The sequence below is a fragment of the Sturnira hondurensis genome, unplaced genomic scaffold (assembly GCF_014824575.4).
Source record: "Sturnira hondurensis isolate 20B ecotype Veracruz unplaced genomic scaffold, ASM1482457v3 Scaffold0001872, whole genome shotgun sequence".
NCBI lineage: Eukaryota > Metazoa > Chordata > Mammalia > Chiroptera > Phyllostomidae > Sturnira > Sturnira hondurensis.
Window position 1 is genome coordinate 13555050 of NW_028074503.1, and position 124651 is coordinate 13679700.

Here is a 124651-nt window from a genome sequence, read left to right on the forward strand (position 1 = left end):
AGTGTAGGGTATGAGTACTTCTCCTTTAGCTTAAGGTTCTCGTTATTAAACAACTAGGGATAGCGTGAACAAACTGTGGATAAAGAATTTAAAATTGAGTAAGGCCACGCAATACAATATAAATGAACTGATAAGTATACTATAGCCTGGATTATACTGAAGAAAAATCTGATATATTCACAGGAATGGAAAGTAGAACGGTAGCCACCAGGGACTATGGGAGGAAGAAGCAAGTTGTTTAACGGGGAGAGTTTCAGTTCTGGAAAGTGAAAAGAGTCTTGAGATTCACTGTACAGCAGTGTGAATATACTTAAAATTACTGAACTGTACACTTAAAAATGGGTAACATGGTTAAAAAAAAGACATCTAATATCAAGTTGACATGGGATTTTATTTTGTAGAAAAACAACATCTAGAGAATGCCACAGACAGCCCTAGTATATCTAAAGTACTGTGTATAAACAGGAAAATTGCTCATGATGACAACACTGAAGCACTGAAAGATACCAAAGGGCTTCCTGAATCCAGAAGTCAAATCATATTCAATACATTTTTAATATCCTTTTTTCAAAGTTATAATATACTGACATTTAATGAGCCAGATAACTACCCAAATAAATATAACTCTGAACAATACATAACTTGATGGTATCTAAGTCTTCTGGGAATACAGAAAGTTACTCATAGTCATCTGGTATATCTCCACACAAATATTTTAAAATTCAAATTTCTTGGTCAAGTGATACAGTATTTGAATTTAAATATATTTAGATGTTTCCATTATACAAAGTTAAATGTACAACTAAATTAATAAAAGTGCTCATTATGGTTTTATGGGAACATTATACTGCGACAAAAATGTTTACGAATGTACTCTGTACTTTACTCATATTTACTGCCTTTTAAATTTAAATCTAAATTTTCCTTCTATTTTATAACCACTTTTGTGATTTTTTTGGTAAGAAATTTATGCCTTCTTAATTTGTACATATTTTTTTCCTCCTTGTTTCTTAGCTTAAATTCAGTACAAGCTTTACTGATTGGTATCTTAAGCTTCATGTGTATTCTTATTCCTAAACACCAGCAGTTCTTCAGAGGCCTAAAATCCAGCACAAGAGTTACTGTATTAAATTAGTTCTAGAAAAACACTGATGATATTTTTCTTGAAATATACAGAACATATTACGCCAAATCTCGTTTATATAATGAACTGGTAAAACTGGTAAATTGCACATATAGTTTATATTCCAAAAGTAGAATAACTTAAATATTAAAACGTACCTTTATGTTTCCACCATAAGTGACCTTATAAGCATAACAAATGGCAATATTCAAAAATCACAAAAACACTAACCTTAAATACTGCCTAACACAGCATACACTCTCATCTTCCTATGACCTATTCAAACTACAGACACCAGTTTTTTAAGCTACTCTACCATTTATACCCTAATTAGAAATTTATACGAAACACAATTTTGTGTTCAAATATGGAAATAAGCAACATAATTCCAAATCCTAAAAGCATCCCAGCATTCTGTAAAAGGAAATATCCCCAGCGGCTACATCCATGGTCACTAGCATCATTGTGTAGCATCTCAGGTACCTTAGAAAAAGAAAAAAAGAGCAACCTTTAAGGTTTCAAAACTACAGATTAGTTTTTACAAGCCTTAGCAAGACAGCATATTCATATTATATGTAGCTGGATATATTGATCAATTCCTTAAAACATGACCATATGCATATTGATTTTAGCTAGTAACATCACGTAGCATTTCCTAGCAGTTTAATTAACAATGATTATTTACTATCTGCTTAGCAATTCAAAGTTCTTTGATGGCAGAGATGTGACTGCTTTGTTTACTAATAAGGAACTTTTAAGCATTTGACGTACACATAGCATGCCAACAATATGTGGCTTGTGCTGGGCTTCCTACAAATCTATACACAATTCAAAGCATAATTGCGGAGATTCTACTCTCACAAAGGGGTACATACAGAGGGGTAGATACTTCTCTGTATCCTCTTAAACATTAGACAGGATAAAGATGTGCATGTGATCAACAATCCAAAATGATAAACCCTAAAGGTACTATACTTTATATGGTACTTTGCTGAGTATAGAATGACTTCTTATCACTACTGCACTTAATCTAAAGCCTTTTTAAAAATAAGGTTTCATTAAATATTATCTCTATTTTATTGTTAGTCAATGTTGTAATTTGATGTCTTAAAAACTTACCATATCAACCAGTGCAACATACATGAATAAGCCAGCAGTAAGTGCAAATATCCACATAGAAACATTTTCAGCATAATGACCAATGAAAATTCCTGTTGCCATTCCAAGATATGCCAGCATGGCTGACAAAGCATTATAAAGAACAGCCTGCTTAACAGTCATGCCTGCCTTTAGTAACACAGCAAAGTCACCTTTAAAAGAAAACAAAACAAAGGATAAAGCAACTGAAAAACCATTTTTAAAATACATACCCAAGAGATGTCACAGATGTAAGGAATTCTCTATTTTTTTAAGAGGAAGAGAAAAGCAAAAGTATAAGCCTAACAGCTCTATAAACTAAGTTTTTTTTAATTCAAAGTTTTTCTTAAGGCTCATACTTTGTTAATGAGTGATAAATACCACAAACCTACTATAATTATGCTCTTGCATTGTCTTCAAGCTCATAATTGGCCACAAAGAGGAGGAGAGTGGCGAACACTCATGAAATGATCAGCAAATTATAAAAGCAATTTATAATTCAGAGCTAGATTCTAATGTTCTCCTTATAAGAGAAATAACATAACTTAAGATGGGACTAGTTAAGGCTTCGTGGAGTCTGAAGGATCCAGAATGGAGAACATAAACTGATGTTAAATATAAGCATGAAGGAGGCAGAAGGGAAGCCTTCTGAATGGCAGGCACATGCCAAGGCACAAAAGTGAAAAAACACAACAAAAAACCAAGGAACAAACAAACCCCAAGGATGTGAACTAGGATCCAGAGCAACTCTGGGAAGGTTTTTTATCAGCTCCAGTGAGATTCTCTGTTAATGGAAGATGATTCATTTGATTCCTGTGGTCTAATTCATATTGTGTATATGAAGATAATGATCACTGAGGTCAGCAGAATGTTGGCATAAGAAAATATTTAGTAGGGGAAGAGAGTGACAAAGGTACCTCTTTGGCAACCCTACATATGCAATTGTATAAATGTACTTATATGGTCAGAACTGTGGTTGGAAACAAATTTACATTCACTAAAGAAAGCTAACTAGGTTAACAGACTTATAAGAAGGCACAACAGTTATGAGGAAGCTTGCTGGAACTATCACTAGCAAAAGCTAGCGGCACTTAGACATGTCAGCCACCTGGAAAACACCATTTATATGATTCTCTTACCCAATTCATGAGGCAACTCGTGACAGAACACAGCCACAGAAGTACTTAAACCACTTGATAAACCCTCAGTGAAAGCAGCACCTGTGAAAAATCAATCAGAAAAAGACTGTGGGTGTGTTATTAAAAGAAATAAACTATATTCTGGTTATGAATAAAAAGAACTTTCCCAAGTGCATTCTGTATCTTCTTTGTAAGTAATCCCAGATTACATTCAATTAGGTTTAAATTTCCCAATGGAACACTAGCTGGTATTAAGAAGGGAAGGTTCTGCCCTGGCTGGTGTGGCTCGGTGGATTGAGCACGGGCTTTCGAACCAAAGGGTCACTAGTTCGATTCCCAGCCAGGGCACATGCCTGGGTTGCCGGACAGGCCAGGTCCCCAGTGGGGGGAGTGCTAGAGGCAACCATACAACAATGTTTCTCTCACTCCCTCCCTTCCCCTCTGTCTATAAATAAATAAATAAAATCTTAAAAAAAAAAGGAAGGAAAGGTTCTACTATGCCTTATCAGTGATTACATGATCTTATACAAACCTGAGAAACAACTGCTTCCCCATAAAACACATTTAAAAATATAAAATAAAATGACTTAAAAGGTTTAGGGAAAAAAATAACCACTCATCAGTCAAGAGTACAAATTGTTTCACTGGCTTCAGAAGAGTTTACTAAGATATCAGACTTGTTATGTTCATTCTTTTACTGTCTCATAAAAAGAGTCTAAGATCCTTTCCTTTTAAAAGCTAACATGTTACACAATGATCATGTATAAATCATGACTTAGCATTAAATACTCTCCTTCGTTGCTTCTGCTGTGCCCAGTACAGAGACGAGGAAAGGCACCAGGCTCTCACAGGGGAGCCAACGCCTGGGCTCATCTTAGCTGGGCAACAAAGCAACTGTTGTCTCCTTGAGCAACTGTTTACCCTGCCAGGCCTCGGCTGCCTAATCTATAATTATTTCCAAGGTCCCTTTTAGCACTGAGTTACTAAAATTCATAAGTATCCTATTATCTCCTAATTGTGGTATAACAATTTAATAGCAAAAACTCTAGTTCTTTTTAGATAGGGATTGGCAACAGACCTTATATACAAAGATTCTTTTATAGCATGAAAGAAAAAAATGATTAATGAGATTCTTTTACATTAATTAATACTGTTTATATTGCAGATAAGAGAATTTAAATGTCTAGGGGGGTAAAACTCACACATGTTCCAAACACAATGGAGCCTGATCTTAAGACCTTGCAAATTAAAACAACTTTTGGTAGTTAACCATTTAGGTAATGGGCTAGGCACAGTTCCTTTCACTTTACTGAGTATTTCACTGTCAAAGTAGCCAAAGAAGAAACAACATTTTGATAATCAACCAATAAAGGGCAAATATGTAGATGTATACCAATTGCTAGGCCATCACTGAAATTGTGCAGGCCATCGCCCATTATCACCATCCATGCCAACGTGGCGATGCCGGCATCTTTCAGCTCCTCCCGGGAGTAGCGCTGACTGTGACTGTGGGGGTGGTGGTTTTGGTGGTGGTGGTGATGCAGAATATGATGGTAGTCATGATGGTGGTGAATGAGATCATCTGACTGGCCCAGTGTATCATGGAAATGCGAATGGCATTTATTCTTGCAACCTCTGGGTACATATTCATTATAGACTTCTTGTGGATGAGCATGAGCTATCATGACCTCTTCTTCTTCCAAGATTGCTGGCTGCTGAGAATCGAAGTGGGAAGGCTCTTGTGAGTCGGCTCGTAAATAGCTTTCAGGTCCTGGGTTCAAATAAAAAGGATGTTGGGACAGTCAGAGGCTTTGTTAATAAGCTTAGACACATTCAAACATTCCCACTGACAATTAAGGTCAATAAAGATCTTCAAGTGGAGCAACTCTCTCACATATGCCTGGAGAAATAAACATTAGAGTATTATTGATGAAAAACAATAGATTTTAATGAATTTTAGAAATTAAATGGTCTCATATATTAAGAACGAATTTTATACATTAACCTTCAATAATTACCCCCTGGATCCTCCCTTAATTTCTTCTACCTCCTTACATTTTTAAAGATTACTGATTTAAAAGAAGCAGATACTTATTTTAAACTGGCAAGAACAGATACTACACCTGATCTTAGCCAAAAGGATGAGAAGCAGTATTTCAGAAAAATATTTAAGAAAAATATTAAATTGGAAATAAAAAAACATATATAATTCTGTTGTGACTTCCTCTTTTTTTATGGCAAAATTCAAGGAAAAGCAGAAGAATCAGAAATACCATCATCATCAGGAACCATTTTTTATCTATTTGTACAAAGAGAAATAAATGCAACAATAAAATTTTGCTTTACTTTGTCCTGTTCACTAGTATCACTTTTCCCGAAAGCATTCCTGACACTGTGGTCCAACTATAAAGCAGCTATTTCTTCTCATTGTTAATATTTCACTAGGGTTCACTAAAAAAAGTTAGAATAGGTACAGGAAGACGAACAAGAGCACTTACTTGCTCTTTAGAGAAAAACAGCATGTTGGAAAACCAAGGGTGGACAAATACAAAAAGGCAGTAGCAACAACGAATTTTTTCTCTCTCCTCAGTCAGCAACTACCTCTTGAGCACCTACTCTGGGTCAGGCACTGGTGATAGAATAGAGCATGACAATCCCTCTGTCTTCAAGAAACTTAGGCTGTTGAGCAAGGAGCTCCAGACATGTAAGGTAATCTGAGGCACTGGAAAGCATGGGGAGAAAATAGAAAAGGGGAATATGATAGAGAGTGATTGGAAAACCTCTGTATTTGTGATCCAGGGAAGGCCTCTGAGAAGATATCTGAGTGGAGACCAAAACAGTAGTAGGAGGAATTCATGTGAAGATCTGGGATAAGAGGCTTCCAAGAAGGTACAGTAAATACAAGGCTCTGAGACAAACCTGGTGTGCTTACAGGTTAAGAACGCCAGCAGGCTGGACAGAGAACAATGGGGGAGAGGAGAGGGCAGGTTAGAACCTTGAAAGTCATGATGAAGAGTTTGGTTTAAAATTTTACTCTTAAAAATTAATAAATAAAATTTTAATCTTAATTCAACACAGAATGCCAAGCTAACACTCAAGTAACAGGAAAAATAATAACTTTACAATGAAAAACCATGGTAGATATAACCTTAGCCAAGTGCTCAAAATTCACACTGCTCATGTGTGACAAAGAGCATTGGGCTAGGTGGCACATTATGTGACTGAAAAAAATATGATACCACTTTGTGGTACTGCTGCTAACACTGATCAATCTTTATAAAAAAACATTAGACTCAACATCTGACCGAACTGTTCTCTAGATCTTTTTCTAGATCTTTCTTCTTTTGGGGGAGAAGGGAGTATAAAAGAATTAAGAAAATTAGAAAAACACAAGTGAGGTCTATGGACTAGATAATTACATTGTATCAATACTAATTTCCTGATTAAAATATCCAAAGTATGTTACACAAGAGAATGTTCCCTTCCTTAGGAAACATATGGTGAAGTATTTGGAAGTAAAGAAACATGCTGTCTGCCCTGGCCAGTGTGGCTCCGTTGGTTGGGCACTGTCCTGCAAACTGAAAGGTAGCCAGTTCGATTCCCAGTCAGGGCACATGCCTGGGTTGGGGGTTCGGTCCCCGATTGGTGCAAGAGTCAACCAATCAATGTTTCTTTCCTTCTCCTTCTCACTCCCTTCCCCTCTTTCTAGAACCAATACAAGAAAAGAAAAAAATCATGCCTGTAACTTTAAAATGGTTTAGAGAAAATGTGTATATGTGTACACAGAGAAAGAGAGAGAATGATAAATGTAGGTAAAATAACTGGGGAATACAGGAAAGGGATATAGAAATTATTTGTATCATTCTCAAAATTTTTCGGTAAGTTTGAAGTTACCTCAAAATAAAAAGTTTAAAGAAATATAAATATACATAAAAATAACCTCTGACCAGTAATTAAAAAGTATGAGTTTAAAAAAAGGGGGGGGCATGGTCTCATCTTTTCCATATAGTCTGAGCAGAGCTATGAGTTCCTTGCAGCCCTCAGATTCATAAGGACTTACGATCGTCTGCATCTACTTTCTCCTCATGTGGTGAAAGTTGAGAGTCATACTTGGACAGCTGCTTCTTAATCTCCATGTCATCATCATTTTCAGGTTTTTTCTGATTCTAAAATAGCAAGAGAAAACAAACTTTAAAATAGTTGATTTCTTTATGTGTACAGCTTTGAATAACACACAAAAAACACAGAAAAAAGATTGCAGAGTAACAGACCTTCAATGGAATAAAGCCACTGAAGGGCAGGGCCTGTACTTAGCTTGCACAGCTCCTAGCAGTGTCCTAGGCACGGCAACTGTTCAGAATGTGAAGAATCAATGCCTCAGTAATATTAGATGCAGAAAAATGACATTCACCTTTCTGAATGTCCCCTAGGTCATCTACTCTAAGTGTGGTCTTACCTAAACAGCACAGCATCCCCAGGGAGCTGGTCAGAAACGCACTATCTCAGGCCACACCCTGACCTAATGAATCAGATGGGGATTTTAACTAGATCTTCGGGTGATTCACATACACATTAAAATTTGGCTCTATCTCAGGTCATCCATTTAAAACCAACTAGAAGCATTTTCTTCTGGCACTTAGTGATCTGCTAACCAATTGCTTAGTTTTTTCTATCTGTTCTTTGTATGCTGAAAACCCATGCTTTCCATACTTTACACATCCTAAAACTGCAACCAGAAATGTACGTCAGCATTTGTGCTCTCTAGTTCTGTCATTAACAGAACTAGTACATAGAGATGAGGACTGAATCCTTATGAGTGCTTTATTCAGACAGCGGGTTATATACCCTCAGAAACCATTTTAACATCTCATCTCAAGCCGACTTTTTTATGAAGAGAAAAAAGGGTAGGTAAGGGGCTTGGAAAAAAGGTTAATCAGATAAGAAGTTCCCAGTACTTCTTTATCTGTTGATCAACATCTCAGACCATCTCTATTGCACAAAAGTTGAATTGCTTGTCCACTTCCTGGAGTCCCAAGGACACGCATTCCAGTTCCTTGAATAGCTTTCCTCTTGCATTTAATCAGTTAAGCCTACCAGCTATGACTGAAACCGTTAACTCTTGAGTTCCCTTATCAAAACTACACCGTAACACTAAGATATATTTGTTATTACAACTTAGGTGCTTTTCCTATAGTAAAACATCATTAACAAACTTTCTCTTTTAAAACCGCTGTTAGCCTTGAATTTATAATTGGGGTTTTTAAGCAACATACTTGAGATATTGTTCGCATCTCTGAATCCAAGCATAAAGGTCACTGTTTGAAAATGGTGCCTGTATATTATCTATATAGAAGAGAATATTAAAATATTTTAAAATGTCAACAAAAATTATACTTATTTGTAGTACCTTTGAATTTGACTTAAGATTTCTTCCAGTTCTAACAGTGTATATATCACTACATTCTTAGGGTTGTGGACAAAAACGGGGCTCTATAATAAATCTGACAAATGCAGTGACTGAAAGTAACCTCACACGGTCACCTGACCATCAATTTCTAACTGGGCAGTATGTGGTGGGTAGTCACACCTCAGGCCTGTAACTTCCCTAGTAAAAGGTTATTATTACCCCAAGTAAGCCCTGTCCATTGTTTCTGTGCATCTATGTTAGTACACCTTTGAAATGCCTCTTTTTCGGATCCCTTGGAATGGAATTATAACCACCCCCAAGACAGGAGCACAGAATTGGCATTGGCCAGGTAGCATGGTTGGTTAGAGCATTGTTGAGATACTCCAAGGTTGGGGGTTTAATCTCTGCTTAGGGAATATACAAGAAGAAACCAATGAATGCATAAATAAGTGGAACAACAAATCGACATTTCTCTAAAAATCAATAAAAAAATTTTAAAGAGCATATAATCTTAACTATCTTGTAATCCAATCATAGTTCATAGAGATTTCCCTGCCTTGCTTTCTCTCATTTCATGTAATCTCACATTCCCTTCTTAGTTCCAAATGCATAAAGGAAATGGCAAACTGCCATCCTGGGGAGCACTGTTCAGTTTGTTGAGATCTTGCTTCCAGGCATGTCCTGTGTGGCTCAGATAAATTCTAATAAACTCATAAAAATTTTCTACTGCTTTGGATGTTCTTACATCAACAGGTTTATAAGAATTTTCTCAGAGAAAGTATTTAAATATTTGTGAATATAAATAAATTCAGGTATTTTAAGTCACTTTACTTAATGCTTTATTTCTTGTTGGGCAATGGCTCTCTCGAACTTACAGATTTTAATGAGGTCTTTTGTTCCTTAAGCATTAGGTACCGATAATGTTCCTTAGGCTATGTGCTGGCAATGCAATGTAAAACAAGACACAAAGGGACTATGTTCTCATGGAGCTTATCATCAATGGGGAGGGAGTCTTTACACAGATAATAATTATATACAATTCTCTGACTGCGATATTCGATACATTTACAAAGAAAAGTAAGAGTGCTATGAGAGTGTATAACAGCAAAAAAAATAAAATAAAATAAGTACCAGGACAGGCTTCCATGAGAAAGTGATATTTATACCAAGACCTGAAGATGAGCAGGGGTTTGTCAGGAAAAGAGAGGCAGTGTTCCAGGCAGGAAGAATAGCGTGTAGGAGGCCCAGAAAGGAGCGAGTCCCATGTGGAATAGAAAGGACAATGTGGGTGGGGCCTAGTACATCAGAGACAGGGTGGCTAGAGATAAGGCCGGACAGCTGGAGGAGACCAGACAATGCAGACTTGTTAAGAGCTGTGGCTTTGTCCTAAAAGCCATGAGAAATCACTAAAGGAAAGATTTTAAGTAGTGGAGTCTAACCTTATCAGATTTCATTTAAACAAATCACTCTGCCTGGATTAGAAGACAAAATAATGTAGACAGGTCATTTAGGAGGCAACTACTGTCACCTAGGTGGGAGATAGGATGGTATGGGCTAGAATAGCAAGGAAGATGGAGAGAAATGGAAAAACCTAAATATATTTAATAAAACTAGGTTAAATATGAGGATGGAGATGTCACTGGTGAGTCTCAGGTTTCCAGCATGATCAATAACCTTTACTGGTAGAAAGTTTGACACTGAACTAATGTAAGGGTCTAACTATGTCAAGTATGAGATATAACCCTTATTTGAATACAGAGATTTCAGATTTACAAAGATGGCAAGTGATCTAAAACTATGGTAAAAACAGGTACAGGATGGATATGGTAAGGAAAAATCCTAGGTAAAATGTCCTGTTCTGAGTGAAAAGAGCTCTCAACACTTACCATGTAATAAATCATTATTATACTTTTTGAGGAACCAAATGAGATTAAAAACTGTTAAGTAAAACTAAGATATGGATGCCCTTGAAAAAAGACCCTCAGTGTATTCTAAAAAGGAAGAGGACAAAGTCTGCAAAACTCCTGTGGGACACGGCTCTGCATAAAATGCAGATAGTATTTCAGCCACTGTGTTCCAGGGAGAGAATGCTAATGATGTAGATAAAGAATTGGTCATAACAGATAAAGAAGTACTAGGAAAATCACTGCATCTCTTATCCAATTAACCTTTTCCCCAACCCCCTTACCTACCCTTTCTTCTTAAAAACAAAAAACAAAACAAAACAAACAAAAAAGGTCAGTTTGAAAGGAGATGTATGTTAAGATGGTTTCTGAGGGAACATAACCTACCATCTTATCTTCTCAGATTGCAGGCCATCTGAAGAAAGCTCCCATAAAGATCCAATCCTTGTCTCTGCTTATTGGATCTGATGTGACAGGCCCCACGGCCACTGACTTTTGCAGGTTCATTTTGACCTACTTGCCTGATCACATCATATAAGATAAGGCAGATAACCACAGGCAACGAAAAGTTGCTTTTACCAAAAATAATTTGGCTTCATACTATTTTCTAGGCGCAATTTGCAAAGGTCACATACCCTTTCAAATAAAACAGGATATCCAGCTACTGGGTAAATAATTAATTTGAAGTTCATCACATAATCATAACTACTAATGAATATTGATTGCATGTCCATGATAAGTGTTTTTTTTTTAAGATTTTATTTACTTATCTTTAGAGAGGAAAGGAAGGAGAGAAGGAGAGAAACATCAATGTATGGTTGCCTCTCGTGAGTCCCCTGCTGGGAACTGGCCTGCAACCCAGGCAATGTGCCCTGACTGGGAATCAAATCTCAATCTTTTGATTCCCAGGCCTGCACTCAATCCACTGAGCTACACCAGCCAGGCCATGACAAGTGTTTCTTAAACTGCTTTACTGAGGTATGATTAACATTTAAAAGTCTTTACATATTTAATGTATCCAACTCAGTGAGTTTACAGATATGTATACACCCATGAAACCATCACCACCAAGGAGGCCATAATCTCGATGATTCTGATCATCAAGGACCCATTTGTGCCTTGTTTGGTCATTTATGTGTTTTTCCTTGCCTTTCTCACCCTCTCATTAGTTTGAAGGGAATCTGAAGACAGAGAACTACAGGGTTATAAAAATACAGAATTGCTCTCCATTAATGCCTCAGAGCAAAAAGTATCTCAAGAATAATCAATCTGCTCTCAAAGATCATATATTCTGAACAAGCTCTGCTAACAGTCTAGTTTGAATACTACTTTAGCCCTGGCTGGTATAGCTCAGTGGATTGAGTGCGGGCCTGCGAACTGAAGGATTGCAGCTCGATTCCCAGTCAGGGCACATACCTCGGTTGTAGGCCAGTTTCCAGCAGAGGACACACGAGAGGCAACCATACACATTGGTATTTCTCTCCCTCTCTCCTTCCCTTCCCCTCTAAAGATAAATGAATAAAACCTTAAAAAAAAAGAATACTACTCTAAATAAATGTCTGATGTATAAGTAGCACTCAAAATACTTTCTCTTACCTTTTTCTTTTTATCTTTAAATTGTTTGATCAAAGTGAGTACATGTTCAACAAGAAACATGAAATACAAGCCTCCCAGGGCTGTTAGACCCTTCCATGTGGAATCAAAATAGGTACTTTCTTCTATGTTTTGAGAAGACAGATGACTGAACAGTGGCCCTCTCTTCATTCCCATTGTTGTTTCTTCATGGCTGTGACTATGGTGGTGACTTGCATGGGACTAAAGGCAAAACAACATGTATTTTATAAATTCATCAGTTTCACACATCTGAAAAACTGGCTAAGGTAAAAGTTGAAATCATTCAGAATTAGGCAATTAATGGGATACTGTGGAATGAAGGGCAGTTTAGGATATTAAAAATAAAATGACCAATAAGCAGACAACTGTCTGGAGCTTAATGCATATAATGTACTATGACAGTTAACAGATTTGATCTGTTTAGTGTAAGGATACACTCCCAAACGATCCTCATAATACACCGGTAGTGGGTATTTTCAATGTCTGACAAGTTATCATGGACACAAGTAATAGGAAATAGCCAGATTTAACAAGCCTCTAGTGTTTACTGCTTATACTCCTAGCTGGAAAGCTCACAGCACTGTCATCGGTGTGCTTACAAGAAGCCCAGTCTGTGCAGCGAGCCCTGGCAGGCACCTCAGAGGCACGACCTCAGGGGCCTACAGCTGAGTGCAGCAGGAACCACTGCTCCTGCACGTTAGGAACAGGGTGTGGCACACACACAGAGCTGAGGCTGCGGGTGGTGGTGTCAGAGAGTATGTATCCCATGCACGTGTCACTTTGTGTAGCAGGTATTTCTGAACACACCTGCCATCTGATGGTTAGGGAGTTTGTCACAGCAAAACAGTTGTCTCTCACTGCTGGGTAAAGCACAATGAGATATGTGTGACTTCAGGAATAATTCCTTCCCCCACCCCTGCACACTTACCTGTAAACCTGTAAGGGAAACTTAGAAAATGAGATCCAAATTATTTTCTGCCTGTGTGCCTATCCCAAATATTTAATGAAAAAATAAACTCACTTTACTAAACTTGCTTTAGTTCAGAATTCACTTGTGTCACAAAGTGTAAGCCTCTAAATACACACATAAATTCAATTCTGAAGAAAACCTTTAAGTTTCTTGGGTACAAGGAGTCACACTTTTTATTTCTGTAACAATTACATTAACATGTAAGCATATAATTCACACTACTGCAGTCTGTCACAGTACTAATATATGAGTAGAATCTTCCTCCTTTTATTAACTGGGTTCCAAAAAGTTAAATTAGTTTATACTCAATTATCTTTAAAAAGAAAAGCAAAATAATTTATTAAGGTCAAGCACAAAAATGCAGCTTTTGTTACCAAAAATATTTTAAAATCAACTCCTCTAAACCAAATCTCCAACCTTTATACATAGCAATAAAAAGAGTTCTAGTATAAACAATATATATATATATATTTTCAATGCTGAATAATACACTACACTAATAGGACAAATTACCATACTTACATGTGGAAGGAGATGTAAAAAAGCATCACCACTTAATGTCCCAACAGCCAACGCCACAAGAAAACTCAGGAGAAACTTGAAAAACACCCGATTCATGAGAGGCACTAAGATAACGCCCAGCAAAGACAGGAAACTGATGATGGAAATGGCGATAAAGCCTCCAAGCCAGGCTGTCAACCAAAAGGGAGCAAAGGAAAAATATACAATTGATATAAAAGAGAGACTTTGAAGTAGCATAAAATAATTTGTAACAGTAGGGAAATCTTAAAGAAATGTAAACTCAGTAGAGTAAGACTCTGATGACACAGCAACAACCAACGAATGGGCTCAAATGAACAATTTGACTGAACTCTCCAGGTAAAGAGCTTAAACCTGGTGGAAAATTCTTCAGCTGGAAGTGAAAGAAGGGGGGGAAATGATAAACAAGAATTGACTCTAGCTCATTTGGGAGCTGAACTTTCAGACTCCTGTAACACCTAAACCAGGAAAGAGAAGAGGAAAAAGTTTTGTAAAAAAAAAAAAAAAAAGTGAGTGAGAGAGAGAGAGGAAAAGAAAACCAGGAATTAAATAGTTCCTCAGTAAACAAAGCAACTGTGTCTTGTCTATTTTTTTGAACAGTTGATTATTTATTTTAAAAGATTTTATTTATTTATTTTTAGAAAGAGGGGAAGGGGAAAAAAAGGAGAGGGAGAGAAACACCTTGGTCAGTTGCCTCCCAGGAGCCCCCAACCGGGGACCTGGCCTGCAACCCAGGCATGTGCCCTGATCAGGAATCAAACTGGCGACACTTTGGTTTGCAGGACCTGTTTACAGGCAGGCACCTAATCCACTGGGCCACAGCAGGCAGGGCAGCAATTATTTCTTCACCGTAGTTTTTTTTTTTTTTAAATCCTCACCCAAGCACTTTTTTTCATGGCTCTTTTTAGAAAGACAGGAAGGGAGAAAGGAAGGGACAAAGGGAGAAACATTGATGAGTGAGGCATGCCTCTCATTCGTGCCTAAACCAGGGATTGAACCTGCAACCTTCTGGTTACATGACAATGTTCCAACCAACGGAGCCATATTGGCCAGGGAGATTTCTTCATTATAGTTTGTGAGCACTGAAACTCAACACTATAGAAGAGCTTATCCATTTTCATTTATTAGTAATAATAGACCAGAATTAAATTCCTAAACAACAGAGATTAACTCTGCCCCTTCTTCCCAAACAGTGTCACTGCAAAGAAAAAACCCAAATTTGGGATAACCCTGACAATTCCTGTGGAATGGCCTCAGGCAAGTTACAAGTTATGTTTTATTTTATTTTTAAAGATAAGGCTAACAAAGACAAGTTACAATCTAAGTTTTCTTTTTTAAGGATAAGACTAACAAACTTGCTTTCCTCATATTTGAGGCAGAGGACAATTAAGATGGTATATGTGAAATTATGCTGAAAAATGAATAGGTTTTTGTAGATATAAAGAAAATTACAACATAAATGCATCTATTGAAGATTATTTTCTCAAAAAAAGTACAATTATACCTATTTGTAAAGAATAGGTCTTTGGAGGGATTTCGGCTTTCTTTTCACTCGTGGTATGACTCAAACATGATCTGGCATCAATCTGATTGATGATGGCTGGGCAGAGATAGTTGAACTCGGATGTGTTCAGTGGCACCTGGAGACCCATGCCGTGAGATGTAAGCAGCTTGGACGCATTGAAACACTAAAGAAAGCGAAGCAGTGAAAATCACCAAAAAGTATTCCCATTTGATACTCCAAAAACATTGTTTGATGACATAACACCCTTTCCTTACTGAAGCTATTTCTTTTTGTTTTTTAAGTTAACACTAATTCATATCAACTTTAGCTTTGAGTACTTTGGAATTTGCTTCAAACTGCCTGGAGATACTATGTCACAACAGTGTTATCCCACTTGTCTGCTTACTTCTTAGTAGAAACAGTCACATCACTAGTTACCTAGAGAGAAAGCCTCAAGTGCAATAAGCCTGAGGATAAATGAACATTCACAAGCCTGTTAACTCATTGTAAAAACCTATTAAGGAAATGAGCTTTAATTTCGAGAAGGGATTCATTAGAGATTGGAACATATGTTGTTTTAGTACCAGCACTACCCTACTGGGCCTAAACAAACCCCAAACACCTCACTCTTTCAGCAATGACCATACTTGGAAAACTGAGCTCTGCTCTGACTACATACCTGGCAAATAATGCTCTACGAGAGAATATTAAAGTATGCACATCACCCTCGAGCAGGGCAAAGTTGGTAATAAAACAAACCTGTACTGGCAGGCAGCTGTTTCAACAATTTAATTAGATGACTAGTTTGAAGAGAATCTTCTGAGTAATCTCAGCCCCTCTATGCCCTTAGAATTGGTGGTAGCACATATTTCTCATCTTCTGTAAAGTTATTTTAAACTTGACCAATTCTTGGCTAGTTCTACTCAGAACAAACTTTATTACTAGTGTCACTATGGGAACAACTGCTAGTAGGTTTATCCCCGAATTAGTACAGTCACATGATGGTTTGAATGAAGTACTTAAGTTTTACTTATTAACATGTATCAATGAATTCCTTGTTCTTGACATCTTTCAGGCAAGACAAACTGAGTACAGTCTGGAAGACTGGTCTAGAAAAAAGCACATGAACTGAGAACCTCACTGCCCAGACATTGCCCAATATGTCACTACTGGTAGCACTTCTAATCTCAGTCACCCCACAAATCATGACAGTCCCTCTGCCAAGGTAGCAATACTGTCCTTGCATTCTTCAGCCCCTTCAACCACACCCTTCCCTAAAACATGGAATCTAACTCCTGCATTTTCAACCTGTTTTCTACTTTTTAATAATTAAAGACTTTAAAGACTTTCTCCAAAAATAACTTTGATATCTGCTTTCTATACTTATTTTAAATTCTGTATTATAAAATGTTTTTTGGCAGGCAGTACTATTCTTATTATCTTCCAAGGTTTTTTTTTTTATCAGAAATGATTACAATAGAGTAGAGACACTTTGGGCCAAGTGGCTTGCTGAGAAAGTAGAAATTCTTTTTTCTTTTTTAAAAAAACACTTAATTTATTTTTTAGAGAAAGGGAGAGAGAGGGGGAGAGAAACATCATTGTGTGGTCACCTCTCTGTGCACCCCCAATTGGGGACCTGGCCCACAACCCAGGCATGTGCCCGGACTGGGAATTGAACCAGCAACCCTTTGGTTCACAGGCCAGCGCACAATCCACTGAGCCACACCAGCCAGGGCAGAAATTCCCTTTTCAATAACTTCACCACTTTATTTGTACCTTAAACTCCTAGTAACTAGAGATGGAATAGCAATGAACAGAATAGACAAGCAGGCATATTGATTAAAATAAGAACAGACTTTATCTTACCTCCTGAGTATTTCCATTTGTGTTTATGGAATACATAAAGTCTTTTCTGGGCTCACTCAGAGATTCATTTGTTTTCCTCCTAGCCAGGCGGCTCACCTGGCTCTTTTCCATGATACTAGGGGGAGTAGAACTGCTCACATCTTTGGGGAGAAGTTTTCCAGGTTTTGGAGTTTCTATTGTCTCTAGAAAGTGAGTTCCTTCAGAGACAGCATTATACACAGTTGAGGTCACTTCACTAGCACCAACACCATCCTTGATTAAAACGTTCCTTCTACTATTGGCATGTTCTGATCGGTGAGATCCTTTCCCCTGGCTGTTTCTAGTGTCTTTTCCAGAGCTATCAGAGTCATGGTCTGGGCAAAGAGCCTTCCGATTATTTTTACCAGAAGCAGCATGATTATGGTGAGAGTGATGGTCATGGTCAGAGTGATGCTCGTGCTCAGAGTGATGCTCGTGGTCATGGTGTATATGAACTCTTTTAATCTTATCTATGCCTATATTCTGCAGCAGCTTTCTGAACCCTTCAACTGACAAGGAATTATTTTCTCCATAGCGATGGAAAAGCTGCTGTAGATGATGTCGCTGTGTGGTAACTGCCAAATCAACATTAATGCCAGACTCCCAGTTTGGAATAATTTTCTCAGTGGTGTGAGGGAAAGCAGTCGCTGGTTCTACTTCACGAAGGGGATTTGTGACTGACAGAGCGAAGGTCAGGATGAAGATTACAGTTAAAGTCCTCGCCATAGCACCTTCCTAGAGAAGACAGAAAAAGAAATGTCGCCTTCACTTCAAAAATAATTTGAATTAAGAAACCTCATCCTGTACACTGATGTCTAATCAAATAATCAAGGTTTACAGTGCATCATTGAGTGTGACCAATGCAGTGTAAGGTACTGTGAAAATACAGAAACTAGAGTTTAGGCTCTGCACTTGCATTGCTAAAACAGGTGAAACAAATGGAGAACTGTTGAGTGTTAAGAGAGTCTGGAATTAGCACTATAAAAGCAGTAATAATTCAGACACTTGAGAGATCCATGTGGCTACAGCCATATTGACTTCATATTGTGTTGAGAACAATGATTTAAAACAAAACTTACCTCTACCACCATCATCATCATTATATAAAAACACTATTTTAACATCAAAAGGAGTAAATATGGCAATCTCAGATAATTCATTGAAAATTTTTCTTAAACTACAAACAAATCAATTTAAGACTTCTTTTCCCCTAGACCACTCTTCAAAGTCACCCAATTTTACCTGTTTGCGTATGCCTCAGGATATTTTCTATGCATACTCAAGTAGAGGTATGTAAACCACACAGATGGGATCTTTTTCCCTACTCAGAAATGACATCTTTCCACGTCAGTACATATAAGCTGATTTCATGCGTTTGAATGACTGAACGATAAACGTTCCTTAAGTAAATTAAACTTCATAAAAAAACTCTACCATTCTTACGTTGCTACAAATCAGTGAAAATTTTACTACTGACTAGCACTTACCTAGACAATGGTGTCTGGAGTTAGGAAAAGCAAAATTCAGTTAAACTGGTCCAGATACGTGGATAGACTGATCTCTCAGGACCCACATGTCCAGTCGTCACCAAACTCACCTGCCTCCAGAGAAAGAAACAGATTGTGTTTCTGGGGCGGGAGCGCGCGGGCACGACACAACCTAGCTCGACCACTTTCAGTTCTTCCTCGCACCAAGAAAAGCTGGCAATACTTCGGGGTGATTGAAGACGCTACTACAGGACGGGCGCATATGGATGTGCTCCAAACAGCTGCTGTGTACCATACCCGGAGAAGTGAACATGGAAGTATGGTAAGTGCCATAGGGCTAGACTCCTGAAAGAACAATCTCTGGCCCCTGAAGTTTTAATAGGCAAACGCGACCATTAAGACAGTATTCGCAGGAGAGAGAGGCAAAGAGCTGGAAGGGCTGGGACAAGCACAGAAGCAATGCTCCGTGCCTTCCTCCAGGAAGGATGCTTAACGCTGTCGCGGACCCGCGGGCGGACCTCCTTCCCTGTAAATCTGCGGGTATTGTTGGAAAACAAAGCCTAAAGAGTGAGCCTGGAGAAAACGGCGAGTGAGGAAAAAGGGAAAGAGGGCACACCGCTGTTGAATGTTGAACATGACTCTACCTTCACATAGGAGATGAATAATGCCGTTTCCTCACAAAGTCCTCCTTTGAAGTCTGAAGCCCATCTGTGCACCCCAACATGGGAAGGCCAGCCTCCAAGGCCCGCGGGGCTCCCCTCTTTGCAGCCCTGCCCGGCTCCACGGGACTCACCTCTACGCGGCCTCGCAGTCCCACGGCCCGGCCCGGCGCACAGGTTCAGTTCCCGCAAGCGGTCGGGAGGGCTCGGCACCGGCCAATGCTTTTGTCTCTCGAAACTCTACAAGGCACCATGAACTGGCGATCTCAGCGGCCCGGACGCCCCTGGGTCCGGGAACCGCAGCACAGCCACGGAGAATCCACGCCTCACGCGCCCTCGCCTCGCCGGAGCAGGACAATTACTAATTACCGCCGCGCGCAGCGCGCGGCCGGGAACCAACGCCTCCGCCGGCCCGGACTGCAGGACATGCGCAGTGCGCCTCAGAACCCCGTCCGCCGCCAGCACATCCGTGAGGACTACCGATCGCCGCTGCCTTGGTCGGGCTCGAAGGGAGGGGGCGAAGGCGCGGCGCGAGCGGACTAAGAGCGTGGAGACTAGTTGGATACCCTTTCTGCGAGCCCTCTGCAACCATGCGCCAAGGGGACCCGAGACTCTCTTGCCGAGGCTCTCGCCTGGCCCAACCCCGTCTGCTGCTGCAGGGAACCCGGGCGTGAGGGGCGGTGGGACGTCGCCCCGCACTTTAGCCGTGTGTTTTTCCAGAACGTCCGGAACTACTCCGGCTAGTCTTGGTCCGTGGGACGGAGGCCGGGTGCGTTCGCCGGCCCACGGCCCAGGACGCGAGAGCTGGCAGAGACCGCCGGACACAGAGGATCACTAGACCTAGGGCCGGGGGGCGGGGCAGTTGCCGCCCGCCACTCCGGCAGCCTCCGAAACGCGGTGAGGAATCAGCCAGCCCGGGAGGCGGCGTCGCGAGTAGTTCCGCTCAGGGGGCGGAAGTGTGCGCCCAGGTCTCGGCCGCTGACCAGCCAACAACATGGTGGCATCATTGCTGGAGACGTCTCACGTATTTTGCTGCCCAAACAGGGTGCGGGGAGCCCTGAGCTGGAGCTCCGGGCCCAGAGGACTTCTGGCCTTCGGAACGTCGTGTTCCGTGGTGATCTATGACCCCTGGGTAAGAGAGGTGGCTCGAAGTCTGACCCCGCGGGGCTCAATGTGCAAAGTGCCGTCTGGACACGTTGTGGACGCTGCGTCCGAGCGAGGACGCTGGGAGTGCGGGCTGATCCGCTTGGGGGAGGGTGTGTAGACGAGGACTCTCCTGTTTGCACGCTAGACTCGTTCCTCGAGGTCTTGGGCGCTTCGTCAGCCTGGGGTCCCCAAGTCCCACCAGTGACTTGGTAACCTCTCGTAGGTACCTGAATGATGATAACCTTTTCTGAAGTCTTCTGTGGACACTAACTGTACGTAGTACTGTTAAAGATTTAGTTTGGGTTTTGAAAGATTTGCAATTTAGGTATGGGTCAAGTCCATTATCACAGTCGCTATCCCATTTCTGTATTTCCCGCAGTATTTTATGAACTTGATTGCTTTAGAAAGTGTATCACTTGTATTTTATATTTTAGCTGTGGAAATGGACATTTTAAAAGAAGTGCCATTAGGGGAAAGGTCATAAGGGTTGGGGATCCTGAGCACTAGTTATGAGGGAGGTAACCCATTCTCTGAACTTCACCCAGTCAGTTGATTTTATTTTTTGGCTCTTGCCTTACCACATTTCTCAAACGGCTAGGTTTTTTTTGCATGCTTCCCAGAGTTCATTTTGCCCCCATTCCCACTGGTTAATTTTGGACAACATAGTTAATGTTGGTTCTCAAAAAGAGCCTCAGTGTAAAAAGTAAAGTGCTGGAAATTAAAGTGCAGTGCAGGAGCTAGCTTTCTCTATTTCTTGTACTGCTTTATTAATTTGATTAAAAATACCATTATCCTCACAACCTTTGCAGATTCCGACTTATTTAGGAAATAGTTGTATTAGCTTAATGTGTCTCGAACTTGCCTTATTCTAGTTTTTGTTCTTAAGGCTCTGCACTCTTAACTGGCAAGAGAAAAAACATAAAACCAAGGGTACAGTTTACAGTGGTGGTCGAAAAAGGACTGACTCAGCTGTGGGAACCTCTCTTCTTGCAGCTGTTTAATGGATTTGTACCATTACATCACATTTTTATTTTTAGTGATAATCTGGTGGCCCTGTTAGGAGATTTTAACCTATCAAAAAATATATTGAGCCCAAAAAGTACTTTGTTTTGTTATGTTTTTGCTAGTTGGACATTTAATTAAATGTGGGAATAAGAGCATGGAGGTGCTAAAACAAAGTTTTTGGGATGATGTTCATTCAGCACATTTTTGAGGACCCTCCATGGGCCGGCCCTGGACAGAAAGATAATGGGGAAAAAAATAACTCCTGCTTGTTAAGGAATTCTCAATCTAGTGAGAGAGAAAACAAAGTATTATAATCATTTCCCAGCCTCAAATAACTCATGTGAAATATGTTAATTAATGCATACTTACCTTTGTATACCTTTTTCTCAGCCATGAGAATTCTAGTTGGCTGTGCAGTTGGCAATAAATAGAGAAAGGGTCTGTAAAGAGAAAGGCACTGTAATCACAGAGTTAGTGACTTCACTAATTCTGAGCAGTGGGTGAAGTAAGAGCAGTGGGTGAAGTAGAGAGAGCCTAAGAGTGGAGTGATGTTGGTGAAAGCAACAGTTGGAAGAAGTCTGATGTCTGAGGACTTTCATAGTTGTGGCCTGGTGGTGACCTTGTGTCTTTAGGGTTCAAGAACCCTAATAAGCCATGATGGGCAACACCTGATTAGCCATGATGTGCAAAGTGAGCCATGAAACCAATCCATTAAATATGAATTCCTCTATTAAAAGTTTTTTTGTCTTTGTTTTGTTTTTTTTTGGTCAACAAAACACTCAAATTGGTGCAAAGCATGTTCCTTATTTAGTCCAGGGTGACAAAACAGGATCCCTGGATGAGAAGGACTTGGGTGGGATGGGTGGGGGTGGTGAGCAGAAGTTAGGCAGATGAAGACTTCAGAGCTCAGTGTGATGAGAACACATGACTCTGGGAATGTGGAGTGACAAAGAATGAGTTAGAGTGAACAGACAGTTGAAGCCACGATTATAAGTTTGTGAATTAAGGAAGATGATTGTGTTTGAAATAATCCTGAATGTTTTTGTATCAAAACTACTGAAATCTGATTTTTATTGATTTTTTAAATTCCTCTGTGGGATAGATTCTAGCTTACTAACTGGTGTTTTCTTTGTTAAAGAAAAGGGTTGTTATTACCAACCTGAATGGCCACAGTGCTCGGGTCAATTGCATACAGTGGATTTGTAAACAGGATGGCTGTAAGTATCAATCTGATTGTTAAAATTGATCTCAGTTGTTTTCTGATAAAGTATGATTAGTCATATTTTCATCACTTCTGTTACTTTACCACTAGCTTATCTGATACCCTGCAATTAGAAAATAGAAGAAAAATGGTACGCCCAGTGAAATATCTGACCTGTACTTTTACTTGATAGCAGTTAAAGCATAGGTAACATAGCAGTGCTTAGGATGAGGGTCGAGGCGGCCTCTGACTATGCCAAGATCCCCACCATTGCTTAGTTTCTGCTCGAAGCCTATAAGCAGGACCCACGTTGGGCCCAGGCATGGATTCTGAAGATTTGGCTTGTGGGGCTGTTTCTGCCACAGAGAAGCTACTGCTCTTTAGGCAGGACATTGCATTTTTTGTTTACCCCAGTTTGTACCTTTGTAACATACGAAAAGTGGAGGCTTGGACTGGTACAGGGGACCCTTAGAGGTCTGTGACACCTGGGAGGTTAAAATTATTTTCAGAATAATACTAAGAGGTTATTTACTGCTTTCATTCTTGTTCAATTATAGCCACACAATGGTACTTTCCAGCAGGTCCGTTATATGCAGTACTTTAATAGATTAAATATAGAAATAGGTATGAAATCTAGCTGTAGTTTAATAAAGTTAGATGTTCAAGAGATTTTTAGAAATGTGAAACAGGGCTGCTCATTACTTTTTTGTTTTGGAAAATAAAGGATTTCCCTCACCATAAAATGTTATATTTGGTAACATGTAGTGGAGTTTAGTATTTTTAAATAAACTGATAAGCAAGTAGTTTTCAAGTTTCTCAGTTTAAATTTCTAGTGTGTTTAATGTTGGTACATATAGTCAGTCCATATAAACAAAAGCTTTGTGGGGTCCTCAAAAAATGTTTTAAAAAGATTTTATTTATTTTTAGAGAGGGGGAAGGAGGGAGAAAGAGGGAGAGAAATATCAGTGTGTAGTTGCCTCTCGCAAGCCCCCTACTGGGGACCCAGCCTGCAACCAAGGCATGTGCCCTAGAGAGGGAATTGAACTGGCAACTCTTCGGTTCGCAGGCTGGCACTCAATCAACCCACTGAGCCACGCCAGCCAGTGTGGGTCCTCAAAAATGTTTAAGGGTGTAAAGGAGTACTGACACCAAACAATTTGAAATTTCCTAGGCTAGATTATCTCTAGGTCTCTTATTTCTAAGGTTCTTTGATTCCAGAATGTTTAATTAACATATTTCTTTTAGAAAGTGCTGACAAAATCCTGTGGAATTTCTCCAAATGTCTTAAATATACGTACTGTAGTTTTCTTATGGACTTTGAAATAATTTTTATTCCATAAATATTTTAAATTACTTTATTGATTATACTATTACAGATGTCCCAGTTTTTCCCCCTTTGCCCCCCCTCCACCAGTAACCCCCATTCCCTCTGGCAGTTTCCCCCGCCCTTAGTTCATGTCCATGGGTCATGCACATAAGTTCTTTGGCTACTCAATCTCCTGTACTATTCTTATCCCCTTGTCTATTCTGTGCATACCAATTATGTTTCTTAATCCCTGTACCTTTTTCCCATTCTCCCCCATCCTCTTCCCAACTGATAACCCTCCAAATGATCTCCATATCTATGAATCTGTTTCTGTTCTGCTTGTTTGCTTAGTCTGTTTTTTAGATTCAGTTGCTAATAGTTGTGAATTTATTGCCATTTTAATGTTCATCATTTTTATCTTTTTTTACATAATCTGATTTAGCATTTCATATAGTAATGATTTGGTGATGACAAACTCCTTTAGCTTTACTGTGTCTGAGAAGAACTTTATCTCCCCTTCAATTCTAAATGATAGCTTTGCTGAATAGAGCAATCTTGGGTGTAGGTCCTTGCTTTTCATCACTTTGAATAATTCTTGTCTATCACTTCTAGCCTACAAAGTTTCTTTTGAGAAATCAGCTGACAGTCTTACAGGAACTCCTTTGTAGATAACTATCTGCTTTTCTCTTGCTGCTTTTAAGATTCTCTCTTGCCCTGGCTGGTGTAGCTCAGTGGATTGAGCACGGGCCTATGAACCAGACGATTGCGGTTCAATTTTCAGTCAGGGCACATGCCTGGGTTGCAGGCCAGTTCCTGGCAGGGGCCAATTCCCAGCGGGGGATGCACAAGAAGCAACCATACATTGATGTTTCTCTTCCTCTCTCCTTCCCTTCCCCTCTAAACATAAATAAATAAATGTTTAACAAAAAAGATTCTCTCTTTATCTTTAACCTTTGGTATTTTAATGATGATATGTCTTGGTGTGGTCCTCTTTGCATCCATTTGTTTGGGACTCTCTGGTCTTCTTGGGTTTGTATGTCTATTTCCTTCCATAAATTAGGGAGGTTTTCTTTCATTATTTTTTCAAATAAGTTTTCAATGTCTTGCTCTTTCTCTTCTCCTTCTGGCACCCCTATTATGCGAACGTTGGTATGTTTAAAGTTGTTCCAGAGGCTCTTTATTCTATCCTTCTTTAGTGGGGCAGGGGATTCTTTTTTCTTCTTGCTGTCCTAATGGAATTTTTTTTTCTTCCTTATGTTCCAAGTCATTGATTTGATTCTTGGCTTCATCTACTCCATTGTTCCCTGCAGATTTTTCTTTATTTCATTTACTGTAACCTTTATTTCTGCCTGGGTCTTTTTTATGTTGCTGAAGTGTCCAGTGAGTTCCTTGAGCATCCTAATAACCAGTGTTTTGAACTCTGCAACTGATACTGCTTATCTCCATTTTGCTTAGTTCTTTTTCTGGAGTTTTGTTCTGTTCTTTCATTTGCACCATATTTCTTTGTCTCCTGGCTTTGGCAGCCTCCCTTTGTTTCTAGGAATTAGATAGAGCTACTTTGACTTCCTGTCTTAGTAACATGACCTTTTGCAGAAATTGCTCAGGGGCAAGTTGGCTGGGGTGGAGCTTTAGTTAATTGCTAGGGCTGGGCAACCTGAGTGAACCAGGTTCTTGCCGTCTCTGGTGCAATGTGGCTCTGTATGGGGGAGGGTTCAGAAAGGGGTCAGTGCTGCTGCTTGGCCTCCGGAACTTTGTTCAGGAGGAGGCTGTTCCCCATCACTCACCCTGATGCCGGAAACTTCAGTTTCACCCCGTATGCTACTGTTGCCCTTCCAGCTACTGCTCTGGTGCTAGAGCCCAGAGGGAGTGAGTCTGCAAAAGACCTAGGTCTGTTGCAGGCCCCTCAAGAGAAGATGCCTGAGAATCCTGCAGTTTCTTCACTGCTCTAACCTCCACTGGTTTTTAAAAAAGGAAGTTAGGGGGACTTATATTCCTGGCACTGGAATCCTGTGCTGGATAGTGTGGTTTGGGGGTAGGGACTGGTTCCTGCGGTATCCCTTCTGATTATTATCTACCACATGTGGACATGGGACTGTCCTTTCTGTGTCTCCGAGTCTCCACCCCTCCTACCTGTCTGGATGAACGTGACTTCCTTAATTCCCTGGTTGTCAGACTTCCATACAGGTCAATTTTCTGATGAATCTGGGTGATAGTTGTTTTGTAGTTTAGTTGTAATTTTTGCAGTGATTGTGCAAGGAGGCGAGGTGTGTTTACCTATGCCTCCATCTTGACTGGAAGTCCCCATAAACATTTATTAAGAGCATCCTGAGCCAGGCACAAGTGGAGAATTTTCTGAATTAGTGAGACTCTGGGATGATTTTATCTGTGACATTAGAAGAAGTTAAATAAGCTACTTATTTCAGTTAGTGAAATAAGGTCAGTGAAATAAGTCACATTAGGTCAGTGAAAACCATTAAATAGTAGAAAGAGTGGGTGTTAGTGCAGATATTGAAGCACAATTATAATTTTATGAATTGCCACCAAATGATATCACAGACTACTTAAATATCAGTGTAGGGATTCATTATAAAATATTAACTGGGTTTGTATATTTTATCTTCCCTTTAAAAGTGAGGTTATATAAAGCAAATTGCTTGACATCACTAATTTTTAACTATTAGGATTGATTTCTTCTAAGACGAGGGCTCTACCACCAGATAATTTAGCTATTCTTTCTAACCCCTATATCAGGTACCTTATAGTAATTCTCAGAATCATGCATAAAGAAATTAAATCCCAAGGTCCCAGCTGGCTGACAGCAGGGTTAGGACAAGAACCTGGGACTTCTGAGTCCTTCTTATTTGATGCACTTCAGACAGTTCCCACCTGCTGCTTCTAAATGCCTAGCACATAGGCCAGAAGAAATAAATAAATGGCAAATCCAAACACAAATTATATATTATCTTCCCCTTTTTGAAAATCGAGGTTGAGGGACATTCTGTAAAACAGCTGGCTGGGATGCTCATTATCACACAAAAAGAAGGGACTGAGATGCTCTTCTAAATTACCTGGTGAAAGGAGACTGAAAAAGATGACAACTAAACACAGTGTGTAGTCTTTATATTCTGAATTTAAAAAGTTATAAAATACATTACTGGGACAGTTTGGAGAAATTTTGTGTATATTTAATAATATTGTATCACTGCTGAAATTCTTGAATGTGGTAATCATATTGTAGTAATGTAAAGGAATGTTCCATTTCTTAGGCTATCCATAGCAAAGTATTTGAGGATTCTGTAACTTATTTCTAAGTAGTTGTCAGAAACGAAAAGGGGTCTGTATGTACACTGGGTGTGGCAAAGTAGGTTTATAGTTCTGAGTACGCAAAACGTATTTTTGTATTATTTATTAATTATTGTACTATTTTCCCATGCAAACAACTGTAAACCTACTTTTGCCCACCCTGTGCATATAGAGAGAGAGCAAGCTCTGTATCAAATATGGCAAAATGTTAACAGTTGGTGAATCTAGGTATATGAGTTTTCTCATATCTTTTCTACAGCTTTGAAAGTTTTCAAAGTAACTGGTAAAAAAAAATTAAAATATTTACCGAGATATAATTTTTTTGCAGCTCCTTCTACTGAATTAGTTTCTGGAGGATCTGATAGTCAAGTGATTCACTGGGAAATAGAGAACAATCAGGTGGGTAGACGTGTTTATAGTGTATAAACATTTAAACATAAATGTATGTTCCACTATAGTTTATAGTAGAAATGACTGTTTTGTGTACTTTTATTTTCAATTTTTTCTTCTTTCTGTTGTATTCTTCTGTTACGAAGTTGCCTCATTTTTGCTTATCAGTAATTCAGATCCTTTATTTTTCTGTACTTCACAGACCTGTACCCTTCCCTCTAAGATTTGCTCCCATATTCACATGCTGTCATTCATTTTTGTGAACTTCCCATTATTTTGAAATAATTTTCAAGCTGTTCTTACATGGGTTGTTTGATCTGAGTTCAGTTAATAGCAAAAATTAATTCTTCTCTGTTCATAGGATATCTTGCCATGTGGATGTAGATTTACATGACTCTGAGTGATGTTATCATGTGCAGTGCTGGGTATGGATGGACCTCTTGATGGATATTTAGGTCGTTTCTAGTTGTAAGAAAAGATTAACAGCGAAAAGTTAGTGCACTAGGTATTTGTACATCTGCCATGCTGAAGATGGAGATGAGGCAAAATCCTATTCATGAAACTGTGTTCATAGTTTGAAGGCTGAATGCACTTGAGTAAAGCACAGTACAGGTAGGTGCTCTAACTTGCCATCCCCCAACCATGGCACAGTGAGTTCAGAAGAGATTTTTAAGAGATGACCTCTGAGTTAGTTCGTAAAGTGTGAGATGATTTCCTTGGGGGGAGTTAAAGGGGTAAGAATTCTTGGTAGGAAAAATAGCATAAATAAAAGCTCAGGTGAGAAAACAGAGTGCCTGGTCAGGAGTATCTGATTTTCAGCAAAGCCTAAGACGTGTTTAGGGCTTTCTAAAGTGTGTTCAGAGAATTATTCATCTCTTAAGAAGTTCCATGAAAACAGGAATCTGACCAATCATGTTTGGGAAACTGCATATCCTATACGTATGTCTCTTAGAGAATCCTAATGCACATGAGCCTAGAGAGGGCTCTGAAGAGTTCTTTCGTGGATGAACCTGCTTATCTTTGTTTAACTTAAATTTCTCAAGATTGTTTCAAGTCTGAACTTTTTTCTTTTAAATCTCTTAGCAGCTGTTGTAACTTTGAGGAACATAGTTTTGGAAATGTTTCTAGATAGTACATGTGGGCAGTAATACTTGAGAAACAGAATAGAGACGATCCTATGGGAATTTGAACACTTGCTTTAAGAGTTTATTCTTTATTAGCAGGCATTTCGAAGTCTAATGATTTCTACGAAGAAGAGTGTGAATATCAAAAGATTAATCTGACTACCATGTGATAAATTAAAATTGGAAAAAATGTGAAGGAAGGGATACGGGATGCATTTTTGAAGGAAAAATGATTTTGGTATATATTACATGGTTAACAAAGGAGTAGGGGGCTGGCTCTGAGGGGAGTGAGAAATCAAAAACAGTGGGGTTGTGTCTTAGGGCTCCTGGAGAAGGTGCTTCTGCAAAGGAAAGGACGGAAGTAGGAGGGAAGATGTAGGTTTCAGTTGTAGACATGTCATTTAAATTACTGACCAGGCACCCGGCCTTGCCCTCTGCAGCCTGGAGGTGGGGATTTGGGAGCCACATAGACATGATTGAGAGCAAAATGATGTGTAGCAAACTTAACTCCTGTTCGGAATGATTTTGGCAGGGAAATTCAGAGAGAACAATTTTAGCATTCACTTTTTGAAACCTTGCTAAGGTGAGACTTAGCAAGACTCTTTTTCTCTGTGCTCCCTCAAACTTCTGTCAGTAGAGGGAACTGCAGGCTATGCAAGTACCAGGGCGGACAGCCAATTTAGCTTGAGAGGGGCCATAGGAGAGAATGTGAAACCAAACTGGGAGGAGAGGCAGATCAGTCGCAGAAGGAGAGATGAGGGAATAAGAGGATTTAGGAGAAGGGGCCACACGTTGTAACCTTAGGGGCTTAGAAGTTCTTTTCCATAGGCATTTCCAGTACACAGGTGCTCTACACACCTTGACTTGTGGAAATAATTCTAAGCTGGTATAATGAGAGGTTCAAGTTTTTAAACAGTGAGCATTGGTTTTTAAAAAAGCCAGTGAACTTGAGAGATTTCTTTTGAGTTTCTTAAATTTTTTGATGGTTGAAATACAATCCTGCTTAAAGATGTGAAGTATTTTCACTAGATTTAATTTTTTAAGCCATGATGATAAAGAATCATATAAAAAGTTTAAATATAGAAAAGTGAAGAAAAACCTAAATACAAAATCTCAACAGAGTTTAACATTCTGATGATGAACATTGTCTCAGGTCTCTAGTATATGCACAGTTATACATACTGTATTTAAGTTATTTAAAATCTTTTTTCAAAGAAGCCAAAGGTTAATGATGAAAGGAGGTTAGTGTATAGACCCTTATATGTAACTATTAATTAGTGGAGTGGCAGAGTTCTGCCTAAGTAATGGGAGAACAGCTGAGGAGGGAGACACTTAAGGGACACCTCTATTTCAAAAGACAGTTTATGGAAGCTACCTCTCAAAGGAAGTGGTGCAATTTCACATATTTTGGAGCTCTAAGCCATACACCTAAAATAGCAGAAATGGCGAAGAATCTTGCATGGCAAGCAAATGGATTATCCGTTCTGTGTGCCATTTTTCCATTTTGCAGCCATGATTAATTCAGGCAAGTGTCATGAGGGGATGCTGAAAATACTCGGTGGTGGTTTGATGGAGAATAGAATGTTTACTCAGCCCCAGAGTGTAATCTCTTATTATCAACCAAAAAAATTGAACTTCACAGTGAAAAAATTCGGCAGACAATACCTTTACTACGATGTCAAGGTTAACTTCACTAACATTGGGACAGACTGATATCCTGTGAAGTTATGCATTTAGGTAGTAATGATGTCAGAATTTATATCCTGAATCTGTTCATGACAAAACATCAGACTAATCCCAAAAGGAACGTTGCACAAAGCTGACCTGTGTTCTTCAAAAATCTCATTGTCATGGATGTCTTTCCATGGTAATCATACATTTATCTATATTATCCTACATTTCATACATTTATCTATATTCTTTTTATTAGCTAAAGTATATGCCTACAACAATTTAATCAGTTCCCTATTAATTTTTGGTTGATTTTTTAATATTGTAAAGAGTGTGTGATCCATGCCTGCATCCTCCACCAAAAAAAAAGTGTGATGAATATCCTTTTATTATTTGTTACACTCTTGCTGTTCGTGTCTCAGGGTAGATTCTTAGATGTGAGATTGCTGTGTCAAGGGTATGCACGATTTCAGTGTCGATGATATGGTCAGACAAACTTCTCCAAAGTTTACATTTTTTTCAATTGAAAAGACATATTTTTGGGTCACACATTTTAACAGTACCATTAATCTTATGATTCCAGTTAAATAAAGTTGAAACTGATATTCTTTTTTTATCATAACGTTTTTGTCATTTTTTTATCATTCAGCTTTTAAAATCTGTCCATCTTTTTGGCCATGAGGGACCTGTTTATGCAGTGCACGCTGTTTACCAGAGGGGGGCATCAGATGTTGCATTCCGTACACTGATAGTTTCTGCAGCTTCGGATTCCACTGTTCGAGTCTGGTCTAAAGAAGGTTCACAAGGTATGTTTGGAGACATAATCCATACCAATGAAGTAGTAATTATCAAGCGAATGACATCCAGAAGAGCAAACATAAAATTTTTTTAGTCTTTCAAGCAGCTTTAAGAACAGCTTTAAAAAGCAGCTTTAATCTAAATGTTTGTTTTTTGCACTTTTTCAAAATTCCTTATATCATATGATTTGTTAGTGTGAATTTCCTCTGCCAGGGGTGCCCAGGACGGTTATGAATGCAGCCTCACACAAAATTGTAAATTTACTAAAAACCTTTTTTTTTTGCTCATTGGTTTTTATTCATGTGTGTGTATTTAATGTGTGGCCCAAAACAACAACTCTTCTTCCAGTGTGGCCGAGAGATGCCAAAAGGTTGGATACCCCTGCCCCTTTGCGTATGAGTAATTTTGTTCTCTAACCTTGTTAAACATTGACCATTTAAATCACATGGTCAGTAGGGGCTCAGGATTGACCTCTGTCATCTCCCTGCCAAAGTGGTGATGCTACGAAACCTCTCTAGGTGGGTAAGCTCTGAGTTAGTCTTTCATGGTGTGTTTCATTATTTTTTAGTAACATGCCTTCAGACCTTGAACTTGGAAAATGGATTCACTCTGACTGTCTGCTTGTCTTTTTTGCCTAATACTGATGGTGAGTATCCTGTTAAGTTCATATTAAAAGAGCAATATATATTTTTATATTTCATATGACAGAACCTGGAAGAAACATATTGAGTCTCAATTTGAATCTAAATTTTTTCATGAAACAGGTTGAGACCTAGCTAATACACTTTTGTTTTCAATATTCAAATTATCTAAGCATGGAATATAAGAGTAAGGGAGGCTGTTTGGAATTTTTGTAGCCATTTAAAATTTACCCCAATAAGTTCAATAAAAAGGGAAAAAGATTAAATGACTTAATATGAATCAAGATCAATATTGCTGTTTATCATATATAGAGCACAGCAGAAGTAAGGCCTGCTTGAGTGTGGTTGGTAGGATAATATGAGTATAATAATTTATAGTTTTAATTTGAACTTTTCATCTAAAATGTCATATGGTGTGCTTGAGTGTGATAGTGTTATGTCACAGAATTACATGCTTATGATTTTTTAATAAAAGGGGGCATTATTTTTGCTGGACTATGTATATTGGCAACATATGTAGATCTAATTTAGGAAAATTGTCTAACTCTTCGGAAGGTGAAGGTCTGGGATAAGTTGAAAAAGTATTGATGGACCATGAGCATTTCTTTCAGGAGAACAGCCCCCGTACATCTGTATGATGACATTTTTGTCTAAGACCACTTAAAATCTCCAAGCAGAAAATTTTCCCTTTCGCTGTGAAACCCACCTGTCCCTCTCTTTGATTGTCCTTCGCAAAGACGATGGCCAGTGTGAGTCAGTCTCTCTCTTTGCCTCCTCAGTAACCTGGAGGACAGGCCTGGTGGAGAGAGGCAGGTTCTGGAAGCCACCAGCCTCTTGCCTTTTGGGGCAGGAGCTGCCACTTCATGGTTTATGTGATGCTCCCGCTTTGTGCGAAGGCTCCCTTGGAGGAGGAACTCATACATTCTGGTTTCATAACAATTTAATTTCTTTCCATTTACATTGAGGCCAAGTGACTGGAGTTTATTATTTTTGTTTCTAGCGTATTTAAGGTTGAAAATCATTGAAAAACCCACTCGGTTGCAAGGTGTTTCCTTAGAAAAAGCGTTCCTATTTTATTCTGTTCCACAGTCATTAGGGCTATCCTTTGGTAATGTCAATTACATTTTTGTGCTATTAAAGAAATCTCATTTTATAGTTGCACCTTTCATAGCTTTTTAACCACATATTTACTTATATACTCTTTTATATGGTTCTTTAATTGCTTCAGGAATTTTGTTTTACTGTTGAGTTCTCAAACAAAATGTAAGGTTCTTAAAGTAACAAACCTACCAGTACAACCTTTGTGCAGTTATCATGATGCCAGGCTTGTGGTAGCTCTTCCATTTTATTATTCACTGGGGTTAACTCTTCATGTTAGTTGTCTGGCTGACAGTGAAAATGACCTCAACTTGCCCTCAAGCTTCTCTTTTATCTGCTCCTTCCATCATAAAATACATCTAATGGAGAAAAATACTCTCTTATCAGTAGTCATTTTTGCCAGGTAACCATTTAATAGAACATTTTAGAGTGTTCACTTGATGCCAGTAGATAGGTATTGAACACTTTCAGTTTATTTGTTCATTGATGTGAGAAATAGAAGTCAAAGTTCTTTGAGTTTAGAATACAGCACAGGTGGTAATCATAACATATAACAGTGAAAGTCTCTTTTTTCCCCCCCAGTGCCAATATTAGCATGTGGTGATGATGACTGCAAAATCCACTTATTTGTTCAACAAAATGACCAGGTAATTAATGATGTTCATTAAGGGACTGGCATTAGTTTCTGCTTAATTACATTTCTTAATACAGACTATTTCAAGATTATAGAATTTTAGGAATGTTCTCATCTAAACCAAAATAAATCAAGAGGTGTTTTTTTTTACAGTTCTCGGCTAAATGGTTTCATATGCTCTGAACAACAAACAACTACTGCCTTGACTATCAGGTGCAGAGTTGTTAGGAGGAAACAGTTCCTTAGGTGGGGGAGGGAGAGAAGGATGATACGGTGGTAGTGTTTTTCCTTTAAAATTTTAAATGAAATTGTTATCCCTACACTTCCTGGTATAGCGTTTTTTTGTCCTTGTGAGCCTTATGTACAGTTTGAGTGGCTGAACTAGGGGAGGGAATTCTAGAAAGAGGGTTGGTTAACTAGGCTGATTTATTAAATAATAATGGAGATACTTGTTTCTTTGCATTTGGTAAGACAGTTTAAAATGGTTGTGAATGTCCAATTACCCTATTTTTATCTGTTACATCATATCATATGTCATTCCATTATGTTAAAATTTAGAGTATTTGATGTCTACAGATATTATCTAACCAGCATTGCCCAATTAGATGATTATGAGATTTTTCATCTGAAACCTCTGTCTTATGTCTAATCAGATAATGTTCCCAGCTTTTTTTAAAAAAAGATTCAGCAGGGACTGGCTGAGACCAATGAAATCAGTGATGTAGTAGTATACATGAAAATATTAAATTCTTACATCAAGTGTGATGTTTTTATCTTACTAGTTTCAGGAAGTGCTTTCTCTCTGTGGACACGAGGATTGGTTAAGAGGCGTGGAATGGGCAGCCTTTGGTTAGTATGAAATTTTGCTGAAATACATGTGATGGGGACAAGTGTGTGTAACTTCCAAGAAAGCAGTTTTCTATGTTTTAATTTTAAACTTTCTTTGTATGTAATATTTTTCTGTAGTCCACTAGAAAAGAGGACACTCACCCCTTCTATTAACTATTGATTGGGGTGGTAGAAGGTGAAACAAGTTGATATTTAAAAGAGGACAAGAGCCAACTTCCACATGCAGACATTCTGAGAAGCTCTTTGTAGATCTTAGTGGACTGTGTATAGGAAGGCCACATGCTGCAACCATTTATTAGCACTGTATACTTGTTCGTCAGTGTTAGTAAAACTGAATATAGGTCAGGTGAATGAAGGGTAAGGAAGCAAATTCTAATTTTTTTTCCAAAAAATCTAGAAATGTGCATATTGTAGAGAAGAAAATCTTATACCTTAATTTAAAATGTAATGCTAGAAAAATAATAAATTTTGTTTTTCAATTAGGTAAAGATCTTTTCCTAGCAAGCTGTTCACAAGATTGCCTGATACGAGTATGGAAGCTGTATATAAAATCGACAGCATTAGAAACTAAGGATGATGATAATATAAGACTGAAGGAAAGTACTTTTACTGTAGAAAATGAAAGTGAGTAATAATGAAAATATTTAATGTACTAATAGGTCTCCTAGCTGATTCATTCATGTTTTACTTTATACCGATGCGAAGATTAGTTTTTCTCTCTTTTTTTTAAGATTTTATTTATTTCTCTTTAGAGGGGAAGGGAAGGAGAGAGGGAGAGAAATATCAATGCATGGTTGCCTCTCGTGTGTCCCCTACTGGGAACTGGCCTGCAACCCAGGCATGTGCCCTGACTGGGAATTAAACCTCGATCATCTGGTTCGCAGGCCCACACTGAGCTACGCCAGCCAGGGCCGAAGATTAGTTTTTCAGAAGTATCAGAGCTGTACATGAAACTTGATACTATGCATTTTTCCTTTTTTTATTTTTGTGGAATGATGAGTTATTTTTCATATAAGAATCTTATTTTTCTTTAAAACCATATCAGTGAGAGTTTTTAAAAATTGGCTGAAAATAGATATATTTTAATCCTCACCTGAGGGTATATGTATTGATTTTGAGAAAGAGAGAAGAAGATTGATTAGAGAGAGAAACATTAATTGGTTGCCTCCTGTACGTGCTCCTACCGAGAATCAAACCCACAGCCTTTTGGTGTACTGGGCAACACTCCAGCCAATTGAGCTATCTGGCAGGGCAACTGAAAATATTTTTAATGTTTTCTCAGTGAGTTAATTTGTATGATGTTACTAAATTTGTAATTTTAGCATAGGAAGATCTAAAGAAATAATGTTAATTATTTGTATCTTTGTAGGAAAAAATTGTTAAAATATTTTATTTATTTATTTATTTTAGAGAGAGGGGAAGAGAAGGAGAAAGAGTGGGAGAGAAACATCAGTGTGTCATTGCCTCCCATGTGTCCCCTACTAGGGACCTGGCCTGCAACCCAGGCGTGTGCCCTGACTGGGAATTGAACCAGCAACCCCTTGCTTCACAGGCCCATGCTCAATCCACTGAGCTACACCAGCCAGGGCTGTAGGAAAATATTATATGAGACAAATTTCTACATTTGAGTAGTATATAATTCTGATATTCTTATTGTCTTGCATCAGAATAGTGCTCCAGTGTGAAGTCTTGCTTCTGTTGAAATAATTGTATTTGAAGGAGTTATTTCTTTAAAATTTTTGTTTGGTTTTGGAGAAGGTGTTTTTGGATGTGTATCTCAATTATAAATTTAGTTCTCAGTGAGCATTGTTCTCCCAGGAGTTATCTTTGTTTTTCTCTTATTGGTTATAAAACCTGTAAGAGCTGAGATATTGGTAACAGTTTTATGGGGGAGAACCAAGAAATACTATAACCAGCATATTATGAGTAGCTATTCCCAAACTTGAATTTTGTTTTTTAAGATTTTATTTATTCATTTTCAGAAAGAAGGGAAGAGGAGAGAAATATCAATGTGTGGTTGCCTCTCTCCCACCCCCTGCTGGGGACCTGGCCCATAACCCAGGCATGTGCCCTTACAGAATCGAACTGGCAATCCTTTGGTTCACAGCCCGTGCTCAATCCACTGAGCTATACCAGCCAGTGCCCAAATTTGAAATTTTTTGATATTTTTATTAACTATTTTGTTTGAAAGGTTGTGATACTTATTTTACTTTCTTATGCATGTATCATAATTTTTAAAAAGATTTTATTTATTTATTTTTAGAATGGGGAAGGAAGAGAGAAAGAGAGGGATAGAAACATCAGTGTGTGGTTGCCTCTTATATGCCCCCCACTGAGGACCTGGCCCACAACCCAGGCATGTGCCTTAGACTGGGAATTGAATGGGCAACCCTTTGGTTTGCAGGCCAGCACTCAATCCACTGAGCCACACCAGCCAGGGTATCATTTATCTTAATTTTTAAAAAATAGTATTCTAGGTTATTATACCGTGATGGTGAGTGAGCATAGCTAGGAGGCTGACGTGTTTGTGTTTGCTTTTAAATTGTAGTATAACAATAGCTATCTCAGAAAGTAGAGCATATTCCTTAGTATTTATTTTTGACTGGGAAGAGACAGCGGTGGAGAAAAATTTATCTGTCTTTAGACCTTTTCTCCTGTAATTTTGAACAATCGGTGAAGTTAATGAAATTTAGATCGTATGTTCTTTTGGCTGATTTTGATAAATTATGTATTCTTTTTTTTTTCTGGCTATAAACGTACACCTGAATGGTTATGAAAATGTCCCTTTGGGAAGAGCTTTGAAGAAAGTACTTCTTCATTGCTTTTGTTATAGGTACTAAAACAGCATTTGCGGTTACTCTGGAGACTGTGCTGGCTGGTCACGAAAACTGGGTAAATGCAGTTCATTGGCAGCCTTCATTTTACAAAGGTAGGAAGAACAGCATATACATACCTTTCATTTCATTTAATTCTCATATACAGAATTTTAAGTGACCAAATAAAATGGAGCATATTTTTGAGTGTGATTAGAAATCTCAAATGTAAAACATTTTTAAGTTGACAAAGTGTAATATTGCAGTCCTATTCTTCTGGACATTCAATTCCACTAAAAACTACCCATATATTTGGCTAAATACCTGGTGACAGGAAGACTGTTTGACTGTGGGTGCTGGGCACACAATGCAGTATACAGATCACGTATTGTAGAAATGTACACTTGAAACCTATGTGGTCTTCTTAACCAATGTCACCACAATAAATTTAATAAGGAAAAAGAAAAGACAGTCATACTCCTGAGTAGAAAAAGGATGATTCCTGCCATGATGTTGAAATCACCTCATTTATTAACTTTTTTCTAACAAGTGTTAGAGTAGTCTTTATGAGATTTAAGAGAAATTGACTTTCAGAGAAACCTCACTGGATTCTTTACCCTTGGCAATACAAAGTTGGTAATAATGACACACATAATTTCTAAAAATAAGACTGCCCTCCTCTTCCTTTTGCCCTTAACCTCCATTTATGGCCTGATGCATGCTCAAGCTGGTGCTTCGGTGTAGAGCTGAATTAGGCACAGCTCACATTCTTCCCACAGCCCCTTCCCCAACACAATATAGAGAATATCAATAATGTTCAGGTAACCACCGTTCAGCTGTTATTATGTTGTGCCTTACGTGCTGCAGTTAGAAAAGAACTAGAAGCCATTTTCAAGTGATGCCTGATCCCATCAATTTAGCAGGGAGATGAGATAACCTGACCGAGAGAGTATCACCACTAGGACTCCATCAAAAAATCGCCAAAAATACGTTCGATGTAGAACAGTTCGCGGAGCTTCGTCAGGGTTGGTGCAGTTGATTTAATAACGATAAAATGAAGAGCACAATAAAACAGCCTATACTTCAGCAGTTTTTACCTTGTCCCACTTAAAGGTGAGATCAGGGACTTCCGCCAAGATGGAGGCATAGGTGGAAACACTGTGCCCTCTCCCACAACCAAGTTTGACTACAACAAAGGTTTGGAGAACAAAGACACAGCCAAAGAACAGAAAATTGAATTATACAGAAGTCCGACAACAATGAACCGTTCAAGCGGGATGGTGAGAGGGGCAGAGCCAGCAGCAGAACAGGGCAGGAAAGATCCCCGGACCCAGGAACGCAAGTAGCCCAAACCCAGTCAGGGTGCAGGGCAGACTGACTGCGATCGCACATTCGCGCACAGTGAGACGGACCACGCAGGCCCCAGGGGGCGAACCCAGTGGTGGAGGGCTGATGGTGGTGGCACACGTGGGCGCAGTGGGATGAAATGCACAGGCCCCGGTGACGGTGGCAGCTGCGGCACCTGTGGCACCTGTGGGGGCTGCGGTGGGAGGCGGCAGACAGGGCGCCATTGCTCCTCTTTGACCCTGCCCCCACATACAGCGTCACAACCCAGCGACTTGAGTTTGCCCTGCTCTGGTGAACACCTAGGGCTCCGATCCTGCTACGTAATAGGCACGAACAGCCCAAAAGTTGGCACAAGAAGAGCTCAAAGTCCCAGAGCCAATAACTCTAAGCGACCGAGAAATTGCCAGCCTCTCAGAAGCACAATTCAACACACTATTTATCAGGATGCTAACAGAACTGGTTGATTATAGTCACAAATCAGAGGAACATATGAAGGCTAAACTAATTGAAATGAAGGGAGATGCACAGGAAACCAATAGCGATGGAAGAGAAACTGGTACTCAAATCAATGGAATGGACCAGAAGGAAGAACAAAACATCCCACCAGAAAGGAATGAAGAAATGAGAATTCAAAAAAATGAGGAGAGGCTTAGGAACCTCCAGGACATCTTTAAACGTTCCAACATCCGGATTATAGGGGTACCAGAAGGGGGAAAGAAACAGCCACGAGTGGAAAACATATTTGAACAAATAATAAAGGAGAACTTCCCCAGTCTGGCAAAGGAAATAGACTTCCAGGAAATCCAGGAAGCTCAGAGAGTGCCAAAGAAGTTGGACCCAAGAAGGAACACACCAAGGCACATCATAATTACATTAGCCAAGATTAAAATGAAGGAGAGAATCCTAGAAGCAGCAAGGGATAAGGGGAATACCCATCAGACTGTCAGCGGATTTCTCAAAAGAGACCTTATAGGCAAGAAGGGGCTGGAAAGAAGTATTCCAAGTCATGAAATCCAAAGACCTACAGCCAAGATTGCTTTCTCCAGCAAAGCTTTCATTTAGAATGGAAGGACAGATAAAGTGCTTCTCAGATAAGGTCAAGTTCAAGGAGTTCATCATCACCAAGGCCTTATTATATGAAATGCTAAAGGGACTTATCTAAGAAAGAGAAGATGAAAAATATTAACAGTGAAAGGACAGCAAACTCACAGTTATTAACAACCACACCTAAAACAGAAGCAAACCGAGAGGACAGCTAGATCAGGAGTGGAACCATAGAAATGAAGAACACATGGAGGGTTAGCAACAGGGGAGTGGGAGGAGGAGAAGGGGGGTGAAGGTACAGAAAATGGCATAGATGGTAGGTAGAAAATAGATAGGGGGGAGGGTGAGAATAGTGGGGGAAATATAGAATCTGAAGAACTTGAGACACGTGGTTATAAACTAAGGGGGGAGAATGGTGGGGGAGGGAGTATGGGTGGAGGGGAATGAAGGGGGGGAATAGAACAACTGTAATGGTATAATCAATAACATTTAAAAAAATAAAGGTGAGATCATAACATAAAAAAAAGAAAAGAGAAGAACTAGATATTATGGATACTGAGGACCCCTGTGTATTTTTTCCTGAACCCTTGCCCCTCCGTCCTTCCCTAGAGGCAGCTAGAGTACTGAATTCAGGGCATTAGCATTCCCGTTCCAGTGCGTGGTTTTGTAGTTTACACATTTATGCAGCCATAAACAATAGCTTTACAGCTATTAAAATGACAGTATACTTATCCTGTTCTAACTTGCCTTTTTAGCTTAACATGCTAAAGATTTGAAGTTGTATGCATGTTGATTCATATAGCTCTAGTTTGTTTATTTTTATTGCAGTTCAGTATTCCACTGTCTAAATATACCACAGCTTGTTTACCTGTTTTCCTGATGGTCAGTATTTGTGTTGTTGCCAATATTTTGCTATTGCGTTGCTGAAGTGAACATTTTTGCAGTATCTGTGGTAGTAGTTTTTTTTTTCGGTAATCTATAAAGATGATGCCTGTTGAAAACCTAAAGAAACTAGTTTATATTTTTTAGATGGTGTTCTACAGCAGCCAATGAGATTGTTGTCTGCCTCAATGGATAAAACCATGATTCTCTGGGCTCCAGATGAAGAGTCAGGAGTTTGGTTAGAACAGGTAAAAATAGGAATGTTTAGGAAATAGAAAATTGGATTTGAAACTGAATATTTAATAGTTAGAGCTGCCAATGTTCATTCTTTGTATATGTTTATTAACTGAGAACGTAATCTCTGAAATTGGTGTTTTCTGTTGTGAAAAATGTGGACTATTGGTTACAAATTGTTTTCTGTCTATCACTGCATAGGTTCGAGTAGGTGAAGTAGGTGGAAATACTCTGGGATTTTATGACTGCCAGTTCAATGAAGATGGCTCTATGATAATCGCTCATGCTTTCCATGGGGCATTGCATCTTTGGAAACGTAATACAGCTAATCCAGTAAGAAAACCACTTTTAAATAATTTGTGATCAAATAGAGGGATTCCTGAGTGAAACTTAGGCTGACAGTGTTGTTTTTCTTCTAACACTCTGCAGAAACATAGTAGAGGCATTTAAGTTCAAATGACATCACTTCTTTTTGTGAACATGGTACTGCGGTTTAGGTAACAAGCTTATGTTTTTCTAAGAATTAAAGCATTTCTACAGAATTCATTGACTGTTTGAAACTTGCACATTTAGGTGTGTTTTCTACATAAGTGAACTTTACATAAATGTAAAGTTCTTTTAAGCTATAAAATTATGGGAGTTTTTCCTAAAATGTATAATAACTTCCCTGTCTTAAAGAAGGTAATATAGTTTGATATCTTCTTGTTAAATGGTAGGTACTCCATTATTGTCATGACTTCCATTGTTTCTTGTTGAATGGCAGATAATTAGGGTGAATTACTGACAAAATGGCATTCTAAGAGCCTGTTATTTGTGACAGAATATGTTGATGCTCTCAGGGGCTGTTAATATGTGTAATTCTACACAGCCCTCCAAATTATAAGCTTTTTCTTATAATTTTTGTCTCTTCTCAAAGAGAAGTAATCATCCTTTAATCAATGCTCAACATTATTCGATCTCTTACTTTCTAATTTGCTTCTTATATGCTGCTTGGGCAAATAAAATAGGAACGTAGTGGCTAAAAGCACAGGCCTTGGAGGTGGATATCCTGGGTTCACATTTTGCCCCAGCACTCACTTACCAGCTGTCTGTCCTTGAGGACGTTGCGTAAGCTCTGTCAGAGGCTCCTCATTTGTAAAATGTGGATAGTAAGAGCACCCACTCGTAAGATTTTTATAATGCTTAAATAAGTTAATATTTGTACAGCGTTACAAAAAACAGGGCCTGACATATGACACTTTTAAATAAGAAAGGGGGCTAAATTTGAGGGGCTAAATTTAATTTCATTCTTAATTCAGAGCTCATTTGAGCCATATTTCAGGTCTTTGAGAGCCTTCATAGAAGAAGGCATCAGATGAGTAAGGAGAAACTCAAGCCAGAGACAGAATTTCACTGTACTTGTGCTTTTAATTTGGCTTCAGATTTATCATAGCTGCTTGCAAGTATAGAGGGTGATTTTTTAAAATTGACTTCATATTTTAGAGAAGTTTTAGGTTTGAAGAAAAATTGAGCAGAAAGCATGAAAGGTTCACAGATAATTCTGCCCCCCCCCCCCAATTTATTGCACTGTCAACATCCCAAACCAGAGAAATACATTTGTTACAATCAAGAGTGATTTTTTTTTAAATTTATTTTTAAAAAGGGGAAGGGAGTGAGAGGGAGAGAAGCATCAGTGGGTGGTTGCCTCTTGTGCACCCCCTACTGGGGACCTGGCCTAAAACCCAGGCATGTGCCCTGTCTGGGAATCAAACAGGTGACTTATTGATTCTCAGGCCAGTGCTCAGTCCACTGAGCCGGACCAGCCAGGGCCCAAGAGTGATTTTTAAAAACACACTGCCCTTTAAGACTTACAGTGGAAGACTGTACTAATTCCAAAAGTGCTGCTCTTTGTTCAGAACTTTTTGGAAACTTTCATGAGTACTAACTTTAGAGTCAGTTTTTATGTCACAGAGGAAAGGAATAGCATTTCTTTGTCAAAGCCTTTTTATATTATTATTTATTTATTTTTAATGGGTTTTTAGAGAGAGAGAGAGAAGCATTGATTTGTTTCCCCACCCATTTATACATTTATTGGTTGCTTCTCATATGTGCCCAGAACAGAGATAGAACCCACAATGTCCTTGACTATCAGGACATTGCTCAAACCAACTGAGCTACCTGGCCAAGGCATCTTATATATTTTTTTTTAAAGATTTTATTTATCTTCAGAGAGGAAGGAGAGAGGGAGAGAAATATCAATGTATGGTTGCCTTTCATGTGTCCCCTGCTGGGAGTTGGCCTGCAGGGAACCAGCCTGCAACCCAGGCATGTGCCCTGGCTGGGAATCGAACCGCGATCCTCTGGTTCGCAGGCCCGCGCTCAATCCACTGAGCTACACCAGCCAGGGCCTCATCTTATATTTTTGACCAGAAATAATGTAACTTAGCTTAATCACTAATCCCATTCATCAAACTTGGCTTTGAATGACCTGGTAGGTATTTACACAAGTTTAATTTTCCTCTTAAAACAAGTTTTACCACCACTTAAGTCTGGTTTAAAAAGATGCTTTGTGGACCAAGCATAAGACTTTTCTGCATGTCATTGTCACTTTTATATTTTTAAGATTGTATTTATTTATTTTTAGAGAGAGGGAAGGGAGGGAGAAAGAGAGGGAGAGAAACATCAATTGATCTTGCACATGCCCCAAATGGGGACCAGGTCCACAACCCAGGCATGTTCCCTAACCAGGAATCAAACCAATGACCTTTTGGTTTGCAGGACAATACTCAGCCAACTGAGTCACTGTTTATTTATATTATGGCTGGTGCAGACTTCCTCAATAAGTGGACCAACTAGGTTTGATTCATCCTTCTGTCTTCTACACCTACAATTCCTTTTACTTTGTAAAGAAAGCGATTGAGACACACGCTCAGAATGTACTAACTCATTTTACATGGTACTCTTTCCTTATTTAGAATAAGAAATAGGTAGTACCTAGTATATGTTGCCATTGTTCTGTGTGGTTTAAAGTATAAACTTATTTAATTCTCATAATGGTTCTATGAATTAGGTAATTTTACAAAGGAGTTAATTTAGGCACAGAAAGGTTGAGTAGTGTTTGGCTTCTAACAGGCACTTAATAAATAATGAATGGAGGGGCCCTGACTGATGTGGTTCAGTTGGCTGGGCATCCTCCTGCAAAGTGAAAGGTTGCCGGTTTGATTCCATGTCAGGCCACATGCCTGGGTTGTGGGTTTGGTCTCCAGCTGGGGTGTATATGGAAGGCAACCAGTCACTGTTTCTCACATTGATGTTTTTCTCCTTCCTCCTTCCCTGCTCCTCTGTCTAAAAATAAACAAATAAAATTTTAAAATAATGAATGGAGGGGAATTTCCCAAAGTTACTTCTTTAAAGGACACAGCACACATTTAAATGTTTAGATTCTACTATGCTTGACTGGAAAACAGATTCTATAATTTTAATAGCCCATCTTGCTTACTTTGTTTTTTACCTTGCTTGGGGGACTTCCATCTTTCCCAGTATAAAAGACCTTAGGACTGAAGGCATTATTTTGAGTGGTGGTGGTCTTTGATTATTTTGATGTGACACGAGCACTTTCATTACAGAGAGAGTGGACTCCAGAGATTGTCATTTCAGGACACTTTGATGGTGTCCAAGACCTCATGTGGGATCCCGAAGGAGAATTTATCATCACTGTTGGCACTGACCAGACAACTCGACTTTTTGCTCCATGGAATAGAAAAGGCCATTCACAGGTAAAATGTCAGCCTCCTTGACTGATCCACTTTAAAATATATCCATGAGCATTCGAAAAGTGGGGCTGCATCATTAGCCATTAGAGAAATGCAAAGTAAAACTGGGACGAGTTACTACACACCCCCTAGAAAGGCTGAAGTGAAAAATACAGTGACGAGTGGTGACAGGGATACAGAGGTGCTGGAACTTTCATCTTGTTAGTGGAAATGTACAAAGATACAAGCACTCTGGAAAAGAGTTTGATAACCTTCTTAAAGTCTTAAACATATATGTACTCTTTGTAGTTCAAATAATTCAGATGTTATCGTCAAAATGTATTTACTTCAGTTCCACACAAAAGTTCTGCTATGACTTGTGATTTAATTGGGAAACTCTACCAGGTCTACAGTATAAGGTACTTTCTAAAGTCATACAGTGTTAGATAATAGAGGGTGCGGGTGGTGTGTGTTCAGGAAACTTTTCATTCTTGGCCCTGAGCTCAACAAATTATTTGAGCTGTGCTATGCAGTAGAGAAAGCTGGTATACTCAGCTTCAGTTTTTGACAAAGTTCATGGAGCCCGAGTATGAGTCAGTCAATGAAAGCTAATGGAATTTGCCACTGACATTATTGCTTCAGTAGCATGTAGTAGATTCAAGTTAATAGACTTGAGGGCATACGGAGTAATCTTATGGTTAATTGAAAAACAAGGCAAATGATTTGGACTGATTTTAGTTGCTTTTGTTGTTTTGCTACTGATATGGCTCATTTATTTATTTACAGTCCGTTAAAAAATGAAAAAAAAGAATAGACACTAAAAAATTGATAAATTGGACATAACAAAAGTGTAAAAGTTTTGCTCTTTGACAGACTGGAAAATGAGGATTCACAAATTAGGAGAAAGTATTTATATATCTGAGAATAACTTATATCCAGAATACTTACAAAACTTTTCAGAAGTCAGTAACAGGGAAACAAACAGTCCAGTTTAAAAAAAAAAAGGATTTGAACAGATATTTCACCAAGGAACACACAGGAAAAGATTCTCAACACCATTAGTTGTTAGGTGAATGCCAATTAAAGCTACAGTGAAATACTGTTACACACATATTGGGGTGATTAAAGGTAAAAGACTGACTAGACCAACTGTTGATGAGGGAGTGGGCAACTGGAACTCCCATATACTGCTGGTAAGTGTATAACTGCTTTGGAAAATAGGCAGTTTCTGAAATATTTAGATACACATCTCCCATATCATCCAGCAATGCTACTTATAGGTATTGTTTACCCAAGAGAAATAGAAGCTTATATCCCTGCGAAGACTTGAGTACAAATGTTCCATTTGTACGCCTGCTTTTTAAGTAAATGACAACAACTGGAAACAACCCAGATGTCCTATCCGTAGGTGAAGGGATCCACAAGTGCTGGTAGAGTCATACAAGGAAACACTACTCAGCAGTGAACAGGATAGAACACTGATAAATACAACATCGTGGATGAATCTGCCGCATGGTCATATCTCCACTGCACATTGGAGTGATTTTCAACTGGTGTGTCACAAGAATTGTTAAAGTATACAACACTTGACTATTTAATTTAAAAAAGGGGCACTGACCTCTTCTCACTAGATTGTTTCATTATTTCATGAAAATAATGAAAACAGCCACACAACAATAGCCATCAGTGAACAAATCAAAATTATACCTATTTTTTTCTTCTCAGATTGTCAAAATGTATTTTTTGGTGTGCTGCAGAATTTTAGAAATTAGCTTATGTGTGCCATGAGAATAAAAAAGGTTGAAAATTACAGGCATGATGATTTAGTGCCTGATATTTTTTTGCTTGTTAAAAAGAATCCGATTTCTTGAAACGTATGATTGTTTTTGTTTATTTTGTTTTAATACCCAGGTGACTTGGCATGAAATTGCACGGCCTCAGATACATGGATATGACCTGAAATGTTTGGCAATGATTAACCGATTTCAGTTTGTATCTGGAGCAGATGAAAAAGTTCTTCGAGTATTTTCTGCACCTCGGAATTTTGTGGAAAATTTTTGTGCCATTACAGGCCAGTCTCTGAATCATGTGCTTCATAATGTGAGTATCTCTCTAAATGTTTTAACTAAATTTAGTCACTTCATTTTAATGTTAATTTTTAAAGAAGTGTTATTCTTATTTTAAAGATTTTATTATTTTTAGAGCTAGAGGAAGGGAAGGAAAAAGGGAGAGAAGCATGAATGTGTGGTTGCCTCTCGTGCATCCCCAATGGGGACCTGGCCCACAACCAAGGCATGTCCCTGACTGAGAATTGAACTGGTGACCCTTTGGTTCACAGGCTGGCACTCAGTCCACTGAGCCACACCAGCCAGGGCATTCATTTCAATTTTTTTTTTAAGATTTTATTTATTTATTTATTTATTTATTTATGTTTAGAGGAGAAGGAGAGGGAGAGAAACATCAATGTATGGTTGCCTTTCGTGCATCCCCTGCTGGGAGTTGGCCTGCAGGGAACCAGCCTGCAACCCAGGCATGTGCCCTGACTGGGAATCAAACTGCGATCCCCTGGTTCGCAGGCCCGCGCTCAATCCACTGAGCTACACCAGCCAGGGCTCATTTCAATTTTTAAAGATTTTGCTTCAGGCTGTCAACAGGGTATATCGGTAAAAAGGAAGTTAAGTCAGTTTATTATTGGCTTGATGAACTTTTGTGTGAACTGTGGCATGCAGTTATTTAAATATGAAATATTTGCTATCAAAGCCAGGAATTTTGTAACAAATTGGCCCAAGACATTAAAAAATGTAACTGTAAAATTAAGGTATGAATACTATATATTATCACCATGCTGGTCTTGATAGTTAGCATGTGGTTTCATATGAGATAATTTGATGGATATAAATTGCAGAGTTTGAGCAAATTATTGGCATTTCAGATGGCACTCTGTGAAACATTTAAAAAATATTTGATTATTGGAATATATTTAATGAAAATACGATGCCTGCCTTTCTGGGAAACAGCTGTGTTTGCATGAGCATCATTAGGGATGTACCTGTGAGACTGTCTTGGAAGTAGGGCTCCAGGCCCTGCATTTTCAGCTCCCTCTTTGCTAGAAGCCTGCCCCGTGCATTTCCTGTCAGACCCTGAAGCCCAGTGAGCTGTTAGGGTTTGATGAGCCTATGGATGAGAGGAGGCCCAACTTTCTGGGTTGGGCAGAGGGTTGGGGTCTAGCTGGAGCCCGTCTGTTGGAGAGTTTCCTTAGCTTTGCACCTGTTGGTTCAGAAAATGGAATTGTGTGCAGACACCCACACAAAGGTGATCTTTAAACTGCTTCTCAGCACTTACGAGTGCGACATTTTTGTAGTGCTCAAGGTAACAGTAACTTTCAGTGTCTGAAACATATATCATACTTTATATTCCAGCAAGACGGTGAACTTCCAGAAGGCGCTACTGTCCCTGCTTTGGGTTTATCAAATAAAGCTGTCTTTCAGGGTAAGACTTTAGCCTCCAAAATTATTGAACCCATAGTGTACATAAAACCTACTTACACACTTGTACAGCATGTACTTAATATTCCTTACAGCCAGTCTTTTGTATAATATCACGGTACATGCATCTGTCTTTATCACATATTTTGTGAACAGTACTCTGTGCACGTGCAGACCTTGAGGTGGGTGCAGCTTTCACAAAGCATGTCATGGAGAACTACAACCATGAATGCTAATATGGGTGCTTAAAGAATGTTCCGTAGTTTTAAAAGTTTGGGGAATACTAGGTCATAGAAAAGGAAGGAGTCCCTGTATAATTGGCTGGTGCTCCTATGAGCACATTGGTAAAACACTGGACTGGTAGAAAGAACTGTAGCTTTGGAATCATGTGGATATGGCTTGAGTTACACTACTTTTAAGCGCCACTGCTTTCTAACTGATAGCCTTTATATTAGTACATGTGTAGGAGACATAAAGGTGTGGTGACTGCATTCATGATGTGTTTCTCTTGAACCAGGAGATATAGGTTCTCAGCCATATGAGGAAGAAGAGCTGTTAACTAGTACAGGTTTCGAGTATCACCAGGTGGCCTTTCAACCCTCCATACTTACTGGTAAGAAATTTTTAAAAGATGATTTAATAGCATTATTAAGTACTTATATTTGTCACTGCTGACCTAAGTAAATGCTCTTACCGTTTACTTTTTTTGTTTGTATTGAAGTAGAAAAAAAATAATTGCAGTGCTGTAAATTTATTGTAGAACCTCCCACTGAGGATCAGCTTCTGCAGAATACTTTGTGGCCTGAAGTTCAAAAGCTGTAAGTTAAACTTTGAGCAGTTTGGTCTGATTCTGTCATAACTTGTAACTCACCTCCACAACTTGATTTTTTCCTTTGCTTTCCTCTTACCTACATTTCCTGCCCTGCTCCAAAGATCTTTTAGTGGTTTTCATGAGGGGGGAGAATCAAATTTTACATAGGTTTTTATGTTACTATGTCTTATATTTACTAGGCTAGTTTATTAGTCTTAATTTTTAAAGTAGAGAAGCATAAATATGTACATACCTATACATGCACATATATGTGTACATACATATACATTCTCCCCTCCTCTTTAAAAGAGGCTTTTTTTTAAAGATTTTATTTATTTATCTTTAGAGGGGAAGGGAAGGAAAGAGGGAGAGAAATATCAATGTATGGTTGCCTCTGGTGCGTCACCTGCTGGGAACTGGCCTGCAACCCAGGCATGTGCCCTGACTGAGAAACGAACCGCAATCCTTTGGTTTACAGGCCTGCGCTCAATCCACAGAGCTACTCCCGCCAGGGCTAAAAGAGATTTTTAAGTTTTGTTATTCTGTTTGGTTTTCTTTTGTTGGTTTCCCATTATAAAACTTGCCATGGTTTATTTGTTGTTGTACTGGCTGGCTGGGGGTAAAAACTTGTATTTTAATCTAATTATATGGATATAGTTGTATTACTTCTAGAAAACTGGCATTTTTCTCCAGTCTCTTTGTTTTTTCCCCAAATGTTTGCCTAGACAGAAATTTAATGTTCCCTGCGATAACTATGTTAGCTAGAGAGATTGATGTTCTTTTCACATTTAAAAATTTTGTAGCGTGAGGGTATTTACTAATGCAGTGGTCATGCATTTTCTCCTTTTAAATTTTAGATATGGACATGGTTACGAATTATTTTGCGTTGCTTGTAACAATTCGAAGACTCTGCTTGCCTCAGCTTGTAAGGTAGGGAATTTCGCTTTTTTATTCTACTTGGTCACAGGTTGAGTCATCAGGCTCCTGCGAGTTTGGTAGCAGTTTAGTCAGAACATTGTGTGAACAGTCACTGGTGCCTGCTTTTTCTGAATCTTGCTTTCCTAGTCGCTTTTTATCTGTTCCATCAAAAGCTTGCATTTGCATTTACATCTGTTTTAGCAGTTGCCCTGACTGGTGTGCAAAAGGTTGCTGGTTTGATTCCCAGTCAGGGCACAGGCCTGGGTTGCAGCCAGGCCCCCTGGTGGGCGTATGCAAGAGGCTACTGATTGATTGATGCTTTTCTCTCACATTGATGTTTCTCTCCCTTTTTCCTTTCCTTTCCTTTCCTTCTCTCTAAAATAAATAAAATATTTTTAAAAATCTATTTCACCTGCACGTTTTTATTCCTAAATATTTGATTTGAACTGATTTATGCCTCTACTCAAAAATTAATCAGGTATCTTAAAAATGAGACCTGAAAATATGATACATTTAAAATAATTGGTGTCCTGGAGACAGAGTGCCCAGGTGGAACTCAGGGCATTCCATTGGAGGTTTCTTGAGGACATTCTTGGTACAGACCTTCAGGTGGAGTCCCTCCAATGCCAGGGTGAGACAGAGGGGTGTCCTGCTCAGGTAGCCACCAGCATGAAATTGCAGAATAGTGCACTTCACACATTGGCCTGGGAGACTTATCTAGAACTATTTAGTATTCATCCATAGGCTGTAGAGTGAAATAATATTTATAAAGGATTGTCTGGAGGGTCTGAGACCTACACAGTCCTCTAAATTTTCTGAAGTTAACTACTTGATTTAAGCATGGCAATGAGAGCTGTCAGTCTGTGTGGTCCACTGTCCCTGCTTCTGCTGTGGCTTCTTGCCACTGGCCTGTAGTGAGAGGCATTATAAGAAAGATTCTGTGCCCTCCTCCTCTACCCACCCTGCTTGTTTTCCCCTCTGTGAGGATGGTACCGAGAGTACTTCCTTCTCTTACAGGGGCCTGTGGGAAGAATGGAGCTTCGTAGCGGGCATAGCTGTGCTTCTGCTGAGCAGCTAATTTGTTTTTTGCTTAGGGTACTGTTAATCATATAAGTGATTGTTTTTTCAAGTTGGCTCACTTGTAGCAAGCATGTGCAACTAACTTTTGTTTTTTTAATTTGTGTGCCTTTTCTCTGTGTTTTATATTTTAGTACAATGGAAAAGAGATGTGGTCGATAATGTAGTTTGGGAAGTTCAAATCTGAATGTTTGTGTAAACTCACCTGCTCAATAGGAGGACCCATAGAAACTCCTAGTATCTTGATCCTCTAGGCACCAACCTGAAGGTAGCTGGGTTTCCTAAGGAAGGTGCCAACCAACATTTCATTTTGACTGGTAAAGCAAATGATTAGATGCATCTTTATTTTAATGTGTTTAACAGCTTTATTTAGATGCCATTAGTGTTCTGTAAGTTGTATGTTGAAAGTGAAAAATTTGGTAAGTTTTAACAAATGTTTATACCTGTGAAATTATTAGCAAACTCAAGATAATGTACACTTCCATCAATCCCCCAAATTTTATCCACTCCATGGCAATTTTTTCCAACCCCTTCTTACCCTCTCCAGGCTCCTTCCCTAGAAGACCACTAATCTGCTTTTTGTCATGATAGAGTACTTTACATTTTCTAAAATTTTGTGTAATTGGAATCATACAGTATGTACTCTTCTGGAGGGGAGGGTCTGGCTTTTTTCATCCACGTTGCATGTGTCAGTACTTCATTCTTTTTTTGTTGCTGAATAGTTTTCCCTTTTATACATGTATTGCAATTTGTTGATCCATTCACTTTTTAATGGACATTGAATTGTTTACAAAATGTTTGGCTTTTACTCAAAAGCCATTAGGAGTATTTGTGTACAAGTTTTCATGGATTTCTTGAGTAAATACCTAAGAGTGGAATTGCTAGGTGATTTCGTAGATGTATATTTACATTTTTAAGAAACTGGCGCAGTATTTTCCCAAGTGGTTACAGCATTTCACAGGCCCACCAGCAGTGTATTAGAGTTCCGGTTGCCCCTTGCCCTCACCAACACTTGACGTGGTCGCTCTTCAGCCGTTCTCATAGGTGTGCAATATTTCATTGTGGTTCTAGTTGCTTTTGCTTAATGTGCCAGTTGTCCATTTATGTATCTTCTTTAGTGAAATATCTTCAAATATTTTGCTCATGTCTTTATTAATAATTCAGCAATTATTTTATTGCTGAATTTGAAAAGTTCCTTATGTACCTGGATCAACTATCAGATATATGCTGTGTAGATAGTTATTCCTAGTGGCTTTTCTTCTCATTTTCCTAAGAGTGTTGTTCAAAGAGCAGAAGTTGTATGATTTGGTGAAGTCTATTTACCAATTTTTCCATATTTGTGGTTTTTTGTTTGTTGTGATATAGATGTTTACTACTATAGATTTTCCCCTAAGCAGAGTTTTTGAGGCATTGTGCAAATTTTCATTTTCATTTAATTAAAAACACTTTTCTAATGTTACTTTGATATCATATTTAAAGTATAGTTTATTTTGAAATGTATTAGTTTCCGTATTTTGAGTGTTTTCTAGTTATCTTTCTGTTACTGACTTTTTATTTAATTTCATTGTGGTCAGAGAACAAATATGATTCGAATCTTTTAGAAATTTAATCTTGGTAAATTTCCATGTTCACATTGAAAAGAATGGATTCTGTTTCTGCTGGGTGGAGTGTTCTGAAAATAAGAACCATGTCTGACTGGTCAATAGCACTACTAAAGTCTTTGTCCTTACACTTCTATCAAGAGTATCATTTTGAAGTCTCATGACTGCAGTGGAGTTGTCTTTTAGTCCTTGTGAGTCAGTCAGTTTTTACTTTATGTATTTTGAAGTCTGTTGTTAAAACATTTTTCATTGTCATATTTTCTTGATTAATCTACCCTCTTTAGTTTCTGGTAATATTTTATACTTTGAAATCTACTTTCCTGTTAATATAGCCACTCGAGTTTTCTTTTAGGTAGTGCTTGAATTATATATCTTTTCTCATAATTTTACTTTTAAACTATTTGTTTTCTTTTATTTCCAGTGGGTTTGAGAGGGGCAGCATGGAGTTGGGTCTTGCTATTTTATTTATCTTGTTAATCTTTGATTTTAATAGGGGTTTTATTAAGCCATTTACCTTTAATATCATAATTGACATGGTGAGATAGAAATCTGTCATCTTGCTATTTGCTTTCTACTTGATCCATCTGTTCTTTGGTCCATTTTACTTAGATTGGATTAATTGATTACATCTTATGATTTTACTTTATCTCTTCTGTTTGGTCAGTAGATACACATTTTTGTTGTGTTATTTTATTGGCTGTTTTACATTTTCATAGTATACATCTTTAATTTACCACAGTCTGCCTTCAAGTAATATTGCACTATTTTATGTACAATTTAAGAACTCTACAGAAGTATACTTTTGTTTTCCCCTACTTTGTGGTATTGTTGTATATTTTACTTATTCATAGAAGTCCCATAACATACTGTTATGTTTGATTTAACCCATCAATTATCTTTTAGAGATTTAAGTAATAAAAAAATTCCCATCAGATATCATTTTCCTTCTGCCTAAAGAATATTCTTTTACATTGTTTGTAATGTAATTCTGCTAGTCATGAATTTCTTTCAGACTTTGTTAGCATTTCTTCATTTTTTGAATGATATTTACAATGGGTAAAGGATTGTTGGTTTTCTTTTTGTATATTAAACCGTTGCTGCATTTTCTTTGAATGTGCATTATTTCTCATGAGTCTGCTGTATTTTGTCTTTGTTCTTCAGTAATGGATTTGTTGTCTCCAACTGCAGTTTCATATTTACTGCTGGTTTTAAACAATCTGAGTGTTGTTGGTACAGTTTTCTTCATGTTTCTTGTGCTTAGGTTTCGTTGAACTCTATAGATCAATAGGTATTATTTTCATCAAATTTGGAAAATTTTTAGCCATTATCTTTTTTAAGTATTTTTTTTCTTCTCATCCTTTCTGGGGACTCTAGTTACACCTATACTTAACTGCTTGAAGTTGTCATAGAGTTTGATGATATTCTTTTTTCTCTCTCCTTACTCTGATTCATTTTGTCTCTCAAAAATCAATGTTCTTTGTTTACAGATATCTCAGTTTTGATATGCCATCGTTTTTATGTGTTTTGTCTGGATTTTTAGTTTTCTTGCACAAGAGAGTAAAATCTGATCCTGTTATTTCATTTGGACTAGAAGCGAATGTCTTTTTTTTTAAGATTTTATTTATTTAATTGTAGAAGGGGAAGGGAGAAAGAGAGGGAGAGAAACATTGATATGTGACAGATAGAGATACATGGATCTGTTGCCTCTCACACGCCACCAAGTGGGGGCCTGGTCTGCAACCCAGGCACATGCCTGACTGGGAATCAAACCTGCAGCTTTTCAGTTGAAGGTGAGCACTCAGTCCATTGAGCCAACAGCAGCCAGGGTGAAGTGAAGGTCTTTAAACTATTGTTTCATTTTCTCCTGCAGGCAACTAAGAAGGAGCATGCAGCCATCATTCTTTGGAGCACTACATCTTGGAAACAGGTGCAGAACTTAGTTTTCCACACTTTGACTGTCACACAGATGGCCTTCTCACCTAACGACAAGTTCCTACTGGCTGCTTCCAGAGATCGGACCTGGTCACTGTGGAAAAGGCAGGACACTATCTCACCTGAGTTAGGTAAGAAGAGTTTCTGATTAGGAAGATTATTAGACAGTTATGTCCATTTTGTCCACCTTGAGCAGCTATTGGGTGAAGAGAAACAAAAATGGCAATAGGTGAATGACAGAGTCTGTTGTAAAGTCTTTCAAAATTCTGTTATAATTGAGGAAGACTTAATTTTCCTTGTAAGATTTCAGTGGAGGTGGTCTTGGGGTTGACTTCTTTGTGATTGTGTAGTCAGGATGGCACGTATTCAGACATCTCAGTTAAAGAAACATAAAAACCTACATGTAGAAAATTAAGCGTTTGCTAATGGTTATAGAATGCTACCATAAAACCAAATGGATGGCATATTCCAATCTAGGGATTTATGGGAGAGGAATAATGAAGATAAAAACTTAGAAGACAACTATCTTTATTCATTTCCTACTCAATCCTGTCACTTTGATAATAGGAAAGGGTGCTTTAGGCATCCATCTGTTTAAAACCGCTGGGCAAGATGTTGACACTCCTACCTGCATTCTATGCTGAGCCTGGCAGAAGTTTAAAAAAAGAAAAAGGAAAAAAGCTTCGTTTTGTGTCCACAGTGGACATTCGAGTTCCTGTTCCCCCAGTTCCTTTGGGTAAAATCTAAAAGAGTGTTTAAAGTATCTCTGTGTTGTTTACACCCATTTTTAATTTTCCATTGATAACAACCTGCATTTATTTTATTTACCAAACCTTTGTTGTATTCAAACTTGGTTGTGGGAGAAGGCGCAGTGTTTCCACCTACGGCTCCATCTTGGCGGAAATCTCCCAACCTGCATTTATTTTGATGTTGTGATATTTCTAATCTTTTAGTTTCTTGTCTTTTAGAGAATACTCTGACATGTATTCACTCAGCATTATGTGTTAGAAAAGACTTTCTCTTGGAATTACTGGTGAATTTCTGACATGCGACCTTTACTCTTTAAAATAGTAAAGTGGTACTAGTAACATATTCATTAATTTGCTTTATCTTTATGGATTATGGATTAATAGATGCCTTCTTCTCTTCTCATAAGCAGTTATGTGTTTTAGGCTTAGTCCATGTAAGAGCTATAAGTTACCTTACATTTAAATCTTACAAAGGAATAGGTTTTTTAAAGTTTTTTCTTTAAACATTATTTAAGGGAGGGAACATTAATCTTTTTCCACAGCTTAATATGCAAATTTGGCTATTTCCTGAGTAAGGTAAATTGCTTGAGGTTTCTACCCTAGGCATAAATCGAACCATTAGCTGCATGCCTGGAAGATGTTTGTCGTCAGTCACTAGAGAGTGACTAGTCGATATAAAGTCATTTTCTACTAGAACAATAACTGTGTTCCCATAACCTCTGGTAAGGGGTTATATGCATAGCCTTGGTTTATTGCAAAAGTCAGCATATATAAATTGAATTGGCACTTAAACATAGCTTTTTAACAGGAAAAAAAGGCCGAAACAGCTCCCTCTGCTTTGTGAGTAGTCCCTGTGTGTTTCTTTCAGACCCAGTCTTCAGTCTCTTTGCCTTCACCAACAAAGTCACTGCTGTGCACAGCAGAATTATTTGGTCCTGTGATTGGAGTCCTGACAGCAAGTTTTTCTTCACTGGAAGTCGGGACAGAAAGGTAATGTTGGAAAATTTTAATATTTTTTCAAATGTAAAATGATGTTATTGCAAATATGTTTGAATAGAAATCACATAATCCTGACTTGCTGATACAACTTTTAGAAACTGGTTTATGTATTTCCTCTTGTTTTTCATATACATACATAAAAAGTATTTTTTTTTATAAGTACATTTCTTTGAAATCTCAAATATAAGAAGACTTTTCAAACACATGACCTGGATCAAATGGCCCAAGTGGGAGAAAAGTAGTAAATGAAATGGATCAAGACTAAGAAAGCAGGAGAGCAGGATCAGGGCAATGGGCCTAAGGGGGATTACAGTTTCTGCTTTTCTTTTTCATACTTTTATGAGTGAAATTTTGTTCCTATAATAAATTATTATTACCTTTTCATTCAGTGGTGAGTGTGTGTGTGTGTGAGAGAGAGAGATTCAAGCTTTCCAAAATCCAGAAGAAGTTAGCTAGCAGGAGTGTCTTGACCCTGACCCCTTGTCCTTGTTTTCTGGGAAATGTTCACCTGGCTTCTGATCTTTCCTTTGTTTTTGTACTCTTTATTTCCTTTTACTGCAGACCAGAGGTGGTGAGGCAGTTCCTTTCCTCCTCCTGCCCTTTCCAGTCCTGGTCATGGTACAAATTACTGAAGCAGGGGGCCAGCATGGGCATGTTGCCACTCAGTGAGACACTGAAATGTTAGCCCTAAAATGCTTGCCCTCAGACCTTCACTTCTGTTCACGTCCCTGTTTAATTCTTCCCTGGCGTTTATCTTCCCTGATGTAACTTCTGCTTGCTGCCAGGGAAGCAGGACTGTGTCTGTCCACCACAGTCATGCCCAATAGCAGATGCCCAGCTGTGGCTGTCCGGGATACATCAGGGCTGAAACAGCATGTCACCATCAGCTGCACATGATCCGAAATGCTCTTCCACTTGCTTGGGCAGAGCCCTCTGCTTGGAATCTTGCTTTGGTCCTGTATTTTGAAATTATTGTCCACGTTACTTCCCTGTCCATTTCTTTGTGACCAGTCACACTGGCTTGAGGCATGAGCTTGCAGGGAAGCCTTATGAATTTATGGGGTCTCCTCAAGACTAGGGCCTCTTGACAGCTGAGCTGATGCCCTGAGCAGTGGAAAGGAGGTATAGAGGAGGAACCGGGGACTTGATTGGTTCCTGTATATTTGTGGTAACTTCTTGGGCAGGTGCATGAGCCCTTCAGTGAGCACATGATCAGTTGAGTCTCGCTGGATCAGAACTGGTGTCCTGAGTGTGAAGGCCCCAGTGACAGAAACAGTTCGTCTAGGCTGGCATACTTAGGTAGTTGAGGTCTCAGAGACTTGTGTTGGCTAGGCTACACTGTGGCTTCTCTGTGATGCTTAAAGTGCTCTTAAGTCCTGGAACACAAATTTAAATGCTGAATATTTTTGAATGCCAGAGCAGGTATTTTGCATTGTCTCTGTCACTGAAACTCTCTACTGCATTGCTGCGAAGCCTTGCCAAGAGAAAGCTTTACAGAGTTTGATCTTTTTTTGCTAGGTGGTGGTCTGGGGGGAATGCGACTCCAGCGATGACTCCATCGAGCACAGCGTGGGCCCTTGCTCCTCCATCCTGGACGTGGGTGGGTCTGTGACGGCCGTCAGCGTCTGCCCTGTGCTTAACCTTTCCCAACGGTTAGTCTCTGTGCGGGGCTTCCTTTTAGGTTTCCTTTAAGAAGACCACTTGGTTTGTCAATATGTAGCCCACTTATACTATCATTCATGGGGTTCTCTTAGCTTCTGAGCTACTATTTTTTCATAATGCTTATGTTTCTCATAAGAATTTGTAAATTGATAGAACTTGATGATATTCAAAGTGGTGAAGGGAGTGTAGCTGAAAGGTTCTTACTTCACCAAATATGGGACTATGGTACTTTCTGTGAAATAAGTGTCTTCAGCAGAACAAGGGCCCCTGTGCAGCCAGCTAGTGAAACATTGGTTCTTGGGCTTTGCCAGTGGAGGACAGAGGTAAAACTGTGGCCCCCTCAATGGAGAGGAGGCTCCTTGAGGGCACGGTACAGCAGTGCGCTGTATTCTGGGCTGGTGGTTTTAAACAGAGGCCTTTGTAAGCTTGGGGCAGTTGGGAACACTGAACGACTACTTTAGTGTGATGATGGAGATGATAGAAATTCATGCTGCATTAATGACTGCCTTCTTTCCCTCCTTAAAAACAGATACGTTGTTGCTGTAGGATTAGAGTGTGGAAAGATTTGTTTGTACACCTGGAAAAAGACTGATCAAATTCCGGAAGTAAATGACTGGACTCACTCTATAGAAACAAGTCAGAGGTATTTTCTTTCTATTTTTGCTTCCATCAGATGATCAAAATAACTTGCAGCAAATTTTATGTCCCATTTGCATGGAGAAGGACAGAAATCTGTGTTTATGGTGCTCACCATTAAGTGTCCCCTTGTGTTCTTTGGTATAATTTCTTAAAACTGATGTTTGTTGCCAAATGGCTCTTGGTTTTTAAAAGTTTGGTTGACTAGATTGCTTATTTGCATAATATTATATTTACAGATAACACATCTGAGAAAATTAATTTTTATAATGATGTATTTTAGAATTTGATAAAATTGATCCAAAATGTTGGTGATTTTTTGAAATATTGATTGGTTTTGGTGGCATTTGAACACTTCAGCTCAGGTCCCACGATGGAGCAAGCTGTCAGGTGCCCCTCAAAGCCCTGTAACTAACCTGTCCCCTGGCCTCACACCCTGGGCGTGGGCCTTTGCCACATGAGCTGGTTTAGAGGACTTGCTCTTTAGAACATCCTCCCCACCTTCACCTGCCCAGAGAGTAGGGATCATTTTTTAATCTTATCTTTTTTTACATATTTTACTCCTTAAAACCATCCAAACTTTTAGAAAGGTCACCAATGTCATTCTGTATCAGATTTTCTTAGGATTCTCCAACTTTCATATATCTGAACTGTTCGGAATACAATTTCAAAAATGGTTCTAAATAGCATTTCATGATGAGATGATTGGCTCGAAGGAATCTTGCAAGCGTGTCTTTTACACGGTGTTTCACCCTGGGCAACTTGTCTCCTTGCCCACAAAGTGTGTTAGTGCTCATTATAACTGTATTTGTTAAAATACAGCAGCCTTTAGTGCTGCTGCCCTCCTGGTTTCTCTCCTGCCTCTCTGGTGCTGCAGTTAGCAGTTGAAATAGCTCGTGCTGTTGGCTTGCTGAAGAGGGAAGTATTCCAATGAAATTCTGTATTGTAGGCATTTGGAATCTTTCTTCCTGGCTTCCCCTCCCTTTTCGTCTCCTTCCTTTCTCCTTGCCTGCCCACCATCTGCCTTTGCCTGGTACCCAGACCCTTCCATGGCCTGAATGTGGCAGGGACACTGGCAGGAAGTCCCTTAGAAAGCACAGGCAGGTGACATGTACAAAATATGAGTTTTTAAGTCATTATGGTGATTTTGGAATTGTAAGGACTAATTCTTGACTTCCTGACTTAACACATTATATTAATTGGATTCCTAATGTTTCAATTACCAAATTTCAAGTGCCTTTCAGGTGATTACTTGCAAACTTTTTGCTAGTAATGAGACACAAAGATAGTTGGTAAGCAAAGACTTTCTTCAGGTTTGTTTCCCCCACTCCCTGTGTTCTAAATGTCAGGTTGGTAACATGCTGGATTTAAAGAACACTGTAAAAAAAAGAAACCCCCCTTCTCAGCCTTTGTGCAGGTTAACAGGTAGGGTCTCTCAGAGCAGCTTCCTGGGGTGTGGTGCACCACATACGCTCAGTCGTTTCAGTGATGTCGCTGCTTCAGATTGTTCTTCGAACTTCTGTTTAGGAACTGCATTCAGAACTAGCTTTATAGTTCTACTCATTTCGACTGCTTTTTTTAAAGTTCATCTCCAAATGACTTAACTGTTGTTAGTAATCAGATTCATCCTCACACAAAGATGAACAATAATTGATAGTATATCAGTGATATACTCAAGTCATAGCCTGCGTAATATAATATGGAAGCATTTCCTTCAGAAGAGTTTCAGGAAGCATGGAGGCACGGCAGCACTGTGGGAATGTCCGTAACCTCCCAGCCGGGCCACTTGCAAGGGTTTGCAGTCATGTGGTTGCATAGGTTCTGGAGTGCTAATTTAAAAATGTGTTTCGTACCTCAAGATTATACTTTAGTCCTGCCTTTGAACCTGAGAGTGCATCTGGTAACACATGTTCTCAACGTTTGACGGTATAATTTGTTTGCTGTGGCATTGCTTTCACTGTTTACTGCCTTAAAGTCTAAGTTTTTTACTTTATTACTTTTTGGTTTAGAGGTCTATTTTGCTGGTTAAGTTTATAGAAGGTACTCTGTTTTCATAGAGAATGATCAGTAATCCATGTTCAGGAGCATTGTAGGTCTGCTGTGGGGGTGGGGCTGGGCATTAGTGTGAGTTTCTTGCTCAAGGTAATGCAGTTGAAGATCACATTGGAGACCAAGATTCTTTCACTGGGCAGTTGATTAAATCTTTCACTGTCTTTCCTTACCCAGCAGTAGAAATGTAACAGTCCTTCCATGTCATAGGGATGTCAGAAGAGTAAAATAATCTACAATTATTGTCTTAAAGTCTAATTTAATAGCTGTGTCATGTGTTCCATGGATCATTAAAATTTGGTGGTATCCTTGATTAGTAAATGATTTGACAGTTTTAAATAAAAGATGTTTTCCAGATCAGAATAAAATTGCTGAAATATTAGTGATGGTATGTATTTTAGAATCTGTACATTCTGACTTTTCAGGTTTTGACTTTGGTTTATGTTAACAATATTAATGGTTAAATAAATATGTAGATGAGCACCTAGTAAAATATTTTGTAGTCATAGCATGTATTCATTTCATGCTTTCTCTCTGTCTGTTTTAGCCAAAGCCATACACTTGCTGTCAAAAAATTATGCTGGAAGAATTGTAATGGAAAAACCGAACAGGAGGAAGCCGAAGGCACTGAGTGGTTACATTTTGCAAGTTGTGGTGAAGATCATACTGTGAAGATACACAAAGTAAACAGAGGTGCACTGTAGTGGACTTAATAACTACAAACATAAAACATTGGTGTCTTAAAATCTTTGTCATAGGTAACTTGTCTTCATAATTTCATTGGTTTTATTTGTAAGGTCTATAGGAGTAGTATTAATTTGGGACACAGACCCTTTGAAATATGATGAAAGCTTCAGATTCTTCATTCAGTATAGTTATATATGCAGGCACCCAGAACTATGCCCAGACTTTCAGGAGTTCAGACCTGCATCCATGTGTTCCAAATAAGAACCTCCGGTCTTTATTTATGACCGAACTTGCCTAATTGTGTGCTTTTGGGGCCTTCTCTTTTCATATGACCCTCTTTGGGACATTCCATTATTTATTACCTTCTTCAAAGGGAGGACATAGAAAATAGAAAGAGATAAAAGCCAGATTACTCAATTTCTGTTTGAGCAGTTTTTGTGTAAACGGAGAGACCACACACAAAGTGTAGTCTTGACCCCTTCTTCCCAGTACACACGAACCATTTTAGGAATTTGGCAGGCAGTTGGGACTTTGAACTGCTGTCAGCCATTTCTTGCATTTGTTAAAAATACTTGGATTCTTCTTTTAGGGTGTGACTTTAATTTGATAGATGTGGGAGCTGAGAAGTCGAGTTTGGAATCACTTGATTTTATGTGAAGTTATAAATAAGTCATAAATAAGTAAAGATGTCCTCCATGAAGAATGAAGAGTAGAAGCAGAGGGAAGAAGGTGCTAGAAACAGAATGTTGGCTGTGCCAGCTGAGGTTGGGGAGGTGGGCACCAGAATTGGGTAGAGGGGTTAAGAGGGGGGATGAGAGAGGACGTTTGCCCTGACCCTCTTAGAACATGGAGTCATCTGGCAAATTGGTAGTTTAATGAATACTGTACATAATAAATGTGCTGAAAGATTGGAGATGAGAACTTTCTTAGTGTGAGTTCATGCCATTATCTAACATGACGTTTTGCTTCCAAAAAAGTTAAGTGGTATTTTGTCTAAATTGAGATTTTTAGATAAGTGCTATCTAGTATTTCTTAGTCCAAGAGAACTATAATGTGACCTGCATATGTGATTTAAAAATTTCTAGTAGCCATATAATAAAAGTAAACATGATCAGGTAACAATCATTTATTTTTATTTTTTTAATATATTTTGTTGATTATACTATTATAGTTGTCCCATTTCCCCCCCCTTTTATTCCCCTCTACCTTGCACACCCCCTCCCACCTGAATTCCCCCCCTTTAGTTCATGTCCATGGGTCGTACATGTAAGTTCTTTGGTTTCTACATTTCCTGTACTGTTCTTAACCTCCCACTGTCTATTTTCTACCTACCATTTATGCTACTTATTCTCTGTACCTTTTCCCGCTCTCTCCTCCTCCCTTTCCCCCACTAATAACCCTCCATGCAATCTCCATTTCTGTGATTCTGTTCCTGTTCTAGTTTTTTGCTTAGTTTGCTTTTGTTTTTGTTTTCGGTTCGGTTGTTAATAACTGTGAGTTTGTTGTCATTTTACTGTTCATATTTTTAATCTTCTTTTTCTTAAGTAAGTCCCTTTAACATTTCATGTAATAAGGGATAATAAGGGTTTGGTGACGATGAACTCCTTGAACTTGACCTTATCTGGGAAGCACTTTATCTGCCCTTCCATTCTAAATGATAGCTTTGCTGGATAGAGTCATCTTGGATGTAGGTCCTTGCTTTTTATGACTTTGAATACTACTTTCCAGCCCCTTCTTGTCTGCAAGGTTTCTTTTGCGAAATCAGCTGATAGTTTTATGGGCACTCCTTTCTAGGTAACTGTCTCCTTTCTGTTGCTGCTTTTAAGATTCTCTCCTTATCTTTAACCTTGGCTAATGTAATTATGATATGCCTTGATGTGTTCCTCCTTGGGTCCAATTTCTTTGGGATTCTCTGAGCTTCTTGGACTTCTGGAAGTCTTATTTCCTTTGCCACATTGGGGAGGTTCTTCATTATTTTTTCAAATAAGTTTTCAATTTCTTGTTCTTCCTCTTCTCCTTCTGGCACCCCTATGATTTGGATGTTGGAACGTTTAAAGGTGTCCTGGAGGTTCCTAAGCCTCTCCTCAGTTTTTTGAATTCTTGTTTCTTTATTCTGTTCTAGTTGAATGTTTCTTTCTTCCTTCTGCTCCAAATCCTTGGCTTCAGTCCTGGTTTCCTTCCCATCACTGTTGGTTACCTGTAGATTTTTCTTTATTTCACATAATGTGACCTTCATTGCTGCCTGGGTGTTTTTAATGCTGTTTAAGTACCCAGTGAGTTATGGGAGCATCCTGATAACCAGTGTTTCGAACTGTGCACTTGGTAGGTTGGCTATCTCTTTGTCGCTTAGTTGTATTTTTTTCTGGAGCTTTGATCTGTTCTTTCATTTGGGCCATTATGCAGTGAGGGGCGGAGCCTTAGGTGTTCACCAGGGCGGGCAACCCCCCATGGCTGTGTTGTGTCGCAGTCTGTGGGAGGGGTCTGAGAGGGAACAGTGCTGCTTGTTCCTCTCTCTACCAGTTTTCAGTCACTTCTCCCACTACCCACAATCAAATTGGGCCCTTCTGGTGCTGATTCCTGGGTGGGTGGGTTTGTGTGTGTTCCAGGACTCTGTGGATCTCTCCGATGAACTCTCCTGTGAGTCTGGGAGTTTCTTCCACTACTGCCTCAACCCCCACAGGTGTTTTCAGTCAGAGGCTTTGAGACTTTATTTCCCTGTGCTGGGACCCTGGGTTGTCCCCACTTGTTCCTCCTGGTTTATCTGCAGGTGAATGTTGGACCATCCGCTCCACCAGCTGCCACCCTGACTGGTCCTCCAGCCGCCACCTTGCCATGAGTCCTCTCCGCCTCTCCTACTGGTCTGGATGAATGTTTCTTCTTTAACTCTTTGGCTGTTGGAATGCCATAAACTTCATTTTTTTGTCTGTTCTGGGTTTTTTTGTTTTTAAATTTGTTGTCGTCCTTCTTTTGGTTGTGCGAGGAGGCACTGTGTATCTACCTACACCTCCTAGGTAAAATTTATTTTAATGACATATTTGTTTTAACCCAATATATCCAAAGGAGACATTTCAACATATCATTATAAAAGCTTTTTGATTATATTTTGTACAATATAAAGTGCATATATGGGGGGACCCCCAAAACCCCAGAATTTATTTGTAAAAAACTGTGTATTCTTACATATTTAAACTTTAGTCACCTAAGTACTCTCCATTTGATGCAATACCCCTATCAAGATGTTTTCTCCACTGCTCAAAACAGTTTTTGAACTTGTCAGTGTTGATGCCTTTTAGTGCTTCTGCTGTTTTTCGTTTCACATGTTTCATATTGACAAAATCTGGGTTTTTTTAGGACTTTTTTCACCTGGGGAACCCCAAAAAAGGTCATTTGAGATGAGATCAGGTGAATTAGGGAGGGTGGGGCATGGGGGTCATGCCATTTTAGGTCAAAAACTGCTGAACACTCAGTGCAGTGTTGGCAGATGTGCTTCTAAATAACCCAGCATGAAATGGGCAAGCGCATTGAAAGAGTCTTCAAAAAAATTAACTGAAGCTGAATGCAGCCTCTCACAAGAATGCCAGCATGTATACTGATACAGATGGGTTTCTAGAATACTCACCTAGTGGGAGAAGCCTGTACTACAAGGACCCCGCCCTCCAGAAGATAATTCCAGGATTTGGGGGGAGTGCCCCTTCATATTACACATTTACAGCCCATCTTAACTCCAACTGGCCATATTTTAGGTGCTCTGTAGTCATATGTGGCTAGTGGCCGTCATATTTGTAGTTCTGGACGATCGAGTCTATATAAACTTGTTTATCAGGCATGTGTGTGCATGCATGCACCAAGGCAGTGAGCCTCTGAGCTGCCCAGCTCAGACGTCAGGATGCTCCGAACTACTATTTCCTTGCTCATCGGCTGCAGGAGCTGAGTCTTTAACTCCATTGGCACACAGGGATTTCTTCATCCCATGTATGCTGGATTCCAGAGCAGATTCCAGTGGGCTTAGTCCTTTAGAGCCCCTCCAGCACAGACCTCAACCCCTGAAGTTTCCCTGAGAGCAGGCCTAGTCTTGGAGAGACTGGGTTCATGGTTAGTTATTGTTGTTAGTTGAGTTTGTAGACAAACAAACAGCTGTCGCAGTTTGTCTTAAAGCATCTTCCTCAGTCATCTGGGTAGTTCAGTTCAGTAAGTGTTCAGAGGTCTTGGTTAGTCTGCATGGCAATTTATTAGTGCACGTTGTAATTTTACACATGCAGGTCATAATCTGCTGAAGGAGCACCCTTTGAACCATAGTGTAGTCATTTGTAATATCTAAAACAAAAAGGAATTCTTAGACCTTTGCTCCAGAGGAGCTGAAGAATATTTTAGAATCTGAAAGAGCTGCCCTTCCCCATTGCCCCTGCTATCTCATTTCACTGCTTGGTTCACAGCACAAAGTTCAGATTGATGCCAAGTGCCAGCCTGAGCAGTTGCCGTGTTCTGTCCTATACAATTTTCCTACATGTAGGGGAGGTGGTTGGGCTGCTGTTCCGAGTACATGTTTACCTTGGACAGCAAGAAGCCAAGTCACTATCTTCCCAATAGCCTCGGGAAGCAGAGTTGGTTATTGATGCCAAGGGGTGAATGTGGGAATTAGAGGGAGACTGAAAATTCAGGAATGAAATAAAAGGGCAGAATCACTCTCTTTTAAAGTGGAAATCCTAGCCCTGGCTTGTGTATCTCAGTGGATTGATCATGGGCCTGTGAAGCAAAGGGTCACTGGTTTGATTCCCAGTCAGGGCACATGCCTGAGTTGCAGGCCGAGTTCCCAGTAGGGGATACATGGGAGGCAACCACACATTGATATTTCTCTCCCACTCTTTCTCCTTCTCTTCCCCTCTCTCTAAAAATAAATAAATAAAATATTTTAAAAAATAAAGTAGAAATCCTGGGTTGTCTATAGGAAACCCATCATAGAAAATCCTGGGCTCTGTAATAGGAGTGCAAGGGGCTTCTACACCAACTTTTGTACTAATTTTGTGTATTTCTCAAGGCAGGCTAGATGAGGGATGGAACCTGGCCCTAAGGAATCAGAAATGTGTTTGAATCCTGGCTCACACTGGTTATACCTGAGTGTAAGCTTTACCCCTCATCTCTGTAAATGGAGATAAAATTAGTGGTTCATTCTGACGAAGATGCAGAATGTTCTTTCTAAAAAGGAATCAAGGTAGGGAGACTTCTCAGTGTGACCAAGGGACTCTGGCTTTTTTCCTTGCTGCCTGCGATCATCAGTGTGTGACTTCCTCACTGTCCGGAGGGGCAGCTTGGCCTCTTGCCATGATTTCTGTAGATAAGCTAGCAGAAAGAGGGTAGGCAGGAAAAGGCTTGTCCCCAGCTTCAAGAAAACTTGGAAGTCCACACAGTTCTGCTTAATCTCCGTGGCCAAAATTTAATCTTGTGGCCCTGTTTCAAGAGAAGCAGGGAAATGAAATAAATACAATTGCAGGTCATCATGTGCTTGGCTAAGGACTGAGGTGCTTTATTCTGGAAAATAGAATAAGTGTTAGTCTCATTTTGTAAAAAATAACCACCTCGAAGGGGTTTGGTGAGGAATTAATGAGCTAGTACACGAAAAACACTAGCCCAGGGCCTGGATATATATAGATGCTATTAATTGGTAATGGTTATTTTACAGTGAAAGCTCAGCCCATGTTGCCTCCCTAGGGCCTTTCTTAATCTTTTTGTCAAGTATTCTTTCCTTTCTTTGAATTCCATAGTATTTTATTCTCGTTTTCTTTTATGGCATTTCTTACTCCTGTCTTTTACTTGTGTATCTTTTAAACTGTGTTGATTAGATGCCTTTTGTGGAAAGAAAGTTTGTCTCAAAGTGATATGAGGAATTATTGACTCACATAACTGAAAAAAATCCAGTGGCAGGTCAAAGTTCAGGTATTGTTTGATTGGGGCACCATTGCCCTTTCTCTGGTTCTCTCAGCTTTGCTCTCTCCATGGGTCAGCCTTCCTCTAAGGCTGCCCTCCTTCATGGATGAAAGCAGCCCCTGAGGTGACAGATTTCCTCTCTCATACCATGAAAGTCCCTGGCATTACTCTGACCTGAATGTCCTGAACTATGGCGGGCAGGAGAAAATCGCATGTTGAGTGCCCAGCTGAGGTAGCAATAGCACCAACCATGAGACTGTTCTGGAGCTGGAGGCAAGGTCCTTCACACTACAACCACATTGCTGCTCCACAGACGGTGTTTTTTCAAAGCAAAATCAAGAGCAGGCAACACACGAAAGCCCACTATACAAGCCTACTAAACCTTAAACATCAGGGCATCAGATTGTTCTCCACAGCATCTAGCTCATCGTGAATTCAAGGGTACGTTTGACAATATAGATGACTGGCTGGGGGAGAAAGCATTCTCCAGTGTAATCCACCAGTCAGTAAATAGAATGATTGTCCGATCCTTTCCCCTATCTTGGTGGCATAAAGGGGCAGGGGGCAAAGAGCAGAAGGAAGGAGTCAATCAGAAGGGACCCAGAAGAGGGTGGCCTGGCCCAGAGGAGCTTCAGAATGAACACAGGGAGAAGCCGATCTCCCAGAAAAACACTCAGGAAGGTCCTGCTCTGGGCCTACCCACCTCTTCGGTCTGCCTAGTACTGGTGGGGTTTTGTTGTTTTGAACATTACAGATTTAGATACAATGGAGCCTTGTTCCCAACCATGTCGTGATTCCAAGCTGCCCTTTGAGCTTCTATTCACAGAAAAGGTCTCCTGTCACTTGAGGGGAGGGAGTGTCCTGGGGTTTCTCATCTTTCCGTGGCCCTCAAGTTATTGCTACGAGAGATTGTACTCTGTTAGGCTTTGGAGAAAAACCCGGCCCTATTGCTGTCTCTCATTACTTTCTGCTGGGCAGGCCCTCTTCTGATTTCTCAGCTACCAGAATATCTTGGTCAGCAGATTCTCATTGTTAGGGAGGTATTCATTCCCCACTAGCAGGAAGTACTAAGTTAATTTTGTTATCCAAGCCAAATGCGGCCTCCTGGAAACACCCACCTCCTGGGTAGTTGGGGGAAACATCCCAACTGCTGGGTGGGAAATTTGATGTAGCATAATTGCAGCCCCCAGCTACCTCCATGAGCATGAGGCCTAGGGGCTTAAGCCAGTGGGAACACCTCTACCGTTCATTACTTTTTAAGACCTGGCCATTACAGTGGACTGTTGACCCCACTGAGATACCACCTAACCGGTAAGTTCAATAATCTTAATGTCTTTCAGCCTTAGGTACTCCCAAGACACTTTTTTTCTGGTTCTGCTCCCACCTCTGTACCTTCTCTCTCATTGGTGAGGCATGGAGGTATGTGCCCCTTAAATGTCACTACACCCCCTGGCTCTGCCCTCTCTTTGAACACTCCAGAACTCCTGGGGTGACCACTCCCATAAGTTGTGTCTGCAACCCTGAACGGTGTCCTTCCTGAGACCTGGGGTGAATCTCCACTTAGACATCCTGATTTGAGCTTCATACTGTCTCCCTATGCCTGAGCTTCCTGCCTCCCTGCATCCACCCTGTCACCCTGAGCCAGTACTCATCAGTCGCCCTTTATTGCTGAATTCCATCACTTCTGCACCATCTGGGGCTCTGACCGGGCCTCCTGCCTGGCCTCTGGTCAGTGCTGCCTGCAGCCTCCCCACACCCATGCCTCTTCTCACTGCTGCCAGGGGCATCAGACACAAGGCTGACACAGCCACCGGAGTCTTCCTGCACTGCAGTCTGCCTCACTCCCTTCCCCTCACTCCATGTGCCCACTCCTCATTCCTACACAACCACAGCCTATGTTCCTGCCTCTTCGAAGCTTTGCTTCTGGGATTTTCTGAGACTTTTGCGNCCTGTCACCCTGAGCCAGTACTCATCAGTCGCCCTTTGTTGCTGAATTCCATCACTTCTGCACCATCTGGGGCTCTGACCGGGCCTCCTGCCTGGCCTCTGGTCAGCGCTGCCTGCAGCCTCCCCACACCCATGCCTCTTCTCAGTGCTGCCAGGGGCATCAGACACAAGGCTGACACAGCCACCGGAGTCTTCCTGCACTGCAGTCTGCCTCACTCCCTTCCCCTCACTCCATGTGCCCACTCCTCATTCCTACACAACCACAGCCTATGTTCCTGCCTCTTCGAAGCTTTGCTTCTGGGATTTTCTGAGACTTTTGCGCCTCCAGGCCTTTGCCCGTGGGTGCTGCCCTCTCCACTGCCCCACCTTCTCTTCCAGGACCCTCTGGAAATCCAAGTAGGGGAGGCTTTCACCCCTCTTAGCCTCAGCCTTTGCTGAATGGCCCCTTCTGCAGCACTCTGCAGTGTAGAGGGGTGATCTGAATACAGACCCATCTCCATGTCCTGGGTGCTTCTCAGGCCTAGAGGCTGCCTTCTGGCCCGTTGTGTTCTAGCACCTCCCATGTTCCTGGCAGGGAGCAGCTGCCCAGCGAATGCTGAACGAATGCCCCTGACAAGGACGGTTTTCATCTTCAGTGGTTCAGGGCTGGGCAGTTGCCAGAAGTTGTAGCTGGTTTCTGTGCCCTCAGTTCTCCCAACCTCACCCAGCCTGCTCAGGCCTGTTAGACAGTTCTGTCCCAATCATCTTCTTGCTTAACATTTTTCAGAATAAAAGTCTAGTCCCTTAGCCTGGCTTAAAATAGCCTTTCAAAGCCTGCCCCCAAAGCTGCCCTGCTTTCTTCTTTGTCCAGCACAGCCTAACTCAGAGACACTCAGTGGACTTTTGCCAAGAGAGTGAATGAATGAAAATACATGAATGAATGACTTATGTATAGGGGGATTCTCACAAATGGAGCCCATTGCTAGGAGACACACCATCCTGAGTACGGAACCAGGCTCAGTGGATTGGAACAGGGATGAAGCCTCACTAAGGGGGAGGGATTTGAAGTAGAAAATAGGGCTGACTCTCCTATCTGGGCCCTGGCACATAGTTTTTATGGTTCTATGAAAACTCAGGTAAGACGGGGCTGTGAGTAGGAGTTGAAGAGCTGCTTCCTTACAAAGCTGTAAACTTTGGGTGCAGAAACTAGTTGCCTGGGACCTAAGCATGGACCAGCTCAGGATCCTCAGCCCCAGGCCCAGCAGCTGGGCTAGGTGAGATGAGACAGTGGCTGTTCTTTAGCACCAGAGCTCATTGAGTGGTGAACACATGTAAGACATTCATTGGTGGGTGCTGGAGGTTCCACGTCCGGCAGGGTGAGTGCAAGCCCTATGACTCCTGACAGGCTCTTTCTGGCAGAAGAGGCCCAGGGAATCATGGTGCCAATTACAGGCTGAGACTGTTGGTCTCCCCACACACCCACTGCTCTCCCGTTTTTCACAGGCTCACTGCTGTGGCCTCAGTCGAAGGCTTCCTCCTTTGGGGCACTTCCCTGGACTCTGGTCAGAAGCAACTCCCTCTCTTGTGCAATACTCACCCACATCCTGAAGCAGTGGTAGGGCACTCAGCCCACATGGCCTTACGGCTGGATGTTCAATCGTTTATTTCCCTACATGGCTGTTGGCCAGTATCTTTACACCCTTTTGAGCATAGGGTAGAGCCAAGGGCTTAGATATTTCTTGACTGAATTGTGGTTCAGTGATTATTTTTAAATTATTTTCAACAGTTTTGCACTGTCATCAAAGGACACAGCAGTGAAAAGGCAATCGACAGAATGGAAGAATATTGCAAATCCTACATCTGATGAGAAGTTATTATCTAGAATACATTAAGAACTTGTACAACTCAACAATTTAAAAAAACTGGAAAAATGGGCAAAGAGCTTGAACAGACATTTCTCCAAAGATGTGCAAATGGCCATTAAGTGCAGGAAAAGATGCTCAACATCAGTAACATTAGGGAAATGAAAATCAAAGTGAGATGCCGCCTCACATCCAGTAAGGTAGCTCCTGTTAAACAGAAACAGAGTAAGGGTTTGGAGAAATCGATTTCCTTGCACTTTGTCGGTGGGACTGTGAAATGGTACAGCTATGGAAAACAATATGGCAGTCCCACAAAAATTAAAAACAGAATTATTATATAATCCAGCAATCCCATTTCTGGCATGCCCCCGAAAGAACTGAGAGATATCTGTACACTCACATCCATGGCAGCATTGGCTGTAATAGCCAGGAGGCAGAAGTAATCCCCCAAGTGGTCATCAGTGGGAGAGTGGATCAACAGTGGGATAGTAGCTTGAAAAGGAGAGAAATCCTGTCACGTGCTACAACATGGATGAACCTAGAAGACATTATGCTAAATGAACTAAAACAGTTACAAAAAAGATAAATATAGCATGTTTTAAGGTACCTGTAAGAGGTACCTAGAGCAGCCAAATTCGTAGATACAGAAAACAGGCGGTTGCCAAAGGCCGGGGAGGGCAGGGTGGAAAGGGTTCTGGAGATTGGCCTCACAACGGTGTGAAGGTGCCTAACACCACTGAGCTCTGTGTGCTTAGAAATCGCTAAGATAGTAAATTTTATGATAGTATATTTTACCACTAGTAAACATTTAAAGTTCTCTCTTGGCCTGTTCAGATTGTTCTCTAGGTGAGCTTGTCCTAAAGTGGCACCCTGTGGGTTTGGGGTTTGTTACTTGGCCACAGAATGCCTCTAGGGGAAATATCTTACTTGCCCAGGAAAATGACCTAGGCCTTCATTTGGAGCGCAGTTCATGGACCCAAGAGTCCACATCACCCAGGTTAGTTAGAAACACAGAACCTCAGGACCCATCCCAAACTGAATCAGAATCTGCATTTTAGTAGACTTCCAGGTGATGTGTGCAAGTTAGTACTGGAAAAGCCTGGCCTGGAGGATAGTCTCTCTGGGAAGTTGGGCATTAAAATGAGGGGTTGGGGGTACACACAGTAACCAGGATCTTGGGAGGAGCTAGCCCTGCTCCTCTAACGATTTAGGGGTAGGGAAACAGGCCCTGAGGACCACAGTGGCAGCAGAGGTTGCTGGACACACCTGGTTGGGCTCTGTGGACTGACTTTACAGGTATAAGCTCATGTATTCTGTGTGCCATTGAGAAAGTTACCATCTTTCTTTGCCTTAACTCCCCCCCCCCCCAAAGGGTATGGGGATTAGGCAGTGAGCCAGAGAAGCTGTAATAGTCTGGGCAGGGGCTACAGAGGCCCAGGGGCGCCCGGATACCGGCTCTAGTGGGGTGGCCCCCAAAGCACCCTTTTTCAGATCTGGTACGCGAGGTGGGGGGCTGGGCCAGGGGCGGTAGGGCTGTTGACAGTCCTCCAAGGCTCTCACGATGGGCCACCAAATGGCAGAATCCTCTGGGCGCTCTTCATACGGGCAGAGGACTCTGCCACAGGCATCCTCATGTCACTCATTCCACTGCTCCTGCGGCCCACGCACAGGACCACCGCGGCCCCCGGCTGCAGCGTATGCGATGAGTTGTTTCTTTTTTTTCTTGTTTTTTTTTGAGGTGGGTGCCCTTTTCCACTTCGTACCACCGCAGTATGCTTCGAGATACTTGGTTTCCCCCATGTGGCCCACATCTGGTTCCCTTACTTAGGACACTCTTTCCTCACTTAATTCCACACCGTGTACCTCATCAGGATCCCCAGTACCTGGTCCCATTTCACTCGACTCCCCTAGGTGGGTCCGGTACATAGGATAGCACCTGAGGGTCTCCTACTTTATACCTGGGCCCATTTTTTGCACCTCCCCTGCAGCCCCGGGGTCCGCACAGCTCTTCCCGAACATGGGTTTGACCTACACCTCCCGACCTGACGCAGTGGTTGTCCAGGAACAGTTGCCCCGCTCTGCTGGGCACCTTCCCCTTCCCCAGCATCCCGGAAGTAGGCGAAAGGGCGGAACAGATCAGACCTCTGGTCCCAGTCGCCTCCTAGCTACTGGGCGCGTACAGTGCACAACCGCTGAAACTTTATCAACTAACCTCTTGAATCCCCAATCTTTTTCTTCCTCCACCCTTTGCTCAGCTGCATTCTCAGAAACGCTGAGCACATGCTCGTCTAGGGAGTGCCAACCGGGGAAGTCTTCCTTGCAAACGCCCTGCCCCTCACACTAGGGAGTGACTCCCCACCACGGGGAGTGACGGTCCCAGGAGGTGAGAGGAGTTCCACCCAGCAGGTGTAGGGCAGTGAGGATTGCCAGAGGATCAGAGCAGGAAAATGCAATTTGTTGCTTCTTCACCCAATCTCTACATGGCACCACAGATAAAGAAGTGTGCCGGGGCATCTGAGTGGTCTCTGTGGGGAAGCAGTTCCAAGCGACAACACAAACGGTCATTCTCTTCCCCCATCCCAGGTGGAAAAGGGGTAGGAAAGAAGTGAGAGGTGGCTGGTTCGATTCCGAGTCAGGGCACATTCTTGAGTCTCTGGCCAGGTTCCCGGTAGGGGGCGCGCTAGAAGCAACCGGTTGATGTATCTCTCGCACATTGGTGTCTTTCCCCTCTCTTTCTCCCTCCCCCCTCAAAAATCTTAAAAAAAAAAAAAAAGGAAGAAGTGAAACTCCGTGTAATATCGCGCGCGCGCAGGCGCGGCCCAGGGTAACCCAGCAGGTTTCCAGATGCACCGCCCCGGTGTCATTACGGGGCGGGGAGGCGCGACCGACTCGGGCGTGGGGAGGCGGAGTGTGTGTGGGCCGGCTTTCACTCCGGCCAGGCCAGGGACAGCGCGGCAGGCAGGCCTGGGTCATGGCTGGCGGGGAGGAGCAGCCGGGGGCCGAACTGCTGGCTTTCGCTCCGTTCTCGCACTGGAGCACGCAGCCGCTCGCCTCCGGCTATGGCCCGCTCAGCCTGAGTGAGCTGCGGGCGCGAGAATTCAGCCGCCTGGCAGGTGAGAGCGGCGGGGGCACCTGCGCAGGGCTGGCCGGGCAGCGTGGGGGGTATGCGGTTTCTAAGGAGCTTTCTGCCCCAGTTGGGAAAGACGTTTCTTCATTTGGGGCTCATTTTGAATGGGAAGACCTGGAGGGACGTGTTCACGCCTCCAATTCGTGGATATGACTCCCTGAGGTCTCACCTGCAGCCCCGAGTCTTCCCAGTGCCATAGGACCAACCTAGACTCTTTTCACCTGTCCTCGTCCTCTGCGAACAGGGCTTAAAATTCTGCCTTCAAGAGTGCCGACTCTAAAGGTCCAACTGGGACTGGGGTTGTAAAAAATATTGCAAGAATGTCCAGTGGCCCTCCCTCTTTTGTTGCTCCTCTGGACACAGCAGTGTTGTGTAGGCGATCAGTGCCGTGGACACGACCCGGGTAAGGCCGCCTGGCAGGGCCCAGCACCCCTCCCCCAGCCCCGGTCTGCCCCGCCCCCAAGACTGCGTTCCAGGCTGCTGAGAGGGCTAACCAGCAACTTTTATGTTCAAAACCTCATTTTTTCTCGTTTTAAAACAATGCCTCTGAACTCTAGCTCGCTGGGCATTGAAGAATTAGCAAATTGTAAACTGAGCAAATTGAGCGTTGAGTACAAGGTGAGCCTGTCCATTGAACATGAAGATGGGGATCGATCCCGTCGTGCCTCTAAGTTCCGAAAGGAGGAACAGTTCGGTTAACTTTGAAATCGAGCTGGATCTGGCCCTGTGGCGATTCTCAGCTCATTAATGCAAGGCGGGAGCCCCGCCCAGAGGACAACTGACCCTTTAGCCAGAAATCTTGTGAGAGGGACTTCCATGAGCCTTAAGAACAGCGTGCCAAGAGAGGGGACGGTCCTCAAGTTAAGTGGCAGGTCACAGTGCGGGCACCTGAGTTTGAAGTGCATTTATTTTCTTGATGAACAATTACCATACCTCGCTGTGTATAATGAGCTCCCTTGTACAATGCACACACACGTTTTGGGCCCAGACTTTCAGGAAAAATATCTTTTATTTTAATTTTTTAATGGTATTATTTATTTATTTATATTTAGAAACAAAACTGATGTCACATTCCAGGGTATTAGTTTACATATGGCTATCATTATTACTTTCTAGAGTTAAACTTTTAACACATACATGTAAATAGAAGAATGAAAAACATGTATATAGATACGGAATTAGTGCTACCCATGCAGAGCGCATGCTTTTTTTGCCCAAAATTTTAAGGGAAAAATAAGTGCACGCATTACACACGGGAAAATACGGTGATTGGTGACTGCTCCCTGCTGGTGGCAGAACAGCAACCATGATTTACATGTCATTAATCAGGTAGCTGATTCCAGCTCTTTGGGCCATTTCCTTATGTTTCAGTTAGTGACTCTTTTTGAGCGGCTTTGAGGGCTGTGGCCTCCTCTTGGGGTGTCCCCTGTCTGTGGTTAGGTGGGGAGGCTCAGGAGGATGGCACCTCTGGCTGGCATGCTCTACCCCGTTCTCTACAGTGGCACATTCACCTGCAGGAGGCAGCCCTGTCCCTCTGTCTCCACCTTCCCTCTCTGAACTATTTTATTGTGGAGATTTCCCACCCACAGAAATAGATACGACGAACACCCACAGGTGCAGAAGGAGGGAGGGAGGTTTCCCATTCTTCTGATGCAAGTCCCAGAAGCTGTAATCATCCAGGCCGTAATTATTTTAGCACCTTAGTCCCCTAATCCCCTCCAGCTCTGATCCCTCACACCATCATTGGCTGAACCCTCAACACCCCCCTGGGAAAGTACAGCTGTGTTCTCTGGGCACCTCCTCGTTTCACTCTTATCCTTTAAAGAGCAGCACCTTTCCCCTGCAATGTGTAATTTGGATGTGACAGCCAGGATTTCGGGCTGGGCTTCAGGTCCTCTTTAACATCTACCACTACAGATGCTCCTCCTCTTACCATGGGGTTACCTGTGGATAAACACATCATAAACTGAAAATATCCTAAGCTGAAAATACATTTAATACCCCTACCACACATCATAGCTCAGCCTGGCCTACCTTAACTGTGCTCCAAACACTTGCATTAGCCTACAGTGGGGCAGAATCAGCTAACACAATGAATACACTGGAGCATCAGGGTTTACCCTCATGAAGGCATGGCTGTCTGGGAGCCATGACTTGCTGCCGTGCTGAATATCACAGGAGAAGATCGTACTGCATGTTGTTAGACCACAAAAAAATCAAAATTCAAGGACAGTTTCTGCTGAATGTGTATTGTTTTCATACCATCATAAACTCAGAAAATTGTAAGTCAAGCCATCAAAAGTTGAGAGTTGTCTGTTCCTGTGGTAGTGTTGCATGCATCCTTATTTATCTATTTCATGTAAGTTCCCAGCGTGTTCTCCACATGATGGTTAAAGTAGGCGTTCGTGGACTACACTCACCCCTCCTACCGCCAGGAGTCTTGGAACATATCCACCTTTTTCCCCCTCATAGGGCAGGGAGAAACAAAACAACATGATTTTTAATTCCTCTTCCTTCTCCCTCGCCTCATAGATTTTCTGCAGGTTTGTGACTTTGTCTGGGTAAGTGGTGGCTCTGGATAATTAAATACATCGTCAGGACCTTGGATTAGGCAATGGTTTCTTATGATACCAAAAACATAAGCAACAATAACAACAAAAATAGACAAATTGTGCTCCATCAATATTAAAACTTCGGTGCTTCAATGGATACATTAAAAAAAGTGAAATGACACCCCAGTGATTGGGAGAAAAGTTGTGCACAAATAGTCAGAGCAGCATTATTTATAACAGAGAAAAAAGTGGGAAGAACCCAAATATTCATCAGCTAATGAATGGATAAACAAAAATACTTTGTTCACACAATGGCATACTATTCAGTCATAAAAAGGAATGAAGTTCTAATACAGGCTTGAATATGGATGCACCAGGAAAATATTATGCTAAGGGAAAGAAAGCAGACCCAAAAGACAATATTTTATATGATTTCATTCATATAAAATGTCCAGAATTGGAAAATATGGAGACACAGAGTAGATTAGTGATTACTGGGGCTGGAACTGGGAGTAATTAGTAGTGCGTATAGGGTCTCTTGGAGCTGAAAGAAAATTTCTGAAATTAGTTTTGATGGTTGCACAACTTTATGAATATACTAAAACCACTAAACTGTATACTTTAAAAGTGTGAATTGTATGCTATGGGAATAATATCTCAACAAAGCTGTCATAAAACAAGCAGAGCCCATCCTGCCGAGAAAAAACTATTTGTTAAGTGAAGGAAAGAATGAGTAAGTCTATTTACCTTGTATGCTCTTGAAAATGTACCTGCGAGTTTGCGCCATGTCAGTGCTTTGACAGGGCCAGACAGGTGTGCAATGATTCTTCCTTCTAGATGCACGGTGATGATCAGTCAATTCATTTCTGATTTTTTGCTATGGCTGACAATGCTGCATTGAACATCCTCATAGAAAGGCCATTTCACAAAAGCACAGTTGTTTATAAGATCGGCTCCTAGAAGAATAGTTGCTGGGTCGAAGAGAGTTTGCATTTTAAAGTGAGACCAATATTGCCCAATTGCTGTCCATGAAGAAGTTGCACCAGCTTGCCCTCCTCCCGGCCATGTACCATCGGGCCTGTTTCCCCACACCCTCACTCACGCAGTGACTTAGCACCCTTTGGATCTCGGCCCCCTCGTGGGTAACCCTCCATATCTTACTCTCATCTAAAGTGGACTTTCTTGGTTTATGAGAGAGGCCAAAAGGATCATTGAAATTATGCACTAGTGTTTTCTGAAGCTCTCAAAGCCTCCAAAAGGTGTAGAATTCACCTGGGAAAGTGAAATCAGGGCTTGCCCACCAGGGGAGCTGCCAGAAGAGGGTGTGAGTCACAGGTGACTTAGCTTCTCCATCATTGATCACAGATGTCTGTTGGGCTCTTCCTCCACATGAGATGCTCTTCCAGGTTCATAAGAGAGCTGGTTCATCAGGAAGGCTCTCTCGGGGCTCTAAAGGTCTTTAAATATGTAGTTTTTCTGTTGCTCATATCTACGTTTGGATTAAGAAGCACATGTCGAGAGACTGGGAGGTATGATTGGCATGGTGTCACATCTAAATGCATCACATGGGCACTGCCCAAGCTCACACAAACCAGCGCTGGGTAAAATGCATGGAAAACTTCTAAAAATGAACCACAGCTTTATTTCGTGCTTTCTTTCAGGAACCGTCTACCTTGACCACGCAGGAGCCACATTGTTCGCCCAGAGCCAGCTCACTAGCTTCACTCAGGACCTCACGGAAAATGTTTATGGTAAAGAAAAACACACCATCACTGGTTTTTGCATTGAACATTAGCCAACTACATTCAGCTCATATAGTTCTGCTTAATAAATGCCAGGTTGATAGAATGGGGCCGAGCCCGACACCCAAAGCTGAATAAGCACGATGAGGAGGAGGCCAGGCAAACACACGTCATTCCCCACAACACGCATGCTGCTGGGGTGGGAGAACTTGCTCAGGGACACATGGGTGACTTCTGGGAGAAGGGGTCAGCGTCAAGAAGGGCACTGAGGTACAAGGTGCTGTATCTGGTGGTGTGATGACTCTGTATGACTGGCACCGCGCAGAGAGTGGGACAACAGAAGGAGCACTTTATGAATATTTATTCAGCCACTTTGGTGTTGGGGCATGGTACACATGGCAACAAAGTCCCTGCCTTCATGGACTCTGGACTCTGGTTCAGTCAAGGCAAGACCTTAATGAAGTGATCTCCAAATAAATGTAGATTACCAACTCCGTGAAGGCCTCCGGTGCCATGGGGGTCTGGATCTGCAGAGTGACAGTGGAGTGTCAGTGTGAATGTCAGGGAAATTTCCTTAGGAGTGGGGTCGATGCCAGCACTCACTGGGAAAAGAGTCGGGAGAAGGCATTCCAGGCAGAGGGAATAGCATGAGCCAAGCCCCTGCTGTGGTTTCAGGAACCAGCCCAGGAACTCAGAGGGAGGGGAAGGGAGCAGTGGAAGTATGAATGGAGAGGTTGGGTGGTACCTGATAGGTGCCCTGTAGAGTTTGATCTTTATTCTAGAAACAAGGGCCAGTCACTGAGGGCGTTGATCAGCAGTGTAATGGAATCAGGAGGTAACTTTGGAAAGGGAGTTTGAAATACCAGCAGTTGCAGCTGCAACAGCGGCGATGACAATAGCAATGAATATAACTGTACAGAGCACTCCTGGCACTTCAGGTCCTGTTCCAGTGCTTCAACTCTGTTACCTCTCCAGTCTCCGGACAAGCCAGGGTATAGGTTCTGTTATCACCTGTGTTGTACAAGTGAGGAAACAGGCCCCCAAGAGAGCAGGTAATTACCCTCACCTGGAAGGAGATGGGGGCTGAGTCTCTAGGCAGTTTGGCTCCAGAGTGCAAGCCCATGACCTCCACCAGATGTCGCAGGTCATGACATCTTGTCCTGTCACACTAAGGCTCTGGTAGCCAGCAGATACTTACTTGTGGAGAACAGCCTCCTGGGAAGATGCCCACAAGGCACTTTATCTTGACTTTAATCTGTGGTTCTCAAAGAGACCTGCAATTCTCTTTCCTGGACCTGTGTAAGAGTCGTAGTGGTGGGAAAGGGGCTGACCGGAGAGACGATGCAGGTGGTCCTAATGGCACGGGGCTACAAACCAAGGTGATGAAAGGCAACCCGGGCAAGTCGCAGGTTACTGGTTGACATGGAAAAGGAACGTTGGTAGCTTCAATGCCCAAACATCCAGTGTACTTTGAGGGAACCGAAGCAAAAACCCCAAAACAGAAAGTTACAAGATTTGCCTTAACGTGAACATGTGGTCTTGCTCCTGGGAATGCTGGTGACCAGGCCCGGCAGGACAGGTCCTCGGAAAGGTCTGTGTTCCCATCTGGGGGCTGTGTTTTGAGGGAGATCCTCTGGGACAGACACAGGGGCTGTACCAGGTCCCGGGAGAAAAACTAGAAATTGACAAGGGAAAGGTGAAATTGGGAGAGCCTTTTGCCTCAAGAAGAGGTGGCTCTGGGGAGCGGTAATGGCCCCCCTCCAAACATTTGGAGGAGGAGACATATGTGTTTCTGCAGACACAGTGCCAGTAGCAGGGGTGTGAGTAGGTGCAGGTGACAGATGGGGACTGAGGTTGTGTGGTGTCATGGCTCTGTCCCATGCATGGGTAGGGGAAAGGGCAGCCTCCTGAGTGTGTAGACAGGGCTCCCTGGAGTTAATGAGAAGAACCGTGCAGGGCACCAGTGGGGAAATCTGCAGAAAAGCGTCGGGGGTTGACCTGGCTGCCTCTGAGTGTCTGACTCCCAGGTCCAAAATGCTCTTCCTAGATCCTTGTCTTGTTTTCCTAGTGATGAGAAGGGTTTGTTTTGTTTGTTTGTTTGCTCAACAGCTTTCTTGAGTTATATTTTATATTCATAAAATTCACCTATTTCAAGAACACAATTTAATGATTTTTAGTAACTTTACCGAGTGGTACAAGCATCATTATAAATCATTTAGAATATTTTCTTCCCACAGTAAGGTCTCTGATGCCCATTCCCAGGTGATGTCTGTTGCTCCCCCACCCCTTCAACCCCCACCCTCCATTCCTTCATCCTCAGCCCAGGCCAGCACTAACCTACTATTTTCTGCCTCTCTATACAGTTGCCTTTGCTGGAGATTGTAAATAGAATCATACAACACGTGATCTCTGTGTCTGGCATCTTTGACTTAGCATGGTTTTGAGATGCACGCATGACATAGCCAGTAGTTTGTTCCTTTTTACTGACAGATCATTTTCCATTATATGGGCATATTACTTTTTACCTCTCTGTTCTCCAGCTGATGGAGATAAAGAACATAAATTATGTTCTTCACAAATAGAGCTGCTGCGAACATTCATGTGCATGGCTGTGTGTGTGGACCTGTTTTCATGTCTCTTGAGTACATAGGAATGAAGTCTCTGGGGCATATGATAGTTTTATGCTTAACTTTTGGGGACACTGAGGGACAGGGTTTTGGAGGAACACAAGTGGTGAGTGACTTGATGGCTTTGTCTTTGTAACTTGCCAGGTAATCCTCACAGCCAGAACATCAGCAGCAAACTCACCCATGACACTGTGGAGCAGGTGCGCTACAGGTGAGTGGCAGGGCGCCGGCCCGAGCGGGCACGCCCAGGTGTATGGGCTTCCTTCCTACTGCTGGCCTGCATCCCACAAAGGTTCTGAATTGGTTTCCGAAACATAACTTTCAGCTAAATGGCCGCATGCACAGTGATATAAAGATCAGGGTCAGAGGGCAGGAAGGTGAGAGTGAGTAGGTGCCGAGAGGGAAAGACCAGGGGTGCAGGTGGGCAGCTCTGAAGTGTGCACCGCCGTGTGTGAGGCCCCAGGCTGGTGCCATGGCTCCTGGGGAAGGAGTGATGAGGAGTGACTCAGGTTGTAAGTCTTGTTTTTAGAGAGAAGAAAAACAATTTCTCTGGTTTTTCTTTTCATGTTTCCTTAGGTATCTTGTTTTATTCATCGCCTCTTTTTAAAAATAATAGTTGTACATTAAACAGCTCTTTAGCCTGGCTGGTGTGGCTCAGTGGATTCAGTGCTGGCCTGCAAACCAAAGGGTTGCCAGTTTGATTCCCAGTCAGGGCACTTGCCTGAATTGTGGACTGGGTCCCGAGCTGGGGGTGCGCAAGAGGCAACCACACATAGATGTTTCTCTCCCTCTCTTTCTCCCTCCCTTCCCTTCCATCTAAAAAAATTCTTTTAGAAAAAGCTCTTTATATTTTTCCATATGTAATAATTAGTTTTTGGGAAATAATTTTCAGGTGGTACCTAAAGCTAGTTGAATGGATACAATATTAAATTATCCCCAATCTGAAAAGGATACTGGGTTGCCAATATTAAAAGCAGTGTGAAACAAGTTGATGACTTAAAACTTGTTATGATAGAGCCACATAGTAGGCCGGTGTGTGTGGGGGGGTCTGTTTTGAACTAAGGTGAATGTAGTTGTGGAATTGTCTTCTCCTTGGGTGAGGGTGGGGGTGGGGGTGGGGGAGTAGGGAGTTGTGAGCCGAGGTGATTTTGCGAGTTTGAATGCATTTGTCCCCTCTTCCCACAACCACTTCTGTACCTGCCCTAACTTCACAGTGATGGCAGAGCCTGTCTGGGTGTGTGTTTGTTTGTGTGTCTGTTTTTTGGCTATTGAGGTAGAGAGATGTCATATTTAGTAGAAATGCAACTAACTCCAAACATTGGACACTGGAGCGAGACCAAGTGGTTGTCTCAACGCTGTGCTTCTTCCAGGATCTTGGCGCACTTCCACACCTCCCCAGACGACTACAGTGTGGTCTTCACAGCCGGGAGCACGGCCGCCCTGAAACTGGTGGCAGAGGCCTTCCCCTGGGCGTCCCTGGGCCCGGACAGCCGCGGGAGTTTGTACTGTTACCTCACCGACAACCACACCTCCGTGGTGGGCATGAGGACGATCGCCAGAGCCAAGAACGTCACTTTCGTGCCGATCAGGCCAGAGGACATGTATTTGGCGGAGAAGCAGGGTGCCACCACCAGCGATCCTGACTGCCAGCTTGTGCATCTCTTTTGTTATCCAGCTCAGAGTAACTTTTCCGGGACCAGATACCCTCTGTCCTGGATAGGAGAGGTCAAGTCCGGGCAGACGTGCCCTGTGCGCATGCCTGGGAAGTGGTATGTGCTCCTGGACGCAGCCTCCTACGTGAGCACCTCCACTTTGGACCTGTCGGTTCACCAGGCTGATTTCATCCCCCTCTCCTTCTATAAGATCTTTGGCTTCCCTACCGGCCTGGGTGCTCTGTTGGTACATAACCGGGTGGCTCCCCTGATGAGGAAAACCTACTTTGGAGGAGGCACTGCCGCTGCGTACCTTGCAGGGGAAGACTTCTATGTCCCGAGACAGTCGGTGGCAGAAAGGTAACCCCACCGTGAGTGTGGCTTAGGCAGAGTTCAGCAAGTCTGGCGTCTGGCCTGGGCCCCCTGCAGGGTTGTGCAGGGGACCAGGCTGGGCCACTGGGGTCAGGGGAGTTGTCCTTTACTGGTAGCCCGGGCTCAGAGGTGGGAGGCAGAGGTCCCGTCCGTGGCTGGGTGAACTCTGCTTCTGCCCGCTCCTTCCCAGCTGTGGGAGGACAAGGGCCGGCAGGAAAAGGCTGCAAGCGGAAGAGGTGAAAGGATCTGAAGATTCTGTAGCAAGTTTACAGCTGTTAGAATCAGCACGGGTTGGCCCTAGTTAATAAGAGAAATCAGTTAAACTAAAGCCCACCAGGGTTGTGGGGTGTTGTTGACAACAGCCTCTGTGAGTCCCGCTATGAGTTACAGAGGACATTGGAGGGCCGGCAACTACTGTCATCAAATGTCACAGGCCTCTGACGGAGTATGTGTCTTTCTTAGGCCAGGGTCCAGGCCATGTGGGCTATATTCGGGAATTTCCCAGAAGGCTATGACTGGTACCTACACAGTTAAGTATGGGAGAGGGTGAACATGGAAGCTGAATCAGGGTTCTGCTGCTTCCAACAGGAAGGATTTCATGGGGTTGGGACAGGTTGGGTCACCTGCTGGTGTCTGAGAAGGCCCAAGGCCTGGGTGGGAAAATGGGTCACCCAGCTGCAGGCTCAAGGGTCATGCAGGGGTTGGTGTGGCTTTGACCTCGGAGTTATTGGTTAAGTGTGGAAGCCCCAGAGCTGGTTTGCTGCGGGAGAGTGAACCCTGGCCTCAGCGCACAGCAGCTGTGAGAACAGGGGCATGCGAATGGATCTCTGCCCCTCTTGTGTTTCCCGTAAAGTGGGCCTCTCAAAGGGTGCAGTTTTTTTGGAGCTAATATGGGTGAAGCACCAAGATGGAGTTGGTATCAATACGTGGTGAGGCTGTTTAACGCCTTTTTAAATTCAGAACTTCTCCATAGGTGGGGATTCTAAAATAGGAACACTAATGTAAAATGTTTTGAATTCAAGTGTGATAATATAGTATGTAATATGACTAAGTGAGAATAGAAAGATAGGCACAACATATAAATTAAAGGCAGAACAGAATGGCAACCCCAATTTTTTTTGTAATCTTCGCCCAAGAACATTTTTTTTCATCGTGTTTAGAGAGGGAGAGGAAGGGAGAGAGGGAAACATCAGTGTGAGAGAGGGACATCGATTGATTGGTTGCCTCCCATACCCGTCTGGACCAGGGATCATTTGACCACCAGGGGTCACACGCACCCACGCCCAGACCAGGGGTCAAACCCACAACCCTTTGGCTTTGGGGTGACACTCCAACCAACTGAGCCACCCAGGCCAGGGCGACAAGCCAACTTCATCGAGCCAATAGGATGGTGAAGGTAGAGAGAAGCGGGGCAGTTCATTCAGGCAGAGTGCTGGTGGGCTGAGCTGGACCAGACCACTTTCCCTCGGTTTGGGGGGGCTGCCTCACATACAACAGGTGCCACCCCGAAGTTCCCAGAAACCCGAAGGTCTTTATTTGCAGTTAGAAGCCTAATTCTTTTCTTGTGAACTTGGGACTAGAACTCAAGAAAGTTAACATGCAATCTAATATTTTTGAACATCTTACCTGGGCCATGTGTTAATCTCTTCTATTTGATGAACTTTGATGGGGACAAGCAACCTTCCCTTCCCGCTAAGAGTCTGTTAATGATTGATTAATAAATAATTATTATCAACCAATTAATAACAAGTTATTATTAGCTAATAATGTTTAACTTATTAAAGATTATGTACCAATTCATTAGTGATCAATTAGTAGTTTATTCATTATAGATTCATTATTAATTCTGTATGTCTATTAATTACCATTAACTTTATAAGGAAATTAATATTGCAGTATTAATATTTGGAGCAAATCTATCCCTAAACTATTAGAATACAAAACACAATTTCCCATTACAAGCTACAACTTGTACCAGGCAGCTGTTGGCCACCATCCTTTGTCCTTGCTGAAACTGCCTCATGTCTCTATTTCCCCATTGCTTCTGCAGCAGCCAGAGGTGTCTTGTCAGAGTCTAGGTCCCGTCTTGTCACTCCTCCCTGCTTAGAGCCCTGGAGCCTCTGTTATCCCATGCAGGGTGGAAGTTCGCTGTGTGTCCTACCACTCTCTACCTCACCCACTCCCCCGCCTCCCCGGCCCCATGGACCTCCTTGCTGTTCTGTGACTGAGTCGGGCCCTGCTTGCTCAGGGTGTTTGCTCACCCTCTCCCTGGAATGCTGTTCACTCTGAACCTGGGATCTTCGCTGCTTCAGAATGGGCGGTTTCCCCACTCCCTTACTTCCACTCTGTGTCTGCTCAAACGATTTCCCTTGGGAAGGAACTCACCTGACTGTCTCGTCTGCAGCAGCCGCCAGCCCTCTGGTTTACTCATCTTTGTTGCAGTTGTCACCACCTGGCTTGTTGCTTATTTGGTTTCTCTGTGTGTGTGTGTTGCTCATTATTTCTCGTTTCTGTGCCCTCAGGAGAATGGAAGCGCTGTGAGGGCAGGGGCTCCACCTGCCGTGTTCACTGCCGCATCCTTAGCACCTAGAGCAGTGTCCAGCACAATATGGACTTGGTGAATATTGTGACTGAATGAATAGTTGTAAAATGCCAACATACAAACACCTTGATAGTCAGGAGGAGGTACATCTGCTCTATCGAGAGCCTCCTATTTATTTTTATTTTTTATTTTTTTTAAATCAAAGCCTGTAGTTCTGTTGGAATCACAGACTGTGGTTAAGACCCCCCACTGCTGCATGGCTGATCACCCTGAACTGATGCCCTGTCAGTCCTGCTCTCTTGGGGTCAAGGGCAGCATTTCAAGAGCCCACAGAGCCTGAGGTTTTGTCAAGTCTAAAGTCTTCCTGGGGCGGCAAAGCATCTCTCTGCTTATTAATGTCTGAAGATGGTGACTATCTTCTAGGATCTTTTGTCACTGCCTCCAGTCATCCTGAGAAAGCTGCAGAAGGGGTCTGGGACAGAGGCAGCCCCACGGGGCTTGTTGTGCAAAGCCCTCTGTCCGGAGGGGGAGAGAGCATTGGTTTTCAAGGCAGCAGAGGGAAAGTTCTCATAGATTACGGCTAAGCCGAGAATTGAAACCTGGTTGCGTACAACAAAACGCACACAGAGACAAGGGCCACAGCTCGACCCTGTTCCCCTCACTCTGGTTACAGGTTTGAAGACGGCACCATTTCATTCCTTGACGTGATAGCGCTGAAACATGGATTCGATGCCCTCGAGCGCCTCACAGGTAGGGGGACATTTGTCCCTGCTGACTTTGCTTCTGTAGCCCATGTCCTCGAGGGGGCCCAGCAGGGGTGCGATTCAGAGGAAGGAGAGTCTGTGCCAGGGACTGGCACACGCAGCTGGACAATCAGTGCAGTTCAGGCTGATTCCAAAGAACTTCACCATGACTCCTGAGACAAAAGCAGGAGACTGGGGCTTTTGCTTTTTTGTCTGTTAAGAGAAGGTTTTAACAGGTCAGAGACACCCCAAATCAGGGGATTAATAGCTTCACAGAACCAGAGGAGACAACCTGGGATCCTGACCTTGGCTTGGTTACAGCTCCTGAGGCCATTTTCAGCTCTTACCTTGTGGGATTCTTGCTGCAGCCGCACTGGGGAGCTAGATGCCAAGCCTACTTGATCCACGAAGGGGCTTATGCTCAGAGAGGTTAATGCCTGGGGTCAGGGAGCCCATAATTGTGAGGGTTGGGATGTAAGCCCAGGACATAGTGACACCTAGTCCCGAGCCCCCAACCACTGTGTCTGATGCTGGCCTTGGCAATGATGCACATTTTCCTTCCTGACAAGTACTTAGGGTGTGTGGGCAGATGGTAAGCTGGCACACAGACAGATGCCACTTCCATTTATGGGGCCTGACACAGGCACATGACGAGAAGAACCCCTGTCTCGTGAGCCAGACACCCACCATCCTGCTGTGCTCCTGGGCTTTCCTTCTAGGTAGAGGCTGAGTTTCTAGAACTGGGTGGTGCTGCTCCTACCATCCTTATGGGGTGGTGCTGCGGTGAACCAGGGGTGTGGCTTAGCGGGTAGGCAGTCCTTTCTCCTTCTCTTTAGTCACAGGAATGGGACCCTGCAGGTCCGAAGCCTTAGCCCAGCATGGGGGGGGGGCAGACAGGATTCCTGGGGAGACAGGGTTGCCCTGCAGGGAAGTGAGTGGGCACCATCCAGGGCAAGAGGGGACAATCAAGACAGACATTGAAAAATGAGCACTTCCAAGGGAAGATATTACCACGGGACCCAAAACACAAGTGGCAGGGTCTGACCCGGCCAGGGCACGCTTGAAAGCAGATTGACAATATCGGTTTTCTGATAAGGCAGACCCTGGTTTTTCCAACTTAATTGTTCTTTTGTTAGCTGGTGAGATGGATGTATATGATCACCCGTTTAGCCACTTCGAAGCGCACAGTTCAGTGGCACTGAGCGCGCTCGCATCGCTGTGCAGCCGCCCCCTCTCCATCTCCAGGGCGGCTTCGTCGCCGCGCTGAAACTCTCCCCGGCAAACAACGGGTCCCCACTCCCCTCCTTCTAGCCCCGGTGACCTCTGTTCCCCTTTCTGTCTCGGTACATTGCCTACTCTAGGCACCCTATATAAGGGGAATAGTACAATATTTGTCCCTCTTCCTCCTCTTATTTCACTTAGCACAAAGTTTTAAATGATTAATCATGTTATAGCATATATTCTTAGTTGCTTCATACTATACTAAAGTGATTTAAACATTAACAAAAATAAACAGCAAAAGAATGATACATTTAAAACAAAATTGTACATTTTTACTATCTGTTGCTAACAGGTCTAAATTATCCGAATACCTAAGTAACATTATATATTAAAAAAAAAGAGAGAATGGCGTGAATTCCTGTGGAATAATTCAGCAATGGTAAACTCTTGTTTAGTACTAGAGACCTACCTAAACATTTATCATAGGGGCAATACCAAATATATTTTTCAAAGATTTTATTTGCTTACTTTTAGAGAAAAAGGAGGAGGGAGAAAGAGAGGGAGAGAAACATCAGATTTTCACACGCCCCAACCAGGGGCCTGGCCTGCAACCCAGGAATGTGCCTTGACTGGGAAGTGAACCTGTGACCTCTCAGTTCTCGGGCCTGCACTCAGTCCACTGAGCCACACCAACTAGGGTGGGGCAGTGCCAAATATTTACAAGTACTTAAAATCATTACTATCAGGTCCAAGTTTGCCAGTTATAATGATTTTGTTTACTTAAAAATGAGAGAGTGAATTTTATATAAAGTTAATGCTCATATACAAAGTTATATAGAAAGTTAATAATTGTGTGTAAAGTTAATGCTTGGAACTCAGATTTCTTTTCTTATGACAAGGAGAAATAATGTCCTTAGTAACCACATTTCATGATTGTTTTTGAGGTGGGATGGAGAATATAAAGCAGCACACCTTTACCCTGGCCCAGTACACCTACACTGCCCTGTCGTCGCTCCGGTACCCCAACGGAGCCCCCGTGGTGCGCATTTACAGTGACTCTGAGTTCAGCAGCCCGGAGGTGCAAGGTCCCATCATCAACTTTAATGTGCTTGACGACAAGGGGATCGTCATTGGCTACTCCCAGGTGTGTTTCCTTTGCATCACACTCACCCGTTCACAACAGAGTTGCTCTTGTCTGGAACTCTGCAGCCTTTCCAACCCTGAAGTGTGTGGTCAGGGCCTCTGGACCTTTGCAGTAGCTGTGGCGAAGGCCGTGTGGGGTGGCAGAGGCTCCTGGCCCTTCCTAAGAGGCCCTTGATGTCATGTACACGCAGTTTGAACAAGCATGGCTCTTCAGTTCTCCAGCCCTCTTTATTCGGGCAAAATAGTCCGTTTCAAGTGGGAAGAGAGAGGCTGGGTCTCTCTCTGATAGTGGTGGAGAGGGACAGCTGAGGTCTGCCAGCAAGGGGAGAACACCCTGAAGCTGGGTAGACAGAAAAGTCGTGTAGACTGGACACCATGTCTGAGGTTGTTTTATGTACAGACAGCCTGGTAGGCCTGGTGATACATGAGAGTGTACCACACTGTCTCCCAAAATTATGAGCCTGTTTCCACCTTTGCATGTTGCTTGGAGAGCAGAACATTTTTTTTTAATGGCAAGTAGAACTGATGTTCTTAGTACTACAAAAGCCCTATTTTTGCCACAGTTCATGCATATTGTGAGTTCAAAGGATCTGGTAGGTTGGTTGTGAGATAGTTTCTACAGATATATTTTTCGTATCTATTTTCTCAGGAAAATAGTGCTACCATTGGTTTGTAGGTTGGGAACTGCTTGCATTCTTGCCGCAGGTGAGTAAGCTGGTTGCTGTCTAGTCCTTTAAAAAGTCCACAGTGACACCAGGCACTCAGACATGGCGGTAGGGGGTCATCTGTTGGAGTGGCACAGACTGGGTACGGGGACCCCATGGTCTCTCCCAGAGCCTGTGTTCCTCCAACTGCTCTGTGAGGAGGGTTCAGAACTCAGAACTCAGCAGGGTTCAGAGTGAGGGGAAACTCAGTCATGATGGAAAATTAGGATGAAAGAAAGGGTGACCAAAACAGCACCTTCTACCCACATTTTCTTTTAGGTAGGGCCCTATCTTCTCCCTTTGAATCTTGGTGGGTTTGCGACTTCCTCATCATCAATAAAATGCCACAGGTGACATTGCATGGCTTTGGAGGCTAGTTGGCATTGTTGCCTAGATCACTCACTTTGGGAGCCCTGAGTTACCATGTAAGATGTTCTACCTTGAGGCTGTCATGGCGTAGGAGGCCAAGCCACAGGGAGAGGCCAAGTGCAGGCACTATGGTGGCAGGACTGTTTTGGGCCGGCCTGGCAGGGTAGGCCAGACACGCACATAAATAAGCCAGTCTCCATATGATTCCAACCCCAGATGCCACACCACGCCCAGCCTCTGAGTCCTCCCAGCCAAGACTGAGAATTCATGGATCAGAGTCAAGTTGTCCCCTCGGTGCCCTTTCTGAATCACAGACTCACCATAACCAGGTGGGGCGTGGGGGGAGCACAATAAAATGGTTGTTGTTTTATTCCACCAAATGTGGGTGGCTTGTTTCACAGCACTGATAACCAGGAGCGGGTGGGGAGAAGGGTGTCTTAGGAGTCTTCTAATTCAGCTTGGCAGGAGTGGGGCAGGGGGTAAGAGACTTCCGCAGGTGCTGCCCTCTGAATGGAGACCACCTGATTCTGGACGTGAAGTTGGCCATACCCAGTGGTGCTGCCAGGTCTCATCTCAGAGAGCCTGGGGCTCTTGAGATTTCACTATCAGATCTCCTTATCACTGAGCTGTTCTCCAGGGGCCTCTCAGTTCAGCCCAGAGAATAGCTTCTCATTCTGACAGTCCAGGGCAGACAGCCGAGGTCTTGACCAGGGAGGTACCATTGCCATGTGTAGCCCAGCCAGGGCCCAGGCTGACCTTGTGGGGGCCTGTGGTCTGCAGAGGGTTCTGTATCTTCAGGGCCATCTTCGGCCACCTACATGTGACTTCCCAGGGAGAGAACTTTCAAAGCCTTACCTAGCTGGGCTTCTTTGTTTCTCTGAATGCAGTTAGGTGACTCCCCTGAGTTTAACCTGAGCTACCAGGGCTGAGGCCCCTTGTGGCCTCTGGGCCCTCTGGGAAATGGAGCTCCGGACCCACAGCCAGATGAGCTAGGACACGTATCCCCCAGGCTAATCTTGCCTTTGCACCTGAGTGAATACGAATCACCTCCCAGAGCTTTCAGGGGACCGGGAAGAGCCTTAGAAATTCTGGACTGAACAGCAATTCTGAGATCCAGCCCCAGAGTTAGGGACATTATGAAAAGCAAATTGGTAATGCACAGTGTCCACACGTAGTGCCTGTCGTCCAGGCTGTGAGCCCAGGTGGGGCTGCTCTGAGTGGTTGTGTCCCAGCCATTCAAGGGATTGATTCGTGGGACAGGTTCTCAGACAGGTTCTCGGGACTGGGGCAGAAGGAAAAAAGTGCGCAGAGCCGCAGGGATGCCTGACAGGCCTTTATTCACTGACAGGCAAGCTACACATGCTGCAAGCCGCATGCCCCCCTGCGTGTCATTGTGTGTCACCCTGCATGTCACACTGCATGTCCCTGTGTGGCACTCAACAGGAACTACAAGCACACAAAGCCTGCCCGGTATCAGGATACACTGTATAATACAGCAAGATTCTGTGCATGCGAGCCTGCTCCAGGCTCTGGGCACACTGCTTATCTTAGTTCCCCAGACATCTGGGTGAGGAAGCCTGACTGACTCCGTTTACCCTACACAGGTGGCTCATGGGGGCCTGCTCTGTGATCAACCTGGGCGGAACACGCCATGTGGCTGCTCGCAAAGCCGCACTCTGGTTTTGTGCTTATTAATCTCACTTGCAATGTGTGGGCCCTAACTTGGAACGCATCTACAGTGCAACGGGATAATTATCAGTGACATCTCGTAAAACGTGTTTAGTAACCTTGTGATGGAGTATGGCACTTTGGAGCCAAATTGCAGGCTCATACTTCCATTTTATTGTTAGGAAAGAAAGGACCAAATGTTGATCTGAGACTCTCTCCCAGGCCATCAGAGAAAAACTGGACGTTCCTAACAGCAGTTCCATGTCACGTTAAACCCGCAGGTGGAGAAAATGGCCAGTCTTTACAACATCCAGGTGCGAACGGGCTGCTTCTGTAACACTGGGGCCTGCCAGAGGCACCTGGGGATAAGTGATGAGATGGTCAAGAAGCATCTCCAGGTTGGTGTCAGGCCCTGTGGCCCAAACGCTCATCAGCAACACTCAGTGGGGTGCCTGCAACAGTACTGGAGGCTGGTCAGTTGTCTGGGGTGGGGGCTGGTTCCTTTTGCTTAGCCCACCCTGTGGATATGCAAAGGGAAAGGGGTTAACAAAAACAGAGAAAATATTTCAAGAGAGCATCTCCATGGAAGCCATTTTTTACTTTGAAGGCAAAACATTTAAAGGCTGAAGAGAGGTTTTAACATGGGGCAAACACGCATGGGAATGTGTTCATATATGCATAGTGCCCTTACTTAGTTCAGTCCTATAAGGGTAAAGTCTCCATGGTAGAGTTAGTTCCTCTCTGGGCTGGGGGAGAGAGGAACCCTCCTGGGGGGCCTTCTGCCTCTCAGAGTCCCTTCCTTCCCTGCCTCCCCTGGGCTGAGGTGTTTTCCTTCAATATACAGCCTGTTTCGAACTGTATCATAAAACAGTTTGAGTGGGAAAGAACCCTTATTATTTTGAAATGGTTTCTAACTTGCATTTCTTTTGGTTGTCACTAAATGTTGTACAGACTAGATCTCAACCAACCATGTATTGGTCCTTATTTAACAAAAGAGAGAGCAGGGCTCAGAACACAGACAACTGAAGTTCCCGTTTGTGTGACCCCATGGGACGCCATGGCCCCATCTCTTCGGACAAACAACCTGGATTTAGTGCTGGGGGAGGAGGGCGTCCCGGGCAGTGACCAACACCGTGAAGCTGAGCTCGGAGGGGCGTGGGGACCCTCCTGCCTTTTGTTCCCCACCGCCCAGCAGGGACACTCAAATGTCCTTCGGCATTCGCAGTGGCCTCAGGGTGGCGGTTCCCAGGGGCAGCATCCATCTCTGTCTTGCCCTGTGTTCAAAGGGCAGCTCTCAGGGATGCAGGTCTCACTTTGGTTCTGATGAGGCTACAGGGGGTGGTCAGTGGGCGTGTCTCCCACCTCAGTGCTGCACAGAGCATGAGGTCGATCCCTCAGTGCCTCTGAAGCTTTGGTCCATCTTTCGATTCCTCTCTGTGTGCAGCTCAGGGTAAATGATCTCTGTGAAGTATTTCTGTTAAGCTTTTAGTGACCCCTTGGGATTGGCAGTGACCCCATTTTGCACTTGAGCAAAGTGCGGTCTAGAAATTAAGCCCCTGCTCTTATGAAACCAACTCGGGCTCCTAGCATGTTAGAGTTGCGATTCTGCTTTCTGGGACAGTTCGATTTTACAAAATGAACAAATTTTTTTTTATAAAACTCTTTCCAATTTATCTGTGAGGAGCAGCTGACCTGTTTGCCTTTTCTTCCAGGCGGGTCATGTGTGTGGAGACGATGTGGACCTTGTAGACGGGCAGCCTACAGGGTCTGTGAGGATTTCATTTGGATACATGTCTACTCTTGAGGATGCCCAAGCCTTTCTCAAGTTCATCATAGCAACCCGACTGCACCCACCAAGTAGCCAGCCTGTCCCTCAGCCCGCCCCTGGGGAGGCTGGCGCCCCCCCAGCAGAGAGTGAGCCTCAGAACAACGTGTCAGCCACCGTGGGTGGATGCTGTCTCCCACCTCAGGAAGACACCCCCACAGACTCCAGGCTTCAGGGTGACTTGCCCACTGCTGTGGAGGCTGTGGGTTTACACCCACCTCTGCAGGAGGCCACTGGGGCCGGGGAGACCCCTTCGGAGAAAGCTGCAGGAGCCCCGGATGGAGACCTTGGGCCACATGTCATCACCAACCTTTACCTCTACCCAATCAAATCCTGTGCCGCGTTTGAGGTAAGGGTGTTTTCTCCTCACACGAGGACATGTTATTGACTTTAGATGGAGGGAAAGGGAGAGGGAGAGAGAGAGAGGGAGAGAAACATCACTGTGAGAGAGAAACATCAATTGGTTGCCTCTCATATGCACCCCAACCGAGGACCAAACCCTCAATGCAGGCATGTGCCCTGACCAGCAATGGAACCCCACATTTTGGGTTATGGGATGACACCCAACCAACTGAAACATGTGGCCAGAGTGAGGTAAGGGTTTTAGCAGCAGAACAGAAAGTGCTTCTCTTTTGTTTATTATGGGTGTTTTTTTTTTACAAATTGAAGAAAAAAGTAAAGTGCAGAAAGTAAAGAAAAAATGCAGAAAATCCCACTCAAGTTCAGAGTATTTTGACATATGTAGAGCCATTCATATGCTGCTTTTTCTGGTTTGGGCTGACTTACGAACAGGGCTCTGCTGTGGGGACCCTTGAGAGAACCCTGTCCCTGAGTGGTGGACATCTGGTTACTGTTCATGATCGTAGCTATCACTTTCACTGAATGCATGGTCTGGCTCCCTACTGAAAAGCATTTTATATGTTTTGTTTTATTTGATTCTTAAATCAATAATATGAGGTACATGGTGATACCATCCCCATTTTATGAATATGGAGCCTGAGAGCCACTGAGATTAAGCACTTTTTGCAGATCACCTGCTAATAAATGATAGTATGGATTTGAGCCCAGGTCTGCTGACTCCTTGGGTCTATGCTCTTATGTGATTTGTTCTGCTCAGCCCTCCATGTGGAAGTGAACTGTTATGTTTTAAAGCTTTTATTTATTTATTTTAGAGAGGAGGAGGGGAAAAGAGAAACATCAATGTGTGGTTGTCTCTCCTGCGCCCTCTACTGGGGACCTGGCCCACAACCCAGGCTTATGCACTGACTGGGAATCAAACCTGTGACTCTTTGGTTCTCAGGTTGGCACTCAATCCACTGAGCCAAACCAGCCAGGGCTGTTTTACATTTTTTAAAAAGATTTTATTTATTTTTAGAGAGAGAGGAAGGGAGGGAGACAGAGAAGGAGAGAAACATCAATGTGTGAGCACCATCAATCTGTTGCCTCTTGCATGCTCCCATCTGTGGACCTGACCCACAACCTGGGCATGTGCTCTAACTGGGAATTGAACCCACAACCTTTCGGTTTGTGGGACAACATCTTACCCACTGAGCCATACCAGTCAGGGCAAACTATGTTATGTTTTAAAATGTGCTGCCCTGGAGGTCACCTGAACTGGGAGATGGGGGTGCCTGTCTTGGTATCACCCTGCTGTGTTCAAAGCGAGGTTCTCTTTATAATCTGTGTGTGTCCCAGGTGAAGGTCCCAGACTCCTGAGCCTCATGGACGACATGCTCTCTGGCTCTTGGTCAGACATACCATGGTCAGGGCTGTCTGTAACCTGCATTTCAGGGTGGTCCCACAGAAGCCTGTCCTCAAGTCTGAGGCCACAAACAAGCAAGTTCACCTCCACTTCCAAAGGCAGGCAAGCAGGTGAAGAATCCATGTTTCCCTTGTGTATCAGGACTATTTTCACAGCCGGGTCGTGTTCCATAGGACAGTTACACTGCATGGGTAGCACGGGCAGGCACGAGTGTTCTGTTTTACAGATGAGGACACTGAATCTCAGCAGGGTTTCATACATTGATTGCTGAAGGTATTCCATCCATCCACTCACTTAAAAATTACATACTGAACACCTTCTACCTGCCAGGCTGTGGGCCTGAGCCTGGTGTACAATGATGAGCAAAATGGAAATGGCTCCTTCCTTGGAGAGGGCAACATCCCAGAAGGGAAACAGGTACACGATCGAACACCCCACCAAGAGAATGGAACCACACTGCAGATAAAGGCCAAGAAGGCAAAGGTGGGGTGTGGCAGTGAGAACCCCGATGGGTGGTGTCTTAGTCCGTCCAGGCTGCTGTAGCAAAGTACTGTCAACTAGACGACTAACAGATAACAGGAATTACTTCTCACAGTCTGGAGGCTGCAGATCTTACGTCAAGGCACCGGCAGATATGCTGCCTGGGCAGGACTCGCTGCCTGGTTCACAGGTGCCTATCTCTTGCTGGGACCTCAGTGGTGGAAGGAAGGGTAAGGGATCTGTCCTAGTCTCTTTTAGAAGAGCACTAATCCCATTCACGAGGGCTCCAGCCTCAGGGCCTAATCTCCTTCTAATCATTTCACATTGGGGGTTAGAATTTTGACAAATGAATTTTTGGGACACAAACATTTAGTCCATTGCTGGGGGGGGCACTTGCATTATATTTGGAGGAGGCAGGAAAGGCTTCTTGAGGTGGGGACATTTAGTCTGAGACTTGGGAGTCAGGGAGGAGGAGGGTGTTTCAGGCAGAGGGAACAGCATGTGAGGACACCTGAGGGGAGAAAGAGCCTGGTCCATTGGAGGAACTGAAAGACCTGTGGCCAAAGAGTGGGGAGTGATAAGGAGGGTGGGCATCGTGACATATGGTAGACGGAGATTAGATTGCACAGGGCTGTATAATTTGGCAATTTTATTCTAAATGGAATAGGAAGCTATTGAAGGGGTTTTAGCAAGGGAGTTACTTGATTTCATTTTTGTTTTAGAAAGATCTCACCAGTAGCACAGGTGAGAGATGACAGTGGGTCGTATTAACGCTGATACCGTACAGTGGCACGGGGCACAGAGACTGTTCTAGACTTTGCAGGCCGTGCAGTCTCTATTGTAACTGCTCAGCTCTGAGGCTGTAACGTGAGAGCAGTCGTGGACTATGCATTAGTGAGTGAGCACATCTGTGGTTCACAAAGCTTTGTAAAAACGGGCAGCAGGTTGAATGTGCTCTGTGGGCCACAGTTTGCTGACCCCTGGAATGACGTGGTGGCAGCAGAGGTGAAAAGAAATAAAAAACATGAAGAGATGTCTGGAGAGCAGAGTCAATGGGTTGGCTATGGGGTGTGAGGGTGAAGAAGGGGTGTAGGAGGGCTGGAGCCATTGGGGCCCAGTGATGTTGCTGGTGAAGTGGGGAAGGTGGGGGGAGGGGCAGGCCTGGGGGCAATCAGGAGTCGGTGCTGCACAGGGCAAGTCCAGGGTGCCTGTGGATGTGTGAGTCTGACGCCCAGAGTGAGGGCTGGGCTGGAGTTAGCAACGGGGCAGTTGTCAGCATTTGGAGCGACTGGTCAGGGGAATGGATGATTTGACACACAGAGAGAAGGCAAAGCAGAAAGGGCCTCGACTGAGCCCTGAGGCGTCCTAGCATTTGCAGAGGAGGAGCAGCAGTGAGGTGGAGCCCTGGGAGGGAGAGGAGTCAGGGTGTCAGGAAGTGAAGGAGCGGGTTACTTGTCTAAATGCTGTTGAGGAGGATGAGGAGTGAAAAGAGGCCATTGTCTCTGGCTTCATCTGACATCTGGACCAGGATGCTATCGATGAGGAGAAGCTGAGACATGGGTGCCAGCTTGAGTTGGCCTGAACTCGGCCTGAATCTTGGTCTGAGGCCCGTGATTTTGGCCAATTCACAGACATCAGAGGGAGCTGTGAATACTCATCCTAGCCATCTCCCTCAGGCCAGGAGAGGAGAATTGTGGGTATCATGGCCCTCATCCCACTCAAGGCAGCGGGCACCCCTGTGTGGGTACAGGTGTGTCCCCCTAAAGATCCACAGTACTTGGTAGTTTCAAGGAGTACTGATCAGGCATTTTTGGAATGTTCTTCCATTTGGGTTTGTCTGGTATCTTTCTCACAATTAGTCTGGGGTTATCGTTTTTTGGGGGAAGGACCACAGAGATAAGTTGCTATTCTCATCGTATGAAATCAGGGTGCACACTATCAACTCGACTTGTATTGATGCTAACCTGGATCACATGGTTGAGATAGTGTTTGCCAGGTTTCTTCACGTAAAGTTTCCCCTCCACCCACTTCCATGCTGTAGTCTTTGGAAGCGAGTCACTAAGTGTAGCCCGTCCTTAAGGGGTCAGGAGTTATGCTCCACCTCCTTGAGGGGGAAATATTGACTTGATTATTTTGGGATTCTTCTAGATGAGTCTCTGTATGAGACTTTTCTCCTTTATTTATTTAGTCAATTATTTATTCATCAGGGTGGACTCATGGATATTTATTTTATACTCTGGATTACAATTCAACACTATATTGTTATTATTTTTCAGGTTGTTCCCATTTTGACCATTGGGCGGGCTTTGGTTGACTCCTGTATCCCTTTGACATTTTTTTTTTCACTTTTCTGCTACTACAAGGTGCTCCTGACTCATCTCGTATATTCCCTGACACGCCCTTAGCATCACCTGTTTTTCCAAGAGGTCCTACTTATTTTATTCATTAATCATTTTATTATTTATTATTTTAATTCAAATAATTTATTAATAAATTATTTTGTTATTTATTTTTTCAAAATGTAAAATGTTGCATATATTTTTATTAGTCTAACTTTATTCTGGCTTGAACTCTGGTTCTTTTTATTGAACAATGGTATTAGAATGCCAGATCTGGGCACTAGGTATAATTTATATTTTAATTTTGTAGAAATATGAAGGATGACCCCGAACTTTCACACTTACACGCATCCAGTCAGTGACTGTTCCAGTTTAGCTACAAGTTGTACAAGAAATATGTCTCTAGTTAGGGTCTGTCTGGCCAGGTACCCACCTCTGTGGCAGGAATACAGAAAGCAGGAGTGACGGAAACCATGGGGAGGGAACCTGGGAGGCTGGGTGGGTAGAGACTTAACTTTTCACGTGCACCCTTTTTTTTTTCTTCTCTTCTCTTTTCTCTTCTATTTTCTTCCCTTTTTCTTCCTTCCTTCCTTTCTTTCTCTCTCTCCTTCCTTCCTTCCTCTTTTCAATATTTTATTTATTTTTACAGAGAGGGGAAGAGAGGGAGAGAAAGAGGGAGACAAGCATCAATGTGAGAGAAAAACATCTATTGGTTGCCTCTTGTATGCGCCCTGACCAGGGACTGAACCCACAACCCAGGCATGTGCCCAGGAATTGAACTGGTGACCTTGCTTTGTGGGATGACACCCAACCAACTGAGTTACACCAGTCAGGGCTCCCCCCTTGCTCCTTCTCAATGTTGTACCACACATGTGCATTTATCTAATTAAAAAACAGGTTGAAGTGGAAAGTGGATCTGTAGGGTGAATGCAAGGTATCTAGGTATCCAGCACTGTCTCCTGTGCAGTGTCCTCTTTGTTTTACTTTCTTCTCTTCCTCCCTTTTCTTTCTTCAAGAGTGTGTGCTATGTTCCTGAAATCAGTCTATATTTGTGCAGCCACCGTGCAATAATGTGAAGGTCATTTTTGAGGCACGCTGACCTAAAATGTGCTTACATTTTTGTTTAGGTGACCAAGTGGCCTGTAGGAAATCAAGGGCTGCTGTATGACCGGAGCTGGATGGTTGTAAACCACAATGGCATTTGCCTGAGTCAGAAGCAGGAGCCCCGGCTCTGCCTGATCCAGCCCTTCATTGACCTGCAGCAAAGGATCATGGTCATTAAAGCCAGAGGTATGAGAACTGGGTTCATTTTCACAGCACACCTGTCAAGAGCGGCTTTTATACTCACATGAAAGTAATAATGCTTTTCTTCTACCAAATATTAAAATATTCCAAAAGTGAAATGATATCTAGGAGAGACAATAAAAAATTCATTCCTCTTTTGTTATGGGAATTTTCTGGCTAAAGGTAAAGATCTAGTGATCTGATCAGAAAGTAAAGAGGCACAACTTTTGAGATTATATGATGTGCTTCTCACTTACATTCTTTTTATTTCCTTCAGTCATCGTAATACAGGGGTGAGTGAAAGTAGGTTTATAGTTGTTCATATGGAAAGATGTACAAGTTATAATTTTTTAAAATCTTATCAATTTTAGAGAGAGAGAGAGAAGACAGGAGAGAGTAGACATGAATTTGTTGTTCCACTTTTTCACTGTATGTGCCCTGATTGGGGACTGAACCAATTCCTGTATGTGCGCGGGCTGGGGATCAAACCCACAACCTTGGTGTATCCAGGTAACGCTCCGGCCAACTGAGCTACCAGTCTGGGGACAGGTTATAATTATTAGAATACCTTTGTCAACTCAAAAGAATGTCACAATGGCACAGTGTATTTAGGTATAATCTTGTAAGTGCTCAAATTGCTGGCCTTTGTTATTTATACATTCCTTGTAGTCTTTGAAAATCAGTAAGCAAACCTGAATTTTAGTGACCTGCTCAGGTTAGTCCCACTGCCTCTTGAGGTGGTTGAGTCCAAACACACTTTTGCCCACCCCCCTATGTACTGCAAGCTTGAATTCTCCCATGCTGACTTATTATAAACAATCTGACATATGTGAAAGTATAGACCAACCTTGTCCAATGGAACTTTCTGTGACGGTGGAAATGCTCACTATCTATTTGTCCAGTCTGATAGCCAGCAGTCACCTGTGGCAACTGAGCACTTGATGTGGCTAGTGGGACTCCAGAACTGAATTTTAAGTTTTATTTAATTTTGATTAGTTTAAATTATTACATGTGGCCAGTGGCTATAGTGTTGGACAGCACACATATAGAAAAGAATGTGGTATACCATTAGAGCATCCATTTTTTTAATAGAGAATGAAGTTTTTATTCACTCTCCAAAAAGGAGAGGGTCATGGTGTGTCAAGATACACCAGCATTGAAGGGTGGGGGCTTTGAGTGTTTATTGGATTATAATTGGATTAAGAAAGGGTGGGGGTGCTATTGTATAGTTCCTGGCCTGTTGGGGCATTGTAACAGGAGGCTGCAGTTTGTTCCAATGTTATCTCCTGCCTGTGGCTGTAGGGAACAGTTCCTTCTGTTCTTGCTGTCCAGTAATTTCCTGTCCTGGGGACATAATAGGGCATACAATTTTAACACAACTTTATATTTCGCCACATTTGCTTCAGATTCCTCCTCCCCTTTTCTTCCCATCCAACTTTCTCCTTCTCCTCTTCCTCTTCTTTCTGTTAAGAAATAAAAAACATTCCAGCCCTGGCTGGTGTAGTCAGTGGATTGGGCATGGGCTGTGAGCCAAAGGGTCTCCGGTTTGATCCACAGTTGGGGTACATGCCTGGGTTGTGGGCCAGGTTCCCCCCATTAGGGAGCACGAAGGAGGTGACCACACATTGATCTTTCTCTCCTTCTTTCTCCTTCCCTTCCCCTCTCTCTAAAAATAAATAAATAAAATCTGCCCTGGCTGGTGGAGCTCAGTGGATTGAGTGTGGGCTGCGAACCAAAGGGTCACCAGTTTGATTCCCAGTCAGGGCACATGCCTGGGTTGCAGGCCAGATCCCCAGTGGGGGCCACATGAGAGGCAACCACACATTGATGTTTCTCTCTCTCTCTTTCTCCCTCCCTTCTCCTCTCTCTAAAAATAAATAAATAAATAAAATCTTAAATAAATAAATAAATAGATAAATAAAATCTGTAAAAAACATTACAGATAGAGCTGAAATTCCCTGTGTACTTCTTCTTGGTCTCATTCTTTCTTCTTCGGCAGCTCACCTGCCCTTTGTAGACTATTCCAATGTCTCTCCTAGCTCATAGCAGGGCCTTTGTATGTATCACATTTCCATAGATTCACAGTTGTGTTTCTTGGCTGTAGGTATTCCATTCTGTTCCAGGGGTTTATTTTTCCTTGAACCACTAGGTCATTACTAGGGCTATAAAAGGAGACTTGGTATCCAGTGGGGCACATTCTTCTGCTTCATCCTTCCAAATTGTCTTGGCTCTTCCTTGGCCTTTTGTTTTCCTGTGTGAATTTTAATGCATGCGTAGACTTGTGTAGCCATTCCTACAATCAAGATACAGAACAGTTCCATAACCCCAGAAAATTTTGTCATGCCATCCATTAGTGGTCTCTCTTCTCCTCACCCTTAACGCCTAGTAATCAGATATCTGTTCTCTGTCTTTATTATTTTTGAGAATACTATAGTTTTATTTTTGAGGATATTATATAAATAAAATCATACAGTATATGATATTTTGAGATTGGTTTCTTTCACTCAGCATGATGCCTTTGTGATCCATCTAAGTTATTGCATGTATCAATAGTTCATTGTTCATTGCTGAGTAGTATTCCACTGTATGGGTGTATTAGAGTGTGTCTATCCACTCTTCTGTTGATGGACATTTGGATTGTTTCTGGTTTTGAGGAATTATGAATAGAGCTGCTGTAAGCATTCACATGCAGGTTTTTGGTAAATAGAAGTTTTCATTTCTCTAGAATAATTACTTAGGAGTGGATTGCTGACTCCTGTGGTAAGTGTATGTTTACCTTTAAAAAACCCACCAAACTGTTTTCTGGAATGACCATTTTGCTCTTTTTCTATATACTTGCTGATTTTCTCTGACTACTAGTTCTGTTTATTACTGAGAGAAAGTGTTGAAGTTCTCAGAAGTAGAGACATTTAGGAATTCCTGCGGTTACTTACCAAGCTCCTCCTGGTTGTGCTTTTCATCTGGGTGCATCTGAGAGGGTTGCCATTTTTCTGGTTAATAAAGCTTTTCGGGTAGCTAGAGGGTAGGCTTCTTATGCTCAGAACCACGAGTACTTAATACAATGAAAATGGAATGTGGTACAAAGCACTTGAGAGAATGTGGTGTAAAAAAGCACTTCCTGAATTTGTCTAAATTTCCCTTTTAGTGCTGTTAGTTTTTGCTTCAAGTATTATTATTATTATTACTATTATTATTATTAGTAGTAGTAGTATGTCTTCTTGGTGAGTTGTTCTTTCTTTAAGTAATGATGTTCCTCTTTATACATGGTAATTTTTTTCGTGCAGTATGAAATTCTTTGTTTAATACTGATATAGCCATTCAGCTCTCTCTTTATTATTAGTGTTTGCAAGGTGTATTATTTTCCACCCTTTCTTGTGTTTTTTTTTTGTATCATTGATATTTATTTAACATACCATAAAATGTTTCTGTTTAGAGTATACAGTTCAATGGGGTTTTCTGTACATTCACAAGGTTGTTCACCATCACCTCAATGAATCTTAGAGTATTGGTGTCACCCTGAAAGGGAAGCTCCATCCCATTAATAGTCACTTCCCACTTCCAGCCTCATGCCCAGCCCATGGCAACCACTAATCTGCTTTGTTTCTGTGGACTTGCCTATTCTGGACGTTTCACATAAATGGAATCATACAGTGTGTAACTGGATTCTTTCATTTAGCAATGTGTTTTTGAGGGTCATTCATATTGTTGAATGATATTTTATTGTATGGGTATGCCATATTTTAATCCACTCATCAGTTTATGGATATTTTAAATAGTTTCCACTCTTGGCCATTAGGAATAATACTGTTGTGGATGTCTGTGTACAAATTATCTTGGGGTCTATACCTAGGCGTGAAACTGATGGGCCATATGGTAACTCTATTTTTAGCATTTCCAAACGAGCTGCATCACCATTTTACATTCCCACTAGCAAAGCCTAAAGGTTCTAATTTGTCCACATTTCCCCCAACCCTTGTTATTTCCTCTTGCTGGTTTTGAGCTGCCTCCCCGGTGGGTGTGTGGTGGTCCCTCAGGCCACTTTGATTCGCACCTCCCTGATGATAATGGTGCTGACCACCTTTTCATGTGTTCGTTGGCCACTTGTACACATTCTTCAGAAAAATACCCATTTAACTTCTTTGCTCATTTACTTTTGAATTATTGAATCGTAAGAGTTCTTTATACATTCCAATATGAGTCCCTTTTCAGATCAAAGATTTTCAGATATTTTCTCTTATTCTGTAGGTTGTCTTTTCCTCTTCTTGATGGCTCCATTTTACTTTTAATATGCCTGTACCATTAAATTTGAAGTGAGTGGCTGTACCTAGCGTATGGCTGGCTTCTGCTCTTTATTCATTCTGACAATCTCTGTATTTTCATTGGTGCGTCCTGTTGGGATTTTGATCGCAAAATCATGTATTTTTAAATTATGTATTTGTAGTTATACTTTGATTGTAATGCCATATATTCATTTCAGGAGAATTTATGTTGTATAATATTAAATCTTTTATATGTAAATAGTATTTCTCTTCATTTAAAGGTTCATTAATTACTTCAAATTTTAATAATAGTTTCCAGAACATTTTTGCACCTTTTTGGTTATAGAATAGTTTGAGTATTTCAAATACTATTTTTTCTATTAAATGTTTTAATTGGTTATTAATGCCATATAGAAATACTTGATTTTTGTATATTGATGTTTTACCCCATAATTTTTTGAATTCCGGTTAGTTTTATTAGTTGATCTGAAGATTTTCCTGCATGTTCTGTGTAAAATAGGCATATCATTTAATAATCATAGCTTCATACCTTTGTCTCTAATTTTTATTTCTCTCTCTTTTCTTAATCTTACTTCATTTGCTAGACTTTTTTGTATAATGTTGGAACAGTGATGGAAGATATCCTTCCTTATTACTGATTTGAATAGAATGGTTCTAAAGTCTCAAAAATGAAGATGATGTTTACTGTAGGTATTTGATGGATTTGATTTACCAGGCTAAGTAGTCCTTTTCTTATTTAGCTGAAAGTTTTACCATGAATAATGGTTCTTTTTAAAAATTATTTTATTACAGTTGTCCCAATTTTCCTCCCATTACTCTCCCCTGCCCGCTCCCCCACCAACTCCTACAGTCAATTCCCACCCTGTCGTTCATGTCCATGGGTCATTTACACTTGTTCCTTGACTAGATCTTTTTCCTTCTTTCCCTCCCTTATTCCCTTCCCCCCTACCCTCTGGTCACTGTCAGTCTGTCCCTCATGTCTATGCTTCTAGTTCTACTTTGCTCGTTTGTTTGTTTTGTTGATTAGGTTCCACTTGTAGGTGAGATCATATGGCATCTGGCTGATTTCACTCAGCATAGTGCTCTCCAGTTCCACCCATGCTGTCGGGAAAACGTATGAGTCCTTCATTCCTTCTGCTGTGTAGCATTCTGTTGTGTAAATGTACCATAGTCTTTGGATCCACTCATTTACTGATGAGCACTCAGGAATAATAGTCATTCTTACTGAATGCTTTTTCTGTACCTGTTGGTTATCCTATTTCCTCCTATATTCTACTAGTGTGATGTCTTACATTAGCAGATTGTCTAGTACTGAACTATCCTTGCACTCTTGGGGGAAAGAAAATACTAATTGGTTGTGAGTTGTTGATACATTTGGTTTGCCGATAGTTTGTTTAGTAATTTTGTAACTATTTTTTTATTAGTGAGATTGATATGTCACCTTTTATTGTACTCCTCTTGTTCAAGTTCAAGTGCCCGGGGTAATAACATGCAAAACAGTTGAATGGATCATTTCTATTCTCTGAAGCATAAAAATGTATATCATAACTAAGTAGAGGTTTTCCCAGAATGTAAGAAAAGGAAAAGAGACAGAAAACCCCAAATACTCAAATGTCTTCTACTCCAAGCAACAGCACTTTGTGAGGTGGTGTGGTGTCCCCCACACACATCAGATATTCTGCTTATAGGTAAGGGCTTCCAGCACTGTGGGCGGGGTAACAGCATCCTTTAGCGATGTATGTAGGACACACTAAATAATAAACAGTAAAACAGGTGTTAGAATGGTTTTATGTGTGGGACTTACTGCTGTCAAAGATTTTAGGCATCTTGAGTCCAGAGGTCGGGCTCTTTCATTGTATCTGAGGGCTTAGTACGTATGGAATGAACTCAGTACTACAGAACCTTCTTGGGGGCTCCTTGAGTTCAATGCATGTAGGGACCCCAGATTTTGTTGCCTTAGCAAGATGTCTGTGATGACCTTTACGTGGCATCTGAGGGCCACATTCATGACCTTATGTGATTTATGCAGAGTTTTGGGTAAGGGTAGAAAGAGACTGAGCAGAGGCCTCCTGCTGGCTGCTCAAAGGTGTGTTTGTGGCACGGCACTTGTCCATGTACTGTCCCTTCTGCTGTCCCTTACTTCCTCATAACTGCCGTTCCAGGCTCACTTTGCTGCTCCCCCAGGTGGGTGCATGACTGGCGTGATCTTATTCTTCCAAGCACACCCTTTCGACATGGCAGCATCTATAATCACTCAGCACACACTTCCTTCTCAAAGCTTCTGCGGGATTCTGGGTTAGTTCCACATCTGGCCTTCCCCATGCAGGAACAGGAGTGTGGGCTGGCTGTGCATGTGTGAGATGCAGGGGAGCAGGGGACACAGTTTACAGAGTATCAGCTGCACAGATTTTGCTTCACTGTTGTGGGGTGGCGAGAAGCCTGTTTTGATGGGCATTTACCTGGGCAGTGGGTGTGCCCTTAAGTGTGAGTACAAGGGTGTAGGAGTTGGCTGTGCTGTGTTTGGTGAAATGGGATCAAGATAAGCAGGGATGCAGGTGTGCCTACCGTGTGTGCCTACCTGAGGGACAGTTTGAGTCATGCTGCCGGGCAGTGTGACTGGCAGCCACGTGGAGAGGGCTGGGGGACACAGGTGGGCCACTCAGGGGGAGGTCCCACTTCCTTTGTCCACAGAGTAAATGGCTTCCGCAAATTCTACTCAGGTGTCTTGGCTTCACGCCTTTCCCCTGCACTTTAAATGACTCAGGGAGGAGGAGGAGGAGAGCCGAGTGGCAGAGGGACTCAGCAGTTCCAGCCTTTGTCCGGGGTCTTCCGCTCCTTAGTGGCTTCAGCTCCGTTTCTTTTAGTTCTATCCACATATGTTACTCTACTTTTGTTTAAAGAATGGATCCCACTTTAGCTGAGTAGTGGGTGAATGTTTTATTATTTTTAACTTGTTATGTACAAATACGATATACTCCTGTGTGTGTGTGTGTGTGTGTGTGTGTGTGTAACAATTTAAAAACAGCTTCTCAACCCCAACGACACAGTAACAGATCTGAGGAGGTAATGATGATTGGTGCAGGAATCCACTTCAATGCTGACTCCTAGGGGCTACTGAGAATTGACACTCTACACTGATATCTTTACAGAATGATTCTTCACACCTGCCTGTCTATTTCTAAAGAGTTGTAGGCAGCGTAGAGAACAATGACCTCGGGATGTGGACCTATCCAGAGGTGGAGAAAGCTTCCAAACGAATTCATAGTGCTCCAGGGACTGTGGATGTGACTGGCCACTGCAGGGTGTCCCCGGACAAAGTGGCCGGATGCGTGTGCTATTGGTGGTACCAGGCACGCTGAAGAGAATCTCTGTGTTATGAAGAGACTTCCAAGATCCAGACACTTACTTGATGCAACCAATTTCCAGGGTCATTAAGATTCTTGTATATTTTACAACAATGGACTTTGACTTCCATAGCTGTTCTTTGTGGGTGATGACAAGTTTGTCTCTGACCTTTGTCCATCAGGAATGGAGCCTATAGAAGTGCCTCTTGAGGAGAATGGTGAACGGGCTCAGATTTGCCAAAGCAAGGTCTGTGCAGACAGGTGAGAGTGCAGCTGGTGAAAACCTCAGGTCCATCTGCAGCGGGGCAGGAGCGGGAACAGTCCTCTGCTGAGTCCCCCGTCCCGTCTGCCACCACGCCTTTCCTCCTCCCCACCCCGCCTGCACACTCTGCTCTCACCATACTGGCTCCTCGCTGTTCTTCAAACCTACCATCATGCTCCCTCCTCAGGACTTTGCACTTGCTCTTCCCCTATTTATACCTCCTTGGGGCTCGCTTCCTCACCTCCATCAGTCTCCCTTCCATCAGGTCTCTGCTGAAAAGCCACTTTCTCAGAGGGCCCCCTGACGTCCCACAGAATCCGCCCTTCCCTCTCTGCTGTCCTGCTGCACTCTTCTCCTTTGCATTGACTGTTTCCCCAACATTTACCTTTAGTCCCTCCCACTAGAATGCCGGCTAGAACGCCGACTGAGAGAGCAGGACTCCATCTGTGTGCTTCCTGTGGGGCCTGGAACAGTGTGGGGGAGGGGGGTGGGAGAGGCACAGTTCAGAGGAGGCCTGCCGGAGCTTGGTGGGTAGCTGCCACAGAGTGGTGAGGGTAGGGGCCGGACTGAAAGGACTGGCTTGTGGGCGTACATAGTCGGGGAGGGTCGGAGTGGCAGTGGGAAGGGCAACTGAGACCAGACAGAGGCGTGGTTCAGGGTCAGGGAGCAAATCAGGTGGGAGTCAGGTGTATATTCTGGAGGTTAGACTCTCCTGACCAGCTGAGGGATGTGGAGGCTGAGGGTGAGGGGGGTGTCATGTTTCTCAGGCTGTATGATTTCCAGGTAATAAACCATGATATTTCATAAAGTTGTGGACCATTGCCTAACCTGAGTTACTGATAAAACATCTGCTGAATTCTAGGAAACGTAGAAATTGAGGTCAAATGTAATAACAGCATTTCTATTTTATTTCCTGATTGTGAATGCTTATAAAACTATTTATGGACTATATTGAATACCTACATCCTTTTTTATCTAAATATAATCTGGACCCCAAAATGTGTGAAACGGCCACTTCTCTGACTGGGGGAACTAGCCCATCTAACACCCCAATCTATTTACTCCCCCAAACCGAAACAGTTCACTGCAGGTTTCTGTATGGAAGGCTTCACAATACTAACTGCCCATTAGTTAGCACAATGAACGTTGTTAGAAGGGGTGTGTGTGCTCAGGAGACGGGATTCTGCACAGTGTGGGCTCCGACTGCATTCACTTCTGCTCTGCCTCACGTCATACATGTTGTGAGATGACATGTTAGACACTAAAGCTGTATCTAAACTGGACTCAGATTTTGGGGTCCCTGGGTCTCAGTGGGGTGATGAAGGGTTACCCCTCAGGAAAGGTGTGAAGGGATAGGTCCTGCTGGGTCTGCCCGAGCATCATGGACACTGGGCCGTGCTGGGCGGGAGCTGAGCATGGTGTGCATCTTTTCACCAGCACCTGTGCCAGTTCACACCCACTGCAGCACACCAAACCAGGGCAGGAGTCTCGGGTAAACATTTTTGCCTGTCACCATTGTAAAGCTTCTCACTGAGAGAAGTAGAGACATTTAGGAATTCCTGTGTTTACTTACCAGGCTCCTCGTGGTTGTGCTTTTCATCTGTGTACACCAGAGAGGGTTGCCATTTTTCTGGTTAATAAAGCTTTTTGGGTAGCTAGAGGGTAGGCTTCTTATGCTCAGAACCATGAGTACTTAATACAATGAAAATGGAATGTGGTGCAAAGCACTGGAGAAAATGTGATGCAAAAAAGCACTTCTTGAAGTGAGGTTCCATTTTTCCTCTTCCCTTTCTAGAAAAGAAAGGCAACTTTTTTTTCAGTAAAAATTAAGGATAAAATAGATGTGCAATAATATCTGTCTTACAATTCCAGTGCAAGGTATTAGAAATTTCTCACATAACTTCTGGTGATGTGCAGCTTTTAAAAAATTTTAAATGTGAATTCTATTTAAAAATTCTAGAACATTGTGGAGTTTTAAAACCAGATCAATAAATGTACTTCCCTTGGGAATATATAGGTATAGAGTGGTTGTTGTTGTTGTTGTTGTTTGTTTATTTGATGTTTAACAAACCAAACCTGTCACTTTATGTGGCGTGGACGTGAGAGAAAAATATTACAGTCAGGTCCACAGTAACAAAACCAAGATGCATGTCTGCACACAAGGGCTTCTTAAAGCACAGTAATGGCCTGGAAAGTCTAAAATTCCAAAGTTTGTTTTCTCAGTGGTGATCATTTATATAAACAAGGTCTTTCAAGAGGAACTTCTAAATCCATTTTCTGCTCTTAAAGCTTTGCACAGCCCATTATCTCAGGTCTTCCTGTACCTTGGAAATGTCCCTGCAGCTTCCTAAGACCCCTGTCACTTTAGGCTTCCTTCTGGCTGGGGGCTCAATGGTTCAAATTATATTATATTATATTATATTATATTATATTATATTATATTTCCTTTCTGCCATTTAGATTGTTACTTAAATACTATATAATGTTCACTATCCCTCCTTTCTTTTCTTTTCTTTTCTTTTTTTTTTTTTTGGTCAGGGTAAATACTTACGATTGTGGAGAAAACATTTCAAGCTGGTTGTCCAAGTTTCTGGGCCGTCCATGCCATTTGATCAAACAAAGTTCGAACTTCCAAAGGAAAGCCAAGAAGAAACAGCACCAAGGTATCCCACTCCAGATTGGTTCTTGGGCACAGGTGCTCGGGCTCACCAGGGCGTTCACCAGAGTGAGCCCGTGAGGTGGACACGTGTGTGTGTCCAGAAAGCGGTGCTCTGCCTTCTGTGAAAGCGTGCCTGGTGGCCCAGGTCAGCAGGACCCATGCGCGGCCTTCGGGAGAACCTGAGAGGCGGAGTGGGCTCCCAGACAGCTGCCTCACCTCTGCTCAAGCCCTTGGCCTCAGCCATGCATATTTAGAAGCACTATTTTGTTTAGTTAAATAAGAACATTGATAGTTTGCTAAGTCCTAAGAAAATCTGGGCTCCTAGTCTTGGCTCTGTCTCCAAATGGCGTGAGACCTTGGCAAGTCCTTGCTGCCTCAACTTCTATAGTCCTCAGGTACTTAGACTTCAACACAACTTGACAGCTTTCCTGCTCTAAGCTGTTTGTAGGACGAAGTGAGGCAGCAGAGAAGAAAGTACTCGAAAGTTAATAGTACCACAGAGAAAGAAGAGATTGTTTTCAGGTGTCTGTTTAAGTGTTGTCTTCTCAGGGAAGCCTTGGCTGACTTCTTGCTGCAGAATTGAAGCTGTCACTGGAACTTCCCCTGCTCCCTATCCTGTGTTATCTTTCTGTGTGGCACTGTTCACACCCGATGGGGCACACATGTGACTGTTATCTTGCATATGCCCTGCCTTCCCTCTGCTAAAGTGTGAGCTCTGTGAGGGCAGGGGTTTTTGTCTGCTTTGTTCAGTGCTGCATTCTCCATGCTTAGAACAGCACCTGGCAACTAGTAGTTGCTCAGTAGATGCTAGATGAATGAAGGCATGGATCATTGCTCCACTACTGGTTGGTGCAGGCATGACCTGTCCTTGTGATCAGCTCTCAGAGAGACTGGCTTGTGAATCCAAATAGCATTTTGATCATATGGGGACCAGCAATGGGGTCTTGGGACCTGCATGGGTGAACCTATTGACTCCCTGAAAATGTGTGATAGAGAGTGGAATCAAAGGATGTAATCTACTTCGACTTTTACAAGTTCTGACAATTTTTCATGTCATGAGCTGCTTAAAAATTTGAGTTGCTATGTGATGGAGAGGGGGAAAATATCTGCTCATTTTAGTGAGGAGGCAAGCTGGTAGTGTTTGGGCATGGGTTAGCTTAGAGGCATGATTAGAAGGGAGGGAGAAATGAACATTTTCATGAGTAGAGACACGCAAGGAGTGGGATTCTTCAGGACCAATGATTCCCTTTAAATGATCTTATTGAATATGTTCCAGTTATTCACAATGCCTCCTGCTTGCCTGAGGCTTAGTTGGGTCCTCAGGAGGCTGGCCAAGGTTATTAAGCAATAGTCATGGTTCTTCAGGATCTCAGTTTAGTTTATTTTTTGGAAAAAATATTTTTATATTTGAGATACTTTTCATTAAGTTTATTGGGTGACATTGGTTAACAGCACCACATAGGTGTCACATGTACTTCTCTGTGACACTGGATCCATATACTGCACTGTACACCCGCCGCCTAAAGCTGAACTATCTTCCATCTTTGTCTCAGGTTAGAAGCAACCACTCACCAGCAGATAGCAGCTCCGTAGTAGAGGTCTGTGCAAAGGGCGTGAGCATGGGAGAAGCATCCTCTACCTCTGCAGAGAGTTATGAAGGGCTTTAGGGAAGAGGTGAATCTGGAGCTGCATCTTAACAGGAGTTCATTGCCACCAAACCGGTATTACAGGAAATTTTAAGGGTCTTATTTAAAAAGAAGAAGAAAAAAACCAGAGGAACATTGTTATAAAGACTAAAATGGCAACAAATATATACCTGTCAGTAATCACTTTAAATGTAAATGGCTTAAATGCTCCATTCAAAAGACACAGAGTTGTGGAATGGATAGAAAATAAGGCCCATATATATATGCTGTCTATGAGAGAACCACCTCTGAATTAAAGATGCACACAGGCTAAAAATAAAAAGGTGGAAAAAGATATTTCATGCAAATGGAAATGAAAAAAAAAAGATGGGGTAGCTTTAAAACAAAGGGTCAAGTGAGACTTTAAAACAAAGGGTATAGGAAGAGACAAAGAAGACACTTAATAATGATAAAGGGAGCAATCCAACAAAACAGTATAAGCCTTATCACATTTATGTGCCTGGCATAGGAGCACCTAAATATATAACGCAAATCTTGGTGAACATAAAGGGAGAGACCAGTGGTAATACAGTGACAGGACAGCGTTTTGGCACCATGCTGATGCCAGTGAATAAATATTTGAGACAGAAAATCAGCAAGGAAATTGCAGCCTTAAATGACACACTAGATTAGATGGATTTAACTGGTATCTTCAGAGCATTTCACCTTAAAGCAACAGGATATACGTTCTTTTCAACTGCACATGGAACGTATTCTAGGATAGACTACATGTTAGGAGGGAAAATAAGTCTCAATATTAAGAAGTTTGAAATTATATCATGCATCTCTAACAACAATGGTATGAAACTAGAAATCAATCATGAGAAAAAAACTGAAAAACACACAAAGACATGGATGCTGTCATTATTTGCAGATGACATTATGCTATACATAGAGAACCCTAATGATTCCACCAAAAGCTACTAGAACTGAGAAATGAATTCAGTAAAGTAGCAGAATACAAAATAAATATCCACAAATTAGTTGCATTAGAAAAAGAGATTTTATTTAGAGAGGGGGGAGGGACGGAGAAAGAGAAGGAGAGAAGCATTGACATGAGAGAAACATCAATTGGTTGCCCAGGATTTGCCCTGACCCAGGGACTGAACCCACAGCGCAGGCATGTGCCCTGACTAGGGATCAAACCAGTGACCTTTCCTTTGCAGAATGATACCCAACCAACTGAGCCACACCAGTAAAGACAAATTGTTTGCACTTTTATACACCAATAATGAACTATCAGACATGGACTAAGGAAACAATCCCATTGCTTAAAAAAATTGCATAAAAAATACCTAGGAATAAATTTAACAAATGAGGCAAAGCACTTATATTCAGATAATTATAAGACACTGAAGAAAGATACTGAAGAATATACAAATAAATGGAAGCAAATACCATGTTCGTGGAGAGAAAGAATTAATATTAAAATGTCCATACTACCCAAAGCAATCTATAGATTAAACACAATTATTATAAAGATAGCAATGGCACATTTCACAGCACTAGAACAAATATTCCAAAAAGTTATGTGGAACCACAAAAAAAAATAATAGCCACAGCAGTCTTGAGAAAGAAGAACAAAGTTGGGGAAATCTTGTGCAATATGAAAATGTATTGCAAAGCCATAGTAATAAAAACAACGTGGCACTGGCATAAAAACAGACATTTAGATCAATGGAACAGAATAGAGAGCCCAGAAATAAACCTGTACCTTTATGGTCCCCAGATATTTGACAGAGGAAGCAAGATCATACAATGGGGTAAAGACAGTCTATTCAATATTTGGTGTTGGGAAAATCAGACTCATATGTATAAAAAATTGAAGGTATAAGACCACCTTCTTAGACCGTACATAAGAATAAACTCAAAATGGATTAAAGGCTTAAATGTTAGACTTGAAACCATGAAAATCCTAGAAGACAACATTGGCAGTAAAATCTCAAACATTTCTCATAGCAATGTATTTTCTGACAAATCTCCTCAGGCAAGAAAAACAAACAAAAAATAAACAAATGGGACAACCTCAAATTAAAAAGTTTCTGCACAGCAAAGGAAACCTTCAACAAAATGAGCCAGAGAACATATTCGCCAATAGTACATCTGATAGGGGGTTACTATCCAAGATTTATAAAGAACTCATACAATTCAACACAAAAAGCCAAACATCGCAATTAAAAAATGGGCAAAGAACATGAATAAAACACTTATGCAAACAGGACATACAGATAGTCAGTGTACGTATGAAAAGATGCTCAATGTCAGTAATCATCAGAGAAATGCAAACTAAAATCTCATACCTGTCAGAATGGCTATCATCAATAAATCAACAAACAAAAAGTGTTGGTGAGGATGTGGAGAATGGGTAATCCTCAGTGTACTGTTCGTGGAAATGCAGATTAGGGCAGTCACTATGGACAGCAGTATGGAGTTTCCTCAGTAAATTAAAAATGGAACTATCTTATGGCCCAGTGATTCTACTTCTGGTAATACATCCAAAGAAGCCCAAAATACTGAATCTAAAGAATATATGTACCCCTATGTTTATTGCAGTGTTATTTATAGTGGCCAAAATATGGAAGCAGTCCAAGTGCCCATTGGTAGATAAGTGGATAAAGAAGTTGTGGTCCATCTACACAATGGACTACGACTTGGTCATAAAAATGAAGGGAATCTAACTTTTTGTGACAGCATGGCTGGACCTAGGAAGTATTATGCTAAGTGAAATAAGCCAGTCAGAGAAAGATGGGTACCATATGATTTCAAGTATACATGGAATCTAATGAACAAAATGAACTAGCAAGCAAATAGAAACAGACTCAAAGATATGGAGAACAGATTGACAGCTGCCATAGGGGAGGTGAGTTTGGGGGCTGGGTGAAAAAGGCAAAGGGATTAAACAAAGAAAAATAAGTCTTGTAGATGCAGAGAACAGTAAGACGATTGCTGGAGGGAAAGAGGGGTTGGAGGCAGGCAGAAGAAGGTGAAGGGGATAAATGGTGACGGGAAGAGACTTGACTTTGGGTGTCAGACACACAATACAATATACAAATGATGTATTATAGAATTGTACACTTGAAACCTATATAATTTTAGTAACCAATGTCACCAGAGTAAATTCAATAAAAACTAAAAAACCAAACAAAAAAGTAGTTTAAATAATTGTAAAGAATATGATTTCTAGTATATTATAAATATAGTCATTTCAAATCAAAACTTGTAGATCATCCTTTTAAACATTAGCCAGTGGAATCTCAATATTTCAGTGATTTGGTTCCCATGAATATTGATTACATATATACACAAATGTCTTTTAATCATTAGATATTTTATCTTTCCTTTTCCTTCTTCAACTTTCATTACCATTCTACTTCTTTAATGGGATTTTATCTTAGTGTTCTATATTTTATGCTTGAAAATCTTTCTTTGAGTTCCATATTATATTTATCTTAAACTAAAATTCTATGTAAGTTGGAAAGTATAAATGTTTAGAATTAACTGTCATCATAAGAGTCTAAGTGTTAGGAAATTTCTTCTAGGTTGAGTTATCATAATTTTTAATAATATATGGTTAATCAAAGCAGCAAAAGTATATTATAAAAGACAGTGAAAACATTTTTGGAAGAGAATCTCTTAATGAGATGGCTGGACTTCTCTTCATTAACTCCCATATTGACCAACAACGGTCACTTACGATCAGAATAGCTGGCACTCAGCCTTGGTTCTCTTCTGAAAAATCTTATTTCAGTCAAAAAGCTTGGGATGAAAGGAGTATGGTTGACCTACTGTCACTCAAAGCTTTCTTCTGAGTCCCAGGGATCTAACATTAAGAGGACTTTAATCGTGTCACTTGACAACTTAATTAGGTGTGGCAGTTTTGTGGAGAGTGAAGAATTGGAACCCCTGTGACCTACAGGAGGGTCATTCACCAAGCTGTAGAGACCTTTGTTATCTCAGCACAGACCCCTGCTTTGAATGGGGCCTTTGTTTTCCACCCTGGAGATCTTTAGCCCCCAGGGGCCATGTACCCAAGGAGAGGTGCAGCCTTCCCTCTGTGAAGTTGGAGAAAGTCCCTTTGTGGAGGTGCTGGGATGGCACCCTCTTCCTGACAGCCCTTTCAACCCCCTTCTCTGTCAGAGCCATTTCAGCAGAGAGGGCATTTGGATGGGGAGGATCGGGAAACTTATTCCCTTGGAAGTATCCATTCGTATTCCAGGGTCCTCAAACCTGGTTTGGGGCTCACTAGGTTCCAGTCCAGCCAATCCTTTTTGTCAACATCATGGTTAAAGACAGTGATGCTGGTTGGCCCCACGCAGGGGAGATGGAAGCCAGGCCACGAGCTGCCAGCAGTATTGGACACATTTGATATTTTCTTTCACTGTTTGGTCCCTTTCAATAGTTTTAAAATGTGTATTATTTATTTCTAAAGTCAGTATTTCGCTCTTGCCTAAGGACAAAAACCAGCTTCTTTCCAACTCTTCGGAAGGCCTTCCTGGGCCTGAGGCCCTCCTACGGTGCCTCTCCCCTGCTGTCCCAGGAAGCGCCCTGGCTCCGCCCCGCTGCCCATCTCTCCTCTCTGCAAAGTCACCTCCAAGTCTTCTCCGCTGGGACAGCTTCACTTCAGCATTCTATTACTGTTATTTTCAGATTACTAACAGACTATTCTAGGAGCTCATTTTCTTTTAGTTTTTGGGAGATTTGAGCCATGCCTGAGACATTTTTATTATTTCCAGGGTACCATTTTTTTCCCCTTGTAGAAATAGCCTCTGTTTATAAAACATGCAAGTTGATGGAGTATAATTCATTTGCGTTCCATGAAAGCAACTCTTCTTTTATTTTATTTTTAAAATTAAAAAATTAAGTGTATTAAAACTTTTGAGGTATAATTGACATATAACATTATATATGTAAACTATCTTATTAATTTCAGGTATGCAACATAATGGATTTGATGTTTGTATATATTATAAAATTATCACCACAATAAATCTAGTTTACACTCATCACCACACATAGTTACAAAATTTTTTTCTTGTAATAAGTACTTCTAAAATTTGCTCTTTTAGCAACTTCAAATATGAAATACAATATTATTAACTATAGTCAGTTTGTATCACCTTCCCCCATTTTGCTTACCCACCCCCCCCTTGCCTCTGGCAACCCCAGTTTGTTCTCTGTATCTATGAGGTTGCTTTAGTTTTTGTTCTTTGGGTTTCACATGTAAATGAGATCATATGGTGTTTATCCTTTTCCATCTGGGTTATTTCACTTAGCATAACAGTCTCCAGGTCCATCCGTGCTGTCCCAATGGCAAGATTTTCTTCTTTTTATGGCTGAAAAATATGATGGTCTGTCCGGAAGGTATCCAGCCATGTAATATTAGAAGTAGAGACACTTTCTGAAGAAGATACAAGAGACAAGAAACACTGTACGTAGGACTATGACATGGCCATCACCTTCAAAGTAGGCACCTTGGGACCTCACACAGTTCTCCCAGTTGTCATCAGCTGCCCTGTTGTATTTTCCTGAATTTCATCAATTCTAAAGGAATGATTTCAGACATTGAGTTCTAAAATCTCGTCCCTTTCAAAAGTGATTTTAGTTCTGGGAAAAGCCAGAAGTCTAAAGACACAAATCTGGGCTGTAGGGGGGCTGAGTCACCTGGGCGATTTGATGTTTTGCCAAAAAACTCTGCATGAGATGTGATGCATGAGTGGACGCGTTGTCATGATGAAGCTGCCAGTGACCAAGTGTCCGTAGCTGTGGCCTTCTGAATCATCTGCATAGTTTCCTCAGAGCAATGTGCAAGCTTAATGCAAAATTTGATGCAGATTTGTTGCCCTAATCTCTCAGTCATTTTGGATGCACTGGCCACACAGTACACATGCTGCTCACTTACTAGTGTCAAGTGCACCCCCCCACAACTAGTACAGCGCAATCGTCGTTGTTCACATGGGTGCATTCCAGTTCACTCCTCTTGGCTGCCAGTTTACATCAATGTCTCACAAACCATTGCTATATTAACAATGGCTGGACTTCTTCCAGACAGACCTGATATATATATGTGTGTGTCTATATATATATGCCACATCTTCTTTATTTAGTCATCCATCAATGAACTGTAAGGTCGTTTCCATATCTCTTTAAATACGCCATCACTTTTAGGTCCGTCTGCTGGCGCAACAGCCACCCTTTCCCTGGTTAACGAGGCCCAGTATCTGCTGGTGAATAGGTCCAGTGCTTCGGAACTTCAGCAGCAATTAACCACCAGGTAAGAGAGATCCTTTTCCTATTTGCTGTTTACCTGATGAATGACATGCAGATGTAACCACTTGCCCTGCAAGTGAGCCTGGCACCAATCTGAGGGGACAGTTCTTGAGTCGTGGAGTTCAGACTGTTTGTGAAGAGACCGAGACAGAGAGAAATCACAAAGCCCTTCAGGTTAGTTCCCACCTACCTTTCTGAGAGCTCTCTTTTATCTTCCAATGACCTTCATGCCCTCAAGATGCTTGGTAGAGAACCCCGGTTCTCATTTTTTAATCATTCCATTTCTGAACACCTGCTTTAATGGAATTGCCACTAATGCGATTTAATTACGTCGCCCACCCTCCTGCTGTCTTCTGTCCCCTAGGTGCCTTACTCTACTTCCACAGTCCTTTTGAGGGGAAAGAAGAGGCGTTATGAAAGGTTTTAACGTTGTAGATATCACTTGTCTGTACATTCTTCAGCACCAGCACCCCTGCCTGTTTGCTCCCACCCAGTGCTCTCCCAAGGGCCCTGACAGCGATGAGGTCAGCGTGGAAAGGGTCTTGGCTGGTCCAGTCTCCCTCATCGCTCTCTAGAGGAAATTGCTGTCCCAAGGTCATCAGACAATTAGGGGAAAAATCACTGTATGCAAGAGCTGGACTGCTTGTTCCTAGTCCAGGGGACAGAGTCCCCACTGTCAGCTCCGTGAGCCCGGCATCCTGTGACTCCCACAGGCCAGAGTCCTGTGTGTTTGTGCACACACTCGAAAAGATACACAAGTATAGCTTAATAAATGTGGCAAAGAGAGACTGTTCGTAGTAATTCCTGTTTATAGTCACTAGCAAGAACATGTGCTATTGCTCCCTGGCCTTGGCCCAGCTCAGCCTTCTTGGGAGCAAAGTGGACGTGGGTGCTGGGTCCCTGGGTGTTCACTGAGTTTGAGCCTCATTGGGCGACCTTCCTCCTCAGGTCCCCAGAGCGCTGGAGAGAGTGGGTCTGCGGTTCTCTGGGATGCGTGGTGTGGGAGGTAGAAGGTGCAGACGGGCTTGCTGCAATGCAGCCCTGGTTCCCACCAGGAGGGGACCTGTGGATGGTCAAGTTCACTGAGCTGTGGATGGGCCTCTTCCTCCCCAGAGCCCTTCAGTTCTGTCTCCAGGGAAATTTCCTGTCATATGCAAGGCTTTCTTCCAACTTTCTTGAAGTACAATACAGCACAAAAGTCATTAAGTCCACAGCTCTGTGAACTTGACAGACGCGTGTACCCACATGACCACCACCCAGGTCAAGTAGAGCGCATTTCTAGTACCTCTAAAGCCTCCCTCTACCCCCTCCTGTGAACCCCGCTGCAGGTCAACCCATTCCCACTCCTTTCACTGCAGGGAGTTTCACCTGTTCTTACACTCAATGTAACGAGATACAGCATTGTGCCCTTTTGTTACGTTTTCAGATGCTTTTCTAATGCTCTTTCCCTTGGGGGAGAGGGCATGTGGGGGCGCAGAGAGGCACCTCATAGGACCTCATGGCAGTCAACGCAAACTTTAAACAAGAATTATAAAAGTAGCATACGCATTCACAAATTGCAAACAGAATGGGAGCTAGGAAATAAATATCGCCTCCCAAATATACTCTGTATTGTTTATGATGTTTTAGTGTCCCCCAAAGAGTGTGACGTCTCCCTAACGAAGCTAGAAACTCTTTAAGTGCCTTATCCTGACTTACCATGTATAACAGGTATTTTCTCAGAAGTTTATTCACTTGGCTTCTATTCTCTTGGTTTCCAAAATCCTTCATGTCTTAAACTAAGACCCGTACAAGGGTCTACTCACTTTGCACTGCCCCTTGTGGGCCTCTCCCCAGACCCGGGCCCCCATCCCGAAGGAGGCCACAGAGGTCTTTCTAGCCTGTGGTGCCACTTGGTCTCACAGTGACACCTTGTTCCAGTCACCTGGGCCTCAGGGCAGAGTACAGTTGATGAAGTCAGGTTTTAAATAGCAGAAACACTGAATTATTACAACAGTGTAATTACTCACCCCTCCCCCTTTCCCTTTTTGATATGTCTTAAACAGCGATGAGAATGGAAAGGAGAAATTATTCCTGATGAAAGATCTCATCTCACGTTTCCGCGCCAATATTATCACCAATGGAACAAGAGCTTTTGAAGAAGAGAAATGGGATGAGATTTTAATTGGTCCCCTGCATTTCCAGGTGAGTTCTGGGAAGTTCTGTTATCCTTCCTTAAGGGCTGCTAATGGAGACTGAAGCTTAGTCCAGGATGGTGGCAGGTGGGAATCTCTCCTAGTCTTTGACTCTTAACTAGGAAGCCTCAGCAGGCGGGTGTGTGCCATCTGCATCCTGCAGCGTCCCTTGCAATGACCCATCCCCGATTCCCCACAAGGGTGGCAGCAGTGAGTTTCACATGAGGAGAGAGAATGCGCCCATACAGGTGACGGAGGGCTCAGTGCTTCCTCCACCTTGTCCTTCTGTCTAGGCTTAATTCTGTTTTCTGGGGATGCTTGTGTCCAAGAGAAGTTTGTCCAGCTGAAGTTGCTGGACTTTCTGGCTGTCTGAAGCTCGTGGAGCAGGACCTCAGATGCCTAGTGGCCCTTCCCTGCAGTGGCTGCTGCGCCTTCTCCCCATGTTCCAGCTTCTTGCCTTGCTGGGGAGGAGACTGCAGCCAGAGGCAAAGCCACTGGGTACCCAGGCTTGGGAAGCTCCTCCCCACCCCCCCGGCATCCTCCAGACCTGAGGCTGCCATTCTCTCCTAAGTCGCCAGCCTCTCCAAACTCACCACCCTGCCCCCTGTGCCTGTGTATCCACCTTCTCTCCGTTCCCTAATCGAGCCAGCTTCCTGCCCCAGGGCCTTTGCCCTTGATGCCCCTCCTGCCTGGCACATCCTTTCAGCACCTACTTCATGGCCTCAGCTCATGTGTTACCTTCTCGGAAAGGATGTTGCTGACCCAGCACACGGTCAGGTTCTGCACAGCACCTGCTCGTTTCTTCAGGGCACACAAGGATGGGGACCAGGTCTGTCGTGTCCCTTGTGTGCCTCTGGGGCACAGAGTCCTTGCTCTGTCACTGTGGTGGGAATGAATGGACAGGAAAGCTAAGGGGTAGCTAGAGGCAGAGGGATGCTCCTCTGCACAGAATATGCCTGGTTCTTCAGTGGGGCATGAAATTACTCTAACAATAGTTGTGTTATTAGCCAGTTGTATAAACCACCTCAGGGCTTCTCATGTTCCCCAAATGACAGTTTCCGTGGGTGAGCATGACTGAGGGCCAAGCCTGAGCTGGGCGTTTCAGAAATAGTATCTGGACTCCTTATCAAACCCAGCCAAGGAGCCGGATGGGGAAACAAGGCCGGCAGAGGTCACGGGTCTGCGGAGCGCCCCGCCGGGAATGCGGGCAGGGCTCCTTTGCGGCATGCCAGCTGCTTATGAGGTGGCTGGAATCTGAGCGTGGGTACCACGGTGAGGTTATGTTCCCTGTGGTTTAATGCCCCACAGCCAGAACACCGGTGACAGGCAGAGGCCTGTCCAGATTTGGTTGAGTGCTGGTGTTTCGATTCCAGTGCTTCCTCTGTGCTTGCCTGTGTGTGTGCAGAGGAGAAAATGGTCCTGAGAAAGTCAAGTGCCTTTGCATTCTTTCTGTGTGCAATAAAAAACAATCTTGTCACTGCTGAACAGCATTCTTTCTTTTTTTATGTTAACATTTGTGGGGGACTTTTCTTCCTATGAAAGCAAGTCATGCTCATGGTGGGCCATCCAGAATAGAAGTGCAAGCAGGACCCCTGGTAGGAAGCTGTGTGCTGTGTCTTTGGAGTGTGTGCATGTGTGTACAAGTGTATGTATATGCACACACACATACAATAATGCGCGTGTAAGTTTGTTTCCTGCTTATTTTGGTTGTAAAAATAAACACTTTCCATTTTACTTAAAGCCCTTTATAGGTTAATTTTAAAACCTGCATAACATGCCATATGGATGTAGCAAGGTTGGCTTAACTGTTCTCTGCTGCTTGGTGTTTAAGATACTAACAGATTTTCAGGGTGGAAATGGGAGGAAGGGGGGAACACGGGGGGGTGGGATGGGATGGGAATAATCGACAGAAAACTGTACTTGAAAAATAAGTAAGTTTAAAAAGGAAAACAAAAATACAAAAAAAAGAAATTATAGGGTGCTAAAAAAAAAGATACTAACATATTTTCCCTATTAGCAATGATATGAGAAATGCCCTTGTACTTGAATCTGTGTTTGCACTTCTGATTCTTTTCTTGGGTTGCCTTCCTGGTGCTGGAATTGCCGGGTCAGAGGACAGGGACACGCCTGGGGGGCTTTCTGGTGACTTCCTCCCAGAGAGTCGATGCCCAGACCGTGGCTGTTCATCTTCTCCCTGTCTGTCCTGCCTCAGCCAGTTCTTTTCTTCCTGGAGGCTCCCCACTGCCTCCCAGGGACCGTCTGAGAGTCACAACCACTCGTTTCGCCACAAAGCCCTGAAGCGCAACCCTTCCCGCTGATAAACAAACAGGAACGATTTCCTAGTGGTGTTGTGAAGAAGTGCCACCTTCTGGCTCAATACAGTTCAGAGTAGGTTATTGAGCGTTTGTGTGTAAATTTGACACGGGCAGGGGAACAGCCCAGGACAACCCAAACCCTGCTGGACGCAGAGTCCTCCCTGCAGAGTCGGAGGGTCTGGTCGTTTCCATCCAACGCCATCTTTTCCGTCCTCGCCTCCCAGGTTTTGGGGCCTTGTCACAGGTGCCAGATGATTTGCATTGACCAGCAAACTGGGCAACGACACCAAGACGTTTTCCAAAAGCTTTCTGAATATCGAGAGCGAAAGGTAAGCGTGAATACACGGTATTGTGCCCCATTTTAAGATCCTGGCGTGTTATCTACCCAGAACGATATCCCCAATAGTGCCGAGTCATTTTTAGAAGCTGGGAAACAGTCGAAGGCTGATGGGTACCGTTAAGTTTCTGACTTCATGTGTGGCTCCACCTTATCTTTGGTTTTCATTCGTACTTTCACTTCCATGGGGCTTTTATTATGTGTGCTTCTGATGCCCCCTAATCTTGTTGAAGAGACAGGGAGTGTATAAATAAGGAGTAGATAAATAGGGCAACTCTATTTTTGAGTCATTGTTGTCTTCTCTGCAGAGTTCTCATGCAGTGTGCAATGCCTTATGGCGAATAGAGTGGCCACATAGAAACACAGTAAATGTCACTTTGCTAAGCTTATAAGTCATCTTCTCTTTTTAAAAAATATTTTATTTATTTATCTTTAGAGAGGAAGGGAAGGAGAAAAGGAGAGAAATATCAATGTATGGTTGCCTCTCATGAGTCCCCTGCCGGGAACTGGCCTGCAACCCAGGCATGTGCCCTGACTGGGAATCAAACCACGATTGTGTGGTTCGCAGGCCTGCACTCAGTCCACTGAGCTACACCAGTCAGGGTCACAACTCATCTTCTTAAGGGTTACAATGACAAAGGGCTGTTGATGTGGAGTCCAGATTGGAAAAGCTGACCCTCTAACAGACCGATTCTTTAGGAAGGTTTAGTTTCAGGGTCACTGTCTAGTAGGAGTTTTTGTTTGCAAAGAATTCTAGGAAGTCAAGTAAGGAGTTAGGCTGCATGGAGCAGTTCTTGAAAATTGACCGAATTAGTCAAAATTTCTGAATTAGTGCAAATACTTAATCTCTCTCCAATAATAAATTGGCAGGTTAAATCAGGGTACAATGTTCTGCACCATTTTCTGTGTTTCTGCAAAACCAGAGTTTTGGTTCACCGAATTTGACTGACATGGTCTCTCTACAGATACGGGGTAGTTTGAGCTTCAAGGGCATTGTACTGGAGCGTGACACCAACACGCCCGTCCGCTCGCTGAGGCAGGCTGCGTCACCCAGCGCATGGGGGCCTGGAGCCTGCACCGTGCTGGAGAGGGCGTGGCTGGGCACACATACGGTCATGCATCAGAGCATCACTATAGTTCTCATGTGTGCACATCTTTTATCACGTTCAAACCTTTTTGAATATTTTTAGATTTAAGGAAGAATTACAAAGACAGTTCAGAGAGTTCCTGTGTACTCTTCACGCACATGTGTCCACATGTTTAGGAATTCCCTTGGTCCCAGCCCCGGGTCTGGTGCCTGGAACATGGGGGAGGGAGGGTGGAAACTGATGTCACAGGAATGGATGGGTCTGGGACATGTCACATGCTCCAGAGGGTTCTTGCTGGCGTTGATGGCAGATGTGGAGTAGACTTCATTTAGGACCTTTTGTCTTTATCCTGGAGAATTTGGGGAACCTAACCAGCATCACACGTTCTCAAGGAAAATGCAAAGTACACAGGGGAGGAGGAAAAAGGATGGGCCCAGCAATGAAGAGGGATGGGGTGGCTGTCGGGAAAGCACACCCTAGAATGAGAGTCTCTGTGTCCGAAGTGAGGTCCTTGGTTTCCATGCCGCTGTACTGCGTGACAAGACTGTTGAGTCCCAGCGCCTACCTTTGAAGATCTGATTTACTTTTAGTAGAATATTACCATTTGCAAAATGATTTCAACTGCCCACTCACCTGGCTTCTTGCTGCCATTGTTGCTGTTTTGTTCACAGGTGAACTTTGGAGTGTACCTGATGCACATGGCTTTGGATTTGTCTTCTCCTCGTTTCCTGTCTGTAGGATCCCAGGTGTTCCCTGTATTGAAAGAAAATACCAAATGCCCCAATTTACCTGCCTCCAAGAAACATGTGAATGTTATCTCCTAAAGTTATTGTTCAGCATAAATTAAAACTTGTCTTTTACAACTATCTCTGCTCTTATTGAGATCGGCATGCGGTTCAGTAGAAGTTGGTCTTTTGAACCAGGAGAGTTCTTTTCCTTTGGGGGGTGGAGAGTGCTGTGACAGCACTCTCCCCTAACTTCTCCTCCTTCCCCTAACTCCTCCCTCTCCTCCTGTGCACTGGCCACTGGGAGGGCAGTTCCGAGGCCCTTGTGCTTTCTGCAAGGCAGACTCAGCGTGAAAGCTGCACCCACGCCGGCAAGGCTTCCACGTGTACTGGACATAGGGTAGTTTTAATTAGATGAGCTTTACACTGAAGCTCACTGGGAATAGTTAACCTCCTCTGTTT

At 42.4% G+C, this 124651-nt stretch overlaps 3 protein-coding genes and 1 pseudogene across 6 annotated transcripts; 2 read left to right on the top strand and 2 right to left on the bottom strand.

Moving 5' to 3' along the window:
- Positions 1 to 372: 372 nt before the first annotated feature.
- Positions 373 to 19591, bottom strand: SLC39A6 (solute carrier family 39 member 6). 3 transcript variants are annotated; one of them, XM_037033101.1, is made up of 11 exons: positions 19503 to 19591; positions 18710 to 18823; positions 17205 to 17957; positions 15339 to 15522; positions 13817 to 13986; positions 12307 to 12525; positions 7460 to 7565; positions 4793 to 5170; positions 3400 to 3480; positions 2243 to 2433; positions 373 to 1606 (listed from the first exon to the last, which is right to left on the bottom strand). In XM_037033101.1, exons 3-11 carry the CDS (start codon positions 17946 to 17948, stop codon positions 1454 to 1456), a joined length of 2226 nt encoding a protein of 741 aa, XP_036888996.1. In that variant the 5' UTR covers positions 17949 to 17957; positions 18710 to 18823; positions 19503 to 19591; the 3' UTR covers positions 373 to 1453. The 3 variants fall into 3 exon arrangements, with proteins under 3 accessions (XP_036888996.1, XP_036889002.1, XP_036889005.1); XM_037033107.1 differs by having other exon boundaries at positions 18710 to 18819; positions 19503 to 19586; XM_037033110.1 differs by lacking the exon at positions 18710 to 18823.
- On the bottom strand, positions 5433 to 5552 carry LOC118980585 (uncharacterized; annotated as a pseudogene).
- Positions 19592 to 20330: 739 nt separating the features above from the next.
- On the top strand, positions 20331 to 62310 carry ELP2 (elongator acetyltransferase complex subunit 2). Of its 2 annotated transcripts, XM_037033085.1 has the most exons (22): positions 20331 to 20500; positions 22658 to 22736; positions 27658 to 27728; positions 31164 to 31320; positions 31881 to 31958; positions 33634 to 33698; positions 34468 to 34534; positions 35018 to 35158; positions 37368 to 37463; positions 40768 to 40868; positions 41056 to 41187; positions 44460 to 44609; positions 46497 to 46685; positions 48005 to 48074; positions 48588 to 48683; positions 48831 to 48888; positions 49739 to 49811; positions 54348 to 54540; positions 56027 to 56148; positions 57676 to 57809; positions 58349 to 58462; positions 61052 to 62310. In XM_037033085.1, exons 1-22 carry the CDS (start codon positions 20363 to 20365, stop codon positions 61206 to 61208), a joined length of 2481 nt encoding a protein of 826 aa, XP_036888980.1. In that variant the 5' UTR covers positions 20331 to 20362; the 3' UTR covers positions 61209 to 62310. The 2 variants fall into 2 exon arrangements, with proteins under 2 accessions (XP_036888980.1, XP_036888987.1); XM_037033092.1 differs by lacking the exons at positions 57676 to 57809; positions 58349 to 58462.
- Positions 62311 to 73807: 11497 nt separating this feature from the next.
- MOCOS (molybdenum cofactor sulfurase) lies at positions 73808 to 124330 on the top strand. Its single transcript, XM_037033112.1, has 15 exons — positions 73808 to 74014; positions 78242 to 78331; positions 81094 to 81160; positions 82320 to 82961; positions 86189 to 86265; positions 88424 to 88623; positions 91645 to 91761; positions 93076 to 93537; positions 98897 to 99059; positions 106860 to 106938; positions 109478 to 109602; positions 117449 to 117554; positions 119596 to 119734; positions 122264 to 122368; positions 124136 to 124330. The coding sequence occupies exons 1-15, from the start codon at positions 73873 to 73875 to the stop codon at positions 124286 to 124288; spliced, it is 2667 nt and encodes an 888-aa protein (XP_036889007.1). The 5' UTR covers positions 73808 to 73872; the 3' UTR covers positions 124289 to 124330.
- The last annotated feature ends 321 nt before the right edge of the window (positions 124331 to 124651 follow it).

What these genes read in the sequence shown, in the direction of transcription:
- ELP2 (XM_037033085.1), top strand. Translation starts at nt 20,363, where the DNA reads ATGGTGGCATCATTGCTGGAGACGTCTCACGTATTTTGCTGCCCAAAC. An exon ending in CAGGAGTTTGGTTAGAACAG is followed by an intron (nt 40,869 to 41,055) that starts GTAAAAATAGGA and finishes ATCACTGCATAG; the next exon opens with GTTCGAGTAGGTGAAGTAGG. An exon ending in AAATAAAGCTGTCTTTCAGG is followed by an intron (nt 48,075 to 48,587) that starts GTAAGACTTTAG and finishes CTCTTGAACCAG; the next exon opens with GAGATATAGGTTCTCAGCCA.
- SLC39A6 (XM_037033110.1), bottom strand. Translation starts at nt 17,948, where the DNA reads ATGGCGAGGACTTTAACTGTAATCTTCATCCTGACCTTCGCTCTGTCA. An exon ending in CAGTGATGGCCTAGCAATTG is followed by an intron (nt 3,481 to 4,792) that starts GTATACATCTAC and finishes GATTTTTCACAG; the next exon opens with GTGCTGCTTTCACTGAGGGT. An exon ending in CGAGTTGCCTCATGAATTGG is followed by an intron (nt 2,434 to 3,399) that starts GTAAGAGAATCA and finishes TTTCTTTTAAAG; the next exon opens with GTGACTTTGCTGTGTTACTA.
- MOCOS (XM_037033112.1), top strand. Translation starts at nt 73,873, where the DNA reads ATGGCTGGCGGGGAGGAGCAGCCGGGGGCCGAACTGCTGGCTTTCGCT. An exon ending in AGAATTCAGCCGCCTGGCAG is followed by an intron (nt 74,015 to 78,241) that starts GTGAGAGCGGCG and finishes GCTTTCTTTCAG; the next exon opens with GAACCGTCTACCTTGACCAC. An exon ending in CCTCACGGAAAATGTTTATG is followed by an intron (nt 78,332 to 81,093) that starts GTAAAGAAAAAC and finishes GTAACTTGCCAG; the next exon opens with GTAATCCTCACAGCCAGAAC.